At 44.8% G+C, this 144,179-nt stretch overlaps 2 protein-coding genes and 1 pseudogene across 3 annotated transcripts; 1 reads left to right on the top strand and 2 right to left on the bottom strand.

Moving 5' to 3' along the window:
* Positions 1-21,972: 21,972 nt before the first annotated feature.
* Nxph3 (neurexophilin 3) lies at positions 21,973-25,777 on the top strand. Its single transcript, XM_051158372.1, has 2 exons — positions 21,973-22,421; positions 24,736-25,777. The coding sequence occupies exons 1-2, from the start codon at positions 22,368-22,370 to the stop codon at positions 25,441-25,443; spliced, it is 762 nt and encodes a 253-aa protein (XP_051014329.1). The 5' UTR covers positions 21,973-22,367; the 3' UTR covers positions 25,444-25,777.
* An 18,469-nt stretch (positions 25,778-44,246) lies between these two features.
* Spop (speckle type BTB/POZ protein) lies at positions 44,247-123,443 on the bottom strand. 2 transcript variants are annotated; one of them, XM_051158366.1, is made up of 11 exons: positions 123,204-123,443; positions 81,204-81,252; positions 66,312-66,455; positions 65,639-65,760; positions 62,508-62,659; positions 62,267-62,394; positions 55,404-55,581; positions 51,906-51,961; positions 51,325-51,447; positions 45,954-46,096; positions 44,247-44,788 (listed from the first exon to the last, which is right to left on the bottom strand). In XM_051158366.1, exons 3-11 carry the CDS (start codon positions 66,387-66,389, stop codon positions 44,644-44,646), a joined length of 1,125 nt encoding a protein of 374 aa, XP_051014323.1. In that variant the 5' UTR covers positions 66,390-66,455; positions 81,204-81,252; positions 123,204-123,443; the 3' UTR covers positions 44,247-44,643. The 2 variants fall into 2 exon arrangements, with proteins under 2 accessions (XP_051014323.1, XP_051014325.1); XM_051158368.1 differs by lacking the exon at positions 81,204-81,252.
* LOC127200231 (60S ribosomal protein L39-like) lies at positions 70,441-70,921 on the bottom strand (annotated as a pseudogene).
* Positions 123,444-144,179: the final 20,736 nt, after the last annotated feature.

Below are 144,179 nucleotides of genomic sequence, written 5' to 3'. Positions count from 1 at the left end.
TGGGCACCCACCTCCATGGGTACCTCATTTGCACCAATTCCTGTGGTCATATGTCTTCACACACACTGCTGTCTACACCCAAACCCAGGTGTGAAGCCACAGTCTCTAGTGCATTTTACACACACACACACACACACACACACACACACACACACACACCAGAGCAGTGCACATCCACACACATTTCTCAGATTCCCACATGCTCGTAGGGGTCCTTTAAGCTGCAGGCCCTTATGACCCAACTGAACAGTCCAGACAGTGGCCACACTGTGTGACAACTGATCCATGGTTGCTTCGGTGGCTTAACCACCAGAGGGTCCCTGGCTGTCTTTGGGTAAGAGGTTTGCCTCCAGCCTGTACTTTGCGTTGTAACTCCTTTGTCACCCCTCTCTTTTGAGTTCCCTTCAAGTCCCATAAAATAACTTCCCCAGGTGATATGTTAGCTTATTCTTGTTAAAACAGAATGCCAGACAGGCTAACTTCTAAAGAAAAGAAGTCTGTTTTGCTAAGGGTCCTCTTGGCTAGATCACATCACAGAAAATGTCAATCACAGAAGAGATCATATTGCCAAACAGGAAGTAACAAGGCCGGGAGCAAGGTCAAGGCTTGGATTTTTTTTTGGGGGGCGGGACAGGGTCTCACTATTTAGCCCTAACTAGCCTGGAATTTGCTGTGTAGATCAGACTGGCCTTGAACTCATAGGAATTTGCCTCTCTTGTGTTGGAATTAAATATGACTTTTTTTGTTAATTAAAAAAAAAGTGTATGTGTGTGTGTGTGTGCATGTACACACACATGTGCTCCTGTGATGGGGAAGGCGCATGCCTCATCATGCATATGGGGGTCAGGGACAGCTTTATGAAGTCAGTCCTCTCTTTCCACTTTTATGCGGGTTCTGGGACTTGAACTCAGATCATTAGGCTTGTGTGACAAGCACCTTTGCCCACTGAGCCATCTTGCTGGCCCCTAGGCTCAGGATTTTTATTTTATTTATATGAATTTTATTATTTTATTTATATATAACTAGTTTATTTTATGCCTATGAATGCATGTAGGGGCTTACCTACAGACTTCCCAACAGGTTCCACTTCTCAAGGATTCACCAGCCTCTCCCTTTGCCACATGGGGAACAGAACCAGCACATCACCCTGGGGAGCAAGCCACCTCACAGCAGGTGGCCCTGCCTTCAGCCGGCAAACACTGCAAGCCCCATACCTCACGTTCCTCCCGCTTCCTGGATGGGTTTCTTTTTGTGTCTATGTGGAAAACTCCCACACACCCTTCAAATCCCATTTCTGTGGGTCAACCCTTTCCCGGCCTTACCAACAGAACTCACCAGGTGCCTCAGAGGCAGAAGAGTGCAGTAGGAAGGCAAGCTTGACCCCTGCTCTCCCCTCCACCCGGAGCTTACGGGCTATAGTCCTCTGTTTGTAAGTGTTGGCACGCTCTCCTGGAATCTGCTAAGACAGCAAGCACTTGGGTTTATTACGTTGCGTTTATTTCCGGAGAAGAGCGAGCAGGGGCATCAAAGCCAGACAAGGCTGCTTCCATCCTGCTCTGCTGTGTGCCTTTGGGTAAGTGTCACAGCCTCTCTAGGCCTTCGTTCCCTGCCCCTGCGCTCACTGGGAGGATTACAAGGATTCAGTGAGAGCCTGAACATTTGTGACCTGAATTCTAGTGACAGTGAGTACTAAAGATCTGTCTGGTTCTGAGGGTGCTCGGTCTGTGTGCAGCCTCTCCAGCCCAGAGGAGACCTCTGTCTACAGAACAGGATGGGACTGGAGACCATAAGAGACAGATGGAGCAGACCCTTCGCTTGTTGCGAGGATGTGATTGGTCCATGTAATGTAGTCAGAGGAGCTGCCCCGACGTTGTGTAGATTTAGCTTTCACAGCTGCTGTTAAACTCCATCACTCAAGCCAGCAGCTGTTGGAGATGCTATTGACCCATTCTGTAGGTAGGGAAAGTGGGGCTCGGAAGCTATAGGGGCTTCCTTGCCACAGTCACACAGTAAGCAAGTTTTTGTCAGTGCTGTAGCCACCATGCCCTCCTGTCCTCTGGGCGCCATCAAGATTGGACAGCCCTGGGCAAGCTCAGATGCCTAACTCAGGACTTCCTGGTAGGGTCTGTCTGCACAAGTCCATGCCACTCCCTGCATCCCATGCTTCAGCAGCTCCTGATAGCACGGGACATCCTGAGGAGCTGCCCATTGACCTGATCCCCACAGCTGACAGAACGGGACAGAGAGCAGAGGGGAGGGGAGGTCCTGTGGGTGGGTCTTTGCACTGGTGCAGGGCACTGGTTGCTCAGCCCTCTCCAACATGTTCAACATGTATGTGAGTGTTTTGCTTTCACACATGTGTGTGTGTGTGTGTGTGCGTGCGTGCGCACGTGTGCATGTCTGCTGACACAGAGAGCAGAGGAAGACACCAGATCCCCTGGAACAGGAGTTACAGACAGTTGTGAGTTCTAGGAATCAAACCTAGGTCCTCTGGAAGAGCAGTATCTGCTCATATGCCTAACCCAGGTCACTCATAACCACTGAGCCATCCCTCCAGCCCGACCCCTATTTCCACTTGGCTAAGGACACTTTCTACTCCACATGGCACACAGCTGAGGATGCTGGGTACTCTTCCTGGGAAGCTGGCCCTGGAACACCCTTCCCAGCATCCCCAGCGATCAGGCCTCTGTACTGTGGGTCCCCCACACTCCGGCTCTGGGAAACAGTCTTATGGGACCCTCAGTCTTAGGCAGAAAGAGGTGTGAGGCAGCATAGAGCCAGGCAGTTATGGTCATGTGGGTTCCCTTGAAATCTGAACACCTGCCAGGGGTCTCTACTCCAGGTCTCACAGGAAGGCTGAGAGCTTGGCCATGGGGGAGTGGAGTCCCAGGATGCTCTGTTGTTACCCAGGTGCCCAGTGAACTCCAGGGGAGGTAGCCCAGATATTCAGAATTCCAGAAGGTACACACTGGGCAAATGACAGGTGGCAGAATTTCCTTCAACACCCAATGGGCATGGATGCAGCACAGTCGGTAGCATGCCTGTGTAGCGTGCAGGGATCCCCGGCACGGCGTAAAACAGAGACTGTGATGTAGCTCTGTAGTTCCAGCACTTGGGCAGAATTAAGGAGGCAGGAGTATCAGGCGTTGACAGTCATCCTCAGTCACATAATTCCCACATAAGTCCCAGGTTCAAGGCCTGGGGTACCTGAGATCTTGTCGGAGAGGCAGACAGAGTGAGAGAAAGACAGAGACAGGGAAAGCCAAGATTCTGCCTGATTTGCTGTTAATGCATGCTTTTAATCCCAGGACTCAGGAGGCAGAGGCAGGCGGATTGCTGTGAGTTCGAGGCCAGCCTGGTCTACAAAGTGAGTCCAGGACAGCCAAGGCTATACAGGGAAACCCTGTCTTGAAAAACAAACAAAACCAAAAACAAACAAACAAACAAAAAACCAATAAATAAATAAATGAAAGAAAGAAAGAAACCCAAGATTCTGCCAGGCCTGAAATAGTCTGGAATAGTGGGGAAGGGGCTTAGCCAAGACACTGACTGACCTCCCAGGCCCCCCACCCCCACCGAGGGCATCAGAAGTTGTCGGGGTTAGGGGAGCAGAGAGCCTGGGAAATATTTGCAGTGACTGCAGCCACACAGGGAGGGCTGTTCAGAGACACGCTAGCCTTGGGCTCCCCTGCCTAGGACAGTGCAGTCAGTGTGGAGCATCACCAGGCCGGGCCACTCCAGACCTCTCCCTTTGCCTACTATGGGGGAGGGGCCTGCGGCGGCGTCCATGCCGGCTGCCCTGCCACAGGAGAGGAGAGGCTCACAAGCTGAGCTAGTGACTAGAAGGTCCCAGGGGTGGGTAGTGGAATCTCTAAGACAGGAGGAACTGTGGCTGACCCATCTCTGGGAGGCTTTTACGTTTCAGAAAACAGCCCACGAGGTTTTTCAGCAGCTGAAAGAAGGAGCTGGGTGAACACCTTGAAACTGCCTCATGAACAAAGACTGCAGAGCAGGGAGAGCCCAGGGAGACCTGGCTGTGAAAACTCCGAGAGGAATCTGGTGTATGACTTTTGTACAGGCTCCTGAACCAGCCCCACCTCTTCCATCCCCCCAAAAAGCGGACACTGGAGTGCTGCTGGGCAGCACCCTCTACCTGAGCGGCAGAGGCAAAGAAGCCGCTGGGCAAGGGCTTGTGGACCGCTGGGGACCAAGTCCCGCGCCCAGACCCAGCAGAGAACGATGCCGCGGTATGCAGCGCCCTCTGCTGGTCAGAGGCGGATCCTCCTACTGGAGAGCCAGCCTCTGTGACAGAGTTTGGGGGTTGGGGGGAATAACCGCTAGCCCAACCTCACTTCCCACGGGTCTCAGTAGTCAGAGTCCTTTGAAGCAGATATCCACTCTGGAAGACCCTTGGACTATTGTGCCAACCTCTATCTTATTGCTGAGAAGATGGGATATGACTAATGCCAGAAGGCTCTGGTGACCCGGACATGTACGTATGTGGACCACGGGGCTGTCCACGTTTCACTGGTGGTGTCCCCGGATGGCCAGCCCTTGCCACTTTCACAAGCCACACTCCCCACTACTCACCCCACAAAGAACCTACATGAAGCCGTCTGCACATCTCACCTTTATGGCTCCCAGCCTCAACCTCACCTCCCAACCCTCCTGGCACACAGCCCCACAGTCTCAATTCCAACACCTCTCTCTCTCTCTCTCTCTCTCTCTCTCTCTCTCTCTCTCTCTCTCTCTCTCTCTCTCTCTCTCTCCTCTCCCCTCCCCCACCCCCTCCAGCGCTCTTCATTCCTCCAACCCATCCCCAACCCCCCTTACTCCCCACCCTTAGGAGACACCTGTGCTCCCTTCTGCTGCTTTCTCGCTTAGTCCTCAGGAAATGAAAACTTTAATTTCTTTTTTTATTAACTTTATTGGATTTTCTTTTTAATTATAAGTCAACGTACTACATGTTCTTTGTAATCACTTAAACAAACCAGAAGAGTCTAAAGACAGAACTCTCCTCTTTTCCAGCTCCCACCTGGGGACAGGGTGCCTGGGGGACGGGATGGGGGGGCTGTTCCACCTGACCGCCTGAGGATTTGATCAAAGCATTGCCTACACAGCCAGCCACAGGTAGAGGTGCCCACTGCTTCCAGGTTCAGAGGTTAGTGGGGGACAGGAAGGTTGCCAGCACCTCAAATTCTTTGAGGAATCTGTGGGCAGATGGGTGTGGGAGTAAAAGGGCTCAGGACAGGGACTGTTGCCTTAAGTGGGGAATCTCTGAGGAAGTATTTTTGGCTGGAGCCCCCAAGAGAAGGAACAGGGGTCACCACACTGTGTCTGAATGCTGTTCTGCATACACAGGAAAGCCACTGGTGGCAGGGTCGGGGATGTCCCCACAACTCTTGCCCAAGGACACTAGGGCATTGGTTTTCAACCCCTACAGGAGTCAAATATCAAATATTCTGTGTATCAGGTACTTACATTAAGATTTGTAACAGGGGGGCTAGAGAGATGGCTCAGTGGTTAAGAGCGCTGCCTGCTCTTCTAAAGGTCCTGAGTTCAATTCCCAGCAACCACATGGTGGCTCACAACCATCTACAGTGAGGTCTGGCACCCTCTTCTGGTGGGCAGGCATACATGAAGGTGAAACACTGTGTACTTAAATAAATAAATCTTAAATTAAAAAAAAAAAAGATTAGTAACAGGAGCTGGGCGTGGTGGCACACACCTTTATAATCCCAGCACTCCAGAGGCAGAGGCAGGCAGGTCTCTGCGAGTTCGAGGCCAGCCTGGTCTACAAAGTGAGACCAGGACAGCCAGGGCTAAACGGAGAAACCCTGTCTCAAAACAAAAACAAAACAAAAGATTATGAAGTAGGAACAAAATAATTTTGGGGGTGACCACAACATGAAGAGCTGTTTTTAAAAGACGGCAGCATTAGGAGAGTTGGGAACCACTGCACTAGTGTATACAATGGGTAGATACTAGCTAGAGGGGGGCAGTGTGGCTGCCAGGTGCCAAATGAAATAGTGAGCACCTCTCCTTTTCCCAGAACTTCCAGGTCCCGATCTCTAGCTCCATCCCTCTGGGATGATTAGGGCCCATTGTCAACTTCACCAGACCTAAATCCACCGGGGAGAGGAGGAGGAGAGGGTGTCGTCTCTGGGCATGCCTGGGGAGGGAGGCAATTCATCTTGATTTAGTTAAACGAGGTGAGAAGGCTTGCCCACTGTGGGCGTGACCTCTTCCTGGGATATTCTGGGTTGGATAAAGGAGAAAGGAGCCCAGGAGCAGCATGCATTCCTGCCTCTTCCTGCCTGTGGATGCTGTGTGACTGCATACTTCAAGCTCCTGCTGCCTTGACTCCCTCCAGCTGGCCTGTAGCTTGAACTGTAGGCCACAACAATCTCTTTCTCTAGTAAGCTGCTTTTGTCTGAGCGGTTTTCTTGGGTTTTGTTTTAAGATGTATTTATTATTATGTATACGGTGCTCTGCCTGCATGTACACCTGCAGACCAGAAGAGGGGGGCATCACATCACATTGTAGATGGTTGTGAGCCACCCTGTGGTTGCTCAGGATTGAATTCATGACCTCTGGAAGAGCAGCCAGTGCTCTTAACCGCTGAGCCATCTCTCCAGCCCCTGAGTGGTTATTTATTTATTATTATTAAAATTTATTTACTTTATGTACATGTGTGTTTATTATTGCATACATGCGTGTGCATAGAGTGCCGGATTCCTGAGGAGCTCAGAAGAGGGAAATAGAGCCATTTCTCCAGCCCCTCCCTAAACAGATGTTTTGGGGGGGGGGGGCGGCAAAGGCATGCCCTCTCCTTAGCTGTGAACTACGCTTCGATCTTTCTTTTAAAGTTTGCAGCGAAAAGTGACTTCACAGTGGGCGAAGTAGGCAAACTCCCTCAGCCAGGTGACCATGTCACGCCAGCTGTCTGAGCTGTGAGGAGACTGTGGCCTCGGGAAGAGATGTGATGGTAATGCCTATCTCAGGCCTAGTGGTACAGGCCTTGGTCCCAGCTTCTTAGGAGGCTGAGGCAGAAGACTACAAGTTCAAGGTAGGCCTGGGCTAGAGTTAGTTCAAGGCCAGTCTGAGCAACTTCATAAGACCCTATATCAAAGTAGAAAGCAAAAAGACCAGCGGTTCTGTGGCATGGATACTTGCTATTTCAGGAGGGAGGAGAAGGAGGGGAGGGAGAGGGAGGGGAGGGAGGGGTGATATTAACTATCCTCCAGCCTAAACTACACTCCTCAAACCATTAGCTCATCAGAACCTCCAAGAGACGTGCCAGGAAATGAGTATCACATGTCATGATGGGTCCTGGAACAGAAAAAGGGCACTATGTATAAACTAAGAAAATTTGGATGAACTGTGGTCTTTAATCTAATATAACAACACTGGCTCATTACTTGTAGCAAGTGACCTGCGCTGATGCAAATGGCCCCTGGGGTGACAGGGCACACCTGGGAACCAGCTGGGGTGCTTGATCAGAGTGTTGCTATTGTTTTGTTTTGTTCTTGTTTTTCTTCTTCTAAGTGCAGAGCTGTTAGAAATAACTAAAGTCCACTAATTTTTTTTCAATTAATTAATTGTTGGTCTTCCAAGAAACAGACTTACCACTATGTAGTCCAGACTGCCCTGGAACTTGCAAGGATTCTCCTGTGCCTGCCTCCTGAGTACTGGGATTTACTGGCATGTGTTGTCACACCTGGCTGCTCACTCCTTTTGAGATGCCCACTTCCCTTTTTTTTAAGATTTATTTATATTTTATGTATACAATGTTCTGTACGCATGTGCGCCTGCCCACCAGATGAGGGCATCAGATCACATTATAGATGGTTGTGAGCCACCATGTGGTTGCTGGGAATTGAACTCAGGACCTCTAGAAGAGCAGACAGTGCTCTTAACCTCTGAGCCATCTCTCCAGCCCCCCACACACGCTTCTAAACCCACACCCCAACACACACACACTCTCTCCTGAACCCACACTCCAACATACACACACACACACACACACACACACACACACACACACACACTCTCTCCTGAACTCACACCCCACTTCTGAACCCACTTACACACATTCTCTCTCTCTCTCCCTCTCCCCTCTTCCTCTCTCTTTAAAAAGAGTTATCTCATTGCCCCAGTTAAAGAATTAGTGTTTGGGGGCCTGGAGAGATGGCTCAGTGGTTAAGAGCTCTGGCTACTCTTCCAGAAGACCCAGGTTTGGGTCCCAGCAACCACATGGCAGTTTATCACTCCAGATAGAGGGGACCTGGCTCCCACTTCAGACCTCTCTTACATACACACAGGGAAAACACACACACACAAAATAAAAATAAATCGTTAAAAACATTACTCCTAGATTTTCTTCTAATGTTTTTACTTTCTTCTGAAACAGTTTGGTTTTTGTTTGTTTTTGTTTTTTGTTTTTTTGTTTTTTCGAGACAGGGTGTCTCTGTGTAGCCTTGGCTGTCCTGAACTCACTCTGTAGACCAGGCTGGCCTCGAACTCACAGTGATCCGCCTGCCTCTGCCTCCCGAGTGCTAGGATTACAGGTGTGCACCACCACGCCTGGCTCTGTTTTTTTGTTTTTTGTTTTTTTTTAAACTTAGATCTCTAGTCCCCTGGGGTGTGTTTTGTAGGTGGCGTCAGCTGGTAGGAGGAGGCATTGGCTTCATTTCCTGACAGATGGATCACAATATGGCAGCCTTACTTCCTAGACAAATTGATTTCCCTAAACCAACAGGCATTTCTCATTGACAGCTGATTTCCCGGAGAAATGCCTTCCTCAGTTTCCCAGGCTGCCATGAACACACACCCAGCTCAAAGGCTCACAGCCACCTTCTCTGGAAAGACCGTGTCTACCTCCTCACCACCAAACAAATCTGGAACCCACCTTTCTTGCCATGGCCTCCCACAGAACTCACTACTCATGATGTGTGTAATGTCTTTGGGGGTGGGGGGGGCTCAGGAGCTGGACCAGAGAGCCCGTCCCTCTCGTAGGAGCCTGGAGTAGCCATGCTTGAGAGCAGTGGACTCAGGTCCAGGGGTGAGAGGCTGCCCTTCCCATCTCAGAAAAACTCTGGTTTGGCAGCCAGTGAGATGGCTCTGTGGGTAAAGGTACTTGCTACTAAGTCTGCTGGCTTTAGCTCCGTCACCAAGACAAGTTGTCCTCTGACCTTGGCACTGCTGTCCCCACACAAATAAATAAATAAATGACTAAAGGAATGTAATTTCTACATATGCTGGTGAAGAGTCAGACCAAAATAAATAAATAAATAAAAAGCCAGCGCTTTTTTTTGCTGTTGTTTATTTTTAAACATTTAAAAAACGTATTTTTTGGCTGGGTGGTGGTGGCGTACACCTTTAATCCCAGCACTCAGGAGACAGAGGCAGATGGATTGCTGTGAGTTCAAGGCCAGCCTGGTCTACAAAGTGAGTCCAGGCCAGCCAAAGCTACACAGGGAAACCCTGTCTTAAAAAACAAAAACAAAAACAAAACAAAAAACACTCTATGGCGATGAGAGGACAACTTGAGGGTGTAACTAACTTCTCTCCTTCCATCGTGAGGGCTCTGGGAACAGAGCTCAGGTTTGTCAGCCTTGGTGGCAAAGGGCCTTGACAACACCAAGCATCTTACTGGCCCATGCATTTGTTGTCATTTGTCTTCTTGATGACTGCCGTGGGTTTGTTTTTGTTTTTTGTTTTTATGGGGATGAGATGGATCTCGGTGTAGTTTTTGCGTAGCGTCCCTCTGCCGGCCTGTGATGCTGAGCTGTGTTCCTGTGTATGGCCCATTTGTATGTCGCTATCTGAGAACTGTCTGCTCCTTTGATGAGTTCACTGGCTGAGCTGGGATGCTCCCTTTCTTTGAGGTTTAGGTACATTCTAGGCTCTAATCCGCTGTCTAGGTAGCGAAGATCTTCTCCCAGGCTGTAGGCTGTCTCTTCTGACTGTTCTGCTGTATGGACATCTTTCATTCCAGGACTCACGTTTGTCAGTCATTAATGCTGTTCCCTTCATGCCTGGACAGCCCTTGCCCCTGCTGATAGACTGAAGTGTGTTCCCTATTGTTTCTGCCAACAGTTAGAGAGCTTCTGGTCTTTGTTTTGTATTATTTGCTTGTTTTTGTTTTTTTCGAGACAGGGTTTCCCTGTGTAGCCTTGGCTGTCCTAGACTTGCTTTGTAGACCAGGCTGGCCTCGAACTCACAGAGATCCGCCTGCCTCTGCCTCCTGAGTGCTGGGATTAAAGGCATGCGCCACCACGCCCGTCCCCCGGGTTCTGGTCTTACATTCAGGTCTTTCATCCATTTGGAGTTGATTTTCATACAGGCTGAGGCGTCGGCAGCTAGCCTCAGTGGACATTTGGAAATTCAGGTCTGCTACCGTTGTTGAAGAGGCTGTCACTTCCCCACTGTACGTTTCCAGTGTCTCTGTTAAGAACGGGGTGGCTCTGGCTGTGTGGGTTTGTGTCTGCGCCCTTTGTTCTAGCCCATTGATCTGCGCGTCTGTTTTTAGGCCAGCGTGGCTCTGATTTCCTTACTATGGCTCTGCCGTACAACCTGGAGTTGGGTTAGTAGGCCTGGCACTATGGAAATCAGTAGGGAGGCCCCCTCCAGAAGAAAATTAAAAAATAGATCCACCAGCTATGCCACACCTTTGCCTTTACCCCAAAGACGCCAAGCCAGCAGGGCACAGAGATGTTTGCCCGCCAGTGGCTGCACGACACAGTAGCTAAGTTTCAGAACCAACCTGAGTGCCCACTGATAGAGGGGTGGACAAAGAAAGTGTGGTTTGTATGCACATTAGAACTTTTCCCAGCCATTAAAAGGAATGGGGTTCTGTTGTTTTCATGGGGAAAAAAATGGATACGACCGGAGAGAGTCATATTAAATGAATTGTCAGTCTCAGACAAATACTATGTTTCCTATCATTTGCAGCCTAGACTTTGTAGGCACATAAAACCATACATGCATAGCTGACATGCAAGTAGGAGGGAGCCGGGCTGGAGAGATGGCTCAGAGGTTAAGAGCACTGATTGTTCTTCCAAAGGTCCTGAGTTCAATTCCCAACAACCACATGGGAGCTCACAACCATTTATAATGTGATCTGATGCCTTCTTCTGTGATTCCAGGACAGCCAGGGCTACACAGAGAAACCCTGTCTCAAAAAACTTAAAAAAAAAAAAAAAAAAAAAAAGAAAGAAAGAAAAGAAAAGAAAGGAGTGAAACTGTCCAAGTGAACAGAGTTGGGGGGTAATGAGACTGAAGAGCTGGAGGCAGGTGAGGAAATACTCAGAGTACGTTATATAATTACCTAATTACATGCCTGCGTGAAAATAGATTTATGTAACCCTAGAATGATCAGAAGAGCCTTGGCAAGAGGCAAGTTCTCAGCTAGGTCTTGCCTCCGAGGGGGAGCAGGTGTGTGCCCACCAGTCAAGCAGGGAAAGAGGTCAGGGAGAGGGCACAGCATGGCAAACTCAGGGAGGGCTTGGTAGGAGCTTCAAATGGCTCCGAGGCCAGGCAGAGGCAGGCAGGGAGGGAGGGAGGGAGGCCTGGGATACTGTCTAGGTGAGCAGGGCGAGCAAATCCGGAGACCCACCCTGCGGCGCTGGGGTCCCAGGCTGAAGGGATGCTGAGCTCAGGGTCTTCCCCACCCCCAATCCCCCCTCACCCCCCACCCCACCCCCCAGCTTCCTGACTGTGACAGCAACATGTCCAGAGGCCTCCCACGCCTGCTGGCACAGCTCAGCTCTTCTTGTTTCCACAGCTTCCCTACAGTGATGACCCTGGCTTTCAAATCTGAGCCAAAATAAGCCCTGAAGTTGCTTTTTGTTAGGGAATTTGACAAAAACAACACGAAAAGTAATTTATACAGCAGCTAAGGACTTCCTGTCTCCTGAGAAGGCTGGGGTACTCAGGCATGCCATATCGTGTCTGTGTGTGTGTGTGTGTGTGTGTGTGTGTGTGTGCGTGTGTGAGAGTGAGTGTGTGTGTGAGTGTGAGTGTGTGTGTAAGTGAGTGTGTGTGTGAGTGTGTGTGTAAGTGTGCGTGTGAGTGTGTGTGTGTTCTCACACCGCCAGGAACTAGCACTTCTCTTTTAGTTAAGCCACTGGTTCTCAACCTGTGCGTCCCGACCCCCTTGTGGGTTACATATCAGATATTCACATTGTAATTCATAACAGTAGTAAAAATTAGCAATTAAATAATTTTATAGTTGGGGGGGGTCTCCACAACATGAGGGACTCTATTAAAGGGTCAGAGCATTAGGAAGGCTGAGAACCACAGGGTTAAGCACTATTGCCCCCAAACAACTTTATTTTATTTTGTGGATTTTGTTTGATTGTTCGTTGTTTGTCGAGACAGGACCTCCCTAAGCCTAGGCTAGCCTCAAACTCTCAGTTCTCTTGCCTCAGACTTCCACATGCTGGGAGTATATATCCTTTCTTTTTTTTTTTTTTAAAGATTTATTTATATTTTATGTATACAGTGCTCTGCCTGCATGTACACCTGCATACCAGAAGAGGGCATCAGATCTCATAGATGGTTGTGAGCCACCATGTGGTTGCTGGGAGTTGAAGCCTGGTCCCCTGGAAGAGCAGCCAGTGCTCTTAACCTCTGAGCCATCTCTCCAGCCCCTGGGGAGTATATATCTTTCAGCATTAAGCCCAGACCCCAAAACAAATTTCATTTAATATACACAAAACTACCCATGCGCATTAAATAGTTAATAAAACTCAATGACCAAATAAAGGGATACTTCACGTCATGTGTGGAAAAATCAATACCCCTTACCGTACATGAGATAAGTGTAAAACCTTAAGATATGTATTTTGTGGTGGAGACACCTCAGAGGCTAGCGCAGGCACAGCTTTTACAGAGGAGCAGAGTTCAGTTCCCGGGACCCACGTGGCCGATCACATCTGTAATTCCCAGATGCAGGGGCTCTGATGCCTCTGCCTCTGGGCTCCTCAGATACCTGTAATCAAATGCACACACACCACACAAACACACACACACACACGCGCACACACACACACACACACACACACACACACACACACACCCTACACCTAGTTTGAAAACAATACAAATTCTCCAGTCTGAAGAGTATTAGCATGGTCCTTGGGGACCTTGCCTCATTCTTCCATGCCTCGTTGGTCCCATTATGTAAAATGTGACAGTAGTGTGTCGGGTAGAGAGATGAGAAAAATGCACACAGTGTTTACTAACCTGACCTGGCAAGCTCCAGACAGTGGAAAGACACCCTCACAGGCACACCCCACTGATAGCATCCCCAAACTGATACCCTCTTGCTTGGGATGGAAAAGGCTGGAAGGACAGACCAGTTGCCGTGTCCCCCCAACTCCCACCCTGTGAACATCAATGGAGCCCCCACAGCCTGCCCTGCAGTATATTAGAGTGAGGGAGGGAGTGGGGGTGGGGGAGGAGCAGAGACAAAGTTCTCATGAGGGGACCATGGGGCCCTTCATGAGCCAGAACCCAGGAGGCCACTGACCACCAACTGGAACATGGGGTGATTTTGTGCACCCCAGTCGTGGGAAGTCAGTACTCACCAGAGAGGGGCTGGCTTAGCAGGAATGTGTAGACTCTGGCCTCCCATCAGCTGCAGGGCCGGGGCAGGTGGGTCCTGAGTTTGCATAAAGTGCACGTTGGCAACCACACGCCTGTGGTGACCCAGGTTGAACAGAGGCAGACAAGCTGGTCCAGGTGGCAGTGTCCTTCTTGCTGCCTCGCCCTTGGTCCTCTGCTCCTCCCTTTAGCCTCATGTCTGCAGCTGACACTCCAGGAAGCAGCCTCGACTGGGGTCTTTTTTTCAGGCTATGGTCATTCCTAAGTTTATCTTCATCCCACGTACTATCATTGATTTTTTTTTTTTAAAGATGTATTTATTTACTTATTATGTACAGTGTTTTGACTGCATGTACACCTGCAGGCCAGAAGAGGGCACCAGATATCATTATAGATGGCGGTGAGCCACCATGTGGTTGCTGGGAACTGAACCCAGGACCCCTCCCCCCACCCCCCGGAAGATCAGACAGCGCTCTTAACCTCCGAGCCATCTCTCCAGCCCTGTCATTGAATTCTTTAAGGGCCTTGTGCTGGTTAGTTTTGTTTGGTTGGTTTTGTGTGTGTGTGTGTGTGTGTGTGTGTGTGTGTGTGTGTGGCTGTTGATTTTTGTTTTTGTCAACTTAACACAGACTTAGGGTCATCTGAGAATTGGGAAGACATTGAAAGAAAAAAAACAACACTTCGATCAAACCAGCCTGCAAGCAAGTCTGGAGGGCATTTTCTTGATAATAATTGACGTAATAGGCCCCCATTCACTATGGGAGAGCCACACCTGGGCAGATGGTTCTGGGAGGTCCAAGGAAAGTAGCTGAATGTGAGAATCTGGAGAGCAAGCCAGTCTAAGCAGCATTCCTTCATGGCCTCAGCTTGAGTTCCTGCTCTGACTTCTCTCAGTGATGGACTGCGATCGGGGAAGGGTTAAATAAAACAGACCCTTTCCTCGCCAGGTTGCGGCACTAGAAAGCAAACTAGGGCAGGCTGAAACTGCCAGAAAGATAATGGCGACGACACCGAATAATCTATATGGGCCCAAACTGGAAACCCTTCCTTTTGAGGCCCCGCCCCTTCCTGAGGTCCCGCCTCCTAAATTCCATCTGGTTGGTCTTTGAAGGGATTTGGAACCCGAGGGTCCTAGATGTCATCTGCGCAGTTGATGCCCCAGTCAAGGCTACTCTGGGGAGCCCTTGTGACCCCAGGATCCCACGGGAAGTGTCTACTATCTGCCTTGGCCACCGTTCAAGAGTGCCCAGCAGGACCCCACCCAGAAGGGCCTCGCGGCCTGCTGACAGAAGCGCGCCAATATGCAGGCGCAGTTATTCTTCCTTCGGTCGCCAGGCGTCGCTACAAGCCTGGAAATGGAAGGTGCAGCCAGGCGTGTCTGCACTCCTGGGGAGTGGTTCCCCACCCCCACCCCCCTGCCCCGGAACTGTTGAAGCCTAGCAGGTGACAAGAATCGAATAGTGGAAGGAGCTGACACTTGGAGTTCTGGCTATAATGTTCAACGGGGCACTAAAGAGTCTCGAACCCCAGAATTTGGACCACTATGGATGCTACGCGCGAGGCAAATCCGACGGCTCCTGGGACTGGTGAGCTTGAGGATTCTGGGCGCCCCGCGGTCTCTCCGTGCAAAAGAAGTAGAACTCGCCGCGGGCGACCCATCATACAATGATGAACCTGAGGCAGTTGTGCGCCCTAAAATATACGACCTGCCTCCGTCCACCCACCGTCTTCCCTGTAGTCAAAAAATCGACAGCACGGCCTCCCTATGAGCTCTTAGCATGGCAGTGACATTTGGAAATCTATGCTTGGAAAACAAATCAGAATATTACAGTGGCTAGCACGCATTGAGCACTTACTGTCTGCCAGACAATAGTTATTACCATCACGAAGAGCACAGAGGTGAAATAACCTGCCCAAGATGGTGAACTGGCTGGGGACCAGGCGCTCTGTCTCAGGAGCTCAAGTGCACCGCACCCCCATTCATATCATTTTGGAGGAGCTGTAGGGCACAGGAGTACATATAACCTAAGCTGACGTCGAACTCGATATACATTTGAGTATGATCTTGAACTTTTGATCCTTCTGCTTTCACCCGCTAAGTGACGGCCATTCGTTTTCCAGTCTGCGGAGAGGCACTAGGCAGGCGCCGCGCCGCAGCAAGAGGCAAGGGGGCCTTGCCTTTCCCTGGACTGCCCACCAGGTGGCGCGCCGACGCCACTCGCTTCCTCGCACCACACCCGCGCTGGGTCTCACCGTCCGCCCCCCTGTAATGCTCTCATTAACCACTGTGACTTGGGTCCAGCTGACAGGTGGCTGAGGGGTTTGCCGCTGACCTGGTGCCGGGCATTGGCTCTTTGCCAGATGCCTATTCTCTCCCTTTCACTCTTCACCTCCCAAGATGCCGAAATGTAACGGAAAGGAGCCCCGACACCCCTTTTGTTCAGTTTACAAGGCTCCTTAACCAGCCACACCCAAAGACCTGGGGAAAGGCCAAAGCTCTCCACAACCTCAAGGCGCTGAGATCCAGGAAGAGGAGAGACCAACCAAGATGGCGAGGGCGGGGCCTCAGAGCCACACACCTAACTAGATCAAATAAACTATGCTTTTTTTTTCCCCAAGAAAAGGTCATCTTTGGGTGGTGAAGGCTTGTAAAGGCCTTGAAGTAACACACACACACACACACACAGACTAGTTTGGACTAGTTTGGGACTTTAGCACCCTTCCTCAGAGCATTCCAAGTCAGAGTCCCGTCACTTGGGTCCACTTTTTCCCTCTTTCATTACTTTCCACAAAACAGGCTCCGTGGCCCCTGTGGTTCTGTCCTTGGTCAGCAATTCCTGCTCTCCCTCAGACGAGCTTCCAGGCTCACACACCTACAGGTCTGCTCTCTGCAGTCTGACTGCTGCTGTCATCTGTTTTACATGGTGCCTGAGTCCAAAGTACCCGCAGGCACTTCCCACACCTGTGTTCCCTAGGCCAGAGAGCTGGGGGTCAATGTGAACCCCTTGTCCATCTTTCCTCTTAGACACTTTTCAGAACCACTGCCCCTTCGTCTTCAGAGCCCTATGTCTCTGACCCAATTCAGGCCACTGTCACTCCCTGGCTCTTTGATTCATTCTAGCTCTCAGCTCTACCCCTCACTAGGACTGGGCTGCTCTTCCGGGTGCTGCCTCCATGAGTCACCCCCTGCAGCCCCAGAGGTCTACACCCTCACACCCCTGCCACCTCCCTGTCTTCCCCTCACTTGTCCCCTGTGGCTCCTCCCTTACTATAGCTTCCCAGGCTCAGGCCACTACTACACCGCCCTTTTGCCTAGAAGATCCACCCTAACACTCTGGCAGCCCCCAGGCCCTCTCATCCTTTGAGCTCCAGGTAAATTAGGACCCTTCTCTCTCTCTCTCTTTTTTTTTTTAATAATTTTTATTTAATTTTAATTTATGTGCATTGGTTTCAGATCTTGGAGTTACAACAGTTGTGAGCTGCCATGTGGGTGCTGGGAATTGAACCCGGGTCCTTTGGAAGAGCAGGCAGTGCTCTTAACCACTGAGCCATCTCTCTAGCCCCCTAGGACCCTTCTCTTTTCCTGTCTCTTGGAGCATCTCAGAGGCCGGGCCTTCCCCCCTGATGTCTTCCACGGCTCCCTCCCAGCTCACATTCTCCATGCAAATGAGGATTGCAGTCGCCTGTCCAGAGCGGTACTGCACACCAGCCAGGACCGGACTTAAAAGTAGTCGCTTGATAACTATTCATGGAACAAATGACTCTTTCATCCGGGCCCCCTCAGAACCCCACTCCTGGGCTCGCTTTCATCTGTGGCTTCGTCTGCCTAGAAGGTTCTTTCCTTCCCTTGTAGCTCCACACATCATTTCTCATTCATCTCTCTAGGATCCACGGGTGCACACGCAGCACCTCTATTTAAGTTTGGGTTCCCCCCCCACCCTGGGCCTCCCTAATGCCCAATATGTAACTCTCTATCTCAACTCTTTACAATTGCAAATTGCCAGCTAGCCCTGGGGAGATTATTAAAGATGATGATCAGCCTCTCCTCTCCCTCAGACCACTCCAGACAGTGAGTTTAAGGGCAGCCACTGTCTGCCTGCCTTTCAAACAGCCAGGAACGCTTACCTCCCATTCACTGGCTGAGAGAAAATCAGGGGCCCACTGGGCTGTTTTGCTGGGGCTGCACTGGGGAGGCAGGAAGAGAGCAACAGACACAGGATTCTTCCAGAAGCAAGCAAGAGTACGAGGAGGTGATCAGCAAATGCTGGGCCAGGAGCATCTGGGTGCAAAAGGACAGCGGGGGGGGGGGGGCGCAGCAGTTCCAGGTCTTGGCCACTAAAGCCTCTCTCTCTTCGTTGAGTACCTACTGTGTGCAAGGGGGTGGTATGGAAAGGACATGAGGCATACAGTGCCCCTAAGTGACAAGCTATGCCTTGAGGCTCACCATTTTTGTGCTGTGGATCATCCCTCCCCCCTTAATATTCCCCACCACAGAGCTTTCCCTTTCTTTCTTTCTTTCTTTCTTTCTTTCTTTCTTTCTTTCTTCTTTCCTTTCAGACAGGGTTTACCATGTAGATCGGGCTGGCCTCAAACTCATACAGCTTTGCCAGCCTCACCCTCCCAAGTGTTGGGGTCAAAGGCAACCGCCAACCACATCCCATCTTCCTTCCCACCTGAGATATGGTCTCAGGTATCCCAGGCCTGTTTCATAGTTACTATGTAGGGGCTGGAGAGACAGCTCAGGGGTTAAGAGCAGGGGCTGAGTCAGGCAGGGTGACAATCCCAGCACTGAAGAGGCTGAGGCAGCAGGATCTCTGAGAGTTTGAGGCTGGCCTCATCTACATAGGGAGTTCTAAGTCAGCCATGGCTATATTGTGAAACACTGTTCGCCACCCCCACCCCCCCAAAAAAAATCACACACACAAACCAAAACTAGCAAAAAGAAGGGCACTGACTGCCCTTCCAGAGGACCCAAGTTTGATTCCCAGCATCCACACAGCAGCTTACAGCTGTCTGTAATTCCAGCTCCAGGCCATCCAATGCCCTCTTCTGGCCTCTACAGGCACCAGGCAAGCAGGTGGTGCACAGACGTATATGTAGGTAAATATGCACATTAAAAAAAAATTTTTGCCGGGCTTGGTGGCGCACGCCTTTAATCCCAACACTCGGGAGGCAGAGGCAGGCGGATCGCTGTGAGTTCGAGGCCAGCCTGGTCTACAAAGCGAGTCCATGATGGCCAAGGCTACACAGAGAAACCCTGTCTCGAAAAACCAAAATAAATAAATAAATAAATAAATAAATAAATAAAATTTTCCAAAATCACTATGTAGCTGAGGGCAGCCTTGAACATCTGGTCCTCCTGCCTCCACCTCCCCAGTGCTGGAATTACAGATGTGTGGGGTGCTTGAGGTAGAACCCAGAGCTTTGTGCACATTGGGCAAGCATGCTGTCAACAGAGTTCCATCCGGACTTTTAGAGAGGGAGGGGGGGGGTGAAGAGTTGTAAAACTGTACAGTACTGGGAGTCCAATTCCTCTGGGCCTGAACAGTTTGGTGGCTGTCACACCGTCCTGCTTGGCACACTCAACTGAGAGAGTCCCTGCTCCTTCAGCTTCCAGAATGGGCCCCAAGGCCCACTTCGATCCTGATGGCCCACTCATGAGCACCTGGGATTTTTTTCTTCCTTTGCCTACTTTTGAAATGTCAGCCTGCCTAGGGCTCTTCCTCCTGTGCCTACAACTTCTGCAGCACTCTCCACACCCCATGACAGACTTTCTGGTGCCTTTGGAAGGCCAAAGGCAACATAGAGCGACACATCACAGTCAAAGCTGAATCCCGTCCCCGAACCCCAAGTCCACCGGTCTTGGACCGGTGCAGCCGGTCACACAAAGCAGGGCAACTTGCTTGGTACCCTCACATCCCTCCCTGCATCCTGGACATTAGCCAAGGCCTGGCTAGGTTTTAGTTTTCCAGTTTTGCCAGCGAGTGATGTCTTCAGGCCCACAACCCTGCTCTCCTGATTGCTTTCCCTTCTCCACTCCTCCCCCCCCCCCCCCCCCCGCTCTTTTTTCTAGTGAATTCTCCAAAAGCTGTCCAAAATGCAAGCTGGTCTGTAGCCAGTCCCTTAAAGGCCTTTCAGGGTTCCCCATAAACATAAATGTTCCAGACCCCCTCAGCTGACATGTAAGCCCGCCGCCGCCCCCCCAACCCCCATTATGGTGGTTGATCCCTGTCTCCCCTCTTCCCTTGGAGGAGGCATTCCCAGAACAGCAAGTTGCCTCCACACCTAGCCTCCCTGCATCCTTGGCCAGAAGTAGCCCTTGCCAGACCTCCTGAACTCCTGGATGCCCTGACCTTCCTGCCCCTCCCCCACCCTTCCTAGTGCATCTTCAAGGCCTTCTGGGGACTGTGTCATTGCACTCACTGCCCCTTGAGTTGAGGCAGGAATGGTGTCCCATTCATCTCCGTAGCTCTGGCTCTGGCCTGGAGCCTGCCTGGCACGGAGGACAGGCTCCACCAGTGGCTGATGGATGAAAGAAAGCAGAGAAGAAACTTGAAGGAAGTGGGAGCCAGGAGTGTCCGAGAGGGGAGCGAGGGCAAGCGTGGCAGGAGGAATAGCCAGAGCAGAGCAGATGTGTGGGAAGTGCAAAAGCGAGCCCTCCCGTTTTCTGCACTCCCACGGGGTGCCGGTGTCCAACCATGGTGCCCACACAGGTTTGCATGGTGAGCCTCTCCTCTTCTCCAAATGACAGGTCAGAAAACTGGCCTCAGAGCATGGAAGCATAACCTATCCAAGGTCACACGGCGAGTGGGGGGCCTGGAGTGGAATCCAACACTGTCTGGCCTGAGGAAAAAACCTTACTTCTCCAGGGCCACGCCAGCTCTCCTGGGGGCAGGACTTGGAATGGGCAAGGAGTAGGCTTGCTACGCCTCTGCCTAGCTGAGAGCTGGAACTACCTGCCCACGCTCAGACCAACAGCATCTTCTGCCCAGCTGGACCAAAGGCTCTCCAAGGCCACACAAAAAACTTACCTGTTTCTTCCTACCCCCCCCCCCCCGCTTTGTGAATCTTTGAAAACACACACACACACACACACACACACACACACACACACACACACACACACACACGGAAAGCCCAGGGCATCCAGGAGACAGGGGACCCATCCAGGCTACCTCCTTCTGCAGTCTCTTCCTCTTTGCACTTGGCCCAGGCTGATATTAAGATTCATCTGTATTCCTTGCACAGCTTCTGGCAGATGGTGGGGGAGGAGGCTGGGTGTGAGCTGGGGGCTGCAGCCAGGGACCATACTGGATCTCAGAGGGCCACAGACTGAGAGTGCGGAGAACTTCCCACAGGCCCAGCCTAGGCTGCTGGCCAATCCAGATGCCTCCAGGGGGGTCCTAGGATTTGACCTTTTCGCTTTTTTTCTAAAGACTAAAGGAGTTCTAGAGAGCTAGGAAGGAGGTCTAGCCACTGACCGTGGTTGGAGCGATGAAGGGTGGTCCTGCACCTTTGGGCTCTCTTTCTTGCCCTGTTGATTTGAAGAGAGCAGAGCAACCTGGGACCCCCACTGGGTGGGGCCCTTCTCAACCCAGTGAGCACCTGTGTCATGGGGAATAGGAAGGGAAGAATGGAAGGGCATGCTCTGAGAGGCTTTGTTCATCCCACTCACTTCTGTGTGTCTCAGGAAGCAAACCCTTACCCCGAACCCCAGAATCCAGCCTGGTCCTAGTCTTTTCAGGCCAGCGCCTCAACCAAATGCTTCATAATGCTTGCTCTGAGGTCCTGGGGTCATCGAAGAAGAAAAGGAACGGGCGGGCTAAGAAAAGGGGTGCAAGCTAGACACTTAGAAGAACTTCCATCTGCACCCTCATCAAGTCTTGCAGGAATCGGTACTTATGATCCTTGGGTCCTTAAAAATGGGTTTGGGCAGAATTGCCTTTCTAAATTCCAGGACTCCTAGGGGTGGGGGTAGGTAGGGCGACAGTCTTCCTGGTGCCGCTACAGAAAAGAAGGCGAGCAGCCAGAAGGGCGGAAAAGCTAGTGCCCTCACCGCAGTCTCTCCCCTCCTCTCCCAGAGCTCCTCCGCCCTTCTCCTGTCCCCTACGCTGGAAAATCTGCGTCCCAGGTCCCCAAGCTGTGGGCCGGCAGGGGAGGAGTTAACTCCGGAGGTACCGACTGGGCTCACCGTACCTGCCGCCGCCGCCGCCGCCGCCAGTGGGAGGGACGAGGAAGCGGGAGCCGCCTGGGCGCCAGGAGCGCTCCAGTCTGGCGGGGCGCAGCGCGGGGAGCGGGTGGCCGCGGCTTGGCGTGGCCCGGGGCGTCCGCCAGGGGGCGCGCCGCGACGGGGCGGGAGGGGCCGTCTGGTCTGGGGAATTAGCACCGGGGACGGGCGCGCGCGCAGGTCCCAGCACATCTGGGCAAGAGCCGAGCCTCTGGAAGCGAGCGGGGCGCCGAGCGCCTGTCTAGAGCGGCAGAGCCACCGCGCAACCGGAGCCCCTTCAAGACGCTCCGGGCGCACATCTGGGACCTCGAGAAGGGACCGCGCGGCGCGCAGCTGGACGCGGGGAGGGGGCGGCGGCTGCACAGCTGGACCGAAGGGGGCGGGGTCGGTCCCAAGGAAGGGCTGAGGGGAGGGCCGCTAGCCACCAGAGACCGGAGCATGGGACAGCGCGCCTGAAGGAGCAGTCCGGGGAGAAGGGGGCCTGGGACCCCAAAAGGAAAAGAGAGACGGGTGAGAGCAGAGGAGGAAGATGCAACTGACCCGCTGCTGCTTCGTGTTCCTAGTGCAGGGCAGCCTCTATCTGGTGAGTGGTCCGCGGGGAGCGGCGCAGGGCGGGGGCCAGAGAATGGGGAGAGCGCGGGAAGCTGCAGAGCCCTGAAACTTTCTCCCTTCCCCCCGGCATCCCGGGGATGCGGCCGAACGCTAGAGGCTAGGGGAGAGGGCGGGTCCGAGGCCAGAGGCCGGACGAGAAGGGTTAATAGGGGCGGGGAGGAGGGTGCTAGGCTGGCCCACCCACTCCGCGGCTGATGGCGGGAGGTGCGAGTGACACTAGGGAAAAGGCCCCCCTTGCTGAGTCGCCAAGGATTACCCGACCTCTTGTAGCATCCCAGGACGCGCTGAACGGGGGTGGGGCAGGTGACCTGCCCGGTCCGGGGACGCGGGCTTCTCTTCTGACCTCTGGGGCCCAGAGAACCCCGAACTGTGGGCCCTGGCGCGCCAAGCCCGAGAGGACTGGGGGCGGCCCCCGCGTCCCTGCCTCCCGCCGTCCCTCCCGCTCCCTCCCTCCTCGCCTGTTGTTTTCCTCGCCTCTCCCGGCTGCGCGCAGCCCGAGCCCCATAGGACCTGGGCAGGCGGCTCCCGCCCCAGGCGCTCACAGCAGCTAAGCTGAGCGCCCAGAACCGGCTCCCCCGCGGCCCAGGATGCACTGGAACCCCACCCGAGACCCTAGCCCAGAGCTTAACTCCCCGGCGAACCATGCCCGCTACCCCACATTTGCTCCGACCCCAATCCTGTCCTGGAGAAGCCTCAGCACCATTGGAACTGCCCCCTTACTCAAAATAATTTCCATTGACAGCAACCCTCCTACCCCCCAGGCCACTGTTGGGCGAGGAAGCCTTCCTTGCTTGGCCCTTACCTGTGGCCCTGTTTGCTATTTAGCTATTGACTATCTCAGCGTTCAATTAAACCCTAGAGCCAAGTATGCACAGGTGGGCAGCCTTGAACCCAGCTCCTTTCCTGCCTATCCTGTCTCTGGGGGGACTGGGGGACCTGGAAGGCAGGGCCAGCGTTGACTGTGGGGCTGGCTTGGCCACTACACATAATGATAGGCACAGCCAAGGCCAGAGCAAGAGGCATTAAAAACTAAACCCGTTTTGGAGCCTCCCATCCCATCTCCTTGGAAATCCCTCTGCCCCACCCATGTCATCATCAGTCCAGATGTTGTGGCTGTCCCCTCACTGGTGACATAGACACACTGGGAAGAACTGAGTTTCAGAAACAGAGCAAAACACACATCCAAGCCACTGAAACCAGGGAGCCAGGTAACCTCCCTGTCGTCCTGCTGAGCCCTGATGGTTCTTTCCACTCTCCTGCAGGAAGTCTCCCCAAGGTGTGGCCAGTCACCATAGCTGAGTCTTCAGAGGCCAGACAAGCCTCTAGCAGAGTTTGACAGGACACCCCAGGTGGAAACAGGGCTTTAGTAAAAAGTCTTTTGTAAAGGTACATCTGGTCACGAGGCAGGACTGTGCCTCCTGATGGGAGGGCTGACACTTGTGGCCCGTGTGTCTTGTGGTGATGTAACTTGCAAGTCCTGATGTCCTCACCTGTGAAATGGGACTCACAAGAGCTGGTCCCTCATCGTGCAAGTGCCTTCTTGGCATGTCATCACGTGTTCCCCAGAGAAGGCTTTTGATTCCACAAGCCTGGCCGTCCTGGGTGTGGCATTCACACCTGGTCTCTTAGCTTTAGCAAACCCGAAACCAACCTGGTACCTGACCAGGACTCTCACTGCATTCTGGGTTCTTATTTTATGGTTTGTAAGTTGTCTTTGCCTCCAAGGGCAGCAGGTATCCTAGGCTAGGAATGAGATCTCAGCCAGCAGACTATAATGTCTTAAAAAGGCATGAGGTGTGTGTGTGTGTGTGTGTGTGTGTGTGTGTGTGCCAACAGAAGGGAGCTCCTAAGATAAGGATGGGGCTCCCCAAATAACTTGCAACTCCCCAACTCCAGGTGAAGGACTCTTGGAGGACAGAAGTGCTGCCACCCTGGCATCTGGGGCATTTCAAAGGTCAAAACTCTACCGCCCCCTTAGACTGGGCCTTCTGCAAGATTAGAAGCTGAGCCCCTCCCGTCTGACTAGAGCCTACCAAGAGTGTAGAGCTGTGTGACTTGGGTACCCTGGTCCACGAACAGCAGCCAGAGGCAGGGTGGTAAAAAAAGGGCATGGAGGTAACTGAAGTATCAGAACACCAGAGTGGGTCATGAAAGAGCCAGGGTGTACACTTGACACCCCCCTCCACCAGGGAACAAAAGGGAGCCCCGCCCTCTGTCTACCAGACTCAAATCTCCTGGGTCCTCTGGGGACAAAGCTCTAATTCTCTTCCCATATCCCTCCATAGGTCATCTGTGGCCAAGATGATAGTCCCCCTGGCTCAGAGGACACTGAGCACGATGACCACGAGGGCCACCCTCGGCCTAGGGTGCCTCGGAAGCAGCGAGGTCACATCTCACCTAAGTCCCGCCCCTTGGCCAACTCCACCCTCCTAGGGCTCCTGGCCCCACCTGGGGAGGCTTGGGGTGTCCTTGGGCAGCCCCCCAACCGCCCCAAGCAAAGTTCCCTACCCTCGACCAAGGTGAAAAAAATATTTGGATGGGGCGATTTCTACTCCAACATCAAGACGGTGGCCCTAAACCTGCTGGTCACAGGGAAGATCGTGGACCACGGTAACGGGACCTTCAGCGTCCACTTCCGCCACAACGCCACCGGCCAGGGTAACATCTCAATCAGCCTTGTGCCCCCTAGCAAGGCTGTGGAGTTCCACCAGGAGCAGCAGATCTTCATCGAAGCCAAGGCCTCCAAGATCTTCAACTGCCGGATGGAGTGGGAGAAGGTAGAACGGGGCCGCAGGACCTCGCTCTGTACCCACGACCCAGCCAAGATCTGTTCTCGAGACCACGCTCAGAGCTCTGCCACCTGGAGCTGCTCCCAGCCCTTCAAAGTCGTATGCGTCTATATTGCCTTCTACAGCACGGACTATCGACTGGTGCAGAAGGTGTGCCCAGATTACAACTACCACAGCGATACCCCCTACTACCCATCTGGGTGACCTGGATGGGCCGCAGAGGTCTGTGCAGGAGGCCGGCTGTCTGGACACTGGGCAGGGAAAGGGATGGGTCTCAGCAAGGGAGAGAGGGTGGAGAGGACAAGAAGCCAGGTGGGCCAGGGTTAGGCCTCAGGTGCTGGCCCCAACCTGAGGTTAGAATGCGTTTGTCATGGAGGAGGAGAACTAGGCCCTGGGCACCCTTCCGGGCCTTACCCTCTGATCCAAAGCCCGATGGTGGGCCCTGAGGCCCCTGGGCAAGCAGGCTAGGCGACCCCAGATCAAGCCCCGGAGAAGACCTTAACCCTTGGCTCCCTCTCCTTGTGGGTCAGAAAGAGATCGGCAGTCGACAAAGGCGAGTCCAACTGTGTAAAGCCGGATAGACAACTTCAGATAGATGGCTCAGTGGCTTCCCCCACGGCGGGGGGGCTGCCAATGGGCAACCCCAACCCCTTTCCTGCACTGAGGCTGAAGTGGAGACCTCATCCCCACCCTCAGGTCTTTGATGTCATGACTACCTGTCACCAGCTGGGCCACCCCTTTCCAAAATCCCCCCCTCTCTCCAGCACTTCCGCCCTGCTGTCGCCCTCTTGCTGACGGCTCGCCATCCTGTCCTTCAGCTGAGATGGGACTATTAGGTCCTCTTAGCTTGAAGAGCACAAAGCAGAAGCCCGCCTGTACTGTGTGCCCGTCCTTTGCCCCAAACCCTTGCGGAAAGTGCTCCCTCAAACAGCCAGCTCTTCATGTCAGACTGGGGCATTCTGGAATAGGGACGGGATGGGATCTCCTTCGCTGGGCCATGGGGCTCTCAGTAGAGTGGGGCGCAGGAGGCTGGACTGTGTGACCACGCTGGAACTGTGCCCTAGTGTTGTCTGTGGGGTGGGGGGAGGGGTGGGAAGTCTTGTGAAAGTGGCCCGTCACTGTCACTTCTGTGTGCAGAGTCTTGTCCTTGGAGCAGGGAATAAAGCTTTCCCAGGGCACTGTATTCTGAGTGATCCATGGGAGAGAGACCACAGGGCCCCTGGTCTGGCTAGCGTTTTCCAAATGGAGCCCAAAGCTGCAGAACTCCTGAAGCTGCAGGGATGGGGATGTGGGGAGGGTCACTGGAGCTTTTGGGCCTGCCCTCTCTGATACTTTTTGCTGGCACACGGATCTCATGCCAGAGGCACAAACATACACTTGTGGGGCTGGGCATGGCACCAGCCATGGGACAGCTTGTGGGTAAGAGCCAGCAAGGGAGATATGGACCTCTCATCTTCCTTCTCAGGTCCTCACTGAATTACCATCTCTGGCCCTGCAGGGGGCAGTGGTAGGTGCCCAGTGGTGTGCCAACTCTAATCAAGTTCATGGGGCTCACTGGACTCTTTCTTTTTCTTCCTCTGTGGCATGTAGCACTCGCACCCATGAGAGTCACCCTGAGGGCCCTCGGGGTCCTACCTAACTCAGCAGGAGTGGGTAGGGCCCAAGGAGCTGTGTCTGGGACCCAGGCCTTGGTAGATGCTGACACATTTTGAACACTGCCTGATGACCTCTAAGCGAACTTGGCTCCAGTGGCCCGAGGATGAAGAGCATCCTGTAGGCTCTCTCCCTCCAGCTGTGATTCCCATCTGTCTCTTGGGAGAGAAGGTACAGGCTGAGGTGGCACAGGGACAAACGGGACATGAGAGTAGCCACTTCTTCCTCCAGTTGGAGGCAGCACCAGAATAAACGGATGCCCAGGCAAGGCTCCATAACTTTGTGGGGCTCTGTGAAGGAAGGACGGGGATCCTCTGCCATGACATGCCCTCTGGAGGTCAGTCTCGGTCTGCTCTTAGAAGGTCCCCCCAGGATCCCTTTGGGAAGCGTAGCCATAATAAGGAGAGTCCTAGAGTGAGGGCCAATGGCCTGACAACTTGCAGTCTTTGTTTCTCTGCCCACTAGCTCTGAGCCCAGACGGTCCACACGTACACACCGCACGCAGCACACAGACACCTGCTTGTAGCCCCCTCTATATGTGAAATGACCTAGAAGGCAAGATGGGGGCGAGAGCTGGGAGGGGGGCGCTCATCCTCTGTACTGGTGATTAGAGATGTACTAGAGATCAAAGCTGGAGCTTGGGCTTGCCTCCTTCCAGTGCCCTACCTCCACTAAGAAAAGCCTTGGCTGCTGCAACTGGAGGGTTCTCCCACCTGTGCCTCTCATCAGACACTGTCCCAAGGCACCTGTGGGGTCTGGTGGAAGACTGAGAAAGGACGAGGTGCCCGCCCCCCCCATCCCCACCCCTGTGTGAAACACTGAACTCTAGCAGAGGATGGGGCCACTCTGACCTGCCCCTCCTACTCCTCATCTCCTGTGGAGAGCCAGCTGCTGCCGACAGCTGGAGGGCCCCGGCCTTTCTGGCACACGGTGCTGCCTGCACAGGGGGTGGGCCCATTTTAATAACTTCATTTCACCCTCCTGCACACTCTGCCTCCTTTTCTCGGCCTAGCTCCCTTCCCCAGCAACCAGGCTGTTCTCAATTCAGATTTGGCTAACAAATATCTTCCCAAATCCCAATTCCTTGGAGGAGCCCTCTGGTCTGTCAGTCTTTTCAGATAGTTCATGAGCAAGCCCCCCTTGATCCTCACAAGGGTAGCAGACCCACTTCCCTGAAGAAGAGGGCACCCACTTCTGCCCTTCTGAGCAAGAGCTATGGCAGCCTCTGTAGAGACGGCCCTCAGGTGCCACAAGGCACTCTGACCTCTCTCTCTGGCCTTTGGAAAGACCCACAGGGGACTAGTTCTTCTTGAAGGATCCCTCCAAGAAAAGGTTAAGGTCCTATGTCACATCAACCCTTTGACCTCCCCATAGCATCTTGAAGGCCAGCCTGCAACCTTGCTTGGGGACCTGCTTCTGGTCTGTTCTGCCCTCCACCCACTAGGTAGGGATCTTGTCTCTCTAATAGTGTGTAGGCCCTGAAGCAAGCCTACCAGATGGCTCATTGAGGACATAGCTTGTATCTCCCCGTTAGAGTCTGGGGTGGGGGAGGGTGGCACCTGGAGCTAGGGGCTGTACCTTTTCCTGAACACTGTTTGAGGAGGAGTTGGGTGGCACTTCAGATTGAGGTAAAGGCTGTACCTCCCTCATCAGATTAGCGTCTTGCTGAGGGCAAAAACTGTACTGTGGATGAAAGATGACCACTCTTTTCTGAATGCCAGGATGCCTGGCGTTGCTTTGCTCTTCAGCCATGCACACAGGTGCCACCTGGCTTCAGCAGTCTCATCTGTCCTGCAGCAATGTTCTCTAACCTGTGAGCTAGTAGAGGTGCCACCATCAGCAGAGCCCAATCAGTCCTCCTCCTGGTGAAGCTTAAGGCAAAACTGAATGGGTTCTGTCCCTCCTCCCTCTCTCTCCTTCCCTAGATGAGCAAGCGGGAACTGAGTCACCCCCCCCCCCTTCCCCATTCTTGGCAGGAATGCTGATGACCTTGCACGCGGCAGACTCCTGTGGCGAGAGGCCCATTGCTCAGAGATGCGCAAGGTGGGTGGGTGGAGAGGGAAAGCTGGAGGAAGGGGCTTGCGGGGGCGGGCGGGGGGGGGCGTGGAGGAAGCTGAAGGTCATCGGGTGATTGGGGACTTGGATCATCGAGTAGGCATTTGCAATAGGTTGAGGGAAACTCAGTGGAGCAGTTACTCTGAGGTGGGAGGCTGGGAGTGGGAGAGAGAAATGTTACTTCCGAAGACTCGAAGTCCTGCGGTGCCGCCTGGAGAACCGGGGGCCTGGGGGTGACAGGTGACAAGAGACACACCATCAGCCCCACCAGGCAGAGGCAAGGTGGGGTGGGGGCAGAACCTGCCAATTATGGGAAGTCCTAGAGTGGCAGCTGACAATATCTCCAAGGTACAAATGACCACCCACCGGGGCCTACTTTCTTGTTTTGCCAGGGACCTTGTTTCCTGTTGACCTGTCTAAAAGGTCTAAAATCTGATCCAATAAGTGGAGTCAAGGGTGCCGAGCCTAAGGCTTCTCAATTCATTATCTCAGAGCCACCTGGCTAGGTGTCCCAAGGAGCATGTTAATCCCCCCTGACCCATGGAGGCTTCCAGGGAAATGGTAGCAGGGAACTCAAGATGGTCCCCCATTGTAGGATGGATTATCTGATCTTGGACCAAGGACCATCTCCAAATGCCTCTTTACTTGAGGGTTTTGCAGTCTTTTTTGTTTTGTTTTGTTTTGTTTGTTTTCAGACAGGGTTTCTCTGTGTAGCCCTGGCTGTCCTGAAACTAGCTCTGTAGGCCAGGTTGGCCTCAAACTCACAGAGCTCCACCTGCCTCTGCCTCCAAAGTGCTAGGATTAAAGGTGTGCACCACCCTGCCCCCCTTGGCTTGACTATTTTGAGACAAGGTCTTGCTTTGTAACTTGGCTGGCCTTGAACTTGATAAGTAGAGCAGACTGGCCTCAAACTCACAGAGATCCATCTGCTTCTGCCTCCTGAGAGCTGGGAACAAAGGCGTGCACCACCTCACCCAGTGAGCCTCCTTATTTGAGAAGGTGAAAAATCGCCTGGCGTAGTGGTGCACGCACGCCTTTAATCCCAGCACTCGGGAGGCAGAGGCAGGTGAATCTCTGTGAGTTCAAGGCCAGCCTGGTCTACAAAGCTAGTCTAGGACAGCCAAGGCTACACAGAGAAACCCTGTCTTGAAAACCAAAAAAAAAAAAAAAAAAAAAAAAAAAAAAAAAAAAAAAGAGAGAGAGATAGAGAGAGAAAAAGAAAAAGAAAAGAAAAGGTGAAAAGTCTCCCTACATTGCATTGTTGGTGATATTGTTGGCCCAATGCCGGAGGGTGAGATGTGGATTCCTATTCTAGTTCTGCCACACAATGCCTATGGCAGAAATGGCTGATTGTCTCATAATATATACAACGGCTAATCTGCATTGACAGCTTGACTGGGTTTAGAATGGTGTAGGGGCCACACCTGTACTATTGTACAGTGTCTACAAGGGTGTTTCCAGAGAGGTTTACTGAAGGAGGACGCTTGGCCCTGGATGTGAGAAGGATCATTCTATGGGCTGGGGTCCTAGACTGAATAGAAAAAAAAAACACCAGCTGTCCCCGCATCCCTGATGTCATCTCTTCCCCGCCATTGTGGACTGTGTCTCTTCAAACTGTGAGCCAAAACAAACGAACAAACTCTTCCTTCATCTTTACTAGTTTTTGTTGTTATTATAGGAACAAGACACCTAAAAAATACACTATCCATTTCCCCAGTTGCCAGTTGAACACACAGCTACCTGACATAATCCTGTATTTCTTGGCTCCCCACCCTGCACCCTGCCTTCTACATGTGGCCATGTGACTGAGATCTGGCCAGTTTCAGGCATCTTAAGATAGAGTTGTTCACTCTTTGTTCATTGTCCTTCGTCCATTCAGACATCTGGAAAATGTGGACACTAGCCATAGCTGCCATTAGACTATAGCTTAAGTGTCCACACAGAAGTGGGTGAGTGCAAGTCAGATGAAGACATGGTCTCTGTGAGCCCTAAAAAAATGAAATTCTCACCATCTTTTTGTTTTGTTTTTTAAAGACAAGCTTTCTATGTGTAGCCTTGGCTGTCCTGGACTCGCTTTGTAGACCAGGCTGGCCTCAAATTCACAGTGATCCGCCTGTTTCTGCCTCCCAAGTGCTGAGATTTAAGGTGTGCACCACCACGCCTGGCTAATTCCCACCATCTTTAAGCCTCTATTTTAGGGTTCCTTTTTTTTTTTTTTTCTGAGATGGGGCTCCTGTAGCCCAGGCTAGCCTAGCCTGGCTACATATCAGAAGCTGGCCTTGAACTCTTCCCAGTCTTCCTCCCTCTATCTCCGAAGTCTGGGATCATAGGCAGGTGCTAGGACACCCCAGGGTCTCCATTTCATGAAGCTGTAGGTAGCGTTGGAGCGCTTCTGTTCCTGCAGACTTTGGTCTCCTCATCTGCAGAATCAAGAGGATGATGCCTGAACATATCAACACATCTCAGAAATGTGTGTGGACCCCTGGGCAAGAAGGAATGTGCTGCTCTCTCCCTCCCTGGCCTCATTTCTGGAGGTAGTAGTACTGGTGGCTTCTTTATTTCAGGGAGCCCCAGGGATCTCAGGAATCTCTGCCCCTGTCTGAAGAGCCTCCAGGCCCCCAATTTAGTCCTCACGTGTTTAAGGCCCCATACATATTCTGATGTTGATGACACCACAATCCTCGTTAAGGGCCTGACTGATCCCAGCCAGATGGGATCCTAATTTAATTAAAACCCTTTAATTACCTGCAACAACACTGCCTTGGAAGTCCAGAGGCAGAAGGGAGGGGGGTTGGTGATGGGAGGGGGTTCTGTTGACAGGGTAGAGGAGTGGCTGGCTTTTCAGCCCTCAGAGAGCTGGCATTGCCTCCATGCCTCCCATGCCTCCCATTGTGGTGGCAACAGAGGGCCTGGAATAGCCAGCACAGCCAGAATTCTGGCTTGGTCTCTAGGGCACAGCTGGGACATGGGGGGGGGGGGGGGACGGGACACGCGGCACAGGGAGTGGTTTTGCAGAACAGCTCCTTGGGAACCGAAAAAGCTGGGCTCTGAAGCCTGATGTTGTCCGCGTTGGTTCGGAGCTGAGAGTAGGACCCTGCGTGGCCTGTTTAGGGGGCCCTGGCCCTGTCCCTGCCCAGGGCACTCTGGGTATTAGAAAGGATGACTTGGATTCCTCTCCAAGGGGCACCTCTGTACCCACCAAAGGAAAGCTGTGACTCTACAACAGTCCCTCCTCGGTGTCACCGCCCTAGGAGTGGGAGAGGAAAAAGGGTCATTTTGGTGGGCTGCAGAGGGGTCGTGTGGCTTGAGGACTGCTTCCTGTGATGGCAGAATGAGTTCAGCCAGCAAAGAGCCTGCCAAACCCTGGCAAGGACAGACTGAAACCCAGACCCGTGAGCTGGGCTATTTATAGGACTTGTGGACATCATCCGTTAATACCCCTTCTGTTCTTCCTTCGTACTTATTCACTCAACAAATATTGTTTAATAAAGCCTCTCAAACTTCCAGCTGGTCTCCACCAGGCCAGGAGACCCAGGCAAGAAAGCGTTGGTTCACGCTGGACCCATCGCCTCAGAGGAAGTGTCCTATTGGGGTCAGTGAGCTGCCAGGAGCCCAAACAGAAACAGGAGTCTCAAGAGGAAGCTGCTTCAGGGTGTGGGAGCCACAGGGCCCACCCCTTCCCCACCTAAGTCCCCCTCCAGAACTACAGCCTAAGGAGCTTCTGGGCTTAGCTTTATGGAAGAAAGGGGGTCTGCTAATAAACACCTAGGCCTTTGTGCACTGTCCTTACACCCGCTGCCTTTGCCATCCCCTCTCCCCAGCCTCTGCAGGGGCTGATCCTGACTTGGACTGTATGTGCAGTACCGAGTACCTGCTTACATCGGGATGCCTAGAAAATGTGGACATCCCTGATGGACTCAGTAGAGAGAGCGCACACAGCACTCTCTGCCGTCAGCCTAGAGGCTCCCCGGGACAGGGGGTGTGAGGCTCCATCTGAGTGGTCTGAACTTCCTGTAGACTGCAGTATGAAGCTACCTAAGCCCAAGTACGCTGGCACATCAAGGTCTGTGTGTGGGCTCACACCAGCTGTGCCTGACCGTGCTCTCCGCGAATCCCTTTATTCTCAGTAGTACAGGAAGTAGCTGCTTCATCATCAGGAGCCCTGCGTTTCTACGAAGAGCGAGGGCAGCAGAGGGAACACAACGTCAGTGTTGGCACACGTCCTGTCCATCTCTAAAATGGTCTTTAAAAACCCACCGGTGAGCTCTTGAGGGATGGTAATGGGTGGGGTCTGGCCTAGCATCATAGGTTGTAAAAGAAGAAAATCTTCTGGCTCCTAGCTTCCATCTTCTCTTTATTCTAGGAAGCCTCACCTGGACTCCTTCCGTGGCTTGGGAAAGAACAGGCTCCAAGGTGCCGGGGAACCTGGCTCCCTTCTCCCTGGAGTCAGGGTTAAGCTATGTAGAGGCAGCATATGTCTGAAGGGAGTCTTACTTGCTCGATGGTTTTGATATAGTTCCCTAGGCTTTCTGGGATGGGGCAGTTCTTTTCCCCCATACCTGCTTACATGGTGGCTTGGAAACCTTCCAGGAGTGAGCCCAGTGTCAATGTGGCTGGTTCTGGGTTGTTGTCACTCAGCCACCCACCTCCAACTCATAAGCATCTTATGGGAGAAGGAGTAGTCTCTGCTTTACAGGGCAGGCTGTGTATCCCAGCAGCTGAGGACCAATTCTGGAGCCAGGCTGCCTGGATTAAAATTCTTGTTCTGACACTTCCTCATTGCAGACATCAGACACGTTGGCGAACATCTTTATATCCAAATTTCTCCAATTTTTTCTTTCTTCTTGGTTTTTTTGTTTGTTTGTTTGTTTGTTTGTTTTTTTTTTTTTGTTTTTTGTTTTTTTAAGAGGCAGGATTTCTTTCTGTCCTGGAACTCGTCTATAGGCTGGCCTCGAACTCAGAGATCCACCTGGCTCTGCCTCCCAAGTGCCAGGATTAAAGGTGTGCGCCACCACCCTGGCTTGAGTCTGGATTTTTTTTATTCATGAAATGGGAATACTCTTTTGCTTGCAGTTAAGTATTGAGAAATGTGTATAGCACAGCGATCTATTGCCTACAGCCACGCGTTACAGCCCTCTATGATTCCTGGATGGGAGGCTGGAGGGTGGTGGCCGTGGGCGCTATCAGAACTTGATCCAGGAAGAATGACAAGAAAAAAAAACTTAGGGAAGGTCATAAGGCTGTCATGGCTTTTTACAAAACACATAAACAGCGGGCCCTTGTTTGTATCCTGTAATGGGTCCAGGCCCCACTTCTGCTGGCTCTAGAGAAACCCCTTCCAGCACGAGCTTTATCTCCTTCCACATCTCTACCCACAGACAACACACAATTCTGAGAATGTGCTGGCCAGAGGGGCTTTATTTACAAGGTGAATTAACAATCAGAGTGCAAGCTGGGCATGGTGGTGCATGCCTTTAATCTCAGCACTCCGGAGGCAGAGGTAGCTGGATTGTTGTGAGTTTGAGGCCAGCCTGGTCTACAAAGCAAATCCAGGACAGCCAAGGCTACACAGAGAGACCCTGTCTCAAAAACCAAACCAAACCAAACAAACAAACGAAACAATCAGGGTGCAGCCCCCAAATACACTGTAGGCCCTGGTGCTTGCCTATGTTACTTCGCCAGGGTTCCAACCCTACCTGGCCCCTCAGCTGTACCCAGGTCAAACCCGACCCCTCCCCTTTCTCTTTGGCCACTGCATCGTCTTCACTCACTTGAGAAGGAGTGGTCTCCAAGGTGACCAGGATCCTCTTTCTCTCGTCAGGACAAGGCTCTATCCAGCTAGCATATTTGAAGACAGGTTTGATTCTTAGACCTCTCCCCAGTTCCCTGTGCGTGACTGGTCAATCAGCATGGAGAGCCCCAAGGTGCCTTGCTGGTACCCACTTAGTGTGTAAAACACTTGGGTGGGACCCTGGAGGATCTTCTTGGTGAGTTCTCCAATGGGTCCCTGCATGAGCCATTTCTTTTACATCCTGGAAGGGCTGAGAACATGGGGGAGGGGGGACAGGACTTAGGAAATCTCAATCAGAGGTGAGTCCTAAGCTTAGCAGCTATGTAGAAGCCTCCCACAGGGACAAAGAAACAGCTAGAGAGGGGCTGCACTCCAAGAGGCTTTTATAGGACATGACAGTGTTTCTGGTTTAGGGGAGCACTAAGTTGAGGTACACAGGGCAGAGCGCACATAACTAGCCCATTTACTAGTCCTGGCAGCTCCCTGGCCTGGGATGGGGGGGCTGCTGCCGCTCAGTCAGACTCTGCCATCTGCCACATCTCCGTGGAGATCAGAACTGAAGGGCTCATTGGAGGCAGGGATTTTTTTTTTTCTTTCTTTCTTTCTTTTTTTTTTAAATGCAGCAGGATCAGGCTCAAGATGTCACTCTAGTGAGCGGGACTGGAGATGGGAGAGATGTCTAGGAAAACAGGGGAGAAATAAATGGAAGCTTCCATGCTCCAGAAGGAGGGAGGAACAGGGAACAGCAAAGACAGGAAAATGAGAGGCAAAAGGTGCAGGATTGTGCTGAGAGGGCTTGATTTAGCATCCACATTTCCTGGGCCGCTCAAGACAGCAGCAGCCTAGGAAGCGGGGCTCTGGGCGTCAAGTGACTTCCTCCTGCCAACCTTTATTTTTGTGTAACTACAGGCTGAAGTGGCTCCATCCTGCCTTTTACCTCCTTCCGGAACGTCTGCTCTGCTGACCTTTGGGGATATCACAATGACAATAGTGAGATCATAAATGGAAAACGATTTCCAGGTGACCAACAGAGTCTGTGCAGGCAGGCCCTTCCCTGGGGGCTCCTGCCGTCTCTTCCTCCTCTACACATTACAACAGTGTGACACCTTGAGCCCACAGGACATTTTTTTTCCCCCCAGAGTGAATCCTGCTGTGGAGAACCTCTGCACATCAAGTGGCGCTCATGTTTGCCAGTACCTCACTGCAGATTTGTGTTCTAAGAAGTCTTGAAAGGAAATGGACTCCAAAAGCCACAAGTGGCACAGGTTAGAAAGGGAAACAACAAACTGCTAGCAGTTAATCTTTTCTGGAGGCTTGAGTCAATGCCAAGTTCTGCGTTAGGGATGTGACATGTGTTTGCTCACCCACTCTTTAGACATCTATCTGATATGTCCATTATACACACAAGAAAGGAAGAGTTTAGCTTGGTCTGCACTCAGGCCAGTGTCACTTAAGGCCCAAACCCTGCATGGCGGCACTCAGCAATGCCTGGGTGCACCACCTCCAATTCCTTTTCCACAGCTAGCTCAGACCTTCCCTTACACCGTATTCTTTCCCAGTTGTGGCTATCACCTCATTTCTACTTAAGTATGAAAGCACAGGTTAGGTGTGGTAGTATACACTTCTAATTCCAGCATTCAAGAGGATCTCTGCAGGAGGATCTCTGCATTCCAGGACAGCCTTAGCTATACAAAGAGACCTTGCCCTCACCCCATCTTTCACCCCTATCCCCAAAACAAAACCAACCAACAACAAGAAAACTCGTGTCACTAGATACAAACAAATGTGCTAACCTTCCCACTGGTAGAAGGCCTGCTGGTTTCAGCATTGCCTGAGCCCATGTCACCCAACCTCACTGCAGACGGTCCCCTCTGTACTGAGCTCGGTTGGGCTCTAATGGCTTCCTCTCTGTTGGGTTACCCTGGCTCTCCCAGTTCTAAACATGTCCGTGTCTTGTCTAGAGAGATGATAAATCAACAGTTAGGAGCAAGTACTGCTCTTGCGGAGAACCCAAGTTCAGTCCCTGGCACCCCATGTCAGGCAGCTCCCAACTGCCTGTAATTTCAGCTTCAGAAGGAGCAGCTATCTCAAAGCTACTTCTGCAGATACCTGTACTTATGTGCACACACACTCCACCCTGATACACACATAATTTTAAAATGTGTGTGGGTATTTTGACTGCATGGGTGTACATGTGTGCCAGATGTCCACAGCAGCTAAAGGACGGCATCAGTTCTCCTGAAAATGGAGTTATAAATGGTTGTGGGGTGCTGGGGATTGTAACTACTGAGGTCTCTCTCCATCCTTAGATAATAATTTTCAAAAATTAAGATACTGACTGGGTTGTAGTGGCACACGCCTTTACTCCCAGTACTTGGGAGGCAAAGGCAGGTCAAATCTCTATGAGCTCGAAGTGAGCCTGGTCAACAGAGTGAGTTCCAGGACAGCCAGGGCTACACAGAGAAACTCTGTCTCAAAACAAAAACAGAAACAACAACAACAAAAACAGAAAAACATTTAAAAAATGTTCTGTAGAACACACACACACCATCTCACCCTCACCTTCCTTATTCTTCCTGCCATAGCCACAGTTCAAAGATTTGCCTGGACACCTTGCCTAGTTATCTACCTGCCCCATTTGTAACCTTACCCTGAAATGATAATAGACACCAAGGACTGCTATGCTCCCAGTCCTCCTCTGCCTCCCCACTGCTGTGTGCTGTGCCCTTGATGCCACCATCCAGCGCTATGGTGCTTTTTAAATTTTTTTTTATTTATTTTCATTTTACGTGCATTGGTATTTTGCCAGAATGTATGTTTGTGTAAGTGTGTCAGATCTTGGAGTTACAGACAGTTGTGAGCTGCCATGTGGGTGCTGGGAATTGAACCCTGGTCCTCTGGAAGAACACCCAGTGCTCTTAACCTCTGAGCCATCTCTCCAGCCCCTATGTTGCTGATTCTAATTCTTTTTTTTTTTTTTTACTTTCTCTTGCTGACACTTTAACATATTTTGTCTTGCTTCTCTTAATTGTATTTTTGTCGGTTATCATCACCAGATTTCATTATAGATGGTTGTGAGCTACCATGTGGTCCTGGGGATTGAACTCAGGACCTCTGGAGGAGCAGTCTGTGCCCTTAACATGTGAGCCATCTCTCCAGCCTCTCATCACTTCTTCTTTATTGGTGAATCTTTTTTGTTTCTTGTGTTTTTGTTTTGTTTTTTTCAAGACAGGGTTTCTCTGTGTAGCTCTGGCTGTCCTGGACTTGTTTTGCAGACCAGGCTGGCCTTGAACTCACAGCGACCCACCTGCTTCTGCCTCCCGAGTGCTGGGATCAAAGGCGTGCGACACCACACCCAGCCATTGGTGGATCTTTCTTTAATAAAATTTTAAACAGTATTTATGGGATATTCTCTTTTGTTGAACTCTAAGCTCCTGTGAGTACAAGGTACAGTCAATCTTACTTGTAGTTGTGTGCCTAGAGACCAGCACAGTCATTGGCATACTATATGTTGGATCTATAAGTGAATTACTAGCAGTAAACAGAAATAGTATAAAAACCTTTAAAAATATTTATTTTTAATTATGCACATATGTCTTCAGATAGGTACAACTGAATGCAGGTGCCCTGAGGCCAGAGGTGTTGGATCTTCCTGGAGCTAGAGCCACATGCAACTGCAAAGTAAACTGGGTGCTGGGATTCTAACTTGAGTCCTTTGCAAGAGCGTAAACCACTCAGCTGTCTCTCCAGCTCCCAAAGATTTTGTTTTCACGTGTGTGTGTGTGCGTGCGTGTGTGTGTGTGTGTGTGTTTATATGCCATGTGTGTGTAGGTTCCCAAAAAGGCCTGGTGGTTGTGAGCCACCTGACACGGGTGCTAGGAACCTAATGTGGGTCCACTGGAGCCAGTACATGATCTTAACCAGAGCTACCTCTCTAGTTTCTTTAAAACGTTTATGGAGCCAAATCAAGGCAATTTTTTTTTTTCAGTTTTAGTGGGAGGGCTTTGGAGACAACCCACAGCCAGCTGGGCACACTCAAACGCCCTTTCTTTTCTAGACAACTGTGGAAGGATGTACAGCAGAGGCCACGGCCTTGGAAGAACTGCTGGTAGTGGTGGGTAACTCCTTGGTGCTGACGCCCGCTTTCCATTAGCGCTCCAATCAACACAGATTTCTAGTACTGGTGAGAGACAGAAATAAAAATGTGTTAATTTACCCAGAGAGATCAAACCATGTAACGTGACTATTGGTTCATGTATCAATGTCAACAGATCTATAGATGAATAAAAATACACTATTTCACTTTGCCATTAGATGACACAAGTGCATTCTAAATTTTACTTGTATTTTGTGTGTGCAGCTATTTGTCTGCATTAAACATATGTGCGCCACAAGCATCTTGGTGCCCAAGGTGGCCGGAAGGGGACTCGAACCCAGTGCTCATAGCTCCTGAATCATCTGTTCAGCCTCATGAGTTTATTAAGTACTGTGAGGTAACAGGAAATGACCAGGCACAGAGATCTCAGAGGCCAATCTGAAACCACATCAGTGGTGTGAAACCTTACCAGCTACAGCTGGCTCACACTGGCTTTCTAGAGGCAACTGCTAAATCTTCAGGAATCTTGTGAGCTAGATGTTAAATAGCTATTATTACATTTTAAATTGTATGACTCTACAATTAACAAAGACAATAAGCACTCAAGATCTCTTCCTACTCATTTCACGTCTTTCTTGCACATGTGAAGTTATATGCATCTATGGTGTCTCTGCAGGGGCGAGTCTAGAAAATGGCACAGTGCAGATCTTTTTCCAGCTCTCTTTCAGTAAGGTCACCTTGAAGTGAAATCAGCCATGGTGAAAGTACTTGCATCATGCAGACTGGCCAAGGGCTTCTGTCTTTAGGAGCTGAATAGCACGCCTTTTGTAGCACACCACCGAACCAACCACTGGCCCATGAGAACATTTAAGGTGTGAAGCAAACTTTCACTTGAAAGATAGGCTAAAGAAGCACAGAAGCGAGTCCTTAGGGAATCATCCTCAAAAGAGTGTCGATGGAATCTGGCTGTTTTCTTTCTCAACTGAAAGCTACAATTATTTACAAACATGACTTTGGCTACGCGAATATCAGTGGCTCAAGTTCTCGTGACAGCAACACGAACAACCTGTACACCATTGCACACATGGGAAGAAACGTGTTCATTGACTTGACTGAATTATGCTCTTAGGGGGTTGGGTCTCTTCTTCTCTCACTGCCAGACTTATGCCAAGAGCAGCTTGTACTCAATTTGTTGCTTTATCCTTATTAGCCCTGGCTTTTGCCTCCACCGTGACTGAAATTGCTTTACGGTAACCACGTGCTTTCTAGTCCTTAGTTCTAAGGCCCTTCCGGCTTGCTTCTGCCTCTACAGACTTAACTGGTAGAGAGTCTACCCTCCCTCTATCCTAGACCTAGCCTTGAGAAGTCTGGAGAGCGCTCATGCTACTCAAGAGTTTGCTCTCTTGGTGGCTTAAGTTTTAGTTTCTGTCACTTTGAGCACATCTCCTCTTTCCTGGATGTCTGTTTTCTCTGACATGGAAAGATGGATTTTGTGGTCATGTCCTTCATTTTGGGAAGAAATCATCATTAAGACCTTTCCCCCAAGCATTAGTGGACAACTCCATGTTACGGGCAGGCAAAGTTGGCTTTTCATCTTCTCTTTGGTTCCTGGGTCTAAGCACCAAATATTCCATTGCCCGATGTTTCTTGGCTCTGGGCCAGGAGGCATGACCTTGAGGAAATGACATCTCCACCTTCCCAGCTTACACAACTGGAATGAATGAGAGCCACACAAGACAAGCCAGAATGCCCGTGGCATCTGTCAGCTGCAGGTACATTCCTATACTGGAGTGGCGTGTGCTTTATCTTCATAATGTCTTTCCCCTGGAGTTGATCCCCTTCAACTCCTTAATCATTTCTGCTGCTTGTATTGAATTCCCTCAAGTTTAGAACTCTCTTTTTCTCAGAGTGCAGAAATCAGCAAACAGTACTGCAGATGCCACTTCCTCCTCCAGCGTTAGAGGATTTACAGAGGGGAGCCTCTGCTCGTTTTGCTAATGGCTTATAGGTCCCATCAGCCAACAACATTCAAGTTTCTGTTCTCATCTGGAGGTCAGAGCTTCTGGTTCTCCCAGCTCATTATCCCAAAGATTGATCTTCCTACATCTGCTTTCTTGCTCAGTGTATCCAGGAGGCATCCGCCTAGGGGGTCAAAGGGCCCACAGTGGCACAGTCACCTCTGAAATTAAAAGTGGGAAAGTATGGCTACCTTGTGTATATGCACACACACAGCAGGCCAGTGATACTCACCTGAATGTTTGATTAGTCATTGAGCTATCAGAAATGAATCTAAATGATGGAGGGCAGGGTACGGTGAAAAGTTATGAGACAAAGGAAACACACAGGACCCAGGATGATTAAAAAGATAATTAGTTGTGGAAAATAAGGTTGGGTTCCAGCCAAGAATTTGTCCTTAACAAAGGTATACCAAAAGATCCAATGTGGCCATGTTGTGTGTTGATTTAGTAGTTCTTTTATAGGAGTTGAAGGGCCAGAACAAAGCACCAGTCAGCTTCAAGCACAGCTCCCACCTTCTTTCTCCCCAGCTGGTTGTTTGCTCACAAACATAGAAGCTGTTTCCCTTCATCTGTACAGGCTCATCCAATATGGAAGTCCCATAATAGGTTGAAGCCACATTTTAAAAGGAACTCTCAGACCACTGGTCCAGCCAGAGATCTCCTGGCCTGGCGTAGGATCTTCATGTTCCTGGCTGGAATTAAAAAGAAAAGAAAAAAGCGGCAGTAGCTCCCTGAGAGCTGAGGGCCAGCAGCCTTATCAGTGAGAAGGAAAAGAAGGACAATTCTCTCCTAAATTGTTCAAACCTATAAAGGTCTCCAAGCTGCCTAATGACAACAGACAGGTTTAATCTCCACGTAGAAAATAGGAATTTTCCCCCCTTCCCATGGATGGCCAGATCTGAGGCAGAGAGACCACAGGGAGGTGGGGCGGTGGGGACACTGCCAGATATTCTATTTGGCCCCCAAACCATAACTCTGTAGGTTCTGTGGACCTACATGCCTGAAATATTGTTTTGATAAATAAGCCGTATCCTTGTGGAATTGCAATCTCCAACTGTTCTACTGGCACGGACATCTCTGCAGTGACAACACATGCCCCAGATTGTGGAGTTAACTTGAATTAAATTTCAGATGTGGGGGAGCTAAGGGAAGAGGTGGTGGCAGTGGGAGGTTTATGAGCAGTATGCTGGGGCTCTGATGTTGTCATAACCAGATGGCTTCAACTGTATCGTTTAAACAAAAACAAACATGGCCAGAAATAATGTAATGACAGGAGAGGCATTGAGCAGCTTCATCTATACCTGAAATTCCACCAGTTTTTGATCCACAGTGAAGTCCATGTTGGAAAGCCTACAAGTATGGAAAATCCCAGAACAGACCTTTATCCTGCCAAGAGCCAGATGTCAGGACAGCTCCCTTCCTGAAAGCACCTCCATCCTCAGCCCAGAGCTGTGAGTGAGGTTCAGGAAAGCAAGTCTACTTCACCCTGCTGGGAGTGCTGAGGAACAGGCCAGTGGAGGCACCTTTCTGGGGCTTTGTTCTTACTATTCCCAGAGGAAGCAAGCTTCACTTCCAATTTTGTACCTAAGCACTCCAGAAATGGAACTTCCTCCATTCCTTATGTAAGCGTCAGGATATGACATGAGACGATCTGGTGCTCGGTGCTCGTGTGACCTTAGGCATGCGCCTTCCTTGGCTTTCACCTTTTCCAGCTATAGACCAGCACTACCTGTCACCTGTCCAACCAAACTTATTGAGAGGTTAGGAGGGTCAAAAGGGACACAGCAGATGAAGGTCTCCTGGGAACCGAGGATTACAGAACGAACAAACACAGAGGCAGTATGGGCAGAGGAGATGCTGTGTCCACCTGGATCACTCTATCTATGCACCTTGGAAGTGGGGGCCAAGTGACTGGCCAGCAGCCAGGTCACACTTGAGAAGAAACTGGGAAGGGCCACAGAGTGCAACAAACAAGTCCTACTTGTGAAAAAACTGCCACTAGCACCTACATACCCAGCCCAGTAGTACACAATGAAAACTGTAAAGTTCCCAAGAGTAAAGTCACTGAGAGGAAATGGAATGAGAGAAGGGCTGAGGTTCCATTTAAGGTTAGATGATGCAACCGTGGCCAAACAGTGTATTTCTAGTGTGTCCCATTGTCTGGTCAGTGCTATGAAGCTGGGAGCCCCACAGCATTCTTGGGAGCTCAATGGAAGTTAAGACCTTAGCTTTTCCAGAAACACAGTCAATGACAGGACCCATCAGCGACAACAGTTTCCCTTTATTTAATCTCCATATTCATGTCCCCTAAATATTTTTTTGTATGTTGTTAGGAGAAAGGAGATTGTGGGATTAGGTATTAACACATGGGGTGCAGAAAAAGCCCACTACAATTGCTTGTCTTGGCAGAAGAAGCCCTGGTCCCAGCCTCTCATCAGGATGTGGTTGGCATATCCTCAAGGAGGTCAAAAGACTGGCAGATGCTGAGCTCACAAAGGAAACTTGAGACTATGGAGAGTAAATAAATCCCTATGCTTCTCAGACTTTTCAAACATAATCCCTGCAAGATGAAGATCAAACCAGGGCTTCAAAATCCCACAAGCAAGAAACTGAGACCCAAGAGACAAGACAGGTGAATGAAACAAAAGACCAGAGATACCACACAGTACAAAATAGTAATTATTTATATTTTCAAAAAGAAAAAAGTTAACATTTGGAAGTCTCCCCTTTGGAAGAGGGGCTAATCAGAAGTGACAGGACTGGCTCCTATGCAGGCGACAAGTCAGGTACAAACAGCCAGGCAGTCTGGGCTGAAGCAATAATAATAAAATTTCCTTTTCTCTTCTTTTTGTTTTATGTATTTTCTGGATTTGTTTCTTCTTCTTCTTTCTTCTTCTTCTTCTTCTTTTTTTTTTTTTTTAGAAAAAAGGGAAGGGGAAGGGAAGAAAAAATAAATTCAGAGAAAAATGCCAAAAAAAAAACCCATTTTCCACGATATCTAAAAACAGAACCATAGTTCTTGTCAAGACAGTATGAATTCTGGATGAATTATTTTTTCCAGTTTTCAACACCAATAAAGATTTTTGCAAAAGCTACTACCATCAAAACACTCATCTTCCAGATCGGATAACCTCTTTCCCCCTTTGCCTTTATGTGTCACTTTTCATGAGAAGATAAAAGGATGGGCTCTGTTCTTGCAAACAGTAAGTGCTAACGAGAGAGCTCTTCTGATACTTGTACGGTAGTAAGGAATTTCACAAATATCCAAGGTTTAGCACAGTTGGAAGGACTAAAATTTGCTTCTTTCAACATAAATACTACTGGAATCCACATACTGGTTTTTGAAAAAATTCTTTCTTCTTTCCTTTTCCCTTCTCTTAAAACTAAATGTCCATTTGTTTTTGTTTTTGTTTTTTCCTTTTTGCTCCAGGCACCTGACGATTTGTTCTGCTCAGTCAGATGCAGGCAGGTTTCTCCCAAGTACCACTGCTGGGCTGTGCTTGGGGCCAGCGCCTAAACTGAATCCCAGTGTCAAACTTGGTCAGGCCAAAGGGAACACGGTGAACAGCAACAGGGTTTTCATTAGGCTGAGTGGCCCCGAGTCCTGGGCCCTTCCCTCCCCCCGTTCCCCTAAGTTATTTAGTGCTGTTTTAAAGTCTGGGTCATGGTGCAGTCTTTCCCCCGACGCAGAGTAAAAGCTCCATAGACTGCGCTGTCTACCTGGTAGTCAGTGGCAGCAACAGTGGCTGCTGCTTCTGGAAAATAAATGGAGTCTCACAACTGGCAGGATCTTAGGATTGCTTCAGGCGTTTGCGTGGGGGCCCCAGGAAAGGGCACTGTGCTGAAGCCAGAGAGCGGTAAGCTTCAGCCACTAAGTGGGGATGTGACACCACCATTGACTTCCACCCAGAGGTCTCCAAGACATCCGAAGCATGACTAGGAGAAATGTGGAGAGAGAGGTTACCAAGGAAGTGTGCAAACGCACCAAACAGCTACCTAGAGAGCCCACTTCTCCAGTGTTTGGTGTAGAAGGGGTTAATGAAACCAGCACTACCCAGACAGAATCCTTAACACGCACAAGAATGTGCATGCTGGACAATGTGCAGACCCGTAGGCTGGGCTGTGGCTCTTCTAATTTCCAACACATGGACCCTGAGGTGCTGCACTTTCATCAGACGCTTCGCATTGTTGATATTTACATTCCTAGGTGCTAATAAAGAGAGTGTCCAGCTCTGAGCTCCACCTGGCATTGCCATTTACTAGTCTTGCTGACTACAAGGCACATGACAGCCAGGGCCTATCTGCCGGCCAGAAAAGAGAAAATAGGCACCTTTTGCTCAATGGTTGTCACCTTCTGAAAAGTAGCAGGCACTTGTCTACCACACAGTAAGCCCTGAGCACAGCTGGCACTTTTTGGTCCTTCCCTTCCTTTTCTGTCTCAGGCTAACACCTTAGAACTAGTACTAGAAGATATTACTTCCCTGTATTTGGGTATTTTCTGTATTAAAACTGTTCACTCATCTACCTGAACATCTTAGACATGTTAGCCCCAAGGCTGTTGTGAAGGCTTTTCCTCTCCAAATTTTTCTCCCCATCAGGCAATAAACCTGTCTTAGCTCCTGTAGAGAGTCCTGTGGTGAAAAGTAATAGGTCTCATAGACTGTTTCTTTTTCAAAATAGTCTTTAACAATCAGTTAATGTCCATCTCTTCTCTTTCCCTGAACCCACCAGAGACTATAAAACATATTTTACTAACTCATAAAAAAATAAACCTTTATTTTCCTAGAATCTCTCTGTCTTTTGTCTTGTCAGTGAAAGCAAAGTGAAGTTGCTGTCATTTGGGCACACAGCTTTTCCAGGCCAGCCAGTTATCACTGCTCAGTTCCACCACTGTTTGGAAGTAGGCGCTTCACTCACAACTAGAACCAATCCATGCAGGCAAACCATTTTTTCACACTGTTGATCTGAATGAAAAGATGAAAATTCTCTATTTTCTACCAAAAGGTTAAGGAAGCTTTGCTCACTTTTTACTCACTAATTCAAAGTCTTTCTTATTTCTTTATCCCTATTATTCTGAAAGGACTCTGAAGATGCTACTTACTAGTTGATGAAATCCACTGCCTGAGTTTTCAGCTGATCTGCGCTGTGGAGGTCAGCCAGGATGAGAATTTCTGCGGCATTCTCCACAGAGAGGTTACTGCAGAGGGCATCCTCACACATGACCTTCAAACGCTCCAGGGCATACTGTAAAACAAGCAGTGCTGTCGTCAGAGCAGCATTCACTCAGGGCTGACTGCTACTTTAGTTGTTCCCTTTAGTGGTGCTGCTGGATAACTGAAGAGAATTCCAGAGCAGGAAAAGCCACTACCACACCCTGGAGGCCAGTTGCTTAAGCTTGAAGTGAAGAGAAATGAAACAATGTGGGTAGTGTCATCAATCAAATTCTCAAGTTTACCTGTTAGAAAGTGGCAATCAGAGCAGACTTACATCCAAAAGCTTGCTCTATCACCTGCCTCCCTTAAACAGCCACCACCTAGCCAGACAGCAAGGCACTAGGCAGCCACATGCCAGTCGAACGTTATATCACAACTTCTGCAGTTCTACTGCTTTTAGCAACTGAACTGAAGCACAGCTCTTCTCCTCTTCTTCCTTCTCCTTCTTTCTGGTTCTCTGAGACAGGGTTTCTCTGTGTAGCTGTCTTGAAACTGGCTGTGGAGACCAGGCTGGCCTCGAACTTAGAGATCTGCCTGCCTCTGCCTCTTGAGTGCTGGGGTTGAAGGCGTACACCACCACGCCTGACACAGCTCTTTTTACTTAAGCTTTGTCACTACCCTAGCAAGATACCCCAACTGACCTATCAAGCTGTCAAAAGGGACCCCGTGGTGGTTTTCACCAGCATCTCCGACACACACTGTTCCTGAGTGAGGGTGAACCAAGGGCTTCTTTGAAACAGAAAAAGACAAATCAAGTTCTATTTTTATTGGGGTTGAGGTTAAGATTCTCAGGGTAAAAGGACAAAGCAGGTTCCAGCTTTAGTTTAAACACTTCTATTTCTAAATAAACACCACAACATTCTGGAAATGGAAGATCTAGGTTAATGCTGGGTACACTGATCCGGCTGATGAGGTCTGCTGCTACTCTGCTACTTGCCAATATAGCATGACATTTCTGAGGAATAAAGGCATGGAATACAGTGCATTACTTAGTTCACGGGAGAAGCATTTGCTATGAGGCTTTCTAGTCTCTCTATAGGGCCTCCACCTTCAGGTGGACACGATGCCCGAATCACGGCAATCAAACCAAGACAATTTTATTATGAACTTCAGGCAAGGAGGCATACCTGCTGGCACTGTGATCTCCTGCAGCAAAAAGGAATTTTATTGGTTTTGGTGCCACTTTAATTTCTTACATTTAAGTAGCTAGAAAACAGTTTCCACTGGAAAAGGGGAAACGACAGTAGATAAGCAAGAAATGAGGGTGCTGGGGAGAGCTGGGGAGATGCCCAGTCTTTCCACAGTGCTGGAGACGGCCCTCTTGTCCTTCTTCACACATTCTTTTAAAAGTGTTTCTGCTGTGCATAATTAGACAAAAGTAGCCATTCTTGTCTCTTGGGGGACAAAGTTTTTTTTTTCTTAATTATGCTTCTGAAAACCCTGCCGAATGGCAGTACTTACTCAGGAGATTGAGACTGTGTCTCCTAGGCCTGGCCAGCGTGTTTTGTTTTGTTTTTGGTCTAATTACACATGTCCCCAGGAGATTGGAAAGGCTCAGAAGAAGCTGTTTCAGCCTCTTGGGTAAATTGTAGATGTTTAGATCCTTCCATGAAAGATTTTTCACTCTGTTTTCTTAAACTCACAAAGAGGTATAAAGGTAAAGCATGCTTTCAAATAGGCTTGGCGTGAAGACTGCCAGTAGGAAACAAAATGGAATTTGAAAGTGTACCCCTCAGTTACCAACCTCCCCCCATTTTTATTACAGGACAAAGTTTTTCTGTATAGCCTTGGCTGTCTTGAAACAGGCTCTGTAGACCAGGCTGGCCTCAAACTCACAAATCTCCCCTTGCCTCTGCCTCTCAAGTTCTGGGATTAAAGATGTGCACCACCACTACCTGACAACATCTCATTCACTAATTTATAGCATGATTGAGAGTCAACTTTTTCTTTTTTTTCAAATCAGAAGGAAATATGCTGCACTGAAAATACCACCCTTCACCATGCATTTTCAATAGGTTACCAATAGGTTCTCTGGCTGAGAATGGAAACCCAGAGACATGCAGGTTTTAACTTTGGCTCTAAGGATATATAAGGTTAAGCCTCAGTATTTCTGTCGAAAATGTAGGCTTTGCAGTACTCAGCATACTTATAGGGCCCAAAGATAAGAAAATAAAGACTGAGGTATACAAGCACAAATGACCGCTTCACTGGAAGCAGTGGCAGGTCAGACAGAAGCACAGCAACTCTATGGCATAGGCTTGGGCCAGCCTTGGGAACACACAGCTATATCCCAGGACCCAGGACATCTGTGAGGCCAAAGCTAGCCTGGGCTACAGAGCAAACTTTCTTAAAAATAAACAAAAAATGAGTAGTGGGCTGTGCTATTTTTACTCAGTTTCAAGTGAATTATTTTTTTTCTGTCTCTATTGAAGCTAAGTTTCTCCTAGTCAGAAAAGAGGTTGACTGGAAGGGCGTAGTGTTGTCATGTTGCTAACTACTAATCAAGTCTTGAAAGGCAGTAAGAATAGTTACTATTCTAATCTTCAGGAGCAATGACTGGGTCTATATGCTTCACCTTCAGTAATACTCCAAAACACTGTCAACACAGATTAGCTCTGTTTTAAGTCCAGGCACCCTCCTCTCTCCTTAGGCACAAAAGGAGGTAGAAAGGGAGACAAGTCTCCAAAGCAAAACCTGGAAAGGCTCTGGTGCTCTCAGAGAAGTACTGAACTCAGAACACTATAGGAAGAGGCAGCACTCCCAGCATCGCATCTGCTTTCTCACGAAGTCTTCTGATAGCAGTAAGTAACAAGTCCTTTCAACTCGTTCGCATCAACTGCTCCTGCCTAATATACAGGGAACACTTCCACAGGGCAATTATCAATCATTTGTCCATCTCACAAGTGGTATTTGCACAGGCCCCAGGACACAGAGCCTCAGGGCTCTAGCTAATGTGCCTCTACAACGAGAGTTAGTTCCCTTTGGGTTCTCAGGCCCTCTCATCAGATGTGAGTCTTGAGGAAAATGCTTCTAGGGTCAACTATGTTTGGAAAAATGCTATTACTACTTGCTTTCAGAAAACTCTCAGTAAACCAAGTGAGGTGGTGCTCACTTACAATCCTAGCCAGCACTTGGGAAGCAGAGGCAGGAGGATCTCTGAGTTAGAGGCCAGCCAGAGCTGCATATAGAGACTCCATCTCAAGGAGGAGGGACTAGAGGAGGAGGAGAATACAAGCCCCCAATGCACATTAAGATGTTCTAGTTTCTGCGAAATCCTGCAGTAAAGTGGCAGCTTGCCTTGGACAAACTCAATAACAAAAGGCAAATAAAGTATTCTCTCTCTCTCTCTCTCTCTCTCTCTCTCTCTCTCTCTCTCTCTCTCTCCCCTTCTCCTCTCCTCTTCTCTCTCTCTCCTCCTGTTTTTTTCAAAATAGGGTTTCCCTGTGTAGCCTTGGAACTCACTCTGTACACCAGATAAGCCTCGCCTCTACCACAAAGATCCATCTGCCTCTGTCTCCCGAGTTCTAGGATTAAAAGTGTCTGTCACCACTGTGTGGCTGTTTTCTCGCTCTTTTTTTTTTTTTTTTTTTTTTTGAGACAGGGTCTCTCTGTGTATCCCTGGCTGTCCTGGACTCACTTTGTAGACCAGGTTGGCCTCGAACTCACAGCAATCCACCTGCCTCAGCCTCCCAAGTGCTGAGATTAAAGGTGTGTGCCACCACTGCCCGGCTTCTCGTTCTTTCAAATGACATTTATTTGGAGCTGGAAAGATGGTAAGAGCACTGACTACTCTTCTAAAGGACCCAGGCCCAATTCCTAGCACCCACATGGCAGCTAACAACTGTCTGTAACTCCAGTTCCAGGGGATCTGACAACCTTACACACAGACATTCAGGTAAAACATTAACGCACATAAAATTAATAAATAAAAAATGTAAAATTAATTTATTTGGGAAAAAAAAAGCCAGGTGGTGGTGGTGCACACCTTGGGAGGCATAGGCCAGCGGATCTCTGAGTTCAAGGCTAGCATGGCCTACAGCACAAGTTCCAAGACACCCAAGGCTACATAAAGAAACCCTGTCTCAAAAACTGGGGGGAAAAATCACATTCATTCATTCATTCACTCACCGTGGAGGGCATGTGTGTAGTGGTCAGAGGACAACTTGTGGGATTCAGCTCCTCCACTCTGGGAACCTAACTCAGATCTTCAGGCTTGGCAGCAGAGCACCCTTACTCGCTGAGCTACCTCATAAGCCCAACACTATATATTCTTTTTTTTATTTTTATTTTTTTTTTTATTTTTATTTTTTTTATTTTTTATTTTTTATTAATTTATTCTTGTTACATCTCAATGTTTATCCCATCCCTTGTATCCTCCCATTCCTCCCCCCCCCCCGCCATTTTCCCATTATTCCCCTCCCCTATGACTGTTCCTGAGGGGGATTATGTCCCCCTACTATATATTCTTTTTGATAGTTTGAATGTTAATGAAGTAAAAAAAATCTTGAAAATTATAAAGTACAATGCAAATGTGAGCATTTAAAGAATCTTTCTTCTTCTTTTTCTTCTTCTTCTTCCTTTTCCTCTTCTTCTCTCTTTTTTTTCCCCCCTTTTCTTTTTCGAGACAGGGTTTCTCTGTGTAGCCTTGGCTGTCCTGGACTTGCTTTGTAGACCAGGCTAGCCTCGAACTCACAGTGATCCATCTGCCTTTGCCTCCCTAAGTGCTGGGACTAAAGGCGTGCACCACCACACCTGGCTGAATCTTTATTCTTTTTCTTAAAAAAGTATTTATTTTATTTATTATGTATACAACACCCTGCTTGCATGTGTGCTTGGCTGCCAGAAAAGGGCACCAGACCTCATTATAGATGGTTGTGAGCCACCTTGTGGTTGCTGGGAATTGAACTCAGGACCTCTGAAAGAGCATCTATTGTTCCCAACCTCTGAGCCATCTCTTCAGTCTTGAATCTTTATTCTTGATGGGGTTAAATTTAAGGTAGAAGAAGAAGAGGGGTGAATTTCAAACATACCCTTCTTTCTCATAGTTAAGGCGACCCTGATAGCTTACTGTTTAGAGCAGGACACTCTTAGTACCAAAGGTTGTACATGGGTTGGAACAACATGTATAAATAAGATTACCCTGCCTAAGTTAGATGTATGTATGCTCACTTCACCCACAATACCAACACATAAGCCTTTCACAAAACTGGAGATGTCACAGTAACACCTGGTACAATCATTTTCCTATTCATCTCCTACCTTGTCAGCAGCTGCCAGCAAATCATCAGCCATTTTGTCAAGGTTTGGTGCCTTCCCCGTGTAGATGAAGCACATCATTTCCTTAAAAACTTCGGGTTCTACATCGTTAATTTCAACCCGATTCTATGCCAGAAAAACCAAAAATGAGAAACATCCCAACAAAACAAAATCCCTAAACTATATAGTTCTGGTGAGGAAAGAAGCTTGTATGAGCTAACAGCTAACATGGGTAGAAGACGCCTCTCTGTGACTGTTTATGTGGCAGCCTTCCTCCCATCACTGTATACTACCATTACTTTCCCAAAACAACTACATGTGTGATTTTTTTTCTTTTTTCTTTTTTTAATCTCTGGACTTTTTAGTATCCCAAACTGTTCAGATGTCCTACTGAGCAATACATAAATCCACTTCATCTGCGATATTCCCAGACCACCTCTCTGCTCTCAGAAGGTTATCTGTTCAAGAAACTGTACTTTAATAACATAGCAAGAGAAAGAATTAGGAAAACCAATCTGGCAGACTAGGACAGGTCTGATTTTAATCACTGAGTTAAAAAGATGCATGTCCATCCTGTTACAAACCTTTTTGCTCTCCTCCATTTCATGTTCAAACATGGCACTGAAAACTGGAGATCGAGCTACAAAGTAAGAGGAACAGTAAGATTATCACATGGTAATTACTCCATCACCACAGCAATAATGAAGATCTTTGTTCTTTTTGTGTGTTTGTTTTTTGAGACAGGGTTTCTCTGTGTAGCCTTGGCTGTCCTAGACTTGCTTTGTAGACCAGGCTGGCCTCCAACTTACAGCGATCCGCCTGCTTCTGCCTCCCTAGTGCTGGGATTAAAGGCGTGTGCCACCACGCCCGGCAAGATCTTTGTTTTTCCTGTCCTGTTCCCAAAGAAATGCTCTTGGATTCAAATTACATCGGAATTATAAAACACATGCTTTCAAAACATTTCACTGGCTCTATTTTAATAATCTATATTTTAAGAAACCAGTTATTTGGCAGGCATGGTGGCACACACCTTTAATCCCAGAGCTCGGGAGGCAGAGGCAGGCGGACTGTTGTGAGTTTGAGGCCAGCCTGGTCTACAAAGTGAGTCCAGGGACAGCCAAGGCTACACAGAGAAACCCTGTCTTGAAAAGCAAACAAACAAGCAAACAAACAAACAAATGAAATCAGTTATCTGTGTGTCACAACAATGGTTATACAGACTTTAAAATCCAAATGGAAGGTACTCCATGTCTAAGCAGGGTGTTCTAATACCTGGTTTTTTGGTTAGAACAATGGTACCTCTATAGAGACCACATAGCAAGAAAGTCAAACGCTGGGCTCGATGGCATACACTAGCTTGATAATGAACATTTATGGCAAGCTGTCCGTTCCTCCAGCTATGTGTTCTCAGTGAAGTTGATGGCACCCTCAAAAGGCTGTAAAGGGGAAATGAAGAAAAAAGGCTACACAGACACACAGACAGACAGACAGACAGACACACAGACACACACACACACCTCTTACTTTCAACCATGAAAAGTAGTAAAATGACTAAGAACTCAAAATTTTTCATATTGACTAAATCAGAGGTTGGGGTCAAAGCTGAAACTCCCAGCCCTGTACCTAAGAGTGGCAGGACAGATGGAGAGTATGAGAAGGTGGCAGAGACCTAGAACTTTTGGCCTGTAGTTTATGCCAGAAAGAACTAATTTTAGCTCTGTCATTTTCCAGGGAAAAATCATTTAACCTTCTGAACAATCTTTTTTTTTTTTTTTTTTTTTAATTTATAAACAAACTAGGCATAGTAATGTACACATATAAGGCAGGAGAATTCTTGAGTGTACAATCAGTCTGGGTTACATAGCAAAGATTTGCCCCACTTTTTCAGATCTCAGATGTGAACCTCAGTATTTTAATCTATTTCAGAAGGCTCTCTCTCTCTGTTTTTCACGACAGGGATTCTCTGTGCACCCTTGGCTGTCCTGGAACTTATAGCAATCCACCTGCATCTCACTCCCGAGTGCAGGAATTACAGGCTTCAGAAGGGTCTGCTTCAATGTTCTTATCGCAGAAGCGTCACAAGCTCTATGGCACTCACAGGCTAGTACTTTAACACAGGGAGGGCTTACAAAGTCACCAGCAGACAGACAGTAGCTGATGCAATGGGAACAGAATACCCAGAGAGAACAGAGGGAGTCCTGAAGCAGACCCTTAGGGCTGGCTGATGTTTGAAGGGAAAGGTGAGGAAATGGGAAGGAAGCCACGCAGTAGAAACAGCTGGAGCATGCAGGAGATACAGCTCAGAGATGGAGTGCTTGCCAAGCACACGTGGACCTAGGGTTCAATTTTCTGAGCCATAAAGGGAAAGAACAAGTTAGCCAAAGAACCAGGAGAAAAGTGGAGCATGGAGTCAACTAACACATGACTGAGCCTCTCAAACTTGGAAACTAGCAGCCCATTCATGTAACTTGGGAAAATTGCTTTCCTGGCAAGGAGGTGAATTGAGGACAATGTGGGGAATGGAAGCAGTGAATGTGCTACCTCCAGACATTTAGTCAGAGTGTGTGGGAGAAAGAGAGCACGTGCACTGAGGGGAAAAGGCTTCTGGGAAGGCAGGACGAGATTCAGAGAGCAGAGTACACAAACAATCCATTCTGAAGGTGAGGGATACCTCCTCACAGGCAGGCAGGCAGGCAGGCAAGGAACAGTGAGCATCAAGAATGTTCCTACAAAAGAGCCTCTTGGAAGGGGCTGGAGGAGGTTAGAGGGCAATGGCTGAAGTCTGAAATATCCACTGTTGGATCTATAGAGAGACACAGGGGCGGGGCAGAGGTGGATGGCTCCACGGATAAAATGTTTGCTGTGCAGGTATGAGGAGCTCTGTTTGGATCCCTAACACCCACCTAAACCCAGGTGTGTATCCATAACTCAAGCACTGCGTGAAGCCACGGGAGGGACGCAAGTAAATCTCTGGACCTCACTGGACAGTTGGTCCAGTAAAAATGGTAAGCTCCATGCCACTGAGAGACCGTATCTCAAAAAGTAAGGCAGAGAGCAACAGAAGAAGATATTCAACCTCTGGCCTCTGCGCATACAAGCAAAGCACATGTACTTGCACAGACATGTTTGTTCAACACACACAAGCATAAAGGGGGTGGGGTGGGGAGCAAGCATGTGAAGGCCTCACTATTCAGGCGGACACTAGCCTGAGTTACTCACTTCCTTCAGCACTGACAATACCTAGTTGAGGCAGAGGGTGGGAAGTGGTCACATGACAGGCTGAGCTCATCTCAAGTGTGTACTTTAGAATGATGGCGCTGAGACATCTCAGCAAAGGAGTCCTGGGAAGAAGTCTGTAACTTGGAGAGTCACTCAATATTCTCATATGCTCTGTGTAGGCAGAGCAGTGTGTGGCTATGGCTCCTCTGTTCTATAATGTGAAGTCAGCTCTCTCAGTTCCCCCTCCAGGTGTTTTTCTGGCCTTGAAGGTCAAGGACCTGACAGAACAAGACCTGATCCTCTGGTCAGCAACAACTGTCACACTTTTCTTGTATGTTTCTAGTGAAGAGACAGCTTAACCGTCTGAGGCCTCGGTCTCAGCTTGACAGTACTCAGTCTCTAGACCAGAATCTTCTCCACTGCATCAAAGCCCACGGCTCTTAGGTACTCTGAGAGCTACTTTCCCAGAGCAGAAATGTAATGCCTTTGTATAGTCATCATTTATACTTTGAAAATGGTAGCCCAAGTCCACTCGAGACAAACCAAAAATGCTATTGTTATGGAGCATAGCCTTTTTGGTTATGAGAACTGCCTTCAGAATATAAAAATACAGTTCAGACCCGGTGGTATACGCCTATACTGGAGTGTGGGCTGGGGGCTGAAAGCTGAAGTTTGAGGACAGTCTGGGCAAACAATAAGCTCCAGGTCAGCCTAACCTATCTCAAACACCAAAATGAAAACAAATTTAAAAAAATTATTTAGGTGCAGAGCTCAATAGATGATGTTGTTCCAAAGGCAATTTTATAGTCACCATTTTTCCTATTGCATCAAAATTATAAAGTGAACCATGAATAAATACCAACCTGCTAAGATAGCCTTGTGAGCCTGGAATTCTTGGCCAGCCACACACAAGCAGCAGTCTGTGAATCGGGAATTCTCCCACAGCCCTCCTAACTCATCTGCCAACCGGCACTCAGGAACCTTTACCATGTTCATGGTATTCTGTCCAGAAATGTTGACGGAATCTTGTACTACACTCACCTGTGAAATATGAGGAGACAGAAAGAAACCTTTTGTTAGCAGCAGGTGGAAAGAGACCTTCTACCTCAGTGCTACAGATACTTAGATACCACATTTCTTGAAACCACTCCCACAAATCAAGACTTTCTCCTTTGGATCAATTATTTCCCCATTTATTATAACCACAGTCCTTTATACCATACCCTAGGACAATGATAGCCTCCCGACTAAGTTCTCCTCCAGTTTCTAATAAGTTCCACCCCCTTGCAAACCCAAGCACAGCTACCAATGAGAAACTGACAAGAACAAATGCTTAATTTTAAATATTTCCCTTTCCCCACCTTAAAGGTTACACACAAAGAGCTGCTTTAGGTCATCATATAAAACACTCTAAAGATATCTAGTAACTTAAGCCCAAAAGAATTTCATTTACTTTAGTTAGGTCAGAAAACACAGATAAAATTAATTTCTATAGGGCTTGGTAAGTAACTGGCATTTCTCAAAGATGTTTGATTAATGACCATGATGGCCCAATACCCCTAAGGACTGAGCTAGGAAGGTCTTCTTCTAGGGATAACTGGGCAGGTATACCATAAGTTTTACACCTGAACTCGGTCATTTGTGACAATAATGTTCAAGATGGCCAACTGCAGTTTACACATGCGTTTATACCCCTGGAACAAAATGACAGTGCCAATCATATGGAAGGCTCCAACTTCCCCTCTGGCTTCAGTAGCATGCTTCAACTAGTTGAATTAATTCAACCTAGACAGAAACCAAGCTAAATTTATAGATGGGTTACTGAAAATATTAGGATACCAATTATAAGGATTTATAAATCACATTAACATTATAAAATATGTCAGCCATCAAAGAACAAATAAGATCCCACAAAGCAGTCATTCAATATCTACTGTTTCTCTCCTACAATATATCATGTTAGAAAAGTTAAGTCTAAGCAGAACTCAAGCCCTGAGAATTAACTCCCTGCTCTTCTACTGCTAAAAGTCTGATGAGAAAGACAGTTTAAGAAAATCCTTGATGACCCAGATTTGTTTTGACCTTCAAGATGCAAGTCATCCTTTAGCTACAGTCATAAACCCAGAGGCAAAGTTAATGCTTGACCCAAATGACCTACAATCCTGCCTGTGTAAAAGTGAGATATTTACTACCAGGTCAAGAAATGTACTCATTTCTTTAAAACTAGCTGCTATGATCTTGCACAAGGCGGCAGTCAAGTTAATCAATTATGAATGTGCTTAGCATTGGAGCACATTTATCACACATTTTTAAACAGTATTTTAATAACCCAGGGCCCAGCACAAAACACCCCACAGAGATCCTCTCTTGTCCTTTGCAAGATTTCTAATTTAGTTCAACCATTTTTTCTTATCAGTACCCTCATTTCTTTGATATAGTATTAACATTGAATGTGAAAGTTGTCTCTTCCCAGTTATAGTTCTAAATACTGGTTTTAAAAAAAAAAAAAAGGAAAAGACCAATTAAACCAACTTCCTCATAGGGAAAGGCAGGAATCCCCAGGGATGGCCAATGAAGGGAAAGGAGAAAGCTTTTGGCACTATGTTTCTAGTTTGAATTAAACCAGGCTGACAGGAGCCCAAAATCATTAACGCTTAATAGCAATTGAGTAAAATGAACTGGGTAAAATGAATTGGCAAAAACTAAGCTGAATTTCAAATGAACTATGGTTACTAGTGGACCTTCTGCTGGCTAGATACATGCTTGGTAATGAGTGGGGCCCAAAGACTGCGACACCTCTCAGGAGGGCAATTCTTCTCTCTGGACAGACAGGAACACAGCAGGAAAGAGAATGTACCTTCACTGTGTGAGCCAGGCTTGTTCTGTAGATATATGGATGCTTGGAATCTCCAGAGCTCTGAATGTCTGGCACCTCTTACCAACATTAAATTCGCTTAATTAAAAATAAATTTTAAATGGCACTCACAAATGAGTCTTCAGAGCCCAAACTTTTAACTTAGAGAGGGATTGTTTTCCTCTGCAAATGATGATGCTAAAATGAGACCATTTGGAAAAAAACGAAAGACTTTTTTATGCCTATAAAGTTGACTATGGAGACTCATTCAGAACTGCAGCTGTGAAGATGACGTGACTATGACATTTATGTCGTTGTATAAATGAATGCATGAAAATGTCTCAGGAAGGCTGTATACTCTCCCAAGCTTCAAGTTATAGGAAGGAGTCTCACTTTTAAAGTCAACTTCTTCCCCCCCCCCCCCCCCGCCTCTCTCTCTCTCTCCCCATTTTTGTTGTTTTGAGACAGGATTTCTCCTTGTAGCTCTGGCTGTCCTGAAACTCCCTCTGTAGACCAGGCTGGCCTTAAAATCAGACATCTGCCTGCCTCTGCCTCCTGAGTGTGGGATTAAAGGAACAGGCCACCATGTCCAGCTTCACCTTCTCTTTCCTAGAAAAGGAAAACTCAAAATAAAAATTTATAAAGGAAATTCCACGAATGACTGAGGATTGTCAAATGTTGTATAAGGGGAATCCACAGAAACATTTAGTACCTGTGAAAGATTAAGGACTGTCAAATCTGTACATTCATCTTCATAAATGAAAGACATTTTAGTGTCTACTCAACTAAAAATTGAAACGAGGACTGGGAGTGGTGGCACACACCTTTAATCCCAGCACTCAGGGAGGCAGAGGCAGGCAGATCACTGAGTTTGAGGCCAACTTGTCTACAAAGCGAGTACAGGACAGCTGAGGGTATAGAGAAACCCTGTCTCAAAAAAAAAAAAAAAAAAAAAACCAAAGAACAAACAAATAAAAAACCAAATTGAAACTAAGGAAACGCCACACCACACACTGTTAATAGTGTAGCACATCATTCAAAGAAAATACAGCAACAACCTGAATGTCAATCACTACAAGAACAAACAAATCATACAACCATAGAACAGACTTTCCCTACATTAATAATGAACTGTGGTTACATGTGACGTATAAAGCTTAGAAATAATGTTTAAAAAAAAAAAAGCAAGTCCTAAATGACAACAGTCAGTTTCATATCAGTTTTATAATGCTCAACCAAGTAAATCTGAAGAGTGCGCTCTTCAACCATACAAACGATAACGGAATAATATAAAACTGAAGTTAACTTCCTTGCTCTCTGGTCAGTGGACAAATCTTCTAGATAAGGGACCAGCATGCTGAGATCTTAGTGTGATGTGTGTTTATTACATCCATATGCTTTATAACCTACAAAGATGCTGCACATTGAGTTAACGCCTTTGTAGCTCAACAGCAAATATTGGTTGATCCATACAGTGTAAGTAATGCATACCAACAATTCACTAATAAAAGGGAAAAAATTAATAGACATTTTTATTTAAAATTGGGCAAAAATATATCTTCTCAGGCAACCACAGGAATATTCTCTGCACGAGAATGGAAAGTATGTTTTAGAAGCATAAATTAACGTCTAGTTATTTTATAAGTGGTATTTCATGTGGTGCTTCCTATTTCACTTTAACTACCACCTTAAAAAGAGGGCTCTTCCATCTGCATCAGCAACAAAGGGGAATAATGCACGCACCTGCTAACAGACGTTTGTTTTCAATATTAGTAACTGGAAAGGGATAAAAGAAGCTGCCCAAATTATTAAGGAGAAAATTTAAAATATGATTTAAACATGCTTTTTATGTTCTCCTTTCCATTACCAAAGTAAATACGCTCTACTAAGAAGACTTGGGAGAGCCCTTGCTCTCTCGAGTGAAAGCATTCAACTCCACTGAGTATACAGCACAGCAGACAGGAAGTGGGAAATGGAGAGCTGACATGGCCTTGACATTAATTTGCTGCACAGCGTTAGGAAAAATTACCTGACCTCTCGAGGCACTGCTTTTCTCAGTGTAACAAGAAATGAAGAAAACAGAACTAATCCAGCTCAAAGGATTGTGATAAGGGATGATTCAAGAAATGCTTAGAAAACACTTCTAAGTATGTTAATTAAACAAAACCAACTTGGAAGAATCACCGTATTTCCTAATAGATAAAAATCACTGAGAAATGAAAGTGAACCCCGTGTGGCACATTGTAAACTAGACCACCCACCTGGTAGTTTCAGTTTACAATCTAATTTAAACATTCAGTAGCAGTAATACCACTGAATTAAAGACCCAAAACACACATGCATGGTCCTCAGTCTTTCACTTTTGGATTCCTTTGTGACCTCTGAGAAGACCAAGAATCTTTGAGGCAGCTGTTCAGAGCGCACATCAGGAGAGCACAGAAGTACTGAGCACAGTCCGAAGGAGTAAAACAGCATGGCTTGCAATTAAATTTCCATGTGCACATCCTTTCATAAAAACCTCTAAATAATTAGAAAATAATTAATAGAAAATAAAATATAAACAGGGATTAAAATAAACTTGTTTATAAATATTCTGGTGATACAAGGGAAACAGGTCAAAGGAATAGGATTTAGATGGAAAATGGTCTAGCTGTGAAAAGTGCTAAGGACTTGGATGAATTGCAGACATTTTAAAAACCCACACATCCAATACACACCCCCACGCAACTGCCTTGCAGTGCTGAATGCTACTAAGTCCACAGAGAGCCTTGGAACAGGAACGAGTCTCACTAGGCACACAACCAAGTATGAGAAGCAACACTCGGCACCTGTGGCCAACTGGGAAGTGTGAGAGGAACAGATGGCACACCTGGTTCTGTGGTGAGAAACCACGGCATCAGCAGAACCCAGCAGACGTTTCCCTGTTCAACATCTCCTCATTTCCAATGTGTCATCTCACTTCCCTTCTAAGTCAGTAAGGCAAATCTAAACTTAACTACAGGATTTCTCCTAAGAGATTTCATATGGGGAAGTGAAGAGAGAATGCTGGAACTCAGCCTCAGACCTAACCATAGGGTAAGAGTAACCAAGTAAGGGCAGGCCAAATGGTTCCCAGAGCACTATGACAGTCCAGGGGTTGGAACAGCTGGAACAATATGGAGAAAGAGGAAGAAACATAGGAAAAAAGGAGGGGTCCACTGCAGACCTGCAGATGCTACAATAAAAGTCACAGCACTGCTACAATGCCAGAGGTATTATTTAGAGAGGACTCAATTCAGAGAAGCTTCAAGACTGGCTTGCATTTCCAGCAAAATTAGAAATTTCCACTATCTTAAATTTTTTCTTGAAACGTAAGTCTTCAGCACTCAGGAGGCTAAGCAGGAAGATAGTGGTGAGCTTGAGTCCACCCTGGGCTATACAGATACTGGCTTAAAAACAAACAACAACAAAATCAAAAGGGCTGGGCATGGTAGCATAGGCCTTTAATCCCAGGAAGGGAGGAAGGAAGGAAGGAAGGAAGGAAGGAAGGAAGGAAGGAAGGAGGGCAGGCAGGCAGGCAGGACCCACAAATCCCTAGGATAGGCAACAGGCAAAGATTGAAACTAATGCGGTTTATACACTATCTAACCCCAAGCAAAGCCACTACAGTTATTCGCATTGTACTACCTAGGCAAGTGAGTGTGACCTGTAGCTAATAAGACTTACATAAAATTTATATTTCAGGTTCATTAAGCATAAAACAAATGCCACATTTCATATACTTATACAGATGCTGGTAGTCTACCATTTCATTCAGTTACTCAGCAATTAAAATGGAGAGGGAACAGCTAATATGCAAGCTAAATTTTACTTTTTCAGTGTGCAACATTTTTTAATCATTAACAACTATTTGTTACAATCCACAAGCCTACCACCGTTGGCCATGCTTCTTTTATGAACGAGCAAGATTCCTGAGGGATAAGCTCCTGAACTACACAGGTGTGATATGCCTTTAGAATGGTCATTAGCTCAGTGCATGCCTATTATTTGATGAACTAGCTGGCAATTCAGACTTTTGCCTGAACTCCTCCTCATCAAAGTACAATGGTTATTTGCTTCACTCTCAGAAAGCTGGTCCCTGACTGTGAGATGAGATATACGGGACACTAGTACTCTAGTTTACTGAATAAAATTTCTTGCATTTCTAGCTGTATGGAAGAGGGCATGAAATGACTCATTAAAATATACAGTACCCATATTAAAAATCCCCTTTCACTTGGATCTTGGGTCAAGGAATTTTTCTAAGCTTCTTCACCTTTCAATCTGACAATAGCTAACACTCCCCATCTAAGGTACAAGTTTCCATGGCTCTCACCCTAGAACAAGTGGCCCCTCACTTTTCTATTTCATAATGACTACAGCAAGACAAACCATGTACACTCATCTCCTGCAACACCTAGTCCAAAGAGCAGAAAAGAGAGCAACCCACAGTCAAACACCCCTGGATTTGCCACTCAAGAAGGAAGTTTAAGCAATAAACACATGAATTTAGTTGCAGTTGCTGGCCACTGCTCAGCCTGAAGTGTCAGACCTTCTAAGTATTGTTTGAAAAAGCCCACAGTTTAAAAAAAAAAAAAGTGAGGATCCTGACTCAAGCAACTCAAAACTGACAGATACAATCTTTGTTCTTACGAACAGTAACAAGTGGAGAGCTCAGGTGCCCAGCAACCTTGAAATCATAAGGCAGTTCAATCAGTCACATAAATAACTTGTACAGAACCACTCCCCTTGGGGATTTTTTTCATTCCACATCCTTGACACAATACAATTAAGCCTACCACCACACAGCAGGTCAGGGAATTGCCAGTCTCCAAGCAGGGCAAAAGGACTCACCTCGCAGAAGAGGGTGAGCTTGTCATCAGGGAGAAGCCCATTGGCCTCGTCCAAGAGAAAATCTCTACGGATGAATTTTTTGAATCCCCAGTCTTTGCCTTGCACGAACCTATAAGCTCGCTGACTCTCTGGGATGAAAAATGAAAAAGAGAGTCGTATTTAGAGTTACTCAAAGACTACTTCAAACCCACAACTTATCAGTGTATAAAGGTACTGGGCGTGAAAGTACAGAAACATTTACCCATAGCTTTGGTTTCTTCTCCCTTGGCATTTAGGATGGAGAACTTGAACTTTGCCCGAACTTCACTCTTTGGACAGCTGACCAACAACAGGTAAAGTGACAGGTAGTCTTTGCTTTCTTCATCTAGCCCTTTTGGGTTTACTCGCAAACACCTGCTCAACACAGAAACAAATGTGGATCAAAAGAACACTGATGGCTCCCGCAGTCTAGTATGGGACATCAGAACCCAGGGGAAGAAGTGCTGTCATTAGGTTTTGTTTTTTTTAATTCTAAGCACCTTACCGGGACATTGACTCAATACTAACTTTAAAACAACTTTTCTACACCAACTTGGATCAGCTTTTAAAAACAGACAAAAATAAAGAGGCTTCACACCCTTCCATCTCTGCCATTTCCTTTATAATTGCCCAACCACTCACTTGTCTTACCCTAAAATACTTCAGAGTTTTCATTCTTTAATTTCAGAAAAGGTAGCCCTCATTTTATTATGGAGAAACAATTTTTTAAAAAGTCAGGGAGCCTTTTAGAAACACTGTGGGAGGAAAATGTATTCTGGAGACGTATGCACATAGTACATACTCTGTTTTGCTTGCCTGCCTGCTTCTCTAAACAGGGTTTCTCTGTGTAATAACACTGGCTGTCCTGGAACTCGCTGTGTAGACAAGGGTGGCCTCAAAGCTGCTTCTGCTACCCAAGTGTTGGGATAAAAGGCATGGTCCCATGCCTGGCTGATACAGTCTCTCTTATAAGATATTTTATCGTGTGTGTGTGTGTGTGTGTGTGTGTGTGTGTGTGTGTGTGTGAGAAACCTGTGGGACATGGGATCCCTCTGGAGCTGGAGTCAGCTGATTGTGAGCCACCCAATGTGTGTGCTACGAACTAAACTCATATTCTCTACAGGAAAAGCAAGTATTCTTACCTGCTGAGCCACTTCTGTAACTTCCAGAAATAATATTTTAAGATTTAAAATAACAGGCACATTGTAGAAGAAGTACAAATAAAAGTAAACCTCTTATTCTACAGGGGAATGTTCTAAGCTTGGCTTCTAAATAAGAGTTTGAGATGACAATCTGTTAAAGATTCAAACAGAATTTAGACTGAACTTAACAGGTTCAACTGAGTTAAGTTGCAAATGTCATTAGCTGAAATGCATGGAGTTCAGACACTGCTCTACCACATAGAATACATAAGCTACATGTATCTTCAGGCCTTGCCAGGGTTATGTCACCTCTCTCAAACAGGTGGTCTAATTCAGTGCCTCTCTAGGGAGTACAGATGCCATATATAACAGTGTTCAAGATGCTAGAGAGTTTTAAATATAATGCCTGGATTAAACATTTCGCTCAGTACTTAGTCTGCCGTTTAATGTACAAAGTCAACAAATATTAAATTAATAAACTCTTCAGTGTGTTATCAGAGATCAAAGTTGTCATTCACAGACTAAGTATTTTAATCTTTGCTGAGAACATATGGTTGTATCCTTAACTACCTGCTCCTATTCCTCAAGAGGGCACTGGGTTTAGAAGGCACTGACACTCACTCCTAGATCACATTCACCTGGCAACAGGCACTAGTTCAGGGACCCCAGACTTAACCCATTCAGTGCATGAGTGACACACACTTGACTATACAGGCAATTCAGAGAAAGCTCAAACACGTATTGGCATGTGGTAGGTATACCCATTGTTACTACAAGTACAGGGATGCAGCATTTGAGACAACTAACAGCATGGAAATGAGGTGTGCAATGTAACAATGTGTCTCCTGGATGAAATATATCTCTACCATGCCAGTTACAAAGCCAAGTAAATCTCCTTTATTGTTTAAAGTAGGCTACTATTATTAAGACAGGATCTTATGTGGTTCAGGATGGCTTCAAATTCCCTATATAGTAAAGATGACTTTGAACCTCTCCTTTTTGAGAAACCGTCTCACTATATAAACGTGGCTACCTTCCAACTTGCTATATAGACCAGGATGACCCTGAATTCAGAGATCCACTCTGTCATGTCCCCTGACCTACCCCCGATGATTTGGGGGATGAAAGGTCTGTGCCAGCACACTCAGCTTCCCCTTGAACTCTTGTGAGAGGTGAGAACCTTAGCCTCTGAGGAGTGGGATTCCAGGTGTCCACCACTACAGCTCATTTTGGGGATGGAGTCTAAGTCTTCATGTGTGTGCAGGCACTTTAAAAATCAAGATTTTATGTTAAAAAGTGTAGATGTGTTGCCAGACAAGATGGCACATGCCTTCTCCACCTCCCTCCAACCCCCCTGCACCTTGGTTTTTGGTTTTTCGAGACGGTAGTGTTGGTGGCTGTCCTAGACTCACTTTGTAGACCAGGCTGCCTTGAATCCACAAAGATCTGCCTGTCTCTGCCTTCCGCAGTGCTGGGATTACAGGCATGTGTCAGGCACGTGCCATTGCCATGCCTTTAATCTCAGCACTTAGGAAGCAGAGGCAGGCAGATCTTTCTGGGTTCAAGGTCTGAGTACATGGTGAGTTTCAGGCCAGCCAATCCTACATAGTGAGACTGCATATCAAAACAAACAAACAAAAGAAACCCACAAAAAATTAGACTTGTTGCTTTTCTTGGAAAGCCAGAAAATCTGGTGGTAGTTAGCCCTTTACACAGAGCTCTGGCTAGCTAGAGCTCAGTGGCCAAATATACTTACTGCATTGCCAAGAACTAACCCTAACCCTCACACTGCTATGTGAAGAGTTTGGCCAGCCCTTGAATACTCCTTTAAAAATTTTAAATTAAACTTATTAATTTCTTTTGTATGTCTGTTAAGTGGGTCCAAGAGTGCCACGATTCAAGTATAGAGATCAGAGAACAACTTGTAGAAATCAGTTCTTTTACTTCCACCATGTGGGTCCCAGGGATCAAACGTGAATCTTCATTTATATTATCCTACGCAACTTGAGTTTGCTAAACTATACTAAATTCGTTAAATTATTTCAGCCACTTGTTAGTGAGTACCTGTGTGTATCTGGCACTATTCTAGGCAATGCGGATAAGAAAATAACGCCCTGCCTTGAAGAATTTACGTTCTGTCCATATCCTATTAAAACCAAGCATCACAGGCAACTTATAGAAAACGTTTACAACTACAGGTGTTCTTCCTCACCATTTCAGTTTATCATTGGCTCCTGATGAAAAAGTTGAACTTTTTATGACTTCACCCATTTCCTCCCGGCAAAAACTAAAGTTATTGATGGTCCACATGTAGGAGAATTTCACTACCTTGATCTGTTGATAGAAAATTAGGAAGGAATTAAGTGGGATGTGGGCAATCTGGAAAAAACAGGCTGAAGATCAGACAGGCATCCTCCCTTCTCCCCACAGGAAGACATCAGCTCATTAACAGAAATTAAACAGACCTCAGTGACCTACTGTTTTGTAACTTTTCAACTTCTGAAAACACTGGCTAGAAGCAAGAAAATCACAGTCAAGGGAAGAACAGCAACAATAACAACCAAACACGGGCAGGGGAGAGAATGTCTAAAGCCTTGTGGTCCTAAAAGAGCACGTAATTGAGATGCCATTCCTGGGACTGCAAATCTCAAAACACTGCTCTGAGCTTTAGAACACACCCCTCTCAAGGAGGACGCAAATATCTAGCCAAGATCCCCTGCAACCATCATAGAAAACCGCCTGGGGGATTCAGAGTCCATGTCAGAAAAACAAGAAATGCAAGGCTAACAAGGACCTCATCTTGTGCTATTTGGCAGTTATGTCCCAGAGACACCAGGAAACTCAGAAAGTGATCATCTTGCTTTGCCCCCTAGTGACAAACTTACCTGTGTATAGCACCAGCTCTCAGCCACGGGACCACTCGACATTTCTGCCGGAGGTGGAGGACTTGGAACCCTTGACATCGCCAGTTTGAAGGTTAAACTGGGTTTCCAAAGTCAGGAGGCAAAGATTTCTGGTTTTTCTTCAGCCTGGTAAGATCCAATAATTAAAAAGACTTATTAGACATCTTTTAAAAACTGCTGGGCAGGCAGCGTGGCACACACACCTTTCATCCCAGTACTCTGGTTAATACTAGATACCTCCTTGTCGCCAGAACCTTCCCTTAGGAGACAAATGCTCTACTCCCATTGAAAATGACCTTGGACTCTACCCTCCAGTTTTCCTGGTCTCCCATGCCTCACAGCAAACTTAAGAACAGCCTTCTGCTCCACTCCTCTGCCAGCTGCTCTCTTAAAGGGCAACATTTTTGCACCTCCCTTAGATGTGTTCCTTTCTCTGTAACACCAAGTCAAAAATGTCATCTGACTTTCTAGATTTTTCTTGCTTTTTCTGTTAATCACCTCAATCTCAATTTCTTTTTCTTTCTTTCTTTTTCCCCCCCTTTCTTTTTCCACCTGCCTCTCCCTCCCTAGTACTGGTATTAAAGGTATGTGCCACATCTGGCCCTCTTAATTTTTTTTTTTATTGGACTTTCTTCATTCAGTGTTATTCCCCATGATTTAATTCTCAATATACATTCTTATGGCAATCATAATCCTTTCAATAACATCAAATTTCTGCCAGCACACACATTTCCAAGTCTTATACTTTTCTTACAGCCCCCAGACCCCTTTCAAATATCTGCCATACATATTATTTATTTATTTATTTGTTTGTTTGTTTTTCGAGACAAGGTTTCTCTGAGTAGCCTTGGCTGTCCTAGACTTGCTTTGTAGACCAGCCTGGCCTCCAGTGATCTGCCTGCCTCTGCCTCCGGAGTGCTGGGATTAAAGGCGTGCACCACCACACCCAGCTGCTGCTATACATCTCGATGGGATGCACTATTAATAAATAAAATCCAACTCAAAATTATTTTTAAAAAACTAAGTCATAGACTATCATAAAGGCTCAGCAGATAAAGGTGCTTGCCACCAAGCCTACTGACCCTGAGTTTGAGCCCTGAAATCCACAAGGTAGGATGAACCAAGTCCTGCAAATTATCCTCAGACCACATGTGTGCCATGGCATATATGGCATCCCCATAAAAGAAATAAAATAAATGTAATAAAATTATTTAAAATGTTAAATTAGAAGCCAGACATGGTGGTGCGTACCTTTAATCCCAGCACTCAGGGAGGAAGAGGCTGGCAATTGCTGTGAGTTCGAAGCCAGCCTGATCTACAAAGCTGAGTTCAGGACAGCCAAAGCTACACAGAGAAACCCTATCTGAACTCCACCACTCCCCGCTCCAAAATGTTAAATTAGGCCAAGTATGCTAATGTGTTCCTGTATTCCAGCACTTGGGAGTCAGAAGCAGAAGTTCTCTGTGAGCTCAAGGCTAGCTTGGTCTACATAGAGTTCTAGGTCAGCCAAGGCTAAACAATGAGACCCTGACTCTCAAAACAAACAAATAAATGTAAATCAATGCAATGATGCAGGATATTTGATCCCCTTGTGAATCCTGAGATAGTGAACTGTAAAAAACCTGTTTGTTTGGTATGTTTGAACCCTAACATGCACCTTTAATCTAAGAACTTTGATTAAGGTGTGGTTCAGCAAGCCCTAGCACACACCTTTAATCCAAGCTTTCTGTGTACAGGTCAAGATGTGGAGCAAGAAACCAGCTGACAGGGATTGAAGAGTAGGAGGGACTTTGAGTTGAGGGGTATTTAATACAGCATTGATAATAAGAAACGTGCTTTTAGGCTTTTGAGCTTTGAGCTAGCAAGCTTTGGCCTTTGAGCTAGTAAGCCTTTGCTTGGCCTTGGATTTTTTTTTTTTTTTTTTTTTTTTTTTTTGGCCTTTTCCTCCTGGGTTGTCAGCTAAGCTTAGTGAGCTTTTTGGTTTTTTTCTGCTGAGATGTAAGCTGAGTAAGAAGGTCAGCTGGGTGCTTTCTCTTGCCTCTCTAAGCTGGTAGGTTTTCATCCCAGCATCTGGCTCCTGAATCTTTATTGGTAAATTCAAACGGTTGGGATTTTCATTTCTTTAAAACAATACAAAGTCAAAGAGATACAGGATAGACACAGAAACTCTCCCATACTGCTGGTAAGACAGTAAATCAACAAGCATACATGCCAAGTGATGGTGGTGCACACCTTTAATCCCAGCACTCGGGAGGCAGAGGCAGGCGGATCTCTGAGTTGGAGGCCATCCTGGTCTACAGAATGAGTTCCAGGACAGCCAAGGCTCCACAGAGAAACCCTGTCTTGAAACTTAACAAAGAAAAAAAAAAAAGTATACTATGAGTGTAGGAATTTGGTCATGTCTAGAAAAGTTTAAAGTACACATACCACAGAACTTAGCACTCCCACTTTGAACAGAATGCACACTGCAGCAGGGACTGCCAAATTTGGAAGGCAACAGACTTACTTCTTAAGAAGAATGTTTATCCTACCCCCAAGAGTCTGATTCAGCAGTTTGGGATGGACCCAGAGACTGCATTTCTAGCAAGGTCCGCAGTGAACCTGCTGTGCTAGTCCTGTAACCACAGTGAGAACCACTACCCTAGAGAAATCCTGCACTTACGCGCAAGATGTGGACTAGAGTGCCAATGTGGCACCATCACAGGAAAAAGCCAGACACAGACCAAAAACCTTTTTAGTAAGGAACAGGTGAGTAAACTGGGTTATTTCCATATAATGGAAAACTATTTAGAATTTAAAATAACCAGATTTGTAACACAATGGTCATCAAACACAGTGCCACAAAAAGTTTTTGAAAGACAGTGCAGTACATTATTTCTGCAAATATAAGTACCGGTACAGATAAAAGCATGTTGTAGAAGCAAAACAGTAACAAAAACATGTTAAGTTGTTACCAGGGAAAATGAAATTTGAAGATCCTGTAGCTTTGTCTCTCATATTTTTGTTCTTAAAGACTTATTCTTATTTTATGTATATAGGTGTCTTTCCATGTATACATATGTGCATACAGATGTGCCTAGTGCCCAATAGGGCCTGAAGAGGAAATCAGATCCCCTTGAACTGGTGTTGCTATGTGGGTGCTGAGAATTGAACCTGTGTCCTCTGGAAGAGCAGCCTGTGCTACTAACCACTGAGCCATCTCTACAGGCCCTCCAACGTTTACTTTAAAATAAGGATAATAGGAAGCAAATAAGACAATACAAATCTGTTAAAGGTAACAGCTGCCTGAGTACCTACTATTCTTTAAACTGTTTGGCTTTAATTTTTAAAACGATGATACAGTACATGTGCATATTACATGTGAGCATGCAAACATGTGTATGTGTGTGTGCACACATGCCATGCTATGCATGTGGAAGTTAGAGGACAGCTCTTTAGAGTCAGTTTTCTCTTCTCTCTTTTACCTCCTGGGCTACCTCACCAATATGGTACTGTCTGTCCTTTTTGCCTGGCTACTTGGAAGCTCTTTTTGATGCTTTATATTCCCGTTCTATAAGCTTTGATTTATATGTAATCACACATTCACTTGACATTAGTTTTAATTTCATGAATTTTCTTTACCTCTCTGAGCTTTTGTTTTGTTTTGTTTTGAGACAGGGCTTCTCTGTGTGTAGCCCTGGCTGGCCTCAAACAGACATCTGCCTGCTTCTGCCTCCCAAGTGCTGGGACTAAAGGAATGAGTGCCACCACCACCTGGCTGAGCTATTATATTTTACCTATGTGTGCCTGTCTGCCAGAAGATGATTAAGGGTATCTTCCACGGCTCTCCACCTTAGTTTTTGAGACAGAATTTCTCCCTGAAATTACAACTGAAATTCAGCTAGGCTAGCTGTCCAGAATCTTTACACTCCAGGGATCCTCCTGTCTTTGCCATCCCAGTACTGGGATTACAAACATGTGCCATGTGCCATGCATGGCTTTTCATGAGTGCTAGGGATCAGAACTCAGGCCTTCATGTTTACTGACTGAGCTGTCTCCCAAATATTTTTTCAGTCTGCCTCAAATTCTGGTAGAGAATGGTATAAATGAAAAACAGCAAAATCATTCACTGGAAGGATTAATAATATATAATTATACCTATCCAGAATAAATATAAATATAATTAAATGTTCCATTGGTCACAAACACTACCCTAGAAGCATTTATAACTAAATTATCATTTGCCATCACAGATGAAGTTAATTGTCTTATACACATGGCATGCTGCTTCATTTAATCTTTCTTTTTTCTTTTTTTGAAACATGTTACATTTTATTGCTGGACAAGCCACACCCCCGATTTAGACACGACCAAGTCTCCAGGTTAAAAATGTTGAACTCCATCTGGTAGGATTGATGGATGACCATGACTCAGTATAAACCCTCAGTCTTGCCATTGTGTGAATACAGTCCCAGCTGGGTTCTCCTCCAGTGTCTTCTCTTGGAGTTGATTTTGTTACCAGTTTTCATCCAAATCCACTGAGGAATGGGATGGTTCTGCTTTTGTTTCTTGGCCAGGAATCACTTGATTCTGAAAGTCTTGTGAGAAGACATGGCGAGAAGCCGAGTCTGGTGTTTGGCGCACAATGGCAGGGACAAGAAGACAACTCATTTAATCTTCCAAACTACTGCATTCACTGCCTTGTACAAGTCAAGAGATCCAGTGTCATAGGCTCGTTTGTCTAGTAACAAGTCATATACCTCAGGCAGTTTTACAAACCCCAGTTATCACTGCTGCTCAGAACAAAGCTTCAGATTTCCTATTTCTGGGCAGTGCAGCAATGAAGATGTGAATTTTACACTGAGTTAGGCGCTCACAACATGGCTCATGAGGCACTTGTTGGAGGCTACACTCCACATTGAGTCACCACATAATACTGATCTAAGCTTATTTTGAAGTTCTTTTGCTTTTTAACCTTCAAACTCATCTAACAGGTGACAATCTACAGGGCTGGGATGTAGCTGAGTAGTAGAGAGCTGCTTAGCCCCAGGTTCAATACCTATTGCTTCAACAAGTTCAGAGTTTAAATGTCTAGGAAAGGGCCCCCCCCAATGACATTTTGTTAATTCCCTAATTTCTTTTCACTGAGTATTACTCCATTACAACCAGGGATAAAGAAATACTAATTTCTTGGGATTGGGCAAGTGTTTGTTTGAGTGGCCACTTTAATCTAGCAGAATGATTTTTTTGTTAGTTTATTACAACAAAGTAATTTATTTTAAAAATTAAAATACCAATGTTTTTTTAAAATACTATTTTGATCTTAGCCATTCTCCCTTTAAATTTTTTTTAAAATTTCATTTATTTTTTGCCTTTGACTTGTTTTATAATCAAGTCTTTCTTTGAGGAAAATATAAAAATAAAACACCACTTATCCATCTAAATGTCCAACCCACCACCAAGGAGAACTGGAGACTCATCTCAGCTCTGAGCTCAAACCACACAACCTGCTGGGTGGGAAATTGACTGAGATGGCAGAAGTCTAATTAATTTCACTCATAGTGGGCACCATCGGCAAAGTGTTCATCAGCAAAGTAACCTGGTGCTGCATGAACTCTACAGCACTTTATGCCAACCACTGCAGAAGCTCAGCAAAAACAATCTTAGGAAAGAAGAGACCTATTTGAGGGTCACAGTTTGCAAGGGACAACTAGAGCCAAAATATACTGTTCACAGCTTCACACAAGTTAAGGCATGACCATCCAAGTTCTCTAATGATTAAAACTCTAGCATTGACAACTCTAGGTTGAGGATGCCTTTATGTACCACGATTTATTTTTCTGCTGACTATAAAATCCTTACCTATAAGGAAAGATCTTCCTGGATTACAAAGAAAAATATTTCAGCATATTCCTCTCAACTCTAACACTAGAGGCAGTGTTTCTAGCTAGTGTCCACCTCTGGTGGGATGCTTTCTAGCACTACTATAAGACCCTGAAATCAACTAACCAATTTCTGAAAACGAATTAAGTCAATAAATATCTTATGATTTCTAACTAGAAGGTTAAACTATAGAAGGGTAGACACAGGTACGAGGGAAACATATTAATGCTATCATGCAAAAAACAATGCTTTGAACTGAGTCTACACAGTTAACTTTTCAGCTGAACCACCTCTTCCTGCACTCTTGTAAACTTACAAACATCCTGCTGCCTATAATAGATTTTAAAGTTACTTAAATATAATTTGTATCTGTTCTTTGTATCCATCTCATTATCATCTAGCATAGTGAATAGAAACAAAGCTATTGTTCACTCAGTAAAAATATCAAGTTACATTAAGTTAGCTAACTTTTCTGATGTTTGTAGTTACTTTTTTGACAGATCTCTCTAAAACCGGCTTTCAAACAACACAAAGAACATCAGATGTGTAGTGCAATGACAATCAGTAATTTGTTCTTTTGAATAAATGATAAATATAGGTCCAAACTCCTAGCCTGTAACATCAAATCCCAGATCTGATAAATGAGGGGTTTGGCTAGGATGAAGTATATCTTTCTTTTACAAAGGAAGAAAGACTTACTGTAATTTATTTCATTTTAGAAGTATGTATCAAGTGGGCTAATTGACTGGGGTTAGTCAATAATTAATTTGGGCTAACTTCTTATATAATCAGAATACTTTCAAGATAGATATAGACAGATTCCATTAATAGTAAACAGAAAAGCCAATAGTTTATGTGTGGTATTCTCTGAACTAAGACAGAGTATCTCTGGAAAGTGTAAAACAGACAGCTTGTGCAGCTACTTTGTTTAATTTTTCATAAGCATTCCTTCATCATCAATCTAATCTAGTCATCCAGAGAATTAAAAAAATAAATCAATGCACACAGACATATATCTCATACATGCTGCATACATGTTATGAGTTAACTTTATATCCATCACTTTTTAAGTGAAAAAAAATTTGTATGCCAAAATAGGTCATATTGGCAATTCCATGTGGTACAATGTAATACCCAGTACGAACGAGCTGGGAATGTAGTTTAAGCTAAGAACAGAGCTTTCTGCCAGAGAACAGTTAAGAACTTTAAAAAGTCTACCTCTGCCTTTCTTCTCTTTAAGACTTGTACAGTTTCTAAAGAAAACTCTTGAGGCCTATTTTAAACCCGAGAGACATTTCCATTCTCTAAAATATGAGATGCCAAAAATACTGTTGATTAAAAAAAAACATATAAGAGACTTGGGTATATTTGTTTTCAAGAGGCTAATGTGACCTAAAAGGAGCTTCTGTTTCTTGCTTAGTGTGCTCAAGTATGTTAAGCCCAGGAAATAATTATTCATTACCTTAGGGACAAGTTATATTGACATCTTTTGTTGCAATATTTGAATGAGTTTTGAATATTTGTTGTAAGTAAACTCTTTATATGTTCAGTCTAATCTAATGAAAACACTGGGCTTTTATTATTTTTTTATTTTTCAAATAAAGACGCCTTTTGTTGTTGTTGTTGTTTTTGAAGACAAGGTTTCTTGGACTTGTTTTGTAGACCAGGTTGGCCTTGAACTCACAGAGATCTGCCTGTCTCTGCCCCCCCAGAGCGCTGAGATTACAGGCATTTGCCACCACGCCCAGCGAGATACTTCTTAAAGTTAAACTAAGAGCACTAAAGAGACCAAATAGTTGAGTGTCACAACTAAGCTTAGTTGTTTAGGGATTAAGATGTCTTTAGGTCTAGATAGATATTTTAAGTTGATAGAGATGAGATATGATACATATTGCGTTACATTCAGAATTTTAGACTCACTGAGATAGGAAAATGTTTTCTTCAAGGTTGCCAAATACAAACAGCTAAAACATTATGAATGTAACATGAATATAATTCCTGAATGTTCTGTGGTTCTTTTGCTGTATATAATTTATTTTATATAGGTGTAATAATATATAAATGTATATGAAAATGTTTAATTAATAAAAATTTAATATATTGAGATTGAGAGATGGCTCAGTGGTTAAGACGTTGCCTGCTCTTCCAGAGGTCCTGAGTTCAATTCCCAGCAACCACATGATGGCTCACAACCATCTGTAATGTGATCTGATGCCCTCTTCTGCAGATAAAGTATTCATATACAATAAATAAATAAATTTAAAAAAAATTTTTTTAAAGATTTAATATATAAATAAATACAGGCAATTATAAGAAGAAAGAAAACCAGCACTGAAGAGAGAGCTCAATCAGCAAAGGAAAGGCTGGGGTTTCTTACATGTCTAACCAGTTCACATTCTGTACAATCTTACAAAACTACTGCTTTTTGCTTTGTTTCATTGTAAAAAAAAAAAAAAATCATATGTGCCTATACAAGACCTTAGCAATATTAAATGGATCTAGAGATCAAAAAGAAGCAACTACTTCCAGTGTGGCCATGGTAGCCAACACAACCATGAAACCCACTGCAGTTCATGTGGCTAGAGCTTGTGGACAAGTATATAGGATCCACAATTCATACAGTGATAAGGAAACTGTTGGTCCACTTCTAGGATTTGATGGCTTTGTCATTATGGTGCTGGCAGATGGCAGAGTTTGAAATTATAACAGGAGGAAAAGATCTAAATTAGATCAGATTTTACTAGTGGAAATAATAGAATAACACTGGCTCCTGGAGTAGAAGGGCCTGCAGTATAAATAGATTATGCTAGATCCTGGCTTTTAAAAAAATTTAACTTTTTATAGATTCTTTATAAATTTCACATCATGCACCCAAATCCCACTCATCTCCCTGTCCCTTCATACCCGCCCTCTACCCTTGCAACCTTCCCTCCAAAAAGGAAAAAAAATCTCATTGGAGAAGCTGTAATATGTCACAGTGTGTCCCATAGTGTGTCATACATCTTGCAAATGTTCATTGCAATGAGTCACTGGTATGGTCTGAGGTCTCCGGCTTCTGCTCCACTATCAATACTGGATCCTCACTACTCTGGGACATCCTGTTGGCCTGTGTCATGGAGATCCTGCAACTTTAGATCTGCAGGACCAGCCCCTTCACATGCTCCAGCAGTTCATCGATGGGGTAGATTTTGGGGTGGGCCAACTCAAAGCCCCGAATCTGGGCCTGGGTGGTAGCTGAGCTGGTCAGCCCACCAGCTCTCCTGCACCCACACCACCAGGGTGAGCTCTCCAGCACTGCCTCTGCTGCTTCAGCTGGCCGGGGTAGGTCCAGCTCTCCATGTTCCCGCCACTGGGACCAGCTTTACTGTGCTGCCCAGGCAAGGTGCAGAGCCAGCTAGTTCTCCTCGCTCATGATCTTTGGACCAGCTGAGTGCTGAAGCACGTGAGGGGTGAGGCCAGCTTTGCACAGCCCTCAGACATCAACAGGGCCCCAGGTAACAGCCCAGACCAGGGACATCCACCTGGCCTTTAGTGGTAGCAGATCCCTGCTACTGCAAGGGCCCCAGGTAACAGCCCAGACCAGGGACATCCACCTGGCCTTTAGTGGTAGCAGATCCCTGCTACTGCAAGGCCACAGATCCAGACATGGCTGGGGATCTCACCATGGTCTTAGGTGGCATCTTTGGCCACTCACATCAGGCTGTTCTTTGCTAACCTAGAGTCTCCAGTTCTGCCTCTCTTCATTGTGCACACATCTTTCTGCTTCTTTCTCGTCCATCTCTTCACCACTTGCTTGCTCATCTTAGTGGCAGCCAGGGCTTCTGGGTGTCTGGGGTTGTCTCAAGAGTACTATGCCCCACCTGTGCTGACGCATAGGGCAGGGGTTGTCTCGGGCATTGTTTGCCCACCTGGGCTCCTGGTACCAGACAGGGGTTGTCTCAGGGGTGCTTGGGCCACATGGCACCAGGTTTGGGGTCATCTCAGACTTACACTGCCTACTCAGGTTAGGGTTAGGATGGCACTGGGTAGGGGTTGTTCAAGGGTGCTCTTGATTCTGGCTTTTTCTTTTTGGTCTTTTGAGACAGGGGAGTCTCATCCCTCAAAGCCCTGGCTATCCTAGACTCTCTTTGTAGACCAGGCTGGCCTTGAACTCACAGAGATCTGCCTGCCTCTGCCTCCCGAGTGCTGGAATTATAGACATGTCCCACCACGCATGGCTGATTCTGGTTTTTTAAAACAAGCATAACGACCTGAGTTTAGATCCCCAACACCCTCATTGAAAAACTGAGTGTAACAGCACACATACATAATTCCAGTCTTGGGAGACAGAGACAAGTAGATCCCTGGAGCCTACTGCCTAGCTAGTCTTGCTTGCCAACAGCCAAGCTCCAGGTTCAGTAAAAGATCCTGTCTCAAACAAACAAACAAACAAACGGAGAACAACAGAGAAAGAAACCAGAGACACCACACACACACACACACACACCCCTCTAATAATACATTTTTAATCGAAATGAGACAAGACACAAATTCTTCAGCAGTTTATATTGTTCTACTCCTGAGCACCATGGCCTCTCTGCCTCATAATAATACCTGCAGTTTCTTTCTTTCTCTCTCTCTCTCTCTTTCTCTCTCTCTCTCTCTCTCTCTCTCTCTCTCTCTCTCTCTCTCTCTCTGTTTGTTTGAGACAGGGTTTCTCTGTGTAGCCTCGGCTGTCCTGGACTCACTTGGTAGACCAGGCCTCTGCCTCTTAAGTGCTGGGATTAAAGGTGTGCTCCACCACACCTGGTACCTGCAGTTCTTTTCAGCCAATATGCTTTGGTTAGTCTTTAATTCTGTTGGCATAAATCACTACTGAACACATAGATGTTTTCCTTAGCCTATTGAGCTTTCTCTCCTCATGTTCCCCCACTATGGGGACAGAGGTTGAGATAGGGTCTCACTCTGTAGCCCTGGCTGACCTTCATCTCACTGTGATCTTCCACCATAGCCTCCCAAGTGCTGGGACTAGAAGCATGAGGCATGGTACCTGGCTGGCTCCATTACGTCTTTATAGCTGAATCCTTCCTGTCATTTAAGTATACTATAAAAAGCAGTATCCTAAGAGATCTCTTCCCTGACCACCCAATCTGGGGTAGTCCTCACTGCTAAGCCTGTCTCTTCCACTACATTACCCCATTTTTTTCTTTATTGTCACTTACTAAAATTATCTTGCTTACATTTCTATACTTATCTAGTCTTCCCCACTAGAATTTATGTTCTATGGGAGAATAGCATCTCCTATGTCTCCAATGGTAACCTGACAGGCACTCAATAATATTTGTTCCATGAGCCTGTTGTTGAATAGCTAGACTCTTTGGGATATACTTTCCCTTAGTGTGTTCTACTTAATAAGTTAAACTTCATGAACTACAGAGTAAATATAGATATACCAATTCTGGCAAGGAGCCTTTATATATATATATGTACACACACACATATATACATGGTATCTGTGTACCCCATTATATGTGTATATATACATATTATATATATATACATATACCCCATTTTTAAAAAAACAAACCAATATATATACATATATGTATATATATGCATATGTGGTATACAAGCATGTGTGTATGTGTGTCTACATATGAGTGGGTGCATGTGTGTGTGCAGATGAACCTGCTCTTATGTGTGTGTATATATGGAGGCCAAAAATTGATGTTGGGCATCTTCCATCTCTCCCTTTTACTTACTAAGGCAGGGACTCTCACTGAATCCAGAGGTTTGCCAATTCTGACTAGTCTAATGAGCCAAATTGTCCCTTGATCTTGTTTCTTTCTGCTGGGATTACAGGTGGTCACCAGAGGCAGAGGCAGGTGGACCTCTGTGAGTTTGAGGGCAGCCTGGACCACATAATGAGTTCCAGGACAGCCAGGGCTATACAGAGAGACCCTGTTATTTAAAAACAACAACAATAACAACACAAAAGAAGCCACAAAGAAAGAAATTAGCATAACAGAAAGAAAGCATTACAGTAACTGCCAGGGTGCCAGTCTAAATCACAGTAAACAGGCTAAAGAGATGTCTCAGCAATTAAAAGCCATGCAGCTATTACAGACAACCCAAATTTGGTTCCCAGCATCCATTTCAGGTGCCTCATAACCCCTGTAATTCCAGCTCCAAAGGCGAATCCAAGCCTCTGGCTTCTACAGGCACCTGCACTTATGTCTACATACTTCCGCATAGACACACACACCTACACATAGTTAAGAATACTTTTTAAGCTGGGCAGTGGTGGCACATATCTTTAATTCCAGTAATTGGGAGGCCAATCTGGTCTACAGAGAGGACAGTCAGGGCTACACAAAGATACTGTCTTAAAAAACAAAAACAAACAAACAAAAACAGCAACAACAAAAAGAGTACTTTTTAAAAGGTGACCTCTAATACTATGTATGTGTGTCCAGCATGCAAGGAATTGGTGATCTGCCTGCATATATTTCTGTGTGAGAGTATTAGATCCCTGGAACTGGACTTAAAGGCAGGTGTGAACTGCCATACAGGTGCTAGGAATTGCACCCAGGTCCTCTGGAAGAACAGTCAGTGCACTTTTAACCACTGAGCCATTTCTCCAGCCCCCACATGTAAATCGTTTCATAAAGAGAGAGAGAGAGAGAGAGAGAGAGAGAGAGAGAGAGAGAGAGAGAGAGAGTTGCCTATAACTCCATAATATCCTCTGGCTTTATAAGAAGAAGCCATTTAAAATATTTATTGCTAATAAAAATTATCCAGATAGGGGGCCCAAGGAAAACACAGAAGAGTCAGAATCACTACTGGGATAGTGTGGAGTGTGGTAAATTCAATAACTTTGAAAATAAAAGGTTCATGTGCTCCAAAGCATTTACCAAACTACAAAAGCAACCATTATGTTCCGAATTAACCACTCCACCTGATCAGGGAACTCAATTTTCCTCAGAAATACTTTTTTTTTTTTTTTTTTTTTTTTTTTTTTTTTTAAAGAAAAAGCCCTATAACTATGATAAGCAAGCATTCTACCATAGAGCTACCTTCCTAGCCTCTTTGTGTGTGCATACATGCACATGTGTGTGGTGGAGTTGAGGGGGGGTTGTACATGTATGTGTGCCATGTTTGTCATCTTCCCCTTTAGGGTCTTAACTAAAATAGCTCCTGAATAAATGAAGCAAGGTGCCTTATCTAAAATTTAAACACAGAAAATAAATTCCTTCTTAAAAACAACCAAATTTCTAGGCTGGGCATGGAACTCAGTTTGGTGTAGTTCTTGCCTAGCATACAGGAAGCTCTGGATTTGATTCCAGCACCATATAAACGGCATAATAGCACATGTACAGGTTAGGTGTGGTGGTGCACACCTTTAATCTCAGTACTCAGGAAGCAGAAGCAGGCAGATCTCTATGAGTTCCAGGCCAGCTTGGTCTACAAAGCCAGTGCAACCAGGTCTCTATTACACAGAGAAACCCTGTCGTGAAAACAAACAAGCAAACAATGCACATATCAGTAATCTCATCATTTGGAAAGTGGAAGCAGAAATAACCAGTAGTTAAAAGGTCATCCTCAGTCACATGATTTAAGGCCAGGAATAAGTGAGATTCTTTATTGGTGTGTGCATTGGAGATGGTGGGGGAATGGAACAGAAAGAAAGGAGAGGGGAGAAAGACAGGGAGAGCACTCAGAGGAGTTGGCTCTTTGGATGAAGTGTTACCAGGGACCTAGACTGAAAACCCCAGCACTTTGTAGTGGTAGATAAGGAGAGTCGTGGCGCTCAATGGGCAGCCAGTCTAGCCAGACAATGAACTATGTTAAGGATCTAAATAAACTCAACAGGACAAAGGAAAACCAGAAGTGCTCAGATGCCAGCATTTATTCCAAATTCTTGAATCAAGGGGAAAGTAAAAGCACACAGGCAGACAGAACAGGGAAAAGTTGGACAGGATGTCTCCCTTAGGAGAATGTCCTTAGTTCCTGATGACCTTTGTCAGAGACATTAAAATGCAGTGACACCTATTTTGCCCAGTAAGACTATGTAAAAGTATAGAGGTTTGAGGCAAAAATAAGAGCACAAAGAGCACAAAGAAAACACTTGAAGAGAGTAGCCAGACTTTAAGTCAACATTAAAGAGCTGAGTTCTAAGATACAATATAAATATATATACAATATAAAAAATTCTAACTCCTTTTACAGACCAAAAAAAGCCACCATATTGCTTATGGCTTTACAAACAGTAACCCTAACCTCTGAGGAGCTCTTCTTACTCTACTGCCTCCCTTGATTAAAAATGTAAACCCAGCTGGGACTACTGGCAGACACACCTATAATCCTAGCATTTGAGAAGGTTAAAGCAGAAGGAAGTGAGTTTGAGGCCACCTTGTGCTATAGTGTCACTATGTCTTAAAAAATAAAAACAAAAATAAATCCAAATATAATTGCTTCCCCTACCACTAGTATGTATAATCTTTTCTAACTTTTCCTAGTTGATAATAGTCACCAGAAAAGATATGACTAAAAGGCTCTGGTTAATTTCCAGCAGGTTTTATTTAGGATAAACCCTTTACTGAAGTCACTTACAAAAATGTTTCTTTGGCTGGGTTAGAGAGATGGCTCAGTTGGTAAAATGCTTCCCTTGTAGAACAAGGAACCGAGTTCAATCTCCAGAATCCACATAAAGCTAGGCATGGTGGCACTCACTTGTAACCCTGGTCTATCCTAATTGGTAACAACAGGCCCTTAAGAGGCCCTTGTCTCAAAGGAGATGAATATTGTTGCTGAGGATGACTCAGGCTGTCCTCTGGCCTCCACACAAACATGCACACACATTAAAAAGAAAATCAAAGTTGCACGTTTTCCTTATATGACTTCAGCTTTATCTTCCATATGCATTAAATTCAAACAGTAGAATACACTACTTAATCATGGTAAATATTTCTATCTCATTCTGCTTTACCCAATCATGATTAAATTGTATAAATAAAACTACATAAAACTCACCAAATCAACTCAGTAGGAAAACTCTAATTTGTCTTGTCTAGCAGGAAATCTGTTGGAAATAGAAATGATGAGTCAGCTTAACTAGATTCTGAATCTCATACATGTCTTACTTTGGCTGTTCTTAAAAGGGAAAGGTTCACAAAAGTCAGGTGATATATTTGAAATGAAATGACTGATAAAATGACTTAGTAGACAAAATTACTATTCTAATATTTCTAACCTGAATGATCTATTTCTTATTCCGCTCTCAAAAAGAGTACATTTACAATGAGAGTTAGAAAACCAGACTTAGGGGCTGGAGAGACGGCTCAGAGGTAAAGAGCACTGACTGCTCTTCCAGAGATCCTGAGTTCAATTCCCAGTAACCACATGGTGGCTCACAACCATCTATAATGTGATCTGATGCCCTTTTCCAGCCCGCAGGTGTACATGCAGTCAGAACACAGTATACATAATAATAAATAAATCTTTAAAAAAGAAAAAGAAAACCAGACTTGGTTCTAACACTTACTTATAAGCAAAAATGAAATATCACTTGCCCTATGTTAATATTGTTGAGAAAATATTACTACAAAGTATAAAATGCTCCTTTATTAAAGGTGCTATGTGGCTAAATTACACCAAGGCACGACATAGTTAAACAATTATTTATCCTATGGTTTTAGGAAATAGCAGGAAGGAGCCCACAAAAGACCAGGTTATAAATACTGTTGGGGGCGGGGGTTGGCTCTTTGTGTAGCCTTGGCTGTCCTGGACTTGTTTTGTAGACCAGGCTGGCCTCAAACTCACAGAGATCCTCCTGCCTTTGCCTCCTGAGTGCTGGGATTAAAGGAGTGTGCCACCATGCTTGGCTACTCCTGATCAGAGAAGGTAGAGAAAGAGGTTTCTGTTGAAGATTGGTGAGGTATCTTGGCTGCTGTCTGCAGCACAACTGCTCTAAAAATCTATCACATATCCTACAATAGGAATTAGGCTTTTCGGTACAGAACCTAGGCAAAAACATGGGTAAAAGCAGACCTTCTTTTTTCTTTCATGTAGGAAAATGAAGCACTATGTAAATAGCCTTCAAAGTCTCTCAAATGTGTGCATATGGATGTTAACACACTGATTAAGGTTAATTTCCCTTAAGACTGTAACAGATCTTGGTAAAAACCAAATGTGGTTACTATTAGTAATAAAAAGAGCATCACTCTAAACAGGACACCCTAAACAGGATGCTAAAGCAGGACAGCCTTAATCAGATATTGTAAAACGAAAGTTAGAAAAATGTCACAAAGTTCTATCAAGAGAACAGCTGTCAAATCCATCCAACAAGTATTTAGTGAGCACCACTATAGAAGGCATTTTTTGAAATGGAAGTGGTAAATGGGACATAGCCCCTGACACTCCAAAGACAGAAAGACAAATGTCTTTAAGTGCTAACTTCCAGGCAGAAGGCAACCAACTTTTACAAAGTTCTCTGAATGTGTGATTCTTTTTTCTTCTGGAGACAGAGAGTCTCATTATGTAGCTGGAACTCACTTTGTAGACTGGGCTGGCCTCAAACTCAGAGATCTACCTGCCTCTGCTTCTTGAGTGCTGAGATTAAAGGCCTGTTCCATCATGCCCGGTTTATATGTGTGATTCTTGAAGCAGAAATCTTTAGTCCTTTCCTCACTTGTTCTTAAGTTTCTGGGTTTGTTTTCAATTAAATTTCCAGAATTAACATTTTTAGGCCCTAAACTCAGAAAAATTTAAAGAACCTGACGATACTAGTGAGGGCTAGAAGAGACAGAGACAGTCAGTGCTGATATAAAGACAAATGGGTGCCAGTGTTTGGCAAATAATTTTACTATTTAGATTTTAAATCCTTTAAACTGGCCTGGCAAGACAATTATGTGGGTAAAGGCACCTGCTTCTAAGCCTCGTGACCTAAGTTCAACTCCAAGGAATCAAAAATCAAAACGTCAAAGGAAAGAACTGATTTATTGCCAAGTTATCCTCTGACCACTACACGCCTGCCATAGCATAATCAGGTACGTGCACACACACACTAAATAAATAAAATATATAATAAAGTTTCAGTTTTAAAAGCTTTTTTTTTTTTTTTTTAGTCTGTCCTGGACTCACTTTGTAGACCAGGCTGGCCTCGAACTCACAGCGATCCACCTGCCTCTGCCTCCCGAGTGCTGGGATTAAAGGCGTGCGCCACCACGCCCAGCCATTTTAAGAAGCTTTTAGCTGAGATTAAAGGTATCATTTGTGTGTATGAAAGATAGCTTATTATTAATATTGAAGATCCAGCCATTCCACTCTCAAATATGTGGCCTAGGGAAGCTCTTGTTTGTGTCTACCATCACATGCAGCAACTTTCCTAAGTGCCAGGGTTAGAAACAACATGGAATAGATAAATAAATTACGATATATTTATTTAACAGTATGCTGTCAGGCAATGGGATTCAACTATAGTTCTATGTAACATGAATAAAAATCACAGAAACATCTTTGGGTTCCAAAAAAGAACACAAAAGCCACATACTGTATAATTATTCTATCTGTACAAAGTTGAAAAACACACAAAAGCAAACCCTGAGCTAGGAATGAAACCTGAATGGAAAATCTTGATGTGGGTTAAGTAAACAATTATCACTATGTCGGATGTGGTTATCTCTAAGCAGTGGTATGAGTTAAGATCTAGCCGGACATAAAAAGTGTCCATCTGATGCAGGCAATGATGTATTTCTAGTCATTTAATTGATGATTATGTAATTATTTGCTTTTTTAAAAATACTTAATCCTTGAACTATATAAACATATGTGCTGGTTAGTTTTTGTCAATTTACACAAACTAGGATCAACTGGGAAGAGCGAACTTCAACTGAAAACTGTCTCTACAAGGTCAGCCTGTGGGCATGTTTGGTGTATTTTTTTAAATTAATGATTAATATGGGAGGGCTCAACACACTGTGGGCTGCACTCCCCTTGGGGAGGTGGTCTTGGGTTATATAAAAAAGCAAGCTGAGAAGTATATGGATATCCAGCTACCCACAACTGTTTAACAGTGAACAAAAGGTCTTCCACAGAACACCTTTGTTTTTTATGTTTTCAAAGATAATTCAGGATTGAGAACTTGGTAAAAAAGCAGAGTCACCCAAGAATAAATACTTATAGACTCATAGGCTACCATATTACTTCAAATGTAATTTTATTTCAGGAGTTTCCTCTATCGACATAAATGTTGAAATCTAATACCTGTGACTACTCTTCAGGAGCTATTACTTAATACTCCAATTATATAAAAAACAAACCTGAATAAAGCAAAATCAGGGCATAAATGAGGTTTTTTTTTGTTTTTTTTTTTTTGTGATGGTTGTTGTTTGTCTGCTGTATTCTGATTTTGTTTTTTGTTTTTTTTGCTTTGTGGAATGTCCCTGTGGTTAAGGGAACCCCTATCTCACTGAGTAAAAGCTGCAGTCTGTACAAAGACCTATAGGGGCCTGCACAAGCTTTACTCTATCACCTCTCTGGTCTCATCTTCAATTGCATCCCTAAGCTCGCTATGTTCCAGCAGTGCCACTGTTTTTTGTTGTAGGTCCTCACAGCACAGGCCCATGCCTGTCTCAGCACTTTGTACTTGCAGTGTGCTGTCTGCTTAACGTTTTCCAGTCCTCAAGAGATTATCAGGGCATACTCCCCACCACTGCTGACTCCTTAATTGTCACCATCTCTATGAAAGCCTTCCCTGACACCCTTAAAATGCAATCCTCTCTCCCAGCCAGTCTTATTCCTACCTCATTATTTTTTCTATACTAGATAAAGTCATATAGCAAACTATATTTTTTACAACCTGTTTCCTCTGACTGAAAATAAGCTGTACAAGAGTAGATTTATGTGTTTTGTTGCTGCACCTAGACAGTGTCTGACACATGGGAGGCCAGAAACAAAGCAATTTAATAAATGACTGAATTCAACTTTCCTTCTGACTTCCTCCCTTTAAGGCTTCACAGTAATTCTACATACACTGCTGTGGTGGCATATGCCTGTCATCCCAGCCCGTGGAAAGGTAAGGCTTGAGGATAGGTTTGAGGTCGGTGAGGGTTACAGACTAAGATTCCATCTAGCTTGGAAGACATAAGGATACCCCATCTCAAAACAAACAAAAATTACCTCTCTCTAAATTGGCAATTTTTTTGTTTTGGTTTAGTTTTTTGAAACAGGGTTTCTCTGTGAAGTCCTGACTGTCCTGGAACTCACTGTGAGACCAGGCTGGCCTCGAACTCAGAGATCTCCCTGCCTCTGCCTCTGAGTGCTCAGATTAAAGGAGTGTGCCACCATGCCTGGCCTTAAAGATTTATTTATTTAATATAAGCAGACACTTTATCTGCATGTATGTCTGTACAATGGAAGAAGACATTGGATCCCATGGGACTACAGTTACAGATGATTGTGAGCTGCCATGTGGGTGCTGGGAATTGAACCCAGGTCCTCTGAAGAGCACCCAGTGCTCTTAACCACTCAGCCATCTCTCCAGCCTCTTAAAATTAGCAATTTTCAATTAACAAGTTTTAGGCTTATACATTTTATATTAATAGGACATAGATATCCAGAAAGTTGATGACAGTATAATTATATTTTCCCTCTATCAAAGCAAAATACCTGTTTTAAATGATAACATCCTTGCAGACAAAAAGTGTTGAGAACTCCTGTGTTATCTGCCAATACACAACAGAGCGTTCCCTTTGTACTTTTGTTAGTTTTAAGTTCGTAAAAAAATTAGCGTGTTTTATTTTATTAAAAGATATGTAAACAAAACATAATTTTAAGAAAAATGTCCAGGCCTTGAATGGTGGTGCATTGCCTTTGATCCCAGCACTTGGAAGGCAGAGGCAGATGGGCAGATTTCTGTGAATTCATGGCCAGCCTGGTCTACATACAGTTTCAGGCCAGCCGGGGATACATAGTGATACTTTGTCACAAAAAGTCAAAATAGAAAAGAAAGAAAAAGCTCCTTTTTATGAGACAGGGTTTCTTTGTGTAGTCCTGGCTGTCCTAAAACTAGTACTGTAGGCCAGGCTGGCCTCAAATTCCCTTTTTGTTTTTTAAATGTATTTTTATTGTATATGCATTAAACATTTTACTTACATGTATGTATGTGTGCTGTATGAATTATACGTGTGCTGTGCCCACCAAAGGCCAGACAAGAGCACTGAATCCCCTAGGTCTGGAGATAACAGGTGACTATGAGCCACTATTTAGATGCTGGGAACTGAACCCAGGAAATCTACAAAGGCAGTTTCTCCAGCACCAAGAAAAAGTTCCTCTTTTTTGCATCTATTTGTGTGAACATGGACATGACAGTGGACACGTGGAGAGAGGACTCTTGCAGGAGCAGGTTCTATCCATCAAGCATGTGGATCCTAGGGAACAAACTCAGGTTTGTCAGTCTTGGCAGCACACACCTTTACCATCCACTAAGCCATCTTATTGGTTCTTAAAAAGAAAACTCTTGCTGGGCGTGGTGGTGCACGCCTTTAATCCCAGCACTCTGGAGGCAGAGGCAGGTGGATCGCTGTGAGTTCGAGGCCAGCCTGATCTATAAAGCGACTCTGGGACAGACAAGGCTAACACAGAGAGACTCTGTCTCAAAAAACAAAAACAAAAACAAAAGAAAACTCTTTTATATTATATTTTGATTGCTACAGAATAAAAGATGCAGTTATATATCCACCCCAAGAAGGTGACTATAGTTTTAAAAATACATATTTTGATTAAAAAGAGATTCAATAAAATTTCTAGAACAAAATTTTTTTCCTAGAACAGAAAGAAAACTCCACTGTGTTCCTGTTCTAAAGAAAAATTTAAGATAAAAACATGCCTTTGGACTGGTGAGATAGCTCAGTGGTCAAAAGCAAGTAGTGCTCTTGTAGAGGATGCAGGTTTGTTTTCCAGCACCCGCGCTGGGCAGCTCACAGCGGCCTGTAACTCCAGCCTTGGGGGAATCTGATGAAGCAGGACTCCAAAGGCACTGCTCAGATAGATGCACATACCCACCAACATACATACATGGAAGCAACCTAAACAATAAACAAACATATCTTTGCAACCTAAACTGTAAAATGTGGAGTTGATGTGACAAAGAATAGGTTACCAATTCCATCCTAACTGCCTAGTAGATGACACGGACATATACTTCAGCATATAGACAGCATTTGTTACTTTGTTTATTCAATTCAATTCATTCAGTCATTTTTTTTTTAAATGCAGGATCTGGCTTATAGCCCAGGTTTGTCTAAAACTCTCTACTCTCCCGCCTTCCAAGCACTGGGATTACAGGCTGGCAGCAAGCCTCACTGCATTTGCACTTTTTATGAACTTACTTCATCCACATAAAAGTGAGACTAAGCTTCACTTTTCCAACCCTGGTACTTATGACCTGAAACACACCCTAAGATAAGAACAAATCAGAAAGAACAATGACATCTGAGTTTACTTAGTACTGTGGTTTCCTATTCAAGGTCATACTTGTTGTTTTTTTTTAAAAAGTACTCAGTATATAAATTATTCCCAAAATCTTAAAAGATAGATTCATGAGACAGGTTTCTGCCCAAACTAGTCATTAAAGGAAGCCCTGCTTGAGACTTGCAACAGGCAGTGTGTGTTATTAGCGTAGAATAGCAGTTTCCATTGTAACAGTTCTAGGTTTAGGTGTTGGAAACTCTGAAGAGGATCCAGGTTTAAAGGGGAATACATGCAAGATAAAAATTAAAAATATACTCAATCTCTCTATGACAAATAAAACACAACAAATTAAAGACTACAGAGAAAAATTTGAAGGCAAAACTCATTGGTCACTGAAATATATGATCCCTTGGACAAAATTTATATGTAATAATTCTAAATTAGTATCAATGTAAAAAAAATATATATGATTTGATTTGATTTTTTTGAGACAGGTCTCTCTGTGTAATAGTCCTGGCTGTCCTGGACTCACTCTGTAGACCAGGCTGGCCTCAAACTCACAGTGATCCGCCTGCCTCTACCTCCTGAGTGCTGGGATTAAAGGCGTGTGCACCAAGACGGCCGGCTGTAAAATTATGTTTTTAAAATGCTACCCTTATCATTAAATCTGAGGGAGGCAGAAGGATGAGGAAAATCTTCCATAATTCAGAATATTAGTCCTTTGTTACTTGGGTGAGGCGCTGCAATTTTCTTTCCTTATAGATTCTTTTTAATAATTTGACAACGTGATAGCACTGTGTCTTTATGTTATAATTCTGTGATAGCTCAGTAGTTTAGCAGCTACAACTAGGACACACTGAATTTCTGAGGTAACATAAGAACTGCATAGACCAGGTCAGAGGTGATTAAACAGTACCACACTTGGTGAATTAAAGTAGTTTAAAAGCAGTAAAAGAGCTGAGCATGGTGGTACAACCTGTGATCCTAGCTGTTGGGAAGTAGAAACAGGCACAGTCCAAGCAGGTTCACCACAAGTTCAAGACCAGACTAGTCTACATAGAAGAGGCAAATCTCAAGAGTATGGAAGTTTATGGAAAACAGATTACATATAAGACAATAAAATGTAAAATATTAAAATGTAAAGCTGTCATCAAATTCTCCAAAGGGTCTACCAGGAAAGAAATTTTCAGTACCTTTCACACCAGTAAAAAAAGAAGTATCGCAAATTATAAAAGCTTTTCCTCTCTCTCCTTCAGACACAGAGAGAGAGAGAGAGACAGACAGACAGACAGACAGACAGACAGAGAGACAGAGAGACAGAGAAAAGAGAGAGAGGGAGGGAGGAAAGGAAGGAGGGGGAGAGGAAAAGACAGGGACAGGGAGAGGAAGAGCGAGAAAATACTTATGTTTTTGATGTTTTGTCTGGAAATGGCAAATTAAATAACCATCAACAGAACTGTGATACTATGAAATAGAAATACTATCATTAGAACAAGAAGCTTAGGGTCAGGCATGGTCGAATACATCTTTAAACAAGGCAGAGGCAGGCAGATCTCTGTGAATGAAAAGCAAACCTAGTTCACACAGTGAGTTTCAGATCAGCCAGGGCCACATAATGAGACCCTGTCTTAAAAACAAAACTAACAGCTGGCCACAGTGGCTCAAGCCTTTAATCCCACCACTCTGGAGGCAAAGGCAAGTGGGTCTCTGTGAGTTCCAGGCCAGCCTGGTCTACAAGGGGAGTCCAGGACAGCCAGAGCTATTACACAGAGAAACACTGTCTCAAGAAACCAAATCAAATTAAACCAAGCAACATGAATAGCTGAAAAAAAAAAATATATATATATATATATATATACACACACATGAACATGAATAGAGGTCAAAAATAAGAATAAACGAAAAAGTGCTTGCTGAAGAATCTTCAGCCAAGTGTGGTAGTGCACACTTTAGCACTTGGGAACCAGAGGCAAAAGTATCTCTGTGAGCTTGAGGCCAGCCTGCTCTACATACATATGGTAGCTCTAGAATAGCAAGAACTACATAGAAAGAACCTGTCTAGGGGAAAACCTCAAATACATATACAGCACATATGTATTTACATATATAAGCACTTATATGTACATGTAAAATTTACTATATGAAGACCAAACAATAAAGCAATACATTTTCATATATATACCTACACTACACTGAAAGAAATATATATTACATTTTCTGTGGAACAAGGATGGGGAACAAAGGATGACTTCTTTAACTGACAGTATTTCTCACAATCTTTATTTGGCTTTGTAAAAAAAAAAAAAAACTTCATCAAAATTAAAGGGAAGTGGAGAATTAGAGGTAAAAACAGAGTAATCTTTTAAGCAGACAATAATGTAGTCTGAATGAAGCCCCACCACATCCTCAAAGCCAATGACTCTAACCAGATCTCATTAGTGAGGCCCTCGTTAGTAAATTATCTTTCCTGTGATTGATGGGAAGAATATAGCATTGGGTGACTTACACACAGAGTAGACAGAGACTGGCACCGCACACGTTAGTATGGAAGTACGTTTTAAACAAAAGTAATGCTCATAGTAACCCAGCATGCCTTCAGAACGGCTTTGGTCTCTGTAGGAAGTGTTTTCCCCAGTACCCCTCCTTCCTCTCCATCCTGCCACTCTGAAGAAAGACCTGCCCTTCTCTGAAGACCAATGTTTCTTCTCTGATTTTAGTGTGTATGGGAAAACACTTGAGATCTTTCTTTCTTTCTTTTTTTTTGAGAGAAAGATATGACTTTTTTGAAATATTTTAAGTCTTTTTTTCCTAATATTTCTCCTTCCTTTACTTTTTCTGTTAATTTTGTCTCTGACATATTTGTGCTTTTCACGTCCTGAGCAAAATTATAATTCCAAATAAGCCAAGTAAAATTCCACTTCATAGCTCATATCTAAAATAAAGGGAGAAAAGGGGAAAATGTAAAAAAGAAAACTAACCCTATTTGGCTATCTTCATTTAGTAATAAGACTAGAAATAAAGCTCTGAGTATCAAGTAAGGGAGTGAAATTAAGCTTACTCATACGTCTTTACGCTCAACGAATTCAGAGCCACTTCTTGTGCATCTTGTTATGAATGAGAAAGCCACGTGAATGGGTCTGTACAACTGACCACACAGTAGAGTCTATAACTGCATAATTCAGAGTTGCGATACAACCTGTGTATCCCTACCTCATCCTCCTCGTCTCCTCCAAGGCCTTGCCTCCCAAGGACCCGTTTAGTTCAGTGTTTGGGCTATATAAGGACTCCTTCAAAAGCAGAGCTGCACTCAGCACTAAGTGGCTTCAGCCTGTTTTCAAAGCACTCTGACATTCATGATCTTATTTGAGATTTTTACCAACTTAGTGAAGCATGCAGAACAAGCATTTTTACAAACAAGGAAATAAGCTTCACAGCTGTCCTGGTCACATGGTTATTAAGAAGCTTAAGTTAGACTACAAGCCTTTTAGCTACTAATCTAATAGTATAATCCTCTGACTTCCTGATTCTTACATAAGGTTATATATAAGAATATGTCTTTCATTCAATATGTAAGAAATAGGGGAATATCTCACAGATAGCATATTTATATACTCTAGCTTGAAATTCGATTTGATTTTTATTTCATTTTTTCTTTTTTGGATAGGATCTTATGAGCACACGCAGGCCTCAAAGTCAGTACGTAACTGAGGATGGTTCTGAAATCCTGATTCTCTTGCCTTCACCTCCTTTTTGCTGGAATGTACCATTGTAACTGGCTCATTTTCATCTTTAAGTGGCAACTCTGTACAAATGGTCTTAGCAAATTCTAAGCAACATTGTTAACGGAGACATGAAAGCATCATTGTTAACGGAGACATCAGCACACCACTGACCGGATTCATACCTTCCTGTAAGAACAGACACTATGTATCTAAGTCTTCTAGAATAACTTTCCACACATTAACACCTCTATCATCAGTTCTTTAAAATGTTTACTATTCCAGCCTGGCAGAATAATATTCTACTGTTTCCAGGAAATTGGTACCATTCCTTCTAAAGACTTCTGCTCCTTTTCCACAGTTACAGAATTAAAAAGCAAAATTTCTACAGTTCTTTATATGTATTTGTGGTATCCAGTATAACTACAATATTAACTACCACAATCTTCATTCAACACAGTTGCTCAGGCCAAATCTCTGTATTTGCATATCCCACCCATTATCAAGCCCTACCAATCACTAGGCTTCTTTACTCCTATTATGCACTGTATCCAAGCCATGGTGTTCTCACCCCTGAACAGTGTTACCTGGTTCCTAACTGATCTCTTAGCTTCCTCTGTAGCTCAGCCTATTCTCTACAAAATAGCCATGTTAGACTTTTTTAAATGCCAACCAGATCATGCCATTTTTCCTCTTAACACTTACAAAAAATTTAGCCTCTATATCGGACCCTATAGGATCCTTATATTCAGGAACCAACTTATGTTAAATTCATGGCCTGCCCTCTTCCCATATTCTGACTCCAAAACAAAGCACTGGCCTTCTATAAACAGCCAAGCTTGTTTCCATGTCAGGCCTTTGATCTCTTCCTTCCTTACTGAGAAGTTCCTTAAAGACCATTTTCATGGACATTTACATTGCTAGCTCCTTTATGTTGCTGTTTTGTTTTTGAGACAAGGCCTCACTATGTCACCATGGATGGCCTGGAACTCACTATGTAGGCCAGGTTGGCCTATTTAGACCTGGCTGGCCTCCTAAGAGATTCCCCTTGCCTCTACTTCTGCCTCCCAGAGCTGAGCCTGCAGGTGTGCATCAACATACTGGCTCATTGCTACCTTCTTGTTACTAACTCAAGTCACCTCTTAAGGGGTAGGAAGAAAGGAGCTGGCAAGGGAGTGTCCTTTTTATAAAGACTTTCTGACCTCAATCAAAAGTAACAGCCCTGTCTCTACTCCTTGGATATTTGTTTCATGTGCATTAACCCACTATGCTGTGTACAGTCTACAGCTCATCATCACCTTGGTGCAGCTATGACCTTCTAGTCAGGTGTGGTGCACATGACTATAATTCTAGTTCTCTTGAGAGTTCAAGGACAGCTTGAGCTACATAGCCAGACCCCATATCAACACAAACAAAAGTAACAACAAAGGCATTCTGTTCCTAGAGAGCTGAGAACCAGGGCAAGGCACTGAGGCTCTCCTGAGAAAATGCTCGTTTTTACTTTTCTTTTCTTTTTGACACCCAACAGGATTTTCTCTCTACTTTGGTCATATACTTTTTAAACAAAGCTACAGATTTATGATCCAGAGTAGATACACTTTTGAGACAGGAATTCACTATGCTACTTAGGTGGTGTCAATCTCCCAGGGACAAGTGACCCTCCTACTTCAGCTTCCAGAACAGCTGAAGACAGGTGCATACTACTACATCCAACTCATGGTCATACTTAATCTCAGAAAATTCTCTTATATACAATTATTTAGGTCTAATTTTCAAAGATCTTTTAATTATTATGCCTCTAGTTTTTGTCTTTCTCTTTTAACCCACTGAGTCCAATTAGTGCTATCCATATGCAGAGACACAAAGAGCCTATCAGCTACTATGCTTGTAAAGAAAACCAACTCTCCACCCCCACCCCCCCCAGCAGCCATCAATTGCCAATCACTAGCTCCTCAGCTAGGGTGTTGGGGCTTCCTGAGGTACTGCTGGTGCTGCTGCTCTTCTCTGAGTGTGAGTGTGTGTGTGTGTGTGTGTGTGTGTGTGTGTGTGTGTGTGTGTGTGTGTGTGTAGGCACACACATGCCAAAGTGTGCATGTGGAAGTCAAAGGACAACTTTCAGGAGTTGGTTCTCTCCTTCTACTTTGGGTTCTATGGATAGAACACTCAGGTTACTAGGCTCCAGAGAAAGTGATTTTACACACTAGCCATCTGGCTAGCCTCTACTCTCTCCCCATAGATCCCCTCCACTTCAAGAGATATCACTAGTTAGGGGTTCAAGGCATTGCTCCATGGTAGAGCTCTTGCCCAGCATTCCAAAGGACCTGGACTCATCCCCCACCACAGGAAAAATGAAAGAAGGGATGAAGGCAGGGAGAAGGGAAAAGGAGATTAGTTTTTCTGATCACTGAGTCTTTTTTTTTTTTTTCCGAGACAGGGTTTTTCTGTGTAGCCTTGGCTGTCCTGGACTCCCTTTGTAGACCAGGCTGGCTTCGAACTCACAGCGATCCGCCTGCCTCTGCCTCCCGAGTGCTGGGATTAAAAGGCATGCGGCACCACCGCCCGGCTCTGAATCTTTATTTTATGTATATGTATTTTGCCTGCAAGTATGTCCGTACACCATGTGCATGCCTGTGCCCAAGGATAACAGAGAAGGCATCAAATCTCCTGGGTTTGGAGTTACAAATGGTGATGAGCCACCATGTAGATACTGGAAATAAAAGCCCAGTCCTCTGCAATAATAACCGGTGATCTAAACTGCTGAGCCATCTCTCCAGTCCTCTAACCATTAAACTCTTACTCTATAGATCTATGTAGTGGGTGCCGCCCAGCCACGACTACACAATGATACCCTATCACAAAAAAGAAAAAACTATTCATGAAGAGACAAGACAACAACACTAGAATCTGTTTTCCAGGATGGAAAATTGCTTATAAATAAAATGGTGGGAGAGATAGCAAGATGATTATTTTGGGAGATTATGCCCCTAGATTAATATTTATATTCTCTCTCCTCTCTCTCTCTTCTCTCTCTCTCTCTCTCTCGTTCCCCCTCTCCTCTCCTACCCCACTGGGTCCAATTAGTACTGTCCATATGCACATATGGTCATCTACTAAGACAAGAGAACCAACATGTGAGCACATTTGTAAAGAAAATAGACTATCCCTCCTTGCAACAACCACTTTAACAAATATCTTATACAGTGAAAATTGAGAGAATTTGCTAATACTAATTTTCAGAAAAGACTAACTTGATCTGAAGAAAGCAAAGAAAGTTCTTTGCAATCAATCAAAGTACTCTCTTTAGGGAAAAGAACTGTACCCAGAGCATCCTCTACTGTGCCTGGCACATAAAATGCACTCTACTGTTTAATTAATAAAATCACTCTGAAGATATATCCTAGCAACATAACTTTATATGAGAGATCAGGAAGCTGGACTCCAAAGCAATGTGGTGGCTTGTCAAATATGACACTGACACTGAAGCCAATTGCAGGACTGAGACCAAACACAGTTATATTGGGAAAGGGGAGTACTGGGCTGAAGAATTTCAGAGTGAGCAAGTGAAAGATGACACACTGAGGATATACCATCTGACTGTAGCTAAAACACTAGATTCCATAATGATGGGTAAATTAAAGCAACACCACAAAGACTCTGGTGAGCTATTAGTTACTTAGTTGTACATATAGTACAAAAGGACTTAAGCAGATTCTCTTCATTATGAGAAAAGATGCTATCAACAAACCAGAAAATAAATGCAACTCTGACATTGCCCAGTCTAGCTTTCCAGTCATACTGAGTGTGACTGCTCAACTTAAGTCACCTGTCAAGCTGCCCAATCTACTGCTCAGTCACACCCACAACAAACTGGATTCCTCCCTAAGGATATGGGATTATAAAGATAAATTCTTAAATCTATTTGCTCTTGACCCCAGTAGCCTTTTACAATGCAACTAACCGCACCTGATTAAAACAACACCTGCAGCAGTGCGTGGTGATGCATGCCTTTAATCCCAGCACTCAGGAGGCAGAGGCAGGTGGATCTCTGTGAGGTCAGCCTGGTCTACAAAGGGAGTCCAAGATAGCTATGGCTACACAGAGAAACCCTGTCTCAAAACCCAAAAACAAACAAACAAACAAACAAAACCCAACACCTACATAGTTTGACTCTGATATTCAAGATGTAAAAGGGTTTTTCCCCTTAAAATTCTCTTTCAAAGCAGAACCATCCTATCAGTTGAATTAAATTATTTGAATTATTCTCAAATATCTAGAGGCCTCCCATTGAGACAGGCCTGTGATTCACTTATGTTTTAGAAAAGTTTTCCCCACTCCTACTATCAGAAAGGTTTTGAGACAGATTTTTTTTTTATCTTAAAGTTAACTAATTGTAACATTGGTAAATGTGTTTCCACTGCTTGGGCCCTAGAGTCAATCAACCATAAAAATACTTATTAAAGGCTAGAGAGATGGCTCAAAGGTTAAGAGCACTGGCTGTTCTTGCAGAGAACCAAGTTCAATTCCAGTCCCCACATAGTGTAACCATCCATAACTCCAACCCTAGGAAATCCAATGTCCTCTTTTTGCCTCCTTGGGCACCAGGAACATGCATGGTGCATAGATATACAGGCAGACAAAACACTCACACACATATGCTTAAAAAATAATTTATTAAATGTAATCTAAATGTCTAATCCTATGCTGAGCTATCAACCTCACTATAACTCATTTCCCTGCTTAGCATGAATAGAAAATGTTTTTGGCCTTGAAGAAGTGGAAAGAGAATCAAGTTATAGTTAAAAGATTAAGTATTTTCAAGAACTAAGAGCCTTTCCATTATATACATTTTTTTTCCCTCTTAAACACTTCCTAAAGTGTTTGCTTTTAAACAGCAAATCACTTAAAAGTCAGAGAATATTTGCCCTGGTATATGAGATTTAATTTTTTAAATGCTGTAAAATTAATCTAAAAATATAGAATAGCTAACTACTCAATAACTAGTTAGCTAATTCAATAAAAAAGGAAGCACTAGACTTTAGACAAATTCCATTTCAAATAACACAAGGATCTCATTAGCACATCCACCTTTAAGGGCCCAATTGAGTCTCTCAACAACATGGAGCGAATTAATACCCTTCCATCATGGCTGGAAGAGGTAGTTCCTTTAAATTTTGTCTTATAGGAGGCTGGAGAGATGGCTTGGAGGTTAAGAGCATTGGCTGTTCTTCCAAAAGGTTGTGTTCTATATTTTTTAAATGCCCAAAATGGTGGCACACATTTATAATTCATGCACTGGGAGGCAGAGAAAGACGTATCCCAGACTTAAGAACTAGTGAGGAATACACAATGTCTCAAAAAAACAAGGTGGGACAGGTCCTGAGGAACAAATACCAAGGTTGACCTCTGGCGAGAGCGCGCGCGCGCGCGCACGCACACACACACACACACACACACACACACACACACACACACACACACAAAAGAAAGTCAAAGCCAGGCATTTAGAATGAAGAAGCGAGTGAATCTGTAAGTACAAGGCTAGCCTTACCTATATAACAAGGTCCAGGCCAAACAGATACATAGTGAGAACTGCTTTAAAAAATAAAAGAAGGGGCTGGAGTGATGGCTCAGAGGTTAAGAGCACTGGCTGCTCTTCCAAAGGTCCTGAGTTCAATTCCCAGCAACCACATGGTGGCTCACAGCCATCTATAATGTGATCTTATGTCCTCTTCTGGCATGCAGGTGTACATGCAGGCAGAGCACTGTATACATAATAATAAATAAATCACTCAAAAAATAAAATAAATAAAAGAAGTCAAATAATGATTACTTGGAAAACTACTAACAGAAAGTGTGGGCGGTCCCCAAATTCTAAAATGATTAATCTTTGACCTGTAGGTTTATGACTGGGGAAGCTCTTTAAAATTGACTGCAAGTTGAAGAAAAACTGAAGTTTTGTAGGTGTGTTGCCAAGTTCTACCTAACAGCTCAGCATCCTATTTATCAGACAAGATCTACACATTAGCAAGAATTTTCAAATAAAAAATTTAAATCAAAGAAAAACAAATATTCTAATCATACAATGAACTGAGATAAAATATTCAATACTATCTTATTTGTTTCTAAGACACAAAAACATATTTCTTGGACTGAAGAACAACAGTACTAAGTAGCAGTGGCTCAAAGAAAGGAAAAAAAGCTACCTGATATTAATCCAAACACCAAATCCAAAGACATCCAAGACATCACTGAGCACATTCACAGTGTAAAGAACAAAGTAAAGCAAGTTAGGTCATGATTGACTGGACACAGCCTGGTAACTAAACTGTATAATCATTGGCTGCTATCCACTAGTACCAAAAAATTTTATCCAACCAGATTACATAATGAAAATAACTTATAAAAATAAGTGACTTTAAAACTGATTACCAATGTTTTGATACTTTCATAGTATTCATAATTGACTCAATTGCTTTTATATAGGTTAAACTAATTTTCACAAACTATATTAACTTGGCTAATTCAACATATCTTTGTATTATGGTTAGAAACAAAGATGATACTGTATATTCTTTATTCTGAAATGAAATTATGACCTTGATTTATACATCAACCATAGTTAAACAAGTTCAAAAGCTCATTCAAAAAGAAATTTGAAAACAAAATTTGAGCCGGGTGTGATGGCTCACACCTGTAATCCTAGCACTTGGGATGTAGAAGTGGGAATAATAAATGAAAGGCCATCCTCTACCTTGTAAGATGGAGGCCAGCCTGAAATACATGAGACCCTCTCTCCAAACAACCAAAAACTACATGCGATCACCCTCAATTGATTTGGAAAAGGAAGGCTGGTGTTCAATCAGTACCTACCCTACAATTTGTGGCTCTTCTTTTTTTTTTTTTTTTTTTTTAAGACTTATTTATTTATGTATACAAGTACACAAGCATACAAGAAGAGGGCATCAGAGCACACTATAGATGGTTGTAAGCTGCCATGTGGTTGCTGTGAATTGAACTCAGGTCCTCTGGAAGAGCAGCCAGTGCTCTTAACCACTGAGCCATCTCTATAGGCCCTCTTTAGGACTTTTCTTACTTGCTTTCAAGTGTATAAACAACCAAATAGGAGGAGAACAGTTATATTCAAGCTAACATGTTTTATTTGTGAACTTGTGGCTCAGCCCTAGCACACTCCTTTAATCCAAGGTCAAGAGGCAGAGCAAGACCAGATTGACAGGAAGTGAATTTGGGGGAAAAAACTTAGAGAGCTAGTCCAGATGATGGATAGAGAGATGCAAAAGAATTAGAAAAGAGGCACATTGAGTTGAAGGGTACTTAATCCATTGTAGAGAAGGAAAACAAGCTTTTTCCTTCTGGAATGTCAGCTGAGTAGTAAGGTCAGCTGGGTTCTCTCTCTCTCTCTCTCTCTCTCTCTCTCTCTCTCTCTCTCTCTCTCTCTCTCTCTCTCTGCCTCTCTGATCTAGCGGGTTTCACCCCAGCATCTAGCTCCTGAGTCTTTATTGGTAAAATCAAACTATTGGGGTTTTTTATTTACAACAACAAAAACAACACAAAATAGTCAAACTAAAAACCCACGAGTCAGCCTTCAGTCTCCACTCTCATCTCTACCCCTACCTCAACCTGCCACCTCCCAATTCTAGTCAATATTATCTTAGAAATACATCTCAAACTAATCTGCTTTTCTTGATCTACACATCAATCCAGAATATTAACAACTAAACTATTATTTTAATTGCAATACTACTCTCCTATTCCCTAATAGTGGGTTCATTTTTGCTATGGCATCTTTGAAGGCTTTCCTTCTATCCAGAATGCTTTTCTCTCATCTTTGCAAATAGATACTGTGATCTTACCAAGGAAAATTAAATGCTTCCTCCTTACTCTCAATGTGTAGATCTCTTACTGTTGTAATTATTATGATTCTTTCCCACTAGACTGAGACTCCCTGGAGAGCACTTGCTATGTTGCATTAACCTTCATACATCTGGTATCTAGGGAGTAGTGCCCAGGAAATTGTAGGTGCTTAATAAATGTTTGAAAAGGGAACGAGTGTATACATTATGATTTGGATAAATCAACCTGCAGGCCATTTACTTTCCCTGGCTAAGATTTCCGGCTTGCCAAGTAGTGGTGACCATTTGATCATTACATCAAGAAAATATTAGCTGTAAGATCTCAGGCAAGTTACTTAAAAACCTTTCTGTGTCTAAGACTCTTCACCTGTAAATTACAGATGAGAATATCTTATTAGAATGCTATGAACACTAAATGAGTTAAACACATGTAAAATGTCTAGTGTAATGCTTTACACTCGTGCTCAAGTATTACAGTAATTATTTTTAGTACTACTATGTCTCTAGAAGGAAAAGGCCCAGAGACATGCTCTGTCACAGAAAAGAATATTCTTTGATGTACACTGGCAAAATGTTATTCTAGTTTCTCTGTCATTCCCTGTTAGTTTAGTTACCTAAGAAAGGGCTCCTAGAAGAGAAAGTCAGTCACTGATTAGCATTTTGTACTTTCAACATTATGTACTTTAAAGAAAAAGATCTGGAGTTTTTGTTTTGTTTTGTTAACAGGGTTTCACTCAGTAGCCTTGGATGTCCTGGAACTCACTCTGTAGACCAGGCTAGCCTCTGCCTTGAATGCTGGGATTAAAGGCATGCACCACCACTACCCAGCTGAAAGCTCTTGAATTTAAAAATTACTATTATTATCTGTACTGAGTTAAAAAAAAAATGAATACTTAAAAATAAATACTAAAAACAAATCTTTAAGATTTTACTTTCAAATCCAGTAAGATATTTTTCCCAAAGATTGACATCCAAAATTATCTCTTCTATGAAATAATAATTTACATATCCTTGATATACATTAAAGGTATCATTGGCATGAATAAAATAGGAAGGCAGCATGAATAAATTGAAAACAATTACATAATAATTGTTTGACCTCCTACAAGGTCAAACTACTTGTTCTTAGCCATAAGACACATTCAAGTGAAAATCTCTGGGCCAGCAAGATGGCTCAGTGGGTAAATTCTCCTGTCTGAAGAACTAAGAGTCCCAGATCCTACATGGTAGGAGGAAAGAACTGCCACAAGTTTATCCTCTGACCACTACTCAACAACTATGGCATGTGCATGAACACACACACACACACACACACAAATAATATGAAAAATTAAAATCTCTAAATAGTATTTAAAAATAAAAATATGTGCTGGGAGTGGTGATGCATGTCTTTAATCCCAGCACTTGGGAGGCAGAGGCAGGTGGATCTCTGTGAGTTCGAGGCCAGCCTGGTCTACAAAGTGAGTCCAGGACAGCCAGGGCTACACAGAGAAACCCTGTCTCAAAAAGCAAAAAACAAAAAAATAAAAAAATTGAGAAGACCAAATTACATGGAGTACTCTGTGCCTAAGGAGCCAGAAATGGGTTCCAACATGAATACGACCAGTTATTTCACAAACCTCTTATTCTGGAAAAGTTCTGATAATTTAACCGTCAGAAAAAGCTAAACCCTTTAATTTTAAAAGAGAGTAAGATCCACAATATTAGCCAGGCATGGTGGCACATGCCTTTGTTCCCAGCACTCGGAAGGCAGAGGAAGGTGGATAGATATGAGTTCGAGGCCAGCCTAGTCTACAAAGTGAGTCTAAGACAGCCAAGGCTACACAGAGAAACCCCATCTTGGAAAAATAAAAAATAAAAAGATCCACAATAGTAGCAATATGCCTATCAAACTATAAGTATTTGTTGTTGGGAAGTTCACTGTTTAAGTAATTTACACATAAATAACCCTTAATCTTTATTTCTTATTTTAAAAAACTGACTATGCTGTTTCTAGTTTGTTTAAAATTGGGCCACAGCTGTCTACTTTATCTTTTATTGCTATACTATCCAACTTAAATGTACTAAAAATAAAAATAAGTCCCCTGAGATACAACATAGCTCTCAGAAAGCCTTTCAACTACATCACAAATACACTCTCTTCTCCAACTAGCTGGCTGTGGCCTCTTTGTCATCTCACTCACCTGCCTTTCTCAAATTGATTCACAGCACTCTAAAAGCTAAAAGCATTCTTCTTCCTCTTATCAGAATTTTACTTTTCTAGATCCAGGTCAAGTTCTACCTTGATGCCCCAGTTCATTCTGAATTCCTATCATACTTGCTGTAACTAAAAGCTATTTAGAACCCAGGAGCTGACAATTAACTGAAATGCCCAAAACTGTAATGTCTTTTCTAAATCTCATATACTCCCTTTTTAAAGATTTATTTTATGTATTTGACTGTTGCCTGCATACATGTACGTGCACCCCACATGTATGCCTGGTGCCAGGAGTGCAGAAGATGCCCCTGGAATTAAAGTTAAGGACAGCTGAAAGTTGCCATGTAGGTGCTGGGAACCAAGACAAGACCCAGTCTTCTGTAAGAGCAGCAGGTGCTCATAACTGCTGAACCAGCTCTCCAGCCTCCCACATATCTTTTTGAGAGATAATGGCACCTAGGATACATGCTTATGAAAAAAAAATTTTAAAAACTGGGGCTGGTAATGGCTCAGCAATGAGCCATGGAAGCAGGCACCTTTCTTTATCTACTGCGCCATCCCATGGGTTCTGTTGCTCACACTTTCACAAAATAATATCACTTCAGAAATCAATCCTAAGAGATCAGCGTATAAAGATTTATGTACAAGGCTGTCCATGACAATATAATTTACAGTTAAAACTGGAGAAGAACTTTTACTTAATAGAGAGTTGATTGAAGGAAGTATTATGTCAGGGACTAGGGATGTAGCTCAGTGGAGTATTTGGCTAGCATGTACAAAGCCCTGGGTGCTATTCTGAGAACCATGTACACCAGACATGATGGCACATACCAGCACTTGAGAGTTAAAGGATCAGAAGTTCAAAGTTATTCTTGGCTACACAGCAAGTTCCAAGCCAGTTCACATTACATAAGACTCTGTCTCAAAAATAAAACAACCCAACTAACTTTAAAAAACAAGCAAATACTCCCGAGGAAAATAAGCATCTGTAACCCAAGAGAGTAACCAAAAACCTACCCAATCCCCCCCTAGGGGAAAAGGGACGTCATTCTCTTAAGGTTTCTTCTGCCTGATTTGGGGCTCTGATGGGGTTGAAGACCAGATAGTTTAATCTTACAATTAATCTTAGTTGTTTAGGGGATAAGATGTCTTTAGGTCTAAATAGATGTTTTAAGTTAGTAAAGATAAGATATGAAAAATACTGACTTTCATTCAGAATTTTAGACTCAACAGATAGGAAAGATGTTTTCTTCAAGCTTGTCAAATACAAACAGCCAAATCACTATGAATGTAACATTTATATAATGCCTGATTGTTTCATAGTTCTTCCTGCTATATGTAGTTTATTTTATTTATGTGTAATAATATAAATGTATATGTAAAAAGGAAATATAACAAAAAAATTTTAAAGCAAACGAAACACTAATATATTATATATCCGTACAGCAGATGTCATGATCCCTTTATTTGTGGCTTATCTGTCTGTGGGTATGTGTATTGTTTGTGTGGTGTATGCACCTGAGCGTGTGGGTCTGAGCAGGAGTGTGTGCATATGTTGAGGCCAGATGAGGATGTCAGGTCTTTTCTCTGTCATTCTTTGCTTTATTTCCTTCAGACAGTGTCTGCCATCAAATCAGAAGATCACTGTGCTTTCCCTAGGCTGACAAGCTGATGAGTTCCCAAGATCCACTTATCTCCACTTCCCAGTGTTGGGCTTACAGGCATAATACAGTCATGTGAAGCTTTATATAACAGTTCTGGGGATTTGAACTCAGATCCTCATGCTTACACAGGAAACATTTTCCCCACCAAACTATCTCCTCATTTCTATCACCAAACCAGCACTGTTTTTGTTTTCATTTGCAACAGGATATTATGTAACCCAGGCTGGTCTTAAAGTTGCTCTAAGGGTAATGCTGGTTTGAAATCATGATCCTTCTGCCTCTATCTTTCAAGTGTTGAGCTTACAATAGTGTGTCAATATACTCTGCTTTCTATGGAGTTACTTTAAGAAATCACATTTTCGCCAGGTGTGGTAGCACACATCTTTAATCCCAGCACTTAGGAGGCAGAGGCAGGCGGATCTCTGAGTTCAAGGCCAGCCTGGTCTACAACGTGAGTTCTAGGACAGCCAAGGCTACATAGAGAAACCCTGTCTCAAAAAACAAAAACAAACAAGAAGAGGGGTGGGAGGAGGGGAAGAAATCACTTTATCACATTTTCACCAACATGAAAAATACTGCTTTTGAGATTTTATTTTTATTTTATGTATGTGAGTGTTTCTGCCTGGCATGTAAGTGCACATGGAGATGCAGTGCCCATGGAGAGCAGAAGAGAGCACTGGATCCCCTGGGACTGATGTTACAGTTGTGAGCTGCCATGTGGATGCTGGGAATTGAATTGAAGTCCTCTAAAAGGACAGCCAGTGTTCTTAACAGCTGAGCCATCTCTCCAACCCTCATATAGTGAATTTTTAATACACTCTTTATTTTTTGAGACAGGGCTTCACTATGTAACTCTAACTGGCTCATACTATTCACAGAGATCAGTCTGCCTTTGTCTTCAGTATTAGAATTACAGGCATGTGCTAACACACCTAGCTATAAAGGCAAATTTAAAAATAACTTATAATACAATTTGAAAAAATACAAATATATATTTACATAAATACATAATACATACATATGGATATTTAAAGAGATATCCAATAAGAGTTAGACAATGTTGGGTTTGTGAGTCGGCCCAGTGGGTAAAAACCTGACTATCTTAGTCACAATCAAAAGAAAAGGGGGCTGGAGAGAAGGTTTCCAAAAGACCTGAGTTTGATTCCCAACACCCAAGTCAGGCTGCTCCCAAGTGCCTGTAACTCAAACTCCAGTGGGATCCAATGCCTCTGGCCTCTGAAAGTACCTGCACTCACGTGAACAAACGCACATACAGATATATGTAATCCTTCTTATTCTACTGCTCCTTCTGTTCTTACCATGAGACAGGAGGCTAAGAAAGGAAAATCACTCCAAAGCTTGTGGACCAACTAGAGTACAGAGTAGCAGAAACAACACAGACACTGCCTCAACAAAGTAGAGGATGAGAACTGGCTCCTGAAAACTGTCTTTAACCTCCACATACCACAAGTGGCATATAAATCCATATTCACATACTTGCACTCACACACAGATGGTTTAGAAAAATGAAAATGTCAACTGCTGTTAATTCTATGTGACGGGTCTTGGGGTCATCTTTTTCACGTTTATTTATTTTTTATGAACTATTTTAGAATGAGAAAAAGAATACTTCTATTTTGAAAATGTGTTTGTTTTTTTACTTTTTAAAGAGCTGGTGTATAGGGTCATTACTCCATTTACTAGTATGACCAGCACTTACGGAGTGACACAGCAGCTCAGGAGGAGCAGCAATCAGCACAGTAATCATGGTTGGGGTAACTAAATTCCCAGCAGCAATCAGCACAGTGTATCATGGTTGCTGTAACTAAATTCCCAGCTGTTTTGTTTTGTTTCCCATGCAAACCAGTCTGGCTTTGAATTTACCCTATAGCCAAGGGTGCCCTTGTGTTTCTGATCTGCCTCCTCCTACGCCTCACTTAGAGACATACGTCACCACACCTAATTTATGTCTTGCTGGGGATCAAACCCAGAGCTTCTGGCATGCCATGCAAACACAGCCAGCTACCTAGCCAGCTATCTTCTTCATAGTATTTTGAGAAATTTCTAAAATAATTAGAGTCATTTTCACTGAAGGGAAGTTTTCACCTCTGCAGACTTTATTTCCATAAAGAGGATGCATAACCCTGAGTCAAGTCATCACAGAGTCAACTTATATTCCAAAAGTTAAGCCTCACTACCTTCCCACAGCGTTGGCATCTCTGGTCAACAGATTTCAGTACTGGGGCACAGTAAAACCACCATGCACTGTGACTTTGTGCTAACAGGGTTCCAACATTATCAACTTTTCAGACATTCCATTTCAAATGCTAATCTGCACTACCATATCTTTACCAAAAAAGACTAATGTTTATTTGTGTCTGAATGTATGCATGAATGTACGTGAGTCTCTATACACTTACACACATGTGAAAGTCAGCTGAGGGAGCTGGCTACCTCAGAGCTGGAGTTACAGGGCTCGGGAGGACGCCTCGCCTGTCACATGGGTCTGAACTCTAATTCTCCTGATTGCGCTTCAAGCTCTGAACCACTGAGCCGTCCCTCCCGCCCCTACTCCTATACCTAATTTTTGGAACTTTCTCCTCATATACTAACTTCTAAAAAGTTACAAGGGAAGAATTAACTAGAAATAGTAGAAACACAGGAAAAGACAGTACCTCTCAAGTATGGTGACCAACAGGAAACATAACATTATACAAAAGCAGGCAAGGACATGTGACAGCAATCTAACCCATCAAAACTCACTGAGTAAGTTGCCATTTTTATAAATCTTGGTGAATCAATTTTATACAAATGAGATTATTTCATGGGAATGAATTTCTAGAATTGTGTTTTGAACTTCATTTGCCCTTCTAAAAGCCAGTGCAAAAAATCCAAACTACCTGCTGCTGGGAATGCGTCTACTAAATGTTTACACATCTAAAGCCAACCACTTCCCAAACCGGCCCCTTCTGACTGCTTTATAATGGCTAACTGACCCACCATCCATTCAAGCTTGGCATTCCAAAGCTACCTTCAATTCCTTGCCCACTGTCCACCTTCACTGAATATGGCTCCACAGGACTTCAGGTCTCCAACCTACTCTCCGTTCTAGCTAGCCAGCACCATCCTCCTTCACACCACCACTTCTTATTCAGATAACTGCAAGAGGCCAGCTACTTCCCACACTCGCAGATCTTCCTCCACCAAACTTATCTCATGAAAGATGCCATTTAGACACTGTAAAGACCAGCAATAAGCAGATGGTATACACATTGATTACCTTAAGGTCTGACTTCACTTGGTGCTCCGCTCATATATATGCCTCCTTAACATATTTATACTTAGCCTCATTCACATCCCAAATTTGACATGTCTAAAACTGAGCTCCTGGTTTCTGATCTTCCCTCTGAATCCCACACCTACTCCCATTCCTCTCAGCTCAGTAAGTGACACCTCTACCCATCCAGTTGCTTGAGCCAGAAACCTGGAATCATTCATGACACCTTCCTTTCCTCAACCCCCACATTCAAGCTATAATTACATGGATTCCTTCTTTGACACACTTCTCAACCACAGCACTTCTCTCCTCTCCTCTGTCAGTCCCACCTGCAAAGATTCCTACTTAGTGGCACAGGTACCACCCAGGCATTAGGACTCTCGCAGGCTACCCAGGTCTGCTATCCTAACAAACAGCTAGCTATAGAAACTAGACTGCATTACTTCTTACTTCACTTCTACTTTGTCTCTTGCTCACTTCATTCTAAGCATGCTAGCCTCCTTGCTGGGTTTCTGAACACACCAGACACAAACATGGCTCATAGCCCCTGCTCTTGTCTCTTTGCCCTCCCATAGACACCTCTAAACCTTACATTTACAGAGACTTCAAGAGGCCCTCTCTAACTAGACAGAGGATTACAACCCAGTACTCCCCCCTTCCCTTCTCTATCTCCATACTTTTGTTCCTGGAATCTTCTGCCTAAATTTCCCTTTCCTTTCTCTACCAATCAAAGTTCTATACTTTTTGATTCCTAGGACATATATGGTGGAAGGAGAGAACTGACTCTCCCAAACAGTCCTCTGACTTGCACACACACATGTGCAAACACAAAATAAATAAAAATGTACTTACATTTTTTCTTTTTTTTTTATTAATTTATTCTTGTTACATCTCAATGGTTATCCCATCCCTTGTATCCTCCCATTCTTCCCTCTCTCCCATTTTCCCATTATTCCCCTATGACTATTCCTGAGGGGGATTTCCTCTCCCTGTATGTGCTCATCGGGTATCAAGTCTCTTCTCGGTAACCTGCTGTCCTTCCTCTGAGTGCCACCAGGTCTCCCCCTCCAGGGGACATGGTCAAATGTGAGGCACCAGAGTACGTGAGAAAGTCATATCCCACTCTCCACTCAAGTGTGGAGACTGTTCTGACCATTGGCTAGATCTGGGTAGGGGTTTAAAGTTTACTGCCTGTATTGTCCTTGGCTGGTGTCTTAGTTTGAGCGGGACCCCTGGGCCCAAATCTACCTATCATAATGTTCTACTTGTAGGTTTCTAGGACCCTCTGGATCCTTCTACTTTGCTATTCTCCCATGCTTCTCTCATCTAGAGTCCCAGTAAGATGTCTCCCCTCTGTCCCAGTTTCCTGGTAAGTGAAGGCTTTCATGGGACATGTACTTACATTTTTAATGTTTGAAAAAATGTTAAATTGTATACACTATAATACATAAATATTATTAAATTAATTTATACCAATATTATCACATACTTGAAAGAATATCTAACTGAAAAACTTAATCCATTAAACTTGGTGTTTGAAAATGTTAATTCCTTGATGTAGTTCTAATCAAGAAATCAAAAACATTTTATGCACTTTTAAAATATAGCATTCACTTTGCTATCATGTTAAGCAACTCAAAGTGATGGCACTAGCAATCCAATAAGATTACATAGTAATGCACTTTTTTTTTTCGAGACAGGGTTTCTCTGTGTAGCCTTGGCTTCCCTCGACTCACTTTGTAGATCAGGCCGGCCTCAAACTCATGGAGATCCGCCTGCCTCTGCCTCCCAAGTGCTGGGATTAAAGGCATGCGCCACCATCGCCTGGCTAGTGATGCGCTTTTATCTCCTCCTAGGGCTACAGTTCTCAAAGTGTGGTATGCCAATGCGTGGCAGGGCCCTTTCTTTTTCTTTTTGTTTGTTAATTTGTTTTTCAAGATAGGGCTTCTCTGTGTAGCCTTGGCTGTCCTGGACTCCCTGGCCTGGAACTCACAGCAATCTGCCTGCCTCTGCCTCCTGAGTGCTGGGATTAAAGGTGTGTACCACCAAGCATGGTTGGCAGGGCCCTTTTGAAGGGGCTTTGAAGTCATAACTATTTCAATAATAACAAGAAGTTGTTTAGCTTTCTATGTTGACATTTGTTCTGACTGCACAAAGTAATAATGAGTAGAAACCGTTATGCCTAGCAGATAGCAGGGTAAGTGGCATTAAATCAGTATTAAATTTTAAGACATTGATTTAGAAATAAAATCAACTGCACTAAGAATGTTTGTTCCTTTCCTTTTGTTAAGACAGGGTCTCATACAGTCCAGGATGACCTTTAACTAAACTTCAGGTCTTCTTCCTCAACTTCCCAAATGCTAGGATTACAGATGTGAGCAACCATGGCTCAAGAAAAGTCTTCATGAGGTAATAAAAATAAACCTATGAATATTTTGTGAACAGAACAGGAGGCATGCATAAAGCACTTCTCAGTACTCGAGCACAATGGTTTCTAGGAAAAGCACTTGTGACTGGGTTTTGAGATCAATTAGCTTCTTTTTTCATGAAACACTACTTTTTTCTTGGAAAAGGAACAAACTAGTTATTCAGACATAAGTATCTATCAAACATTTTCTTGAAAATGAAGTGAGTCTGTCACATTAAGGAAAACAACTGACAGTATTGTTGCCAATGATAAAATCTGAGTGTTTAATGAAAAAATGTACGATTTTAGGTCATTGTAGCTGCTTGACAACTTCCCAACACTGATTTTTTTTTCCATGAAAAGGATGGTAATCATAACTAAAGTGTTTCTTGAAAACGGTAAGATGTTTTAGACATTTAGAAGATTTCATCAACTCAGTGAATCAATAATTTTCCAAGCGACCAGTGCCTGATACTGATATTATTGGTATCCATGCGACTGTGCACTTTTCCAGCTACTCAGGAGGTAAGACAGAAGGATCTCTTCAAAGTCTGGAGTCAGCTTGGGCAACCTAAGGAGATTCTATCGCTTTAAATAAATAATCCATTTAAATGCAAGACATACAAACATATGTCAATGTAACAGTTGCATAAATATATCAGCACTACAAACCAACAAGGAAACTAGCGTTTGTCAAGTTTTATTATAATATCAAGTGCATGTGATTGCCTGAAATACCTATAAAATATCTCTCCCTTTTCCAACTGTCCTTTGAGACATTTCCTTCCTGTATTTATCTATCATATCAGATTGAATATAAAAGCAGAGGGCCAGGAACATGACTCAGTTGGTAAAAGTACTTGGCAGAAAGGCATGACAATCTTGAGTTTGGTCCCTGAAACCCATGTAGAAAAGCCCAGTGGAAGGCAGACACCTACAATCCTAGCACTGCGATGGAGAGATGGGAGACTCTCCCCATAGAATCACCCAGAGGCTCAGAAGCTGGCTAAACTGAATTATGCAATACTGCAGAAACAAGAAACGCTCTTCCTGAAAAAAACAAGGTGCAAGGCAAGAAATGGCTTCTGAAAGTTATCATCTGATCCTCAGCACATGTGCTGAGATTCTCTCACACACATACATACACACACAGCACATACAAATAACAGCAACAATAAAAGGATATAAAATGCTGGGAGTACTCAGACCTTTGATCCCAGCACTCAGGAGGCAAAGGCAGGCGGATCTCTGAGTTCAAGGCCAGCCTGGTCTACCTCTGATATACATAGAGAGTTCCAAGGCATCCACAGATACATAGAAAGACTCTGTCAAGCAAAACAGCTAGGCAGTGGTGGCTCATGCCTTAGATTCTAGACAGAGGCAGGCAGATCTCTGGAGGCTAGCCTGGTCTACAGAGTGGGTTCTAGGACAGCTAGGGCTAAAATAGAGAAGCCCTCTCTCAAAACAGAAACCAAACCAAACCAAAACCCCCAAGAATATAGAGCCAGATATGAAATTTAGCTTAGCTGTCTTCTATTAACCTAGACATTAAAAGGATTTGCAAAAATGTAAAAAAAAAAAAAAAAAAAAAAAAAAAAAAAAAAAAATGCCAATCTTACTACATTTTCAAGGATTTTTTTGGTTTTGGTTTTGCGGTTTTTTTTTTTTTCAAACAGAGTTTCTCTGTGTAGTCTTGGCTGTCCTGGAACTTATTTTGTAGACCAGGCTGGCCTTGAAATCACAGAGATCCACCTGCCACAGGCACTGGAATTAAAGGTATGAGCCTTCACTGCCTGGCTCAAGTAATTTTTTCAAATATTATTTAGTTTAATATGAAATGAGTTTGGTTTGTTTATTTATTTTGACATAGGGTCTTACCATATAGTCCTGGTTGGCCTAGAACTCACTACATAGATCAGGCTGACCTCAAACTCAAGAACTCCATCTGCCTGAGTGCTAGAATTAAAGCCATTCCTTATCAGCCTAGTGACATGACTTTATTTATTTATTTATTTATTTATTTCCAAGACAGGGTTTCTCTGTGTAGCCTTGGCTGTCCTGGACTCACTTTGTAGACCAGGCTGGCCTTGAACTCACAGCGATCCGCCTGCCTCTGCCTCCCGAGTGCTGGGATTAAAGGGGTGAGCCACCACGCCCGACTTGATTTTTTAAGGCAAAAAAAAATCTTAAAATGTTTTTCCTAGCCAGACATGGTGGCACAGGCCTATAATCCCAACACTCTGAGAGGCAGAAGCAGGTGGATATCTGTGAGGTTGAGGTCAGCCTGGTCTACAAAGTATTTCCAGGACAGCCAATACTACACAGAAAAACCTGTCTGGAAAGTTTTTTGTGATGTTTTCTCTTTAAATTTATTACATGCATTTAGAGTGTATATGTATGACATGCTGAGAGGACAGCTGCAGCAGTTAATTCTCTTCTTCCACCATAGTGGTGGCAAGCACTTTAACTATTGAGCCATCTCTCCAGGCCTGTATTCTAAGTTCTTATTTAAAAATAACCAATAGAAGCAACTCACATTTTAAAAAAGAAAACAAAATTCTTTAAAACACTCAATAATTTTAAGATTATAAGGAGTCTTTTTGTCTGTTTGTTTGTTTGTTTGTTTGTTTGTTTGTTTTCCAAGACAGGCTTTCTCTGTGTAACAGCTCTGGTTGTCCTGGAACTCATGCTATAGACCAGGCAGCTGGCCTTGAACTCACAGAGATCCTCCTGCCTCTGCCTCCCAAATGCTGAGATTAAAGGCGTGTGCCACCCACCTGGCAACTGTAAGGAGTCTTAAGACTCATTATTACTCAAAGAAAATCTGTCTTAATTCCAGCCATTCCCCAAATTTCTATTTATATCAAACTTCCCCTTCCCCATAAACAACTGAAGTTGAACCTGGGGCACATATGAGGCCCATGGGAAATCAAGCCTTGGCCTGACCAAATCAGATCTCCCTTAGGAATCTGAATTAAGCTTCATGGAAACTAAAGTTTATTTATAGAGCACCAAAGTCTACCAATTCCTTTTGCTGAAGTCCCTGTGACTGTTTTTGTTTCAAGACTTTCTGAAACCTGGTTGTTTCGTTTTCTCTGTACTGTATAGCTGCTATATATCTTTTTGATAATCTCTTTGTTTAAATAAATTCTATTTCCCCATTATCAAAGTGACTACTGGGGGAGGGGGTGACTCACAGTTGTAATCCCATCATTTAGGGAGCTGAGTCAGGAGGATTGCCACAAATTGGAAGCCAGTCTGAGATAAACTGAGATCCTATCTCAACAACAACAACAAAACAAAACAAAAAGGGGGGAGGGGAGAGGAGGAAAGAAAGAAATCTTTAACACCATCAAGTTCAATATCAGTGCCGTTATCAAAACTGTTTTATACAATCACACAGTCGTACGAGGTCACTTCCCATGTGAAGAGCTTATCTCTACATAAAAACAAAAACCTCACAAACCAACCAAAAATGACTTAAATTATAGGCTTATTCAGAACACATAGTCAGTTCCTTGATAATGAAGGCCTAACCCTCCCCCACTTTTGGAGGACATAATATATCATATGAGCATATTTCAACAGCAAATGACTACATTAAAATGTACTAACCAGCCAGACAGGGTTTTTCAAGGAGCTTGATGAACATAAAAAGGAAGAGATACTGAGCCCTGCTTATCAGGTGAGAACAATCACTGTAAGTTTCTGATGTTGAATGCAGTATAATAACAGCACAAGACAAGGCAAGATGGGCAATGACACAGAAAAGAAAAGAGACAGCCCTCATATCCATAGACAAACACAAATGACATTTAAACAAGAGCAGAGAACAGGTGGATTATCCAAAGCATAGGGCTGGGCCATTGGGTTATCTTCATGTAAAATTAGATCCATATTTTATGGCTATTCTTCTAGAAAAAAAATTTATCTTTTCCACACTGAATATCAAAATAAACCTATATATATAAAAGAAAAACTATAAAACACATAGGAGAAAACAAGACATAATTATTATCCTAATATAAAAAAGAATTCCTTCTGTAAAGCGCGCGCGCGCACACACAGACGTGTGGTAGCTTATGCCTGCAATCCTAGCACTAGGGAGCTTGAAGAAGAAAGATCACAAGTTTGAAGCCAGCCTGGGTTATACAGCTTGCAAGACTCTGTTTCTTTTTTTCTTTTTCTTTCTTTCTTTCTCTCTTCTTCTTTTTTTTGGGGGGGGGGGGAGTTCGAGACAGGGTTTCTCTGTGTAGCCTTGGCTGTCTTGGACTTGCTTTATAGACCAAACTGGCCTGGAACTCACAGTGATCCACTTGCCTCTGCCTCCCTGAGTGCTAGGATTAAAGGTGTGTGCCACCACACCCGGCTCAAGACTCTGTTTCAAACAAACATATATATCAAAAGGAGAACAAAATAGGTCTACTTGTTGTAAAGTTTATCCTGGTGATGAAGACTCACACTTGTAATCTAAAATCTAGCACCTGAGAGACTAAGGAAGGAGGATCATGAGGTTCAAGCCAGCCTGGGCTACTTAGTGCAACTCTGTCCCAAAAATAACCCCTGGGGACTGAAGAGATAGCTCAGCAATTAAGAGCAACACTGCTCTTACAGAAAACCAGAGTTCAGTTCCCACATCATGTGGCTCAAAACCACCTGTAACTCCAGCTCCAAGGGATCTGACATCCTCCTCTGGCCTCCACGGGCAGACGACACATGAACACAAATAAAGAAAATTATAATAAATCTTTAAGAAATTAAAAATAAGCCGGGTGTGGTGGCGCACGCCTTTAATCCCAGCACTCGGGAGGCAGAGGCAGGCAGATCGCTGTGAGTTCGAGGCCAGCCTGGTCTACAAAGTGAGTCCAGGACAGCCAGGGCTACACAGAGAAACCCTGTCTCAAAAAAAAAAGAAAAAAGAAAAAGAAATTAAAAATTAAAACTCAACTTCAAAAAAAGATAAAGTTAAAAAAGAATTTAATAGCACCTGTTAGGACACCACTACCAAGAGGGAAAAAAAATGTCACTAAGGATGTGGAGAATGTGGAACATCTGTGTACTGTTGAAGGGAATGTAAAATGGTACAGGCACCATGGAAAACGGAACGAAGGATCTTGAACAAAATCAAAAATAGAATTACCATATGATTTAGCAATTCTAACTCTAGATCTATAAACTAAAGAACTAATAGCAACATTTTAAAGAGAAGTTTGTATATCTATTATACCATTTCTATGTTAGATTCTGAAAATCAAAATAAAACTATCAGGCACAGGGGCTGGAGAAATAAATGGCTAAGCTATTAAGAGCACTGGTCGCTCTTCCAGAGAACTAGGGCTTGGGTCCAACACCCACAACATAACCCACAATGACCTGTAATTCCTGCTCCAGGTGACCCTCTTCTGGCCTTTGTGGACACACATGGTGAACAAATAAACTTGCAGGCAGAACCTCATAAATATAAACTAAAAATGCATTTTTTAAAAATAAAAGACATTTTTAAAAAGGCTGGACACCATGGCTCAGACTTGTCCCAGCGCTGTGGAGACAAAAGGATCCCTGGGACAGCTTGCCAGCCAGCCAGGCTATACCAATGGCTAAGCTCCAGGCCAGTTAGAGACCTGTCTCAAAGAAGTTAATCAGTGTTCCTGAGAATGATACCCAAAGTTGTCCTCTGGCCATAACACACATATATACACACATTAAAAAAAAACGGTTTTATATAATTGTGAGATGGTATATGAGTGGCCTTATTCTTTATACTTTTCTACATGTTTAAAGTATTTTATATTTAAGATTATTACTTTGGGTGTAGTGAATATGGGTGCATGTGGAGACAAAGGTTACTGTTGGGTATCTTCTTCAATCACTCCACCTTGGGTTTAGAGACAGGGTCTTTCACAGAACTTGGAGTTCACTGATTTGGCTAGATTGGCTATCAAGCAAGCCCCAGCAATCCTCCTGTCTGCCTCCTGGCACTAGGATTACGGTTATGGCGTACCATACTGGCTTTTTGTGGGTGCTAGAGATCCCAATTCAGTCTACCAACTGACTTTTCTATAGCTCCTACTTTTTTTGTTTTTAAAACAGGATCTCACTGTATGTCCCTGTCTGGCTAGACCTCCATACAAATAGATCAGACTGGCCTTAAATTTGAGGCAATCCTACTATGCTGCTCCTACCTTCCAATTCCTTGAACTACAGGTGTGCACCAGTACACCCAATTTATACTTTACAACTTTAAAAAGCCAGAGAGTAGAAATGATACTGAATATTAAAAAGCTTGTTTTTATTTATAGCAAACTTCTACATGGCTGTCTTTTTATAAATATCAGGTAAAATAATATATACATCTCAGTTTATGAAGATAACTAATTATAAGTGCATTTTTCTCATTTACAAATAAAAAAGCAGATCTGCAGACAGGAGAAATGAGAAGTTTTTGGAAAACTTGTACAAGTCCTCTCTGAAATTTTATGCCAGCAGCTTCTTAGGAAGTCAAGAATAATGGTCATTGTGTCAAGGAAGACTTACTGTATGTTTCATTTCCGCTCTTGAGAGCTGTATCCAGCTCCCCTAAAGCTGCATAACCAGCTTTCCCATACACAGAGAGCACCTCAGCAACTTCTGGCCAATTTAATGAAAATGTGACTATCAGATCTCTGAGGTGGCTCAGTTGGTAAAGGCACTTGCTGCCAAGCCTAACAACCTGAGTTTCATCCCTGGGACCCACATGTTAGAAAGAATTGACTCTCGGAAGTTGTACTCTGACCTACACACATACACTGTGGTACACAAGTACCCAGACATGCACATGTCTATACGCATAAAAAACATATTTTAAATAAAAATGTGACTATCGTAATAAGAATGATGACCCAAGCATTCACTCAAAACTCTACTTCTAAAGTATTTCCAATGAAAATGAAAGAAGCAACTGGATCCAATTTATTAGCAAATGTGTCCACGGAGCCTTTCAGAGTAATTTTACCATGCCTGAAAACAAACACAAGAAACAGGTGTGCTTCCTCAAATACACAAGCAGAATTTAATGTGGAGCCAGTATTGCTATGAAACCAGACTGAGAATAAATAGCCTTGTAAGCATGAGAAGATGGTAAAAAGAAATTGGGAAATGGGTTTCAGGTAAGTATCAGAATATTGTTATTGTCTGGCTTTGAGTAACCTGAAATCAGTGAAACTATTCAAAATATCAGTGTATAGAAAGAGTCTAAGCTGGGCGTGGTGGCACACACCTTTAATCCCAGCACTCAGGAGGCAGAGGCAGGTGGATCGCTGTGAGTTCGAGGCCAGCCTGGTCTACAAAGTAAGTCTACGACAGCCAAGGCTACACAGAGAAACCTTGTCTCGAAACACCCCCCCCCCCCAAATAAAAAAAGGAAAGAAAGAGTCTAATTAAACATATTTTACTAAGGCAAGAATTAGTTTCCACCCTAAGACCAGCTACAAAGTGTGCCGTGAGTGTAGCTTTTCTTTGTATTAGCCTTCATTAGTGTGGCAGAGTTGCAGAAAGCACTTGGATGAGCAGACGTTTTCCCTGAGTCTACAGTACACAGTATCACAGGACGCAGCAATGTTCCAGACCCTGAGTTAAGACAACTGGGAATCAGAGGTCATGGTTTGGCTGAAATTTTTCCCTAATTAAGAACAATTTGTCTTGTTCCTTTTTAAAGATAAAAATATAATGATGATGAAAAAAATATGCTATGACAGCAGAATCTTACATAACATTCATGCAGAGAAGTATATGTGGAAATTTTAAAAGAAATGCTTTAAACAAGGGAAAGGAAAGCAAAGCAAGTACTTACATACATACCCACAAAGACTTCTTTTATATAATGTTAGAACACCACATGCTCCAAAAAGCTTATGTGACAAACTCCCTGTGTAGGTAGGGGATGCCTTAAATTTCTGTTCCTCCTGCTTCTACCTCCCTTGCACATCTGGGACAGAAAAAATACAGTCAGAAACTTCTTGTGCCAGAAAGCAAGGATGCACTCATATGCTGAGCTGAGAGGTGTGGGCTAGCATGCTCAGTTTCTGTGGTGCTGGGAATCAAATTCAGGGCTTCCTGCATGCTAGGTAAACTAAGAACTGAACTACAGCTCAGCCTTCATGTCATACATTTCACCTCAGAAAAAAAGCAACATTGCTCTCAAAGGAGAAAAAGAAAAAAGAGCCTCCAGCATTTTCTATAGCTAACCTTATGTTCAAGCTTTAGAGCAATGCTGTCACTTGGGACACTACCTTTCTCAGAGATATTCAAGACAAAGAAGTTGTGAGATCTAAATCCCATCAACAGCAACATCACAGAAGTGAGTCAAACACTGGGCATACAGAGTTAAAATAAAGGCAAATTTATTTTTCACAACTTAGCTGCAGAATCCCATAAAGGAATGAACAACCTAATTTACTGAAAGGGAAGCTATAGAAAGTCAAAGTGGGGACTGGAGAGATGGCCCACTGGCTAAGAACACTGGTTGCTCTTCTAGAGGACCATAGTTCAATTTCCAGCACCCACACAGCAGTTCATAACTGTTCAGGGGATTTCCTCTTGTAGCCTCCAAGGGTCCTGAACGCACATGATACATAGATATACATACATACAGGCAAAATACCATACACATTAAATAAAAATAAAGGTTGAAAATTGAAAAATACACCAAAAATAAAATAAAATAAAATAAAATAAAAATAATAAAAAAGCCGGGCGTGGTGGCGCACGCCTTTAATCCCAGTACTAGGGAGGCAGAGGCAGGCGGATCGCTGTGAGTTCGAGGCCAGCCTGGTCTACAAAGTGAGTCCAGGATGGCCAAGGCTACACAGAGAAATCCTGTCTCGAAAAACCAAAATAAATAAATAAATAAATAAAATAAAAATTGAAAAATACAGGGGGAGAGAAAGGAAGGTAAAGTGAGGGCTACATATCTGGGACAGAAAGCAAGGATGCACTCATATGCTGAGCTGGGAGGACTCCAGAGGCAAAATAGGGTACATCTTGTGCATTATAAAGAATGTTGTAACTGTTGGTAAGACATAATACATTAAAAATCCATGCGTGCAAGATGATACTAACAGACAGAAAAAGAAACTACTCATTTGCTTCCAGTAAAGATGACTCTTTGAGCTGTGGGGATAACCCAAGGTAGAGCACTTACTTGCCTCTGTGTTCCAGGACTTAAATAAATCCCTAGGACTGCTGCTTATCTGTGGCCTTTCTAGCTGCCTATTAATTATACCACCTCCTTACTCAGAAAATATTAAATGGAAAGAGAGATTGATCTCAAATTCTTTTGTAGAAACTGTAATTTACTCCTAGCCATTAGATTTACAGAAAATCAAAAATTAATCAAAGAAAAAGAATGGCAGAATTTTTAAATCGCCAATTTGCAACTACTGAATTAACTAAGGTAAGGACCATCATCTTAGGAGGAAGGCTAATGGAAAAACAACAGTAGCCAGAGTGGGACCACTCTAAAGACTACCTGCTAGTTATAAAAGGAAGAAATTTCACTGAAGAGCCTGGGCTTCATCACCTAAAACACACAGCCAAACCCTGTATCATTAACAGAGGGCTCTGGTACTATGCTTCTCCTAAAATCAGAATCTAATCAAACCTTTAAGTCTCAGTAGTAGCTCATACCAATAAAAAAACAAATTATTGAAACCAAGAAAACAATCAGAAAATTCCAAGAGATGATACACTGGAACACAGTGGCCTGGTCTCTTCAAAAAGCAAAAACCACTAATCCTGCATAGCTTCAAACACTTCTGAAACTAAAGAGACAAGTTTGAAAGGGGTAAAAGAACAAATAAACAATGGCGGGTATGGGGGTACTTGCCTATGACCCCAGCACTTGAGAGGCAGGTGGCTCTCTATGAATTTGATGCCAGCTTGGTCTACATAGTGAATTCTAGGGCAACCTGGTCTACATAGTGAGGCCATGTCTCAAAATATAAAACAAAATTTAAAATGATTCATAATTGCCTTGTGACAAATACTCTAAGAACTGAGTAAAACAATGTATTTCAGGAGATGCATCTAAAGGGTGAACTATATCTGTAATATATAAAAATTTGCATATTATATATCCTAACATATATATCACATATAAAATTTAAGATAGGAGGCAGAGGCAGGCAGATTGCTGTGAGTTCGAGGCCAGCCTGGTCTACAAAGTGAGTCTAGGACAGCCAAGGCTACACAGATAAATCCTGTCTCCAAAAAAAAAAATTTAGATACAACAAAAGTGTGAACAGTTGCAGTGGTAGACAGAAGGGTAATAAGCGTACTATCCTTTCCATTTTTCTGTATGCTTATATTTTCATTTCAACAAACAGTTGGATAAAAACAAAACCTCAACACACACTTCCTCCAGACAGCACTCCAAAACAAACTCTCCTTCAACCCTTGATCACTCCTTTCAGGCCTTCTCAGTACAAAACACAAGCATCCTATTATTTACATTTTATTTTCTGACTCTTATTTCATACAGTCAGTGCATCTAGTTTTCAAGTTAGATCACAATGTCCTTTGGGTACAGATGTCTTTTCATTCATTCATTCTTTAGGGGCGGGGTCTCACTATGAAGTTCTGACTGGCCTTAAACCCACAGTGATCTGCCTGCCTCTGCCTCCTGAGTACTGGGATCAAAGGTGTGCGCCACCAGAGCCAGCCTTCTCTATGTCTTTACAGCTCACAGTGGAGTATTCTGCAATCAGAAGGCTGCTAAGGCCAGCATTCTGACTTAGTAAAGCACCTCAGCCACTGAGTTACCTTTTCAACTCAACAGAAAGCAGCTCACTTGCTTTTGGTCAGAGCTACCAAAAGGATACTGCAAAACATCACATACAACTTTTTGAGTTCCACACAAAGAAACTAGGATCTGAGAGTGAAAGGAAGAGACTGGAAGACAGGCCTCACCTGCCTTTCTAGTACTGTCATGGCTTTCCTGTTGCCTAGGTAAATGACCTCATTCTTGTGGCAACGTCCTCTAATATTCTTGACATACAAAACAGTGACGGAATTTGTCTGCAACTCAATGTAATGAAATGTATAAAACTATATAAAGTGAATTTAAAGTCTCAGGAAAAAAATCTCAGAAACAACACTGCTAAGATTTATTTTTAAATTATGAGAGTGTTGATTAGGAAACAGGCAGATGAACTCTTGGCAACAATATAAATTCATAACCTCTGTGAAAAATATTTCAGCAAGACTGCCAGCATTAAAATGTATACATCCATTGGTCTGGCACATTCTCATATTCTCTCTCTCTCTCTCTTACACACACACACATTAATCCAAGAGACATCTACATATACGAAAAATGATTGTGGCTCGGCTCTGGGAAGCTAATGTTAGGTGAGTACTGGCTGACGGTGGAATATCATATGTAATACAACCCTTGTCACTTTTTTTAAAAGGGGATACTACATTCTATGAAGTGATCACCAGATAAATTGAGAGAAAAAGTAAAAAATGGATATAGTGCCTTACCATTTGTGAAAAACAGACACCAAGCCAGGCGTGGTGGTGCGTGCCTAGAATCCCAGCACTCAGGAGGCAGAGGCAGGTGGATCACTGTGAGTTCGAGGCCAGCCTGGTCTACAAAGCGGGTCCAGGACAGCCAAGCCTACACAGAGAAGCCCTGTCTCAAAAAACCAAAAAAAAAAGAAGGAAAAAAAAAAGAAAAAAGAAAAAGAAAAAGAAAAAGGAAAAGAAAAACAGACACCAAAGAATATGTAGGTGACTGGGCAGTGGTGGCATACACTATAATCTCAGCATTCAGGGAGGCAGAGGCAAGCAGATATGTGCGAGTTCGAGGCCAGCCTGGTCTGCAGAGTTCCAGGACAGCCAAAGCTACAGAGAAACCCTGGAAAAACCAAAACAAAAAAGGATGACTGTGTAGATGTGTGTAAATACACAGACTCTGAAGGAGAAGGTGCTGCCTTTGAGAAGGGTACCTTGATGGACAGGAGAATGACGGAAGCGTTCATTCTCACTCTGTACTTTTTGGACTTTTTTTTCATATCTGTATTACCTTTTATTTTTAAGCAAATTTCTGCACCAATATAAATTAATTAACAACTTATCTTAATCCTAAAAACATCCCACGCTTTTGTACCATCAAACAAACATTTAAATAAGGCTCCAGTGAATTCAGAGACGAAGTGTTTCCAGATAAGAACAAAGCATTCTGGATGGAGAAAGCCTACACCAAGAAAGACAGGCAGTACCCCGGCAGCCAGTACCCCGGCAGCCAGTACCCCGACAGTTTCACTTCTTGATTTTACAAGAGCCTGATCCAAGTGTAGAAATAGACCACATTAAGTATTTCCAACTATCAAACTAGCCACTGTATTATCTCCTTTAAAAGGTATAGTCGCCAAAATGCCAAAAGGACACCAACTGCCCCGAACCTAAATATGGAGTTGACACAGTAATTATACTACTGGGGTGGTGGTGGTGGGAAGCTGAGTATCCAGCTCTTTCCCAACAGGATGATATACCCCCCCACCCATTCCAACAACCCCTGTGCTGCTTCCGTGTCATCTCCAAGTGCAACATGGCAACCGGAAACAGCACAATAGACAGCTGAACCACATAAAGGCCAGTGCTAAACAAGGAAGTGAAAAGTGTATATATACTTTAAAGCCCAAGAACATAAACTTCTACAGTTAAAATGGCAACCAGAAATATGCCTTGTAAGAATACCAAAGAAAGAAAGAACACAAAGGAAAGAGAAATTTCAAAACAAGGCTGATCTATGTCCCCCTCCCAGAAGTCTAGCTGAGACATAAGGTTAGCCAAGCAACTGAAAAAAAAAAGAAAGCACCCCTCCTTTTTCCAATCCCTCCACCCAACAACAATTCAGCTATTCATTTCAGTACAATTCAGCAAACTTTTTGCTAGTCAAGTGTTTACCGTTGGGACCAGATGTGGTGGTGTACACCTAGCACTCAGGAGGCAGAGGTAGGTAGGCAGATCTCTGTAACTAGTCTTGAAACCAGCCTGGTCTGCATTGGGAGTTCCTGGCCACCCATGGCTAAATAAGACCCTGATTGTTTCAAAGATAAACAAACAAATAAACCTTAACAGCCCCACCCCCCCACCCCCATGTTAGGGGTAAGACAAACTCTAAGAGTGACAACACAGCCGCAAAGTAAAGAACCAAGTGTGTCTGCCAGCTGAAAGCCCAGGACCAAGTCACTGGAATATTTTTTGTCAAGTTCCTTGTTTTAACTTTTTGGGGACTGGCCAATATGAAAGAATTATTACTCATTATTTGAAATGAATACTTCTGGACAAGTTGCTCAATTGTTTCTGATTGCCTCTGTGATTCTACAATCACAGAACGTCAGTAACGTACAGCTAAACAGAAACGCTATGGAAGTACTTACACGCGCACACACACACACACAAACACGCACGCACACGAAAAGAGCCGAACTGGTCACACAAAGTAAGAGGGCTGAAATGAAGCTCCTAATCTCTCGGTTTCCGTTTTGTTGCCGTCACCCCAAACCTTAAACTTATGTGCGGCACTTATCCTTTCCTTATTTAATTGTGTAAAGACAACACAGAGTTTTTACTAAAGAGAAACTCCCACCTTAGTTTCTTTTTTATGGCCCTTATCAAAAATCCCCTGCCAGAAAAAAAAAAAATGAGTTGAACTTACTCCTAAATTTAGGGGAAGTTTGTAGTAAGGTTTCAGCATATGACGGCGGGAGTGGTGGAAAGGGAAGTAACTCTAGAACTAGAAGTTGCAGTCAGTTTCAAAAGAAGGGTCAGCGTAGGACACGTTGGCTCTAAGGAAGCGTTGGTAGCCTGGGAGTCTCTAGGGCAACACCAGATGCGAACAGTGCTTTGTCCTTAAATCCCTCGCATAATTTAAATTCTCCCTCTCGGATCGGAGCGACAAGCTCACTATTGGGTGGCCAGTCTAACACTGCCTGAGAAAGGCGGCGGGCGCGTGGTCAAGAGGCTCTTTATCCCGCAGGTCCCTGCAACACAGCAGTGCGCATGCGTCCTAAGGCAGCGACCAGGCACTCCAAGCTCCTTCACATTCGAGCATGCGCAGTCCTCCATCTCGCCGCAGGCGACAGCTCACTATTTGGCAAGGGGGATGGGGCTGGGATAGGATGGTGAGGGAGGCTGGAGGCAGGGGGCGCGTTTGTGTTTCCTGAATGCTTGAGGTAGGAAGAACGGACGGCTGACTAGGCTCTGGCTTCCTCAGGCCATGAAACCAGTATAGGAAATGGGACAGAGAATAATACATGAGGTAAAGTGTGTGGTTGGGGGAGCGGGAGGAGGGGGTTCAGTCACTTCTCAAGGAAAATCCCCGCACCCCGAGAGGCTAACCCCCTTCCTCGACTCTTGACACACACACACACACACACTCACCTGAGAACGGCGGCGACAGCTGCTGGTCCCCGTCCCCCTGCGCTCGCCTCATACTGCCCGCAACATCCGGGACCTGCGGGACCGCCGATACACAAATACACACTCTCAGAGCGCGCACACACATACAAACAGACACACACACACACACCACACATACACACACACACACACACACATACACACCGACACACACCGGCCTGGGCGTCCTGTCGTCAGCACGTCGACGCAGCGAGCGCGTACCCGCCGGGCCCCACCCCGCGCGGCCTCCTCCCCCGGCTTCCCGCCCCGCCCCGCCTCGCCCCGCCCCGTCCGGCCCCCGCCCCGCCCCGCCCCGCTCAAAGCGCTCCAGCTCCTCCTCCTTTAAGACTCCGCCTACCTTCCCTAGTGCGCAAGCGTCGCGAGGCGGTGCCAGGGCCCGGGGATTTGAGCGAGAGGCGGGGCCAGAATGGAAAGAGGCGGGAACTCGGAGAGGGGCGCGTGCAGCGTGCGGAAGTTCTCTCTGAGGTGCGAGGCCAGAATAGAGAAGGCCGAAATCCAGGGACCGGGTGGGTGGAGCAGAGCAACAGGCATTTCACAACTGAAACCTTAATGTTCGCTCTGTGGATTACAGATGATTTCGCTCTTACTTTCTTTTTTAGCCAACTCTCAGTAAAATGTTTTCTGGACTTTATACCGATTGCTAGAGACTTTGAAAAGAACTTTTTACCTTTTGTTTTTGTTTTGTTTTTTGAGATAGGGTCTCACTCTGTAGCACTGGCTGGCCTGACACTCTCTTAGTTGACAGGCTGGCCTCAAATTCATAGCGATCCATGTCCAGCAAGCCTAGCCTGCCAATGCTAACATTTATAAAGTTCTTTGCTCGGGTGCTGCGGGGCACACATTTAACCCCTACACTCAAGAAGCAGAAGCAGGAGGAGCTCTATAAGACCAGTTTGGTCTACATATTGAGTTCCAGGCCAGCCAGAATTACATGAGACCATGTCTCCAAAACTAAATAAACAAATTAGCATTTGAAAATGATGACCAGAGAACCATTCTTTATGGGAAAGGCTAGACACCTGGGTCCCCAGTCTATCTTCTGTCTTAGCTCCAGTGGACCAAAAGTGATTCCAGAGTTGAGTAGAATTGTCTCAGAGCATCTTAGCCCTGGAAGAAAACAGTCCTCTCTGTGTTGAGGTAATGATGTCAACAATGGGATGGATATATGTTGTTGTTGTTGTTACATTCTTTGACTGCCTTAAGCTTAAATATTTTATTACCGAATCAAGTCCTCAAAATCAGAGGCAGACCGTGTCTCCTGCATACACATATCAGGCATACAGCCAACACTGGTCACCAGAGAGCAGCTACCCAGTGACCCTGTGGGTCTTGAGGTAACAAGGTTGCAGCCTGTCTTGGGAACAGCTTCCTGGAGCCCTACTGCTTTCCAGGCCTGTGGGACAGTCTCCAGGAGACTGTGCTCCTGTCTCTTGCCACATGCTTCTTGGCACCAGGTGGCCGGTGAGCCTGTTCAGCAGGGAAGGCTGGCAACCCGGGAGCCAAGCCCAGGGGTTAGAAAGAACCCCTTACAGCGCCAAGTTGCTTTTCACTTTCAAGTACAGAAGCAAACCCCGTAATCGTCATTTTAAATGTCGTAGGAATCAAGGGCATTCTGTTTTGGGGGGATTTTTGTTTTGAGATGATCCCACATAGTTCCAGGCTGGCCCCAAACTCACTATGTAACAGAGGCTGGCTTTGAGCTCCTGATCCTTCTACTCCCATTTCCTAAGTACACAGGATTACATGTGTGTTCCACTATGCCCAAGCAAAATGATTTAAGAACCGGAGAGCCTGGATTCTCTAATGGTGGGGTCAGTGTGCTTGCCTCTGATGCGGAAAGAAAGAGTTCTTATCATCTACTGTCACTAGCTCTTGGTGGCTCTGAGGCTGTTTAGTCACCTATTCTCCTGACTTAGGATTTCGCAGAGCACGCCATGGGGAAGAAGTACAGAAAAAGATGGTTATGGGGCTGGACATCTGTTTTGGCTTCCTTACACTTGAGACCAATCCTTACAGTTTAGCTAGACTCTGCCCGGGGTATGGAGAGGCCTCCTCTAAGTGTGGAATCTGTGACAGCAGCTTGTCCAGACTAGACCTGAATCCCCAGTGATCTGGAGGGCCATAAGAGGTCCTCTTGCCATCTGTAGCTCTGTACAGTGAGGCTCCCATTTTCCTGTGAGGACCACACCGCCCACCTGAGCCATGATCCCACCAGCCTCTGCACAAAGGGCTTTGATTTGGTGTGGAGCTGATTAAACGATTGTAGATGTCCTTGGAAGCACTATGTGCAAGAATTTTAAACAGCTTCTCCTTTTTAATATGCACTTCCTCTTCGGTTTTAATTATTTTGTTCCTACATTTTCCCTTTCAATTTACTAAAATCTAGAAATGTAATTAGAGCAGAGGCCAGGCTCAGAGAAGGCTGCCAGGATTTCTACAGCGTGATTAAATACACCAGACATCCCTTTAGTGTGCGACTGAAAAATAAGATTCTCATTATTATCTTTCCCTTATCCAGGAAAGAATCGGCACCGCGTACTGATCTGGATTTATTGAAAATGCAGCACTAATTAAAAACTCACCCAGCCTCTTGACAAGGTTTGGGTAAAGAAAGGAAAAAAAAAAAGTTCAGTTATTTAATTATTTCCTCCATTTAATGTTTTGTTGTTGTAACCACAACAAGCCAAGGAGCCCCCGTTGCTCCTCTTTCCTCAAAATAAAATTTTTTTCTCTCCTCATGAGGGACTTAATGAGGCTTTTATCTATGCCACAACAATCAGGCTTTACAATGGCACCAATTCAAGTCACTGCTCCTTGTGATGCCTGGAAACATGCAGAATTCATTTTCTTAATCCAAAACACAAACGACAAAATGTTCATTGGCTGTCAGGAGCCAGGTCTGGGCAAGGGATCTGTCCCCAAAGACCCCGAGATGATGTCTGCTGTTTATTTATTTTGCCAACACGGATCTTGGGCTCCACTTTACAGTTCAATAAGCAAAGATGCATATTTTTTTTTTCTTGGAACCATGGGGAGAGGTAGAGGCAGGTCAGCCTGAAGGGAATTATGAATTACTATTTTAGTTGTGAGCACTTTAAGAAGGCAGGTCTCTCGAGCCGGGTGTGGTGGTGCACGCACGCCTTTAATCCCAGCACTCGGGAGGCAGAGGCAGGCGGATCACTGTGAGTTCAAGGCTAACCTGGTCTACAAAGCGAGTCCAGAACAGCCAAGGCCACACAGAGAAACCCTGTCTCGAAAAAAAAAAAAAAAAAAAAAAAGGCAGGTCTCTTGTCTTCGTAGTGTTCTTTAGTTAGTTTAATGACAGATTTGAATCGCCTCCCTACCTTCCACCAAGGCCAGTGGCTGCCATATTGAAGTTCTTTGTAGACTTGGATCTATAGGAAGACAGTAGGGAATCCAGTTCTGTGCGCTGGCGCTGTCCAGCCTAAAGAAAATGAGACAGGCGACACATTCAAGGACCCAGATGTAAGATCACAAACAAGAAAAACAATCAAATCAAAAACAAACAAACAAACAAACAAACCAACAAGAGCACATTGACAGAGCCGACAGTGCTGTTCTTAGGGCCATGACGAGGTTAATAGAAAACTGGCAGCAGCAACATGGTAATTGGTTGATGACATTTCATGGTGAAGCTGTGGCTTTAATGAAAGAGCAGGCTTCTTCTCTGCAGATTCAAGTTCAAACCCAGCACTAACACTGGCTATGACTTAAATACAGATCAGCCTCCTGAAGACTCACATTTTCCACGGGGATGGGGATGAGCTGAAGTAATATTTGAACCCAACTCGGTCTCTGGTGTGAGAGGCTTGCTTCTTTACGCATGTGTCTTTGAGCGTGGACTTGAGGTAGACGGTCTCCACTCACCTCTCTCATCTGTGTACCTGGCTCACCCTGCGCCTCCGTGGCCTTCTGTAGAGCTGTCGAGACCGCACACTGCCTCAGCCAATTGTGCCTGCCTCTTGCCAATTGTGCCTCCTGAACCAACTCTTCGACCTTGGAGCCAGTTTCTTTACATTTCAGCCAGAGTACCTGGTTGCAAAACTGTGCCAACTCTGGTTCTAGTCTCCCAAGCTGGAAGAAATACTGACTAAAGAAATACTGACAGGAAAAAAAAAAAAAAAAAAAAATACTGACAGGAGCCCAAGGGGTCGATTTGGAAATTCAACTGGGTACCAAGAACTGGTGGAAGAACACAGTGTGCTGACGGGGTCCAGCCTCAGGACACTGCCACCAGGTGTCACAGGCAGATGGCATCACCCCTGCTACAAAGGATGCCTAATCTTCCCTCCCTCTTGGTGCTCTATGCTGTGAGTCCCACGCCCCAGGGAGCAGCACCCAGCTGAGCAACCCTAAGTCACATCTGAGAACCTGCCCACCAGGGGAGCACTGAAGAAAGGCCTCGGTGCTGCGGTGCGTGCAGCAGCATGCACCGCGCTCCTCTTCCTAGATGGTGTCCACTGCAAGGGACTCACGGGATGCAGGTCAAATGGCGGGCCACTGCCTTCCCTGTCTCCTTGGTGAAATGGACCATGCACCACGGGATAATACCAAGCATTTGAACGATATATTTGTTCAAAAGCTCTTGGCATATAAAAAGGTATTCTGTCGTTTTGCTCCCCTCTTTAATAAAACAAAAGGCTGGGGATGATGTACTTACCGGAGTATTTGATTTCAATAAGCTTATAGGTATTGAAGTTCTGAATTTTTTAACCCGAGAAAATGGCTGGGAAACATGCTGTCTGAAAAGTGGAGCGCCAGGCAAAAAAAAAAAAAAAAAAAACAGCAGCGAAAGAACAGGAGACCTGCAGATTTAAAATCTTAGGTTTTGGCTGGACCAGCCACACCGCTCCATCTACATGCCCTTAATTTTCAAGACGGGTCCAAAGTCAGATGTAGCAGCTCATGTCTGTAATCCCAGCACTAGGGAGGTTGAGAAAGGAGGATCTCCCATGAGTTCAAGGCCTGCCTGGGCTACATAGTGAGTCCCAGGCCACCCTGGGTTGGAGAGTGAGATTGTTTCAAATAAATCAATAACAAATAAATATTCTAAAAAAAAAAAAAATGTTCAGAACTCATCACTTCAAAATCAACTTGAGAAGCATAATATTTGTTTTAAACAAAGAATATATTGAAGTCAGGAGGCAGAGATCTATGAGTTTGAAACATGACTGGCCAGCCAGAATTTTAGACTGAGACCCTGTCTTAAAAAAAAAAAAAAAAAAAGTAGAGATGGGGGAGATATACTAAAGAGTAGATTTTTTTTTTCCACTTTGCATGCCCCATTATCAATTATTATCAGTATATTTTGGAAGAGATTGTTTTCTTGGTTTTTTTTTTTTTTTTTTTTTTTTTTTTGAGACAGGGTCTCACTATGTAGCCCTGGCTGGCCTAGAGTTTGCCAGGTGGACCAGGCTAACCTCAAACTCAGAGAGATCCACTTGACTCTGTCTTCTGAGTACTGGGGTTAAAGGCGTGCTCCATCACACCCAGCTTTATTCTCCTTCTTTCTTTTCTGTTTTGAATGAGATTGATTCACTTGTTGACATCTGCCCCCAAACAACATTTACTTAAATGCAGATGCAAATAATTAACTTAGGGAAAAAAAATGTTTTCTGCCTCCACTCACATAGGAATTACTTTGGATTTTGCAATTTTAGATTAGCCTTGCCATGGCTCTACTTTCTCAAGGTCAATTGATTTCAAGTGAAAGTTTACCCTACCTTAGAATTATTTTTTTTTTTCCTGAGAATTTAATCTAAAACTCAATTACAGAAGTTGGTGTCCAAGTGAAAAGTCAACTAGTGATTCCTGAATGCTCCTCGGGCACAGAGCTTCACCAGGATGAATTAAAAAAAAAAAAAAAAAAAAAAAAAAAACCCACAAGATTGTTCCAATTTTCAGACTTTTCAGTACATAACAAAACTAGGTTCCAACTGGAAGGGACCTCAGACCTTAAGGCTTCCAACTGAAGCTTGTTTCTCAAGCTCTGGTCTTCTGACAATTTGCCCAGGGGCTCCAAAGAAAGAAAGGGATTAGGACAGGCCAAACCGCTCTCTTTGCTGATTTAGGGCAGAAGTTAGGCACAGTCTCCCAGCACCTCACATCAAATCTTCCGGGATTCCAATTTCAAATGGCTTTTGAATCCACAACTTTTCACTGTCCCACTCAAGTTCTAGCTAAAATCCTCTTTTGCTTGGGTCTAGAAAATCCTAACTGATCTTCATGCTTTGGGGTGTGTGTGTGTGTGTGTGTGTGTGTGTGTGTGTGTGTGTGTGTGTGTGTGTTGGTTGTTGTTGTTTTGAGACAGGGTCTCACTATGTAGCCCTGGCTAGAATAGCAATCACTATGTAGACCAGGCTGGCCTCAAATTCAAAGAGGTCTACCTCTCTAAGGCTGATAGTAAAGCTATGCACCACCATGGCCAGTGATTTTCCTAATCCTCTGTGTTCCTTAATCCATTTTTCACTTAGCAACTAGGGCAATCTAACAAAAACTAAAGGACTGGTAGGGCATGCCTGTAACCCCGGCACTAAAGAGATGGAGTCAGGAAATCAGGAGTTCAAGGTCACACTCAGCCACAAATCAAGGTTGAGGCCAGCCTGAGATACTTGAGACTCTGTGGCAAAGACAAAATAAAAAACCAAAAACAAACAAAAAACCCAAGATACTGGAAGAGATGGCTCAGCACTTAAGAGCACTTCCTGTTCTTACAAAGGAAGTGGTTCCCAAAACACGGGCAAGGTGGCTCCCAACCACCTGTAATTCCAGTTCCAGTTCCAGGATACCGGTGCCTCTTCTGGCTTCTGCAGACACCAGGCAATAATACACACATGCAAGTCCTCACACATACATGTAAAAATAAAAAACAAATAAATCATAAAGAAAAAATTGGTAGGAATGCCCATCGCACCCAGAATGAAATCCAAACACTATATGGCCAACTGCAGAAACTTGGACTCACGTTCAGTGCTGTCAAGTAGCTTTGTTTTCGGTTCTTGCTCCCGTCTCCCCGGCTTTCTAATCAGAGCGCCTCGGACCCGTCGAGCTCTCTGTCTGCACAGGTCTCTCTCCGCAGTTACTTCTACCTGAAACGCTTTTTCTCCTTGCTCTTCTCAGGGCGGCTTCTGTTGCTTTTTTCCAGGTATCAGCTTAAGTTTATATCCTCACAGACCCTTCTCTGATCACTTCCTCCAAAATACAGATCGATCTCCTGTTATTTTCCACCACGGCACTCTGTTTTTGTTTGTTTGTTTGTTTGTTTGTTTTCTTTCCAACGCTAACAATAATTTATAAGTGTTTTGTGTGATTACTTGTTTATGAGTTTATGATTAAAATTATCGGCTCCCTGGGGACATGTCAGTTCTGCTGTCCCTGAAGTCCTGGTATGTAGCCCAGTGCTGACCATGGATAGAAAGTGTTTAGCATGGGCCTGGAGAGATGGTTCAGTGGTTAAGAGCATTGTCTGCTCTTCCAAAGGACCAAGGTTCGATTCCCAGCCACCCGCGTGGCAGCTCACAACTGTCTTTATTCCAGTTCCAAGGGATCTGATGTCTTCATACCAATGCATAAAATCAAATTAAGAAAGAAAGCTTAGCACATATTTCCTGAAAGGAGAAACAGTGACCACAACTTTGGAAGGTCAGAGAAGACGTGAGTGGATGTTAGAAGCTGTCCTAGCTAGATTTGTTTGTTCAATTCTGTCAACTTGACACAAGGTAGAGTCATTTGGGAAGTAGAACCTCAATTGAGGAAGTGCCTCCATCGGATTAGCCTGTGGGCAAGCCTGGGGTGCATTCCCTCTGCTAATGATTGATGTGGAAGAACCCAGAACAGTGTGTGTGTGTGTGTGTGTGTGTGTGTGTGTGGTGTGTGGTGTGTGTGTGTGTGTGTGGTGTGTGTGTGTGTGGTGTGTGTGTGTGTGGTGTGTGTGTGTGTGTGTGTGTGTGTGTGTGTGTGTGTGGCACCACGCTGGGCAGGTGATCCTGGGTGGTGTAGGAAAGCCAAATGAGTAAGGCATGAAGAGCCAGCAAGCAAGCAGGCGCCCCACGGCCCATGTTTCAGCTCCTGCCTCCAGGTTCTGGCTTTGAGCTCCTGCCCTGACTGCCCTTCATGAAGGACTGACTGTAAGATATAAACTGAAAGAAACCCTTCCCCTCCTCCCCCCAAGATGATTTTGTGTATGATGGTGGTTTGGTTTGGTTTGGTTTTTCAAGACAGGGTTTCTCTGTGTAGCCCTGGCTGTCCTGGAACCCACTCTGTAAACCAGGCTGGCCTCGAACTCAGAGATCTGCCTGTCTCTGCCTCCCAAGTGTGGCATTTAAGGCGTGTGCCCCCGCCACCCAGCATCATGATGTTTTATCATGGCAGTAGAAACCTAACTAGAACAGAAATTGCTGTCTGGATCCTGGGATATTTCTGTGACAAACCTGACAAGGATGTATTCAGGAAGATTGTGGAAGGAAGGACTTTAATGAACTGGAATAGCTATGACAGAATATGAAATAAACCCTTCCCTCCCCGAGTTGCTTTTGGTCAGCCTTTTATCATAGCTCTAGAAAGCAAAGTAGGATAGAGAGCTAAGTAGGAAACTGATAAAGGGGTAATAAAAAAGACAAATGAGGGGCTGGAAAGATGGCTCAGCGGTTAAAAGCACTGACTGCTCTTACAGAGGTCCTGAGTTGAATTCCCAGCAACCATATGGTGGCTCACAACCATCTGTAATGTAACCTGATGCCCTCTTCTGGCCTGCAGCTGTACATGTAGACTACTGTATAAATAATAAACAAATCTTTAAAAAAAAAAAAAAAAAAAGACAAATGAGGCCGGACGGTGGTGGCACACACTTTTAATCCCAGCACTCGGGAGGCAGAGGCAGGTGTATCTCTGTGAGTTCAAGGCCACCTAGGTCTACAAAGTGAGTCTAGGACAACCAAGGCTACACAGAGAAAACCTGTCTCAAAAAAAAAATGAGGAAGGCAAACCGTACAGATAGAGAAGGTATGGTGTGTGTGTGTGTGTGTGTGTGTGTGTGTGTGTGTGTGTGTGTGTGTGTACATCCATGAAAATTAGTGACTAAAGGGCAGAGAGCAAGTGTGAGAAGGGCCAGAGGGGTTAGGCAGAACCAGGCCTTGGGAGGCAAACCACAGAGATGAGGAGGGGGGTTGGGAGGGGGGAGTAATGGTAAAGTAACTTTCTAAAGGGAAGTTAAGCATTATTGGGGGGGGTCATCCCCTGAGGAGCTCTATTCTTGCTTCCCCCTATCTCTCTGACTGCTTCTTCTGACACGTCAGAGTTTTCCTTAGCTATATTTGAATGCTGGCTTCCCTTGGATCTATTCACTTCCTCTTGCCACGCTGTCCTTACTTGCCTGGAGATGGCTCATCCAGTCTCAGTTCCCCTGCCATCCATCTGCTGAAGAACAGTCCTAGTGTGCCTCAAGCCAGGCCTTCTCTCCAACCCTAGACTTACCCAGATGCCTTCCCCGGGTGACCCAAAGACACCTCACCACAGCAGGTCTGGAACCTGTTTCGTCTCCAGACTTCTCTACCTCACCAGCAGTGCAAGCCTGGCAGCTGGAAAGCAGGCTCAGCTCTCCCAGGCCACACCCAAGCATCCCTGAGTTCTGACACTCACCCTTTGCTCCTCTCTCAGTCCTACCCACTTCCTTCCACCTCTGCGGATGGATGCATCCCTAGTTGTTCCTTCGATCACAAAAGCCTCCTCCTCCTCCCAGGCCTCGAAGCCTTTTGTTCTCCACTGTTCCAGACAGAGGGAAAACTCTAGATGCCAGTCTGCTCTCATCACTTGTTTGCATAAAACCCTTCACCGGCACCACTCCACCCCCAGGGAAATAAAGTCGATTCTTTCATAAAGGAGAAAGGCTCTTTGCTAGATGACCTGTGCCCTTGTGACCTGTGCTTTGTCTTCAGGCTCCTCCCTCCCTTAGCAATACAGTTTCCGGTTATACCTGCTTCCATTCCTGGGGTAGAGCAAGTTCTAGCTTTTTGCACATGTAACCATCCTCCAACACCTTTCTAGACCCTCGCTCACCCACTGCTGTTCATGTTAATTTTTCTGCTGAGGGGCCAACAAGATGGGTCAGTGGGGAAAGGTGCTTGCTGCCAAGCCTGATGACCTGCCTTTAACTCCCTGGGTGCCAAGGCGATGGAAGAAACAAGCCAATAACCCACAAGCTATTCTCTGACCTCTACATGCATGTCATAGCAGGCAAACATGTTCTGTGGTATGCTCCCTTACACACACACAGAGAGAGAGAGAGGGAGGGAGAGGGAGAGAGGGAGAGGGAGAGGATAAAAATCATTTAATTCTCTGCTGCATGTTGAGGTTCTTTACCCAGCATGCCTCAGGACACTGTGTGTTGTTCACACCCCTGAGCTACTTCTTTCTGCCTATGTCTCCTGCCCCACACTCTCATTTTGGCTGCGGCTGTCTGGTTCCTTCCTCCTATCACTGCCTAAATTGTCCACCGCTAAGGACGGAGGTTTCCTTTTTCTTTTTCTTTTTCTTTTCCTTTTCTTTCTTTCTTTCTTTCTTTTTTTTTTTTTTTTTTTTCCTCTCTCTCTCTCCTCTATGAGTCTAGGACCAAGTAGCACACGGCAGGTGTTCGGATAAATGCCTGTGGGCTGAGTGTATAAGAGACCGAGTGAGATAAACATTCCTTTTAAGACGGTGACTCCTGGTCTTTGGGGCACAGACGCTTCCATTAGCTTCCTCTTCCTGCATCCATTGTTTAGCCGAGCCGGTTCTGAGAACAGGAACACTCTTCCAAAAGGCTCCTTGGCTCAGCCCCTCTGCTAGAAGCCAAGCTTCCCTTAAAAGGCCACCTTATCGGAAAGTGCCCGCGATGGCATTTATGAGACCTATTTTTATCTGTGCTGGAAAGCCTCAAAGTTAATTCCCAAGCCAAGGACATTAGACTCAGGAACGTGGATGAGCAAGGATGCCTTTGAGTCAGAGCTCTGTTTTCTGTGGAAGGGCCTTGGATCCTCCCTAGCACCAGCCCTTGTTTTTGAGGCCTGCCTGACTCTTTAAAAAAGCGTTTGATCTTACTTTCCTTAAAACTAGATCCTGTGGCCCTTAATGACCTGGGCTGTGGTGTCATCTTCCCCGAGACTCTCTCGGCTCTGCTGGAGCTCTCAGGGCCAAACACGGAGCAGCTTACCTAACAGCCCCACCCCCAAATGGAAATTAACCATTGGATGTTAGAAGGAAGCAGGATGGCCAGAGGGAAGGGCCTCCAAGCAGCCTGGCCGTAGGGATAATTGGACAGAAGGTGCAGGAGCAAGGAGAGGAGCCCAGCAGGGCTGTCGGGCAGTTGAGGGCCTGTGCCAAGGAAAGGATTCAGTATGGCCACTGCAGAACCGAAGAAGGAGAGCACAGAACTGTGGGCCAAGGGGCTGCTGGAAGGGGGGGGGGGTGGGGGGGAGGTTTGGAAGCACCAGGGAGGGAGGGGGTGATGGGGCAGCAAAGATGGAAGGGGTTGGAGGGGAGCAAAGAGAGGGCACAGGCATCCCTCCTTAATCCAAGTTGGGTGGAGTGGGAGGAAGTAGGTCAGAGTCAGGAGGTAGCCCCAGAGAGGTGTGCTCAGTCCTGTCCTGAGTGGCGACTACAAATCTAGATGTGTGGATTAGACATGAGAGCTGGCCTGGGCATGGTGGCACATGCCTGTAATTGTAGCGTTTGGAAGGCTGAGGCAGGAGGATCGGGATTTTCAGATCAGATTGAACTAGATAGCGAGATTCTGTCTACCGTCGAGAAAGATGAGGTGGGAGGGGAGGGAAAGAGAGAGAATGAGTTGGTAGGGTAATTAGCAGAGTCTTGTCCATCATACCCAAAGTCCTGGGTTCAATCCCCAGCACCCAAGAAATCATAGTAGTCTGCAATTACAATATTCAGGAGGTAAAGGCAGGAGGGTCATAAGTTCAAGGCTATCCTTGGATACATAGTGATGGTGAGGCTAGCCTGGGCTATATGAGATGCTGTCTTTATAAAGAAAGGAAAGAGAGGAGGAAGAAAAGTAAGGAGGAGGGAGAAAGAGGTTAAGGAAAAATGAAGTAGGAGGGAGACAGAAAGACAGAGACAGAAACACTAACAAAAATCCTGGCAATGTAACAATGAATGTTTTTGCTCCCAGACTTTATAGAGGCGTGCCCTGGTGTACTCCTATAATCTTGTTCCTGGAAAGGCTGAGACAGGAGGATTATGAATTTGAATGCAGCCTGGGTTACATAGCAAGATAAATAAATAAATCCAATAAATAAATTAATAGAGGGCTATAGAGATAGATAGCTTAGTAGTTAACAGGACTTGCTATGCTCACAGAGGACCTAGGTTCAGTGCCTATGGTGGCTCAGACCACCCATAACTCCAGTTTCAGGGGCTCCATTGTTTCTTTGGCCCTCCTCAGGAGCTGCATGCATGTGGTAGCACATACATACACTGACTCACACGCATCCAGCACATAAAATAAATAAATATTCCAATTAACAAATAATGGTTAAGGAGATGATTCAGTAGCTAAAGTGCTTGCTTGCCTTACAAACATGAGGACCTGAGTTCGATCCCCAACACCCACATAAAAAAACAACAACAAAAAAAAACCAGCCTGACAGAATGCATTTGTAATCTCACTGCTGGGGAGACGGGCACAGGCAGATCCTTAGGCTCATGGGCCAGCCCAGCCTATTTGGTGAGTCATTGGTGTGTGTGGAGCCTGAGGAATGATCCCCAAGGCTGTCCTCTGTTCTCCAGACACACAGACACACACACACACACATGCGCGTGCGCGCACACACACATGCACACACACACATGCGCGTGCGCGCGCGCGCGCGCACACACACACACACATGCACACACGCATACGTGTACCCCCCCAGAAAAATAAATAAATAAACCAGATCCTGGTTTTGCCACCATCTCTGACCCTGGGAATTTAGGAAAACTATGGCCTGTTAAAAAATAAAAAATACTGCAAGCTGGAAGATTGGACCTCTTTGATTCTCCTTTCTCCCAGCCAAAACCCCCCTAGTTTGTTTCATTTCCTCTTTCTCCTTCCCCTCTCCCATTCCCCTTTCCCGGTACTCCAGGTTCACCACAGAGGACCACAGTCCTCTGAGCACCTCTGCCTCCTTTGCCACTCTGGGACAAGGAGCAGAGCAAGAGCTTGGAGCCTGGGCCAGTCAAGGCGGCCTGCCGGAGGGCTTGCTTCCTGAAAGCCGTGCTGCCCTGCCTGCCTCCCTGCAGCACCTGGTAGCTGAGTCCCTCCATTCAGAGCTCATCAGAGGGAAGAGCACGGGGCAGGTGCTTCCAAAGTCCGGCCCAAAGAGTGACTCCAAGCCACAGCAGCTCCCCCCGGTCCCCTCTGCTCTACCCCATTCAGAAAAACTCCAGAGGCGTCCCAGGACCACTTCGAAGATAAAATCTGCTTTGGAAGCCTCAGCTATCTATTTTTCAAAGACATGCCCTTATTCACTGGGGCTGGGAGGACGCAGATGGGTTACTCTGTGTGGGCAGGAAGCAGCATACTCTCTAGATGAAAAGCCTCGTCAGAGCCTTCCAGAAAAGCAGCCAGACTACGGCAGGGTCAAGTGACTGCTCTGCTTCTAGGGGACACAAGGAGGAGTGTGAGCCACCCCCGCCTTCTCTTTCACTTGCAAGTTTTGATCACTTGTACATCTTCTCCCCCAACGCAGGGTAAGGGATCACTCTGATGATCTCATTTTGGACAAGCGAGAAGAGAAAGCTTTTTAACTCTGACCCACTCGACTGCTTGCTATGCAGTAGGCACTCCGGTGTGTAGGCAGTGGGTGGCAGCAGCTGCCAGACACCTTCCCCCGGGGATGCATCAGTTGGTACCAAAAGCCTACATAAACTCTTTCTCATCTCTATGCCAGCGGCGGCAGGTCCTGGAAGAAAGCCAGGAATCCAGGAAGGCCACCATGAGCCCTGCCTTCTTCCCCAGCCCCCAGCCTCAAAGAACAGGAAGGGCTAACTGGTGAGCCCTTTGAGAATGGAGCTGACAGTTCTTAGACACATCTTCCAGCCGTCACCCCTGCTAACACAAGAGCTCACACATGTATGCGTACACGCACACTCAGCAATAAATTCGGTGTCGGGTTTTGGTGTCACATCTGCTTCATGCTCACAGCAACGGCATATAAGAACTTCCGCCAGAAGTCCGGCGGTGGTGGCGCATGCCTTTAATCCCAGCACTCGGGAGGCAGAGGCAGGCGGATCTCTGTGAGTTCGAGGCCAGCCTGGTCTAAAAAGCACGTCCAGGACAGCCAAGGCTAACACAGAGAAACCCTGTCTCAAAAAGAAAGAAAGAAAGAAGAAAGAGAAAGAAGAAAGAAGAAAGAAGAAGAAAGAAGAAAGAAGAAAGAAAAGAAAGAAAGAAAAGAAAGAAAGAAAGAAAGAAAGAAAGAAAGAAAGAAAGAACTTCCGCAAGCACTCCTGGTCTCCTGCCTTTCTCTCTCCTTTCCTCTCTTTCACAAATATTTGTTGAACGCTTGCAGTGAGCTGGTCAATCTTGGGGTTAAAGCCCATAGGAGTACTACACTGATGTCAGACTCTGATGAAAGAGCTGTGGTAAAGGTGATGGCTGCCTGGTGGTCCTAGGGCATACCTGATGAGAAGGCATGTCTGCTTTAAGCCAGCAAACAAAGAAACAAACAAACCAAAATGAAAACAGCAACAACAACAAAAACCCAAACAAACAAATCAAACAAACCGGGCAGTGGTGGTGCATGCCTTTAATCCCAGCACTCGAGAGGCAGAGGCAGGCGGGTGGCTATGAGTTCAAGGCCAGCCTGGTCTACAAAGTGAGTCCAGGACAGCCAAGGCTACACAGAGAAACCCTGTCTAGAAAAAATAAAAACAAACAAAAATCTAACAAAAAAAAAAAAAAAAACCTGGAAAATTCTTGAAAAAGAGAGCATTTCCATTCTCTTCTTCTCCTCTTCCTCCTCCCTCTCCACTCCCCGCCCCCCTCTTTTTCCTCCCACTTTCTTTGAGGCAGGATCTCATGTAGTCCAAGCTGAGAATGACCTCAAACTTCTAGCCTTCATGCCTCTCCCTTCCAAGAGCTGGGATTCCTGGCATGCACCGCCGTGTCTGCTTTACAAAGCGCTGAGGTTCGAACCCAGGACTTTGTGCCCGCTGGGTGAGCAGCTTACCAACTGAGCTATGTCCCCAAGTGACAGATGTCATTGATCAGGAGAAGGTGAAGAGCCGCTGCACCCTCTACATGATACATGCATTTCAGTGTGTCACCTACAATCCCATCCTGACCCCTCCACTCTCCTCCCTTCCCTCCTGCTTTAAACCAGGTACTTCATTTATGCGTGTTCTCTGCAACGACTGCACAGGTGTCAGGATTTTGGACCCTTGACACGAGAGCCATCAGAGGACCTGAGAGGAGACAGTCGACTCTATTTGAGGAAGACAGATCAGTCAAACCTTGAGCCAAGTCCAAGTACCTTGTTATGTATTATTTACTTGCATTGTCCCTTTCATCGTCCTACAGTCTGTCTCAGTGCACACCACTGCAGTGTGTTAACTGAACCATGTGGCTAAAAGCACCAAATGGAAAAAGGGGGATTCCAAGCAAAGGGAGCGCTGGGCACAAAGGCATGGCAGTAAATACCATACAAGGGAAGCTGCAAATAGTTCCTGGTGAATGGGAGTGCTGGGAGTGTGAGGTGGGTGTGACAGAGCAGGCTGGAAGTAGCAGGGAAGGGAAAAGAGACACCAGTGGGGACCTGAAGGGCTTTTCATGCTGCATTGAGAAGGTAACTGTGGAACCTTGGAAGTGATCTCGGAGCCAAGTGACAGGATCAGGTTCTTGATCCACAGAAATAGCTCTGGCAGGGTGTTAGGGTAAGACGTGAGCTCCAGGGGGAGGACAGAAGCAACAAATAGAACCTTCCATTTGGTGTCTCTCCCCCTACCCCCACCCCCACCTTTCCTTTCCTGAAGCCCCCAAGCAACTCGCCCGGAGAATCTAATCTAGGAGAGTTGTGCCCCCTGCTGATGAAGTGTGGTACTGCACTTCCCCAGGCCACCCGGGAAAGAAAAAAAAATTTGGCCCTGAAACAAAAAGTACCTGGAAGCCTTGAGCGCAGAGCTGTGACTTGAATGAAAATGAGAGTGCCTCCTTGGGTAGAGAGGGGCCCATGAGAACATTCTGGATAATGACTAATGCCAGATAAAATATAGAATGCTGACTAAATTTGAATACAGAGACATATACCAAAAATGTGTTGTTTATCTGAAACTCAAAGTCACATAAGCAGCCTGTATTTTTATTCATTAAACCTGGCAGCCCTGGAGAGCATATGGAGGGTCCAGGAGGAGACTGGGAATTCAGCTGGATGGGCCACTGTGGTTGGTATCCATGCCTTCAACCTCATCACCTTATCCATACAGCCATTGAAGACAATTACCATTTTTTGCAGTGCTGCCTTAGTTGCACCGCTCTGTTTGTCAGATCACTTATGTGTGTGCTTGAGTGCGTACGTGCATGTATCTGATGCATCTGTGTACGAGCGTGTGTGTGTCTGTGTGTGTGTGTGTGTGTGTGTGTTTTGAAACAAGGTCTTTCTACATAGCCTAGGCTGGCCTCGAACTTACAGAGATATGCCTGCCTCTGCCTGCTGAGTGCTGGGATTAAAGGTGTGTGCCACCATGCCTGGCTGGGAAGTCACTTTGAATTAAAGGAGGCTGGCCTCGAACTTACAGAGATATGCCTGCCTCTTCCTGCTGAGTGCTGGGATTAAAGGTGTGTGCCACCATGCCTGGCTGGGAAGTCACTTTGAATTAAAGGAGCCCCATGATTGTGACAGGTCTTGTGTATGGAGCCCCCAGTGAGTCTGAAGGGAGTGTGGACCCTTTCCAACAGCTCTCTCTCTCTCTCTCTCTCTCTCTCTCTCTCTCTCTCTCTCTCTCTCTCTCTCTCTCTCTCCATGGAGCTCTCAGCCTTTGTGTGCAGAGTACCTGAAGGCCTGTGGTCTAAATGTGGTGATTGTAGGATCCCAGACAGGAGGAAGACATCTAGTCAGATTTAAGCTGAAACACGGCACCTTTGCTAGATCTGAACATCCAGATGCCACAACCAAAATCAAAACGCATGGCCCCTTTGCCTTGGCATATGGCTTGGAGCGTTTCCCTCCTTTACCTTTCCCAGAAATCACAGGGAGTCTGCCCATCTGGGCGACAACAGAAGCAACAACAAAGGTGCTCCTCAGGGAAGGCAGAAGCCTGTGTGTCTGGGTGGACAGGAGCCATGAACTGAATTGCTACTGGTTGTTTCTTATCCCTCTGCGTCTCCTTGTGTCCCTTTAGCCAGACTGAATCACTCATGGTTCCACGTTCCTCTGGATCCCCTTCCTGTCCTTCCAGCCAATGGCAGACACATTGGCTCCTGCTAAGCTCACTGGCTCCAGGTTTGGAGACCATGCCTGTCAGATAGCTTAAACAAGGCAGTGGCTATGCTCCAGCATATTCTGGGCGATACAGGAAGCTGGGTGACTAGAGCTAGTCTGAACATACCATAGGGAGGAAGTTTCAGGAAAAACCACGGGAGACTCCTTGCAGCCCCTCTTAAATAGCCCCCACCCCCACCCTGGGAGCCTCCACAACCTGCCCTCGCCCTCAACCTGGCCCCGCAGAGGGGCAGAGGCAGGGGAGGGCATCTGGGGCTCTGCGATTGCTCTGAATTATGGACACTTTCATAGCAAGTTGCTTCATTCTGTCTTTTTCAACACACTTGTCATGGCCCCTCTGTTGGGTTGCACTGTGGAACCTTGCAAGGAGTTTCGCTTCTCCAGCTCTGTGACTTGAACCCAGGGCTTCATTTATGCTAGGTAAGTGCTCTGTCACTGAGCTCCACACACACCCCCCACCCCCACCCAGCCTTTTCTAAATTTTGCTTTGAAGTAGAGTCTTCCTAAGTTGCCTAGGCTGGCCTTAAACTTGCAATGTTCTTACCTCTGCCCCTCAGCAGCTAAGGTTACCAGGAGCGAGCCACTATGCTAGCTCAAACTGAAAACTGAACAATACGAACACTCATAGTAAAATACCATGTATAATAAGAGAATGTGTTTATTTGTGTAGTACTGGGCGTTGAACCTAGGGCTTCACAAATGAGAGGCAAAGGCTCTGCCACCGAGCTATATCCATCCCCAGTCCCTGCTCCCCTTTGTTTTTGTCCTACATGAGAATCTCATGTAGCCAAGGTTAACCTCAAACTTGCTGTTTTAGTAGGGGATGACCTTGAATTTCTGAATTTCTGATTCTTCTACCATCATCTCCTACAGAGGGCTGGGGATACAGGCATGTTCTACCATGCCTGGCATCATGCTGCACTGGCAGAAGGCTGGGGGTGCAGGCATGTTCTACTGTGCCTGGCATCATGCTGTGCTGGCAGAAGGCTGGGGGTGCAGGCATGTTCTATCGTGCCTGGCATTGTGCTGTGCTGGCAATCTAAACTGGACTTCATGCATACTCAGGCAAGAATCCTAGCAAGGGCTCTGCATCTCCAGCTCCAAGTCTCCTGTAGCCCAGGCTAATCCTGAACTCCATGTGGAGCCAAGGATTATCTTGAATTCCTGATACTGCCGTCTCCATCTCCCAAATGCTGGGGTTACAGGCAACCACGCCCATCGCTCTCCACCCCTGAGACAGGAGGAGCTTAAGTTTAGCTCAACCACACATTGAGTTATAAGTCAGCCTGGGCTAGGTGAGACCCCGTCTCAAAAGAAAACAAAGTAAGCAATAATAGATTTAGTTATATATTTATATATGGCCTAGTATGTTATATATATTTCCTATTAAAATATATATTAACAGCTGGGTGTGGTGGCGCACGCCTTTAATCCCAGCACTCGGGAGGCAGAGGCAGGCGGATCTCTGTGAGTTCGAGGCCAGCCTGGTCTACAAAGCGAGTCCAGGACAGCCAAGGCTAACACAGAGAAACCCTGTCTCGAAAAACTAAAAAAAGAAAAAGAAAAAAATTTACATCCAATTGTAGTATTATATTTAACCTATTATATTATATATACTCTACTATAGGTATATATATACCTGTTATATACTATACTTGTGTATATATACACAGACATATATATGTATATATAATATATATTGTATTTGTTGTCAGCCTTATTTGCTGTCGGTCTCCAAGTTCTTTGGAAGTTATACTAGGAATTGTCAGAAAATCCAAACAGCTGAGATCCACCAGCTCAGCTTGCCAAGGATTAAAGCAGTTCTTGACTAGTATGGGGAAACAAACCAGACTGCTTTTGACTCCCCCCACCCCACCCCCACCCCACCATGCCCCCTCCCCCCCAGAGCTGAGTTCAACCTTCAGCAGCTGTACCTTGGTGAATTTCAGGCTCCCTTCTTCAAATGTGGGAGGCTGCTTCTGGCCCAAGTTCTCCCCAGGAGTGTCTTAAGGATAAAATGGCACAGCCTAAAGAGCGCTGTGAGAGCAGGAGTGAACTCGCTGTTCCTGAAGACAGCTGCTCTGTTTTCAATGGGAGTGACTGAATGAGCCTACAGAGACCCGGGGGCAATTTCTCTGCAGGGACATCTGGGGGGGAAATGACCAGTTCTGCTTGTAAAGCATACGGACTGTTCCCTGACAAGAGGAGCCAGCTATTGAAGGCAATGGGCCTCCTTGGGGCTTCCCATTCCTCCTTTGGAGGGCCCAGGTCCAGAGGACAAGCATAATTGGAAGACATAGCAGGAACCTACAGCTGGTCACCTAACCTTCCGGCTCTTAAGTTCTCCCATCTCTTAAAAAACACAGACTTCTGTTCAGTCCTTTTTGCAAGCATGTTACAGGGGTGGGGGTACAGAATCTGTACCTTACGCGTGATCTGCAGGAACACTCAAGACCTGCCCTTCAACATCCTTTTAAAAGCAATATAATTTTTTTTCTGTTTAATTCCGGAATAGCTTTCCCTAAGATTGCACCCCAAATAGCACTTGTGGGTCATTCTTCCTTCCTGTAGGCCGAAATGGAAAATCAATTTATCAGGAGCCTGAGCACAAAGACCCAAACAGAGAAGGCGGACCTGATGCTTTGACCAAAATAGAGCTAAGTACAATGCGGGGGCCCATAGGAAAAACACTAGGCGTAGGGGAGTCTGCGAGCTGGGTTCCTCCCTTCTGACATAGCTGAGAATTAACTGCAGAGGAGGCCCTTTGATCTTTCAAAACCCGAGGCATCAGGTTGCCCAGGGTTAGCAGATCAACAAGGCCTGTTTGAGCTTGCCTGGTATTTGAGTATCAGGCCTGTTAGAGACCAAGAGTAGGACGGATTCAGTCACCTCCAGCCAGCCTTCTGTTTCCATGCTCCTGCAGGTGGGCACGCCAGGCTCAACAAGCGGGCAGCTTAGTTTTTAGGTATCTTCAAGTTGAGTAGAACGCTGCCTCAACTGAAAACTATGGTCCTACCACGTCTTCCCACTGAAACTGGAGACGGCAGACCAGGTGAGAGTGCGAGGCAGTTGAAAACCACTTTTCCTGCTTGGCAGTGAAGCTAACGCTCTACCTGCCCCCCCTGCCCCTCCCACCCCCCCACCTCCCCCACCCCCCGCTTTCATCTTCCTACATGCTAGTCAAGCCTCACCTGGCCGGGACACCTTCCTGTGTATCACCCGAGTTTCTGAGGTGTAGTGGTTTGTTTTCCAGCCTTGTAGAGGCAAGCACCAGTCTTAGCTGCCGTGGAAGCTCCTGCATGCTCACAGGTGCCACCAGATGTCAGATGGACTGGACTCCCAAGCACTCAGCTGGTAGGACAGGCTGACCCTAGGAGCCCTTTAACCTCAAGCTGCTGAAAGCAGACTCATCTTGGTGAGCAGCACAGGGCACTTACAAGACAGCTAA

The sequence above is a fragment of the Acomys russatus genome, chromosome 16 (genome assembly GCF_903995435.1).
Source record: "Acomys russatus chromosome 16, mAcoRus1.1, whole genome shotgun sequence".
Taxonomy (NCBI): Eukaryota; Metazoa; Chordata; class Mammalia; order Rodentia; family Muridae; genus Acomys; species Acomys russatus.
This window is presented reverse-complemented; position numbering and strand designations above follow the sequence as displayed.

Coding starts and splice junctions, on each gene's coding strand:
- Nxph3 (XM_051158372.1), top strand. CDS start 22,368: ATGCAACTGACCCGCTGCTGCTTCGTGTTCCTAGTGCAGGGCAGCCTC. Junction 22,422..24,735: donor TGCAGGGCAGCCTCTATCTG/GTGAGTGGTCCG, acceptor ATCCCTCCATAG/GTCATCTGTGGCCAAGATGA.
- Spop (XM_051158366.1), bottom strand. CDS start 66,389: ATGTCAAGGGTTCCAAGTCCTCCACCTCCGGCAGAAATGTCGAGTGGT. Junction 51,448..51,905: donor AAATGGAGGAGAGCAAAAAG/GTTTGTAACAGG, acceptor TTTCTGGCATAG/AATCGGGTTGAAATTAACGA. Junction 44,789..45,953: donor GCAGTGGATTTCATCAACTA/GTAAGTAGCATC, acceptor CATTTCTCCTAG/TCATGCTTCGGATGTCTTGG.